The sequence below is a fragment of the Salvelinus namaycush genome, chromosome 4 (assembly GCF_016432855.1).
Source record: "Salvelinus namaycush isolate Seneca chromosome 4, SaNama_1.0, whole genome shotgun sequence".
In the NCBI taxonomy this organism is placed as follows: domain Eukaryota; kingdom Metazoa; phylum Chordata; class Actinopteri; order Salmoniformes; family Salmonidae; genus Salvelinus; species Salvelinus namaycush.
The window spans coordinates 45,182,161-45,326,339 of record NC_052310.1 but is presented as its reverse complement, the minus strand read 5'-3'; the positions used below and the strand labels follow the sequence as shown (position 1 = coordinate 45,326,339).

At 42.7% G+C, this 144,179-nt stretch overlaps 1 protein-coding gene and 1 long non-coding RNA gene across 3 annotated transcripts; one reads left to right on the top strand and one right to left on the bottom strand.

Moving 5' to 3' along the window:
- The first annotated feature begins 1,899 nt into the window (after positions 1–1,899).
- LOC120045633 lies at positions 1,900–12,883 on the top strand. Of its 2 annotated transcripts, none has more exons than XR_005476741.1 (3): positions 1,900–1,949; positions 11,611–11,790; positions 12,254–12,883. It is a non-coding gene; the product is annotated as an uncharacterized LOC120045633 (long non-coding RNA). The 2 variants fall into 2 exon arrangements; XR_005476740.1 differs by having other exon boundaries at positions 1,936–1,976.
- Positions 12,884–29,885: 17,002 nt separating this feature from the next.
- Positions 29,886–143,203, bottom strand: LOC120045632 (SH3 and PX domain-containing protein 2A-like). Its single transcript, XM_038990542.1, has 14 exons — positions 143,132–143,203; positions 140,914–140,994; positions 105,381–105,456; positions 104,471–104,547; positions 102,732–102,823; positions 90,403–90,434; positions 65,195–65,323; positions 47,657–47,770; positions 43,925–44,008; positions 41,791–41,908; positions 41,298–41,659; positions 41,150–41,199; positions 32,519–32,638; positions 29,886–32,366 (listed from the first exon to the last, which is right to left on the bottom strand). Exons 1-14 carry the CDS (start codon positions 143,201–143,203, stop codon positions 30,465–30,467), a joined length of 3,309 nt encoding a protein of 1,102 aa, XP_038846470.1. The 3' UTR covers positions 29,886–30,464.
- Between the last annotated feature and the right edge of the window lie 976 nt (positions 143,204–144,179).

Below are 144,179 nucleotides of genomic sequence, written 5' to 3'. Positions count from 1 at the left end.
TTCACTACATTGAACAAACTCAGACTATAACAAAGGGGCACAATTTTACATCATCCTATATTACAGTACACTCCAGTAGGCCCCATTTAACTTCCATTAGCCCGCTGTGTGTGTTTTGTGTTGCACCTGGAAATGATGCCAGTCAGTGGATATGCCTGGTCTGTGGGTGTTCTTCCACCAGTGCAGTTTGTCCTGCTCATTGATGGCCATGAGTGCTGTGGAACTCATTATACACAGCCTTCACACTGGGAGAGAGGAGAAAAGTGGGAGATAGAAAGGGGTGGGGGAATGAGAGATCAGGGCATGACAGAAATGATCAGTGAGAGATGAGATGAAAAAAAAACATCCACACACACACTCCTGGTAACAGTCTGACAGCAGGTTGTAGCCTATGCTTATCCTCTTCCTCTCCTCCTGTGATTGGTCAAATACCCAATCTCCTCCATGTAGCAAGGGATGTAGCGGGTCACCTCCTTCTCAAAGAGAGGATCACACCTGGGGGTGTCACATTGGTGGGAGATGTACACATTATTACACACACACCCACGTACATAGATACAAGTTTCCAGTAGAACATCATGTTATTACAATATTGAGAAAAGGTTAAATGTACAAAAAAATATGGTTATTCTGTACTTACTTTGATTGAGGTTCTACTGTATTTTCAAATGATGTGTGTGTGTGTGTGTGTGTGTGTGTGTGTGTGTGTGTGTGTGTGTGTGTGTGTGTGTGTGTGTGTGTGTGTGTGTGTGTGTGTGTGTGTATGTATATATATATATATATATATATATATATATATATATATATATATATATATATATATATATATATATATATATTATATATTTTAAATGTCATATTGTATGACTGCCAGAAACAAAATAATGTTTGTAAATTATAGACATTAATCATAGGACTGGATGGTTTCAAATACTAACGTTTATTAGCTATCTAGTTAGTTATTCTACTCATCAAGGCCTGGCAACTCTGCTGTATACAGCTAGTGTTAGATAACTAGCTAGGAATCGTATCTAGGGTAAGACCTTGAATGTCTCTCTGAATGATAACATTAACTTGCTAGCTAGGTCAAAGCAATGTATAGACAGATATGACTATTTCTGGCATAGTCATAAATAGCTCATGTAAACTCACGTAAACTCGTACATCGCCTTGGTCCGTACAATTGCCCTTATTTTAGCGCCCCAAAAACGTAATACTTCCAGATCAACTGTAATGTCAATACCACTGTAAAGCACAATTTCTCCCCTTTCCAACAAAATCGATGACATGACCTTAACACTGCCCGTTTCCGCATAATTCAAGCAGGCAATGAGCCCCGTCGGGTCTTTTTAAAAATGGTGGGTGGGGAAGCGAAACTAATGCGTGATAGTGAGAAGGACAGATGTCGACAGATGTCTCGATCTGTCCAACTTATCACCTTATCGCCTCTAAAATGTATATAAAACACTATAAAGAGTTTATATAATGTGTCATTACATACCTATTTGAAGGTTTGTGTCGAATTTGAATCGGGTTTTTAGGGCGGTGCTAAAGTGATCTTAGAAGTAAACAGCGGCTTTGAGAATGATGATCGCATGCAATGATGATGAAAAAAATGACTAGGTATCCCCCCCTTACCCCCGTCACTGTCCATTTCTTGTTTTTAAACAATGAGAGAAGTGCTACACCTGGTGGAGAGAGATTGTAAGACAGAAATAGTTGCTTTATGCGTGCTGTACGTTACGACATGACACGTCAAGATGTAACCGAGGGTCAGTTTTTTTCAACTTTTCTCCAATACTATAGAGCCATTACCATGTCGATCAACGCTTGAATAGAAACCTAGTTCACACCCCCGATTTTGAAGTCAACACAGTCGCTACAGTCCCATTAGTTTTCTTTGTAGCCTCGTTTGAATGTCACGGTTACGCACATTTGTACGGAATGGGGTGAGTTTACGTTAGCTAATTAACTGGGTAGGTATCTAGCGTCATAACTTTTAGTGCCTAGAAGTGTTCGCTGACAGGATAAACTATTATTGGTAATGTCAGCTAACAGGATATTCCCTTCGGTCTGGGAGCTAGCTAGCTATCAATGTTCAAATGTTAGGTACTAGCTAGCTAGTTAGGTATGTTCAACGTCTAACGTTGTTAGACTCAAACAGAACGTTGTATAGAATGATCTGCAAAAAAAAAACAATGTCCACTTTGGTCTGTTTGACGTTAGCTAGCTAACAGCGTCACTGCCCAGTGACAGTTTCAACAAACAAAGCAACAACTTTTAAATAATTCATACCTTATTAACATAATAGCTTGTTAGCTATTTCAGTTTAGACATTCAACACTTGTACAATAATCCAATCTCTTACGATGATGTCGCTACGCAAAAGTTTTCCCGGTCGTTGTCTTATGGTATTATGGCGGTCCTCAAACAAACGTTAGCGGTGCTTTCCACCACCTACTGTAGTCAATCATAGCGTACAGATGAATCAATAAAGAAACAAACATTATGAAAAACTAAACCCTCCGACCTAATCCTGTTCTACTAAGAAAATAAGAGAGCCCTACTTACGTCTAACAAATCCTCCCCCATCCCCCAAATCCCTTCCACCCTCCCATTCCTGTCCAACCTCAATAACCCTACACAACAATATTTCCTTCTCTTCCACATATCGGTACTTTCAACACATGCTTTACTGTTTCATCAACCATATACTCCGCACACAAACCATTCACATGCTTGCCTACCAAATGTGATGACCAGTTCAATGTACAATGTCCTAGGCGCAACTGAATGCCTAGGACATTGAAATTCTGGCCCTTGGGCTTGCTGTCCCACCTCTTCTGCCACACGTTTATCATAACGTCTCTAATCTTACATTTGCCCTCACCTACTGTACTTCTCCCGGTCATGCTGTAGGAACTAACTTAACTGTGTATCAGGGTTCCCCAACTGGTGGCCTGTGGGTTGAATTTGACCCACGGGTGGTTTATTCCATTTTCTGAGCACACAAATGTGTATTTAAATCTTCATTGTTGGACATAAAAGATTGTAAAGGCATATGTGATCATTTTCCATCATGGATGCTGATTGGACAACCAGTGTTCCAAGCCGTATTGTATTGGCCGTCACAGGTACACTACCAAATAATCTCTTATCTCAACTCGCACATTATTTCCCCTTGCTTCTAGCCAAGCATTTGGTTTGGTACAGCGGGGGTTAATATATGCCTTCCTTGCCCTCTGCAAAACTCGTCAGACTGATGCGAAATCTTCATACTGGCTGTATTTCTGCCTGCTTGAACTGTGAATGTGTCTGTGTGCATGCAGGAACACACAGACACACACACACCACTAATGACCGTACACACTCATTCCCTAGCTGTAAGTCCTCTCAGGTGCAGACACATCATGCCCAGTCTTTACACACCATGACAACGTTAGCTGGATGAGGAGGCCTTAGGGGGGAAAAACCTGTCTTGATTGAATACAGCTCCCACTTTTTGGTATTGAGTTGCCAGTCCCATGTATTAGAGGCAACAGGGTGATTATAGGACCAACCCATGATAAATAAACACTAGAATAACATGTCATAAATCATAGCTGACAGGGAAGGGTGCTGTTGCAAATGGAGAATTAATGACAAGCTGCATGTGGAGATTTGGGATCATATTTGCAGTGATTCTCCTGTTTGTAAGTGGATTCTAGGGCCTGGAATTTAAGCAAACTACAATGTTCTACACAGAGAAATTACTTTGAATGTGTTTTACAAGTTGAAACAAATCAGAACTCTAAGATGTAGGCCTACATATTTTTCTGGTTTGCAAGCATGTTTAGTACCAGATGTTCATGGCTTTGATACTATATATATTTTTTGATATATATTTTTTACAGAGCCTTGCATCTTTAGTAGAGTTCGACCGATTATGATTTTTCAACGCCGATACCGATTATTGGAGGACCAAAAAAGCCGATACCGATATTTTTTTTTTAAAATGTATTTATTTATTTGTACTAATGACAATTACAACAATACTGAATGAACACTTTTATTTTAACTTAATATAATACATCAATCAAATCAATTTAGCCTCAAATAAATAATGAAACATGTTCAATTTGGTTTAAATAATGCAAAAACAAAGTGTTGGAGAAGAAAGTAAAAGTGCAATATGTGCCATGTAAAAAAGCTAACGTTTAAGTTCCTTGCTCAGACATTGAGAACATATGAAAGCTGGTGGTTCCTTTTAACATGAGTCTTCAATATTCCCAGGTAAGAAGTTTTAGGTTGAGGTTATTATAGGAATTATAGGACTATTTCTCTCTGTACCACTTGTATTTCATATACCTTTGACTATTGGATGTTCTTATAGGCACTTTAGTATTGCCAATGTAACAGTATAGCTTCCGTCCCTCTCCTCGCCCCTACCTGGGCTCGAACCAGGAACACATCAACAACAGCCACCCTCGAAGCAGCGTTACCCATGCAGAGCAAGGAGAACAACTACTCCAAGTCTCAGAGCGAGTGACGTTTGAAATGCTATTAGCGCGCACCCCGCTAACTAGCTAGCCATTTCTCATCGGTTACACCAGTCTAATCTCGGGAGTTGATAGGCTTGAAGTTATAAACAGCGCAATGCTTGAAGCATTGCGAAGAGCTGCTGGCATACGCACGAAAATGCTATTTGAATGAATGCTTACGAGCTTGCTGCTGCTCAGTCAGACTGCTCTATCAAATATCAAATCAGACTTAATTATAACATAACACACAGAAATACGAGCCTTAGGTCATTAATATGGTCAAATCCGGAAACTATCATTTCGAAAATAAAACGTTTATTCTTTCAGTGAAATACGGAACCGTTCCGTATTTTATCTAACGGATGACATCCCTAAGTCTAAATATTCCTGTTTCATTGTACAACCTTCAATGTTATGACATAATTATGTACAATTCTGGCAAATGAATTACGGCCTTTGTTAGGAATAAATGGACTTCACACAGTTCGCAATGAGCCAGGCGGCCCAAACTGCTGCATATACCCTGACTGCTTGCACGGAACGCAAGAGAAGTGACAATTTCCCTAGTTATAAGAAAACATGTTAGCAGGCAATATTAACTAAATATGCCGGTTAAAAAATATATACTTGTGTATTGATTTTAAAGAAAGGCATTGATGTTTATGGTTAGGTACATTGGTGCAACGACAGTGCTTTTTTCGCAAATGCGCTTGTTAAATCATCACCCGTTTGTCGAAGTAGGCTGTGATTCAATGAGAAATTAACAGGCACCGCATCGATTATATGCAACGCAGGACACGCTAGATAAACTAGTAATATCATCAACCATGTGTAGTTAACTAGTGATTATGTTAAGATTGATTGTTTTTTATAAGATAAGTTTAATGCTAGCTAGCAACTTACCTTGGCTTCTTACGGCCCTCGCGTAACAGGTAGTCAGCCTGCCACGCAGGCTCCTCGTGGAGTGCAATGTAAGGCCGGTGGTTAGAGCGTTGGACTTGTAACTGGAAGGTTGCAAAAACGAATCCCCGAGCTGACAAGGTAAAAATCTGTCGTTCTGCCCCTGAACAAGGCAGTTAACCCACCGTTCCTAGGCCGTCATTGAAAATAAGAATGTGTTCTTAACTGACTTGCCTAGTTAAATAAAGGTGTGTAAAAAAAAATCTATTAAAAAAATAAATGATAACTTGAAATCGGCCCTAATTAATCGGCCATTCCGATTAATCGGTCAACCTCTAATCTTTAGGCAATTTATTATTTTGATATGAACATTTCTACATTGCAGAAAATAGCTTGTAAGCACATATGTGTGTGTGTGTGTGTGTGTGTGTGTGTGTGTGTGTGTGTGTGCTCTATTGTTTTGTTAACAAGCTCCGTTGAGGCCAGGTTATTTGTCATAATGTCCTGAACAACCTGTTCCCCTGGTAGGCTTTGTTTTCTGACCAACTTGTTGTTGAGAATGATTGTGTTTCAATTTGTTTAACTATGTTAGCATAGTGTTTGAGAACAATATTGCAAGGTCTTCAAAGACAAATTAAACAAAAAATGTGAAGGAACTGATGGAACTGCTTTGATATTGCGAGGTAATTTGTGTCTCCTATCTTTTCCACTCTCCTCTCCTGGGTTGAGTGGGTTATTTCTGTCCTGCATGGGCCCAGGAGCAGCATCAGACAGTGTCATCATCTATCAGGGGGGGGCTCTGCTAGCTGCTTATGATTCCCTACATATGCATAATGAAAATATAATTGCGTCTCGCATTCAGACGTCACGGTTTTCACCCACGCCTTACTCTCCTAACGCTGGCCGCCACTCTCTACCTCCTCTCTCTTTCTCTACCTCTTCTTTCTTTCTCTCTCCCCTCTTATGACTCTGACATCACTTCCCCATTACCCACTCCAGCTGTGGGGAGGGCAGATGTGACGTTTCTCTCCACCTACACACTGCCTCCACATGCTACATGTTGCCGTGGAAACGTACAGCCAACTCTGAAAGTGGTTCTTGTCCATGGTCGTGTGTTGTTGGATCTGTGAAATGAAGCAGATGGGAGTCCATCACATTTGCATGATCATGGTGTGTGAATATCTTAATTTCTTCTTGTTTGTACAGTAGCAAACTTCAAATAATATATAATATAATTCCATTTAGCACACACTCTTATCAAATTGACTCAGTCATGCGCATATAAATGTTTTACATATATATGGGTGGTTCCGGGAATCGAACCTACTATCCTGGCGTTGTAAGAACCTTGCTCTACCAACTGAGATCTGATAAGGTTGTGGTGAAAGGCGCTGTGCATACACTACATCAGTGTTTCCCAACTCCAGTCTTTGCATACCCCCAACAGCACATTTTTGTTGTTGCCCCAGACAAACTTACTTGACTCATCTCATTGAGGGCTTGATGATTAGTTGACAAGTTAAATCAGGTGTTCTTTCCCAGGGCTACAACAAAACTGTACTGTCCGGGGTACTCAAGGACTGGAGTTGGGAAACACTGAACCACAGTGGATTTAGCCGGGGCCACATGCAGACATCCCCAGCTGCATTGCATACTCTTAGGCCCTCAGATGTTGTCCATTCCAGATAGAGGGGCCAGGAATTCATTCATACGATGGCAGGATCTGAACCCTGTCCTGGATGAAAGGGTTTATGAATAGACATGAAGGGTATCTGTCTGTATGATCTCCTATTAGAGGTGACCAGGATGTTACCAGACAGCTGTGCAGCCGGTCTGTCGCACAGGTCACGTTAAGTAGATAATGCTCATATGAGGACACTTGCAAGCAAACTTGTGTAATTATAGTACTCTACCACAATGTCACTGTACTTGTTGCTAGTAATGCTAGTGATGTATGTGGTTCACACTTTTTAAAGAAGATACTGTATATCTGCAAACTTTACATTGATCCACTTGAAACCAAACATGTATGAGTGTAACCTTGGTTGATACATAACAATAAACAAGTGCTTGACTTGGACTGAAATAGGTGCCGGTATTCATGTTGGGTGCCGGTACTGTTTATATTTAGGTGCAGGAGCTCCACAATACTTTTGATGTAATATTCTATGTAGATTGAAACTGAGACCCCGCCAGTAAGGGTGGTCCAACTAGAGAGAGATGGGAACGTATAGGAGCACCCCATTGTCAAGGCTCTATTGTATCAGAGCCGCTCAGTTTTGCACTCGATCATGTACATTATCGTCATAGCAATAGGGTTTACGAGAATGTGTTTCAAACTTTCTATAAAAGAAATGGCGGGTCTCGTTGAGTGAAGTACAGCTGTTGCAGTTATTTTTCACCTTAGGGAGTGAGGTCAGGTATCTTTTCCATTTCAGGGAGACTTAGGGTACGGGATATAAAAATAGGGAACAAATGGGGTAATGTGTGGGTTGTGTATGCTTACTGCTTCCAAATTGACAGTGTTGTTTCATTTGGCACGTAAGAGACACCAGTGTACGAGGAGTTTTATGGCAGACATTTATGTTTAAACAGGTTTCTAAATTAAAACATCTTATTGGTGGTACTGTTGCTCTCAACGTAAAAGTTAGAACCACCATAAAATTATAGATTTTTTAAAAATTGATTGAGATATAGTCTATATTGGGCCTATATGGATTTCTAGCTTATTTTGTGCCCTATAAACTCATATTTTCACCCTGTAAAGCCCTTTGTTTATTATAAAAGGCTAAAATGTTGATACAAAAACCTGTCATTGAGATTACAGTCGTTTGTGGAATATTAAGTTTCTACATTGTGTGAAAGCACTACCTATTTAGATGCATTACATTAGAAAATTGTACACTGTCTCCTTAAGAGAGTTCAGTTCATTGCTATGATATAATCATTGATTTCCTGAAGAAGCTATCCCCACACTGTTCATACTGTACTATCTTTGCTATCCCTTTTCCTTTCTTTCTTTTCCCCTAAACATTTGGTTATACTGGTACTTGAGTAACCAGGTTGTTAGTTAGCGAATAATGTTACATGACTGAACAAGGTGTAAACAAATGCCTATGAGTGGTTTTGGAACAGCCCGTGAAATGGTTTATGATTGTAAGAAAGAAAAAAACATTGCAACAGTTTGTGCTAAAAACCATCTGTTTTCGCTGTATTAATGGTGCAACCATGACAGTAATGAATCTGTACTCGCTTTTATTTTATTTTTATCTCTATAGGTCACTAAAAAACAATGGTACAATGAAGCCGAATCATTACAAAAATGATTACCTGGTTGATTATTTTTGAAGATGCACGGTGTTCCCAAAATAAAATGTCGGGTCGCACAGTATAGTATTTAGGAGCATATGCAACCAAAATGGTTGCACTTTACAGCCCTGTGTGTAAACTAAAATGTTTTTGTGCCATTCAGATATAGCCTACTAGGTCTGTGGATTTGGAAATGTCATAGCTATTCTCCTCTGATGCCAATAGAAGGGCTGATGCCAAATAGGGCTGCCGGTGCTGCTGTTCAGAATGGATGGATATGGCACAGGACAGACACTGCCATAGCCAGTGGGATTGTAAATATGGAGGTGGGGGGGGGGGGCACTTCTTGGTGAGACTACAATACCTCAAGGGCTCCTGATTCACTTATAGACGCACACAAATGCAACCATACATACTGCAGACTGGGATCCGGGGACACAACTGATTGGCTCAAACGCATAAAGAAGGAAATAAATTAAAGAAACTTTTCACAAGGCACATCTGTTAATTGAAATGCATTACATTACACCTCAGGAAGCTGGTTGAGAGAATGCCAAGAGTGCAAGCTGTCATCAAGGCAAAGGGTGGCTACTTTGAAGAATCTCAAATATAAAACATATTTTGATTTGTTTAACACTTTTTTGGATACTACATGATTCCATATGTGTTATTTCATAGTTTTGATGTCTTCACTGTTATTCTAAAATGTAGAAAATAGAAAACAAAGAAAAAACCCTGGAATGAACAGGTGTCCACATTTTTGACAGGTACTGTATATATAAACAAACAACTTTAGAGGGGGCCATACAATGCAATGTGATATAATTAATCTACAATATAGCCAACACACTATCAGAGATTATCATGAAATAGACACAAATTACGTATTCCAATTTGTGTCTACCACATGATTTCTTCATAACACATTTGTGTCCAGTACACGATTTTCTAGTGGCTAACGTTAGCTAGGTGGTTAAATTTAGCTAGGCTAGGGGTTAAAGTTAGGGGTTAAAGTTCGGTATGAGAGTCAGGGGTCATAGTCTGATTTATGGAGATATACAGTTGATCTCGGAAGTTTCCATACACCTTAACCAAATGCATTTAATCTCAGTTTTTCACAATTCCTGAAATTTAATCCTAGTAAAAATTCCCTGTTTTAGGTCAGTTAGGATCACCACTTTAATTTAAGAATGTGAAATGTCAGAATAATAGTAGAGTGATTTATTTCAGCTTTTATTTCTTTCATCACATTCCCAGTGGGTCAGAAGTTTGCATACACTCAATAAGTATTTGGTAGCTTTGCCTTTAAATTGTTTAACTTGGGTCAAATGTTTCGGGTAGCCTTCCACAAGCTTCCCACAATAAGTAGGGTGAATTTTGGCCCATTCCTCCTGACAGAGCTGGTGTAACTGAGTCAGGTTTGTAGGCCTCCTTGCTCGCACATGCTTTTTCAGTTCTGCCCACAAATTTTCTATAGGCTTGAGGTCAGGGCTTTGTGATGACCACTCCAATACCTTGACTTTGTTGTCCTTAAGCCATTTTGCCACAACTTTGGAAGTATGCTTGGGGTCATTGTCCATTGGGAAGACCCATTTGCGACCAAGCTTTAACTTCCTGACTGATGTCTTGAGATGTTGCTTCAATATATCCACGTAATTTTCCATCCTCATGATGTCATCTATTTTGGGAAGTGCACCATCCCCTCCTGCCGCAAAGCACACCCACAACATGATGCTGCCACCCCCGTGCTTCACGGTTGGGATGGTGTTCTTCAGCTTGCAAGCCTCCCCCTTTTTCCTCCAAAACATAAGGATGGTCATTATGGCCAAACAGTTCTATTTTTGTTTTATCAGAGCAGAGGACATTTCTCCAAAATGTACAAGCTTTGTCCCCATGTGCAGTTGCAAACCGTAGTCTGGCTTTATGGCGGTTTTGGAGCAGTGGCTTCTTTGCTTCCTTGCTGAGAGGCCTTTCATGTTATGCCGATATAGGACTCCTTTTACTGTGGATATAGATATTTTTGTACCCGTTTCCTCCAGCATCTTCACAAGGTCCTTTGCTGTTGTTCTGAATGGCCCAAAATTCACCCAACTTATTGTGGGAAGCTTGTGGAAGCCTACCCGAAACGTTTGACCCAAGTTAAACAATTTAAAGGCAATGCTACCAAATACTAATTGAGTGTATGTAAACTTCTGACCCACTGGGGAATGTGAAAGAAATAAAAGCTGAAATAAATAATTCTCTACTATTATTCTGACATTTCACATTCTTAAAATAAAGTGATGATCCTAACTAACCTAAGACAGGGAATTTGACATTTCACAAATGTCAAGAATTGTGAAAAACTGAGTTTAAATGTATTTGGCTAAGGTGTATGTAAACTTCCGACTTCAACTGTAAATAGAACATATAAAAAACATAAATGGATAGCACACAATCATAGATCGTATGCTATCCATGTATCCTCTGACATGCACTGTCAACTGTGGGACCTGATGTAGACAGGTGTGTGCCTTTCCAAATCATGTCCAATCAATTGAATTTACCACCGATGGACTCCAATCAAGTTGTAGAAACATCTCAAGGTTGATCAATGGAAACAGGGATGCACCTGAGCAAAATGTTGAGTCTCATAGGAAAGGGTCTGAATACTTATGTAAAAAAGAAAACGTATCTTTTTAATGTTTTATAAATATGCAAAAAAGTCTAAACCTATTTTTACTTTGTCGTTATGGGGTATTGTGTATAGATTGAGGATTTTTCTTTTTTTTTTGTAACATAACAAAATGTGAAAAAGGAAGGGGTCTGAATAGTTTCTGAATGCACTGTACATGAGTTCAGAGCAGTTTGTATGTGACACAGTGCTTCTCTGTGCCCTCAGGCTCGTCTTTGAATGCAGACCCTGAGGGGCAGTCAATTCCCAGCTCCCCATCCTGCACCCCTAACACCCCAACACTGCGCTGCAGCGACAGCTCCGAGCTCAACCCCAACTCCAACCTGAACATCAACCTCAACACCAGCCTCAATGCCAGCTTCCCACCAGCCTTCAGCAGCTCCACAGGTGAACCCTCTTTCCATTACTACCTTGTCACTCACCAGGTTAGATGTTATCCCGGTGTTTTATTTTTCTCTTCTCCCTCCTCTCTATCTCTTGCTGTCTATCGTTTTCCACCTTTGTTTATGGCAGGAATGTGACCAAGAAGGGCAACATTAGCTGCATTTAACGTATTTGTTGAGAATTTCTTTTGACCGCAATAGGCTGGAAATGTGATATGTATATTGCACAAAAGGTCACACAGCAACCTGATACCTTTTATTATAGTTAAGTCCCTCTCAAAAGGAAGAACACGAGTTATATTGACTCAATATCCTGCAAAGTGTAAACATAGAAGATATCTTTTCAGAGAAGATGCAGTATAATTAGTACGAAATTGAAAAACGCCTACTAGAAGAAGTACCGTTTCCAAGCTATACGGTATGACAATTATCCACCTAACACTAAAACCTATTCCATTGTCTCCCAGGTACGACTCCCAGCTCGCCATTCTCCAGCCACCCAGAATACCCCACTTTCCAAGTGTGCTCGGGCTCTTGGAGTGACGAGTGCACCATCTGTTATGAGAACGTGGTGGACACGGTGCTGTACGCCTGTGGTCATATGTGTCTCTGCTACGCCTGTGGCCTCAAACTGAAGAAGATGGCCAACGCCTGCTGCCCGATCTGCAGGAGGACTATCAAAGACATTATAAAGACCTACCGGAGCACGTAGGATCGGCCTGGCTGTGTAACACCGTGGCTCATTCACCGAGATCATCAAAGAAAACATTGAGGCCTATCAGTGCATGTAGGGCTGACCTGTCTGTGTCACCTATGGCTCAGCTACAGGAGGTTGTTCATCAAAGACCACCAGAGACATAATTCAGTCTTATTGGAGCATGTAGGTTTGGCCTGTCTCAGTATGGCTCAGCAACACTGAGATTCAGCATCATCCAGTTGGACCGTCAAATATGTCAGAAAAACATGTTGGGGCATAAAGGGTTGGCATTTCACCATGACCTGTCTACTCTACAGGGGAGGCTTCTGAGAGGCGGACGGTTTATACTAATGGCTGGAATGGAGTAAATGGAATGGCATCAATTGGGGAGCATGGGCTTGTGGTAATGTTATGGAAACCATTTGTTTGATGTATTTGATACCATTCCACCTATTCTGCTCCAGCCATTACCACCATCCTGTCCTCCCCAATTAAGTTGCCTGTCCTCCCCAATTAAGTTGCCATCAACCTCCTGTTCTCCTGTACCAGGTATGTGATAGACCATTAAAGATATTATAACGATGCACAGGAAGAGGCAATGCTGGCCTCAACTGTGTCACTATATCCCAGATACTAGATTGGACTCCGCCACCATGAAGGTGGACTTAACCAGGAGGGATCTGGCTCACTCACTGCAAAACAATCATCTTCCACCCCACTGGTGATAGCATTGCTGCTAGGTCATTTCACTCTCCCGAGCCTTGAGGCAGCAGGGGGTACTATCTATGTTTTTATCAGCACCCTAGACCTATCATTCAGAATGTTGCAGTTAGAAATGTATTGTACAGCACAGACAATATCATGAGAGCTGGAGAATTGTGTCTGTACAATACATTTCCATCTGTAACGCTCTCAATGTTCTGACTGGTTGAATAATACCCTTTGGACAAGTGACTAATGAATGAAGAGGACAGCTTTTTATAGTTTGGAGAAGAAAGGAGTATTGCCATGAAAAAGGGATGTTGTAATCAGAGGAAGTATTTTACCTGTGAATAGCAAGGGGTATAGTAAATAGCTGTGTGCCTATGTTGCACGAATAACCCCTTACATGCATTCTCTACCCAGTCTCAAAGACATTACACTCAAAGGGTTCTTCGGCTATCCCCATAAGATAATCCTTTTTGGTTCCAGGTATAACCACTTTGGGTTCCATGTAGAACCCTATGTGGAACCAAAAAGGGTTATTGAAAGGGTTATCCTATGGGAACAGCCGAATAACCCTTTCAAGGTACTAGATAGCACATTTTTTCTAAGAGTGTAAGGAAGATCACATTCAGGAGAAATGTGAGAATGCAGTCAGCCAATCACCATAAAAGGTCATGGAAGGTGGATGTGGATAGAGGATTTTCTTTGTAGTCTATCGTGAGGGAGACGTGACCTTAGACTTTGACATAGTGTAGTAGGGGCACCTTGGTCCTGTGTGTGTGTCTGCACAACATTTAGTGAACAGAAACCTTAGCTCAAAAACAACAGATACAGTGAGCTCCAAAGGTATTGGGACAGTGATGCATGTTTTGTTGTTTTGGCTCTGTACTCCAGGATTTTAAATGATACAGTGACTGTGAGGTTTCTGGTGTAGACTTGTCAGCTTTAATTTGAGGGTATTTTCATCCATATCGGGTGAACTGTTAAGAAATTACAGCACTTTTTGCACATAGTCCTCCCATTTTAGGGGACAAATAAGTATTGGGACAAATTCACTTATGTGTATTGAAGTAGCAAAAAGTTAACTATTCGGTCCCATATTCATAGCAAGCAATGACTACATCAAGCTTGTGACTCTACACATTTTGTTGGATGCATTTTCTGTTTGTTTAGGTTCTTTCAGATTATTGTGTGCCCAATATAAATGAATGGTAAATAATGTATTGTGTCATTTTGGAGTCACTTTTATTGTAAAAAAATAATAGAATGTTTCTAAACACTTAAAGGTAACCTTGTAAAGGTAACCTTGTCCCCAGGATAATTGCTAGAGAGACAGCTGTTGAAGGAGATTATGGTAAAGGAAAAAGGATATCTTGGTCACATTTTGTCTCTTTAGTTCGAAAGTTTCTGTATGATATTTTGCCTTCATCCTGTGTTTTTACTGTTTACACAGGAAACTGTATTCACACGTGTAGGGTCAAGGATCTACAGTAGCTGGTTATTGTTGCACAGTATGTGAGCTTTAGACTTGCATTGCAATCATTTAAAACAAACTATTTATCTAATCATTAGGTTTTCATACTAATACAGTGTTTTTAATCTATAATGTTTCAAAGACAACAATGGTCAGGTACAAGCCACTTTTCAGGTTCATAAAACAAGGTTGAATTATATGTACATTTTCTTAAGTGTTTTTTCATGCTGTCAAAATGTGCCATCTCATCCATCTGTTACGGAAACTGATCAAGGGAACTATGTTAGTTTGAATATTATAGAAGAGTATTCATGTGTGCCTTTTGGAGAAGAGAACTTTGATCAGTTACAACACTGAAATGTTCAGGCAAATGAATATTCAGGTGCATATTTATCCCAGTTCACTCTCACATGGGAATGAAGACTTGCGTCCAATCACACATCCCATCTATTGATGTAAAAAATATGGTGTTTTAAAAGTCAACATTTGAGTGTGTGTAATATGTACTGTATGTATGAAGTTATTCAGCGCTATTAATAGAAACTGTTTAACACAAGCCTCTGTCATTGTATTGTATAATACTGGATTAATCTTGCGCTTGAGAAGTGGTTTACCTTGACTTTTCTACTGGTTCAGTTTTTCTGACCAAATTGGGACATACAGAGATCAGCCATGATACATTTTAACAGAGACAATTATAATAATGATAATGATTTTGTGTTGTACTGTATGATTTTTTTTTTTTTTTTTTCAATCATATCATGAATTATCACTGTGTTTGTTCTTTTGACATCCTGTACAACACAATACAAAGTGTACAGGTCTTTTTCTATTGTTTAATTTCCACTGACCTACTAGTGTGGGTTGAAATAGGATTTTCCATAGCCAAACATGACTTTTTATCCAAGTCTCAACCAAAGACACTATTAAATAAAAAAATGTCATCCTCTCCAACTTTAGAAATGTTCAATCGTATATTGCAACATTGTGTTGTTCTACTGAAACATGGACATAACGCACATCGCTTCATCCCATTATTTTATATTCAATATCTATAATCATAAAATGGGACCAAATATTTAAAGGTACAGACACATGAGACAGGGTAGAAGTAAGTTCTCTCCTCCTTCTTTCCACTCCTCTCCTCTTTTGACCTCACCCTCTCACCTTCCCCCCCTACTCACAAGGCAGGCAATACGCTTGACCTCATCTTTACTAGATGCTGTTCTTCCACTAATCTCATTGCAACTCCCCTCCAAGTCTCCGACCACTACCTTGTATCCTTTTCCCTCTCGCTCTCATCCAACACTTCCCACACTGCCCCTACTCGGATGGTATCGCGCCGTCCCAACCTTCGCTCTCTCTCCCCCGCTACTCTCTCCTCTTCCATCCTATCATCTCTTCCCTCTGCTCAAACCTTCTCCAACCTATCTCCTGATTCTGCCTCCTCAACCCTCCTCTCCTCCCTTTCTGCATCCTTTAACTCTCTATGTCCCCTATCCTCCAGGCCGGCTCGGTCCTCCCCTCCTGCTCCGTGGCTCGACGACTCATTGCGAGCTCACAGAACAGGGCTCCGGGCAGCCGAGCGGAAATGGAGGAAAACTCGCCTCCCTGCGGACCTGGCATCCTTTCACTCCCTCCTCTCTACATTCTCCTCTTCTGTCTCTGCTGCTAAAGCCACTTTCTACCACTCTAAATTCCAAGCATCTGCCTCTAACCCTAGGAAGCTCTTTGCCACCTTCTCCTCCCTCCTGAATCCTCCTCCCCCTCCCCCCTCCTCCTCCCTCTCTGCGGATGACTTCGTCAACCATTTTAAAAAGAAGGTCGACGACATCCGATCCTCGTTTGCTAAGTCAAACGACACCGCTGGTTCTGCTCACACTGCCCTACCCTGTGCTTTGACCTCTTTCTCCCCTCTCTCTCCAGATGAAATCTCGCGTCTTGTGACGGCCGGCCGCCCAACAACCTGCCCGCTTGACCCTATCCCCTCCTCTCTTCTCCAGGCCATTTCCGGAGACCTTCTCTCTTACCTCACCTCGCTCATCAACTCATCCTTGACCGCTGGCTACGTCCCTTCCGCCTTCAAGAGAGCGAGAGTTGCACCCCTGCTGAAAAAACCTACACTCGATCCCTCCGATGTCAACAACTACAGACCAGTATCCCTTCTTTCTTTTCTCTCCAAAACTCTTGAACGTGCCGTCCTTGGCCAGCTCTCCTGCTATCTCTCTCAGAATGACCTTCTTGATCCAAATCAGTCAGGTTTCAAGACTAGTCATTCAACTGAGACTGCTCTTCTCTGTGTCACGGAGGCGCTCCGCACTGCTAAAGCTAACTCTCTCTCCTCTGCTCTCATCCTTCTAGACCTATCGGCTGCCTTTGATACTGTGAACCATCAGATCCTCCTCTCCACCCTCTCCGAGTTGGGCATCTCCGGCGCGGCCCACGCTTGGATTGCGTCCTACCTGACAGGTCGCTCCTACCAGGTGGCGTGGCGAGAATCTGTCTCCGCACCACGTGCTCTCACCACTGGTGTCCCCCAGGGCTCTGTTCTAGGCCCTCTCCTATTCTCGCTATACACCAAGTCACTTGGCTCTGTCATATCCTCACATGGTCTCTCCTATCATTGCTATGTAGACGACACACAATTAATCTTCTCCTTTCCCCCTTCTGATAACCAGGTGGCGAATCGCATCTCTGCATGTCTGGCAGACATATCAGTGTGGATGACGGATCACCACCTCAAGCTGAACCTCGGCAAGACGGAGCTGCTCTTCCTCCCGGGGAAGGACTGCCCGTTCCATGATCTCGCCATCACGGTTGACAACTCCATTGTGTCCTCCTCCCAGAGTGCTAAGAACCTTGGCCTCCCGGGTGGTGCAGTGGTCTAGGGCACTGCATCGCAGTGCTAGCTGCAACACCAGAGTCTCTGGGTTCACGCCCAGGCTGGGCTGGGTTCGCGCCCAGGCTCTGTCGCAGCCGGCCGCGACCGGGAGGTCCGTGGGGCGACGCACAATTGGCATAGCGTCGTCCGGGTTAGGGAGGGTTTGGCCGGTAGGGATATCCTTGTCTCAGTATGTAAAATGTAATAAAATGTATGCACTCTACTGTAAGTCGCTCTGGATAAGAGCGTCTGCTAAATGACTAAAATGAAAAATGAAATGAACCTTGGCGTGATCCTGGACAACACGCTGTCGTTCTCAACTAACATCAAGGCGGTGACCCTTTCCTGTAGGTTCATGCTCTACAACATTCGCAGAGTACGACCCTGCCTCACACAGGAAGCGGCGCAGGTCCTAATCCAGGCACTTGTCATCTCCCGTCTGGACTACTGCAACTCGCTGTTGGCTGGGCTCCCTGCCTGTGCCATTAAACCCCTACAACTCATCCAGAACGCCGCAGCCCGTCTGGTGTTCAACCTTCCCAAGTTCTCTCACGTCACCCCGCTCCTCCGCTCTCTCCACTGGCTTCCAGTTGAAGCTCGCATCCGCTACAAGACCATGGTGCTTGCCTACGGAGCTGTGAGGGGAACGGCACCTCCGTACCTTCAGGCTCTGATCAGGCCCTACACCCAAACAAGGGCACTGCGTTCATCCACCTCTGGCCTGCTCGCCTCCCTACCTCTGAGGAAGTACAACTCCCGCTCAGCCCAGTCAAAACTGTTCGCTGCTCTGGCACCCCAATGGTGGAACAAACTCCCCCACGACGCCAGGTCAGCGGAGTCAATCACCACCTTCCGGAAACACCTGAAACACCACCTCTTTAAGGAATACCTAGGATAGGATAAAGTAATCCTTCTAACCCCCCCCCCCCCTTAAAAGAGTTAGATGCACTATTGTAAAGTGGTTGTTCCACTGGATATCATAAGGTGAATGCACCAACTTGTAAGTTGCTCTGGATAAGAGCGTCTGCTAAATGACTTAAATGTAAATGTAAATGTAAGTATTGCTTTTTGAAGCAAAAAATCAGGTCATTGGTCTTACTACTTTTGATTGGTTATAATTTTGTCAAAACATCCCTCTGTGTAAAATAATGAATAATAAAATACTTTTCTGACTTGCAACATTATGTTCACTGTGTGAGTCAGATGGACGTGACTTTAACACCTCAAACTAAGTTAAAGTAGTTCCAGGCAAACTCTAATTTGCCTACACATTACACATACAGTACGCATTAAATAATATGCATCATAAGCCGCTATAGCTATATTAGCAATGTCAGTTTATCAACTTACTTGTCATGGTTATTACACTTGCAGGGATGCTGAGATTTTCTAGTCCATTAGTAGACAAGTTACATATGATTGTACCAAAGCTGAGTTTGCATAACTGCTGGTTACATCTCTAATGTAATGTGTTGAGTGCACTCTACAATATAGAGTTTTGTTAATAGTGATCAATATATACACCTTCCTTGCTTTTAAACATTAAAATAGATCCGCAACATTAGGGCAATGCTCCAAAGATATAAATAACATCCATACACAATCATGCCGCACGGTAGTATTCTGGTCTTCAGTCTGTGCATGTGATAAACAAAGCAGAGGGCTACAGTAAACAGTCATAACTCACACAGAGACTGTTTAGAGCGGAGGCATGTAGACCTGGCCAGAGTGAACATCATCTGTTATTTACTACCATGCCTTAGCTAGGCTGGCTGCACTAGTGTTTTATACTGCAGTCTAATATGCATAAATAGAGCCTGTGATGGCTGGACATGAAACAAGCAGCGGCAACCAATTTTCATGGCCCAAGTTTCTGAAAGTGAGGGGAGACACAGCCACCGTGCGTAAAATTGACATGGACACAGTATATCTCTCTTTTCTACATATGGACTTTCCATTTAGACCTCTGAGTGAACCTGGGCCTCATTCAAACATGCCGGTAAGTTAAGGGTTTTGGCGGCAGACATTTGAGTAATATTCAGAATTTTCTTTCCACCCTTTGGGTGCGGTTGTTGGTGAATGAAAGTAAACTGAATTGATATTGTCTCACTATCAAACACTTATCAAAGCTGTGCGCTGTTGATTCAGTGTAATTGTTGGACATTTGAGCTCCAAAAATCTAGTGGTAGTCTCCAAAGGTGTATTTCATTAGCACGTCCTTGTCCGGTATGTAAAGCTGTTGTCAATTCCAGGTTCATAGCGCTCTTAAAATAATTATGTTGATATCAAAATTCTGTATCGAACAAGTAAGCCATAATCTAATGGTGTTGAAGCAAGGACTGTGTTGAAGCAAGGACTTGAGTTACATTTGACTGAGCTATTCTGGAGTGCTTATGCTGCCCCCTTGAGGATATAGGATTGTAACAATCAATCAAATTTATTTATGAAGCCCTTCTTACATCAGCTGATGTCACAAAGTGCTGTACAGAAACCCAGCCTAAAACCCCAAACAGCAAGCAATGCAGGTGTAGAAGCACGGTGGCTAGGAAAAACTCCCTAGAAAGGCCAGAACCTAGGAAGAAACCTAGAGAGGAACCAGGCTATGAGGGGTGGCTCAGGATTAAATCTCAGATGGCTTTTCATAGCCGATCATTCAGAGTATCTCTACCGTTCTTGCTGTCTCTAGAGAGTTGAAAACAGCAGGTCTGGGACAGGTAGCACGTCCGGTGAACAGGTCAGGGTTCCATAGCCGCAGGCAGAACAGTTGAAACTGGAGCAGCAGCACGGCCAGGTGGCCTGGGGACAGCAAGGAGTCATCAGGCCAGGTAGTCCTGAGGCATGGTCCTAGGGCTCTGGTCCTAAGAGAGAAAGAAAGAGAGAGAAAATTAGAGAGAGCATACTTAAATTCACACAGGACACCGGATAAGACAGGAGAAATACTCCAGATATAACAGACTGACCCTAGCCCCCCGACAAAAACTACTGTAGCATAAATACTGGAGGCTGAGACAAGAGAAGTCGGGAGACACTGTGGCCCTGTCCGACGATACCCCCAGACAGGGCCAAACAGGCAGGATATAACCCCACCCATTTTTCCAAAGCACAGCCCCCACACCACTACAGGGATATCTTCAACCACCAATTTACCATCCTGAGACAAGGCAGAGTATAGCCCACAAAGATCTCCGCCACGGCACAACCCAAGGGGGGGCGCCAACCCGGACAGAAAGATCACGTCAGTGACTCAACCCACTCAAGTGACGCACCCCTCCTAGAGACGGCTTGGAAGTGCACCAATAAGCCAGTGACTCAGCCCCGGTAATAGGGTTAGAGGCAAAGAATCCCAGTGGAGAGAGGGGAACCGGCCAGGCAGAGACAGCAAGGACAGTTTGTTGCTCCAGTGCCTTTCCGTTCACCTTCACACTCCTGGGCCAGACTACACTCAATCATAGGACCTACTGAAGAGATGTGACTTCAATAAAGACTTAAATGTTGAGACCGAGTCTGCGTCTCTCACATGGGTAGGCAGACCATTCCATAAAAATGGAGATCTGTAGGAGAAAGCCCTGCCTCCAACTGTTTGCTTAGAAATTCTAGGGACAGTAAGGAGGCCTGCGTCTTGTGACCGTAGCGTACATGTAGGTATATACGGCAGGACCAAATCGGAAAGATAGGTAGGAGCAAGCCCATGTAATGCTTTGTAGGTTAGCAGTAAAACCTTGAAATCAGTCCTTGCCTCGAGGCTAGCACTGGAGTAATATGATCACACTTTTTGGTTCTAGTCAAGATTCTAGCAGCCGTATTTAGCACTAACTGAAGTTTATTTTCTGCTTTATCCGGGTAGCTGGAAAGTAGAGCATTGCAGTAGTCTAACCTAGAAGTAACAAAAGCATGGATAAATATTTTTGCATCATTTTTGGACAGAAAGTTTCTGATTTTTGAAATGTTACGTAGATGGAAAAAAGCTGTCCTTGAAACAGTCTTCATATGTTCGTCAAAAGAGGGATCAGGGTCCAGAGTAACGCCGAGGTCCTTCACAGTTTTATTTGAGACGACTGTACAGTGAAGATTAATTGTCAGATTCAACAGAAGATCTCTTTGTTTCTTGGGACCTAGAACAATCATCCCTGTTTTGTCTGAGTTTAAAAGTAGAACATTTGCAGCCATCCACTTCCTTATGTCTTAAACAAAGGCTTCCAGGGAGGGCAATTTTGGGGCTTCACCACGTTTCATCGAAATGTACAGCTGTGTGTCATCCGCATAGCAGTGAAAGTTAATATTATGTTTCCGAATGACATCACCAAGAGGTAAAATATATTGTGAAAACAATAGTGGTCCTAAAACGGAGCCTTGAGGAACACCGAAATTTACAGTTGATTTGTCAGAGGACAAACCATCCACAGAGACAAACTGATATCTTTCCGACAGATAAGATCTAAACCAGGCAAGAACTTGTCCGTGTAGACCAAGTTGGGTTTCCAATCTCTCCAAAAGAATGTGGTGATCGATGGTATCAAAAGCAGCACTAAGGTCTAGGAGCACGAGGACAGATGCAGAGCCTCGGTCTGACGTCATTAAAAGGTAATTTACCACCTTCACAAGTGCAGTCTCAGTGCTATGATGGGGTCTAAAACCAGACTGAAGCGTTTCGTATACATTGTTTGTCTTCAGGAAGGCAGTGAGTGGCTGCGCAACAACTTTTTCAAAGTTGCAGCTTGAAGGTTTAGAGGCCATGATTATTTTCATCAATGTGTCAAGAGATATAGTACTAAAAAACTTGTGTCTCCTTTGATCCTAGGTCCTGGCAGAGTTGTGCAGACTCAGGACAACTGAGCTTTGGAGGAATACGCAGATTTAAAGAGTAGTCTGTAATTTGCTTTCTAATAATCATGATCATTTCCTCAAAGAAATACATGAATGTATCACTGCTGAAGTGAAAGCCATCCTCTCTTGGGGAATGCTGCTTTTTAGTTAGCTTTGAGACAGTATCAAAAATAAATGTTGGATTGTTCTTATTTTCCTCAATTAAGTTGGAAAAATAGGATGATCGAGCAGCAGTGAGGGCTCTTCGATACTGCACGGTCCTGTCTTTCCAAGCTAGTCGGAAGACTTCCAGTTTGGTGTAGCGCCATTTCCGTTAAAATTTTCTGGAAGCTTGCTTCAGAGCTCGGGTATTTTCTGTATACCAGGGAGCTAGTTTCTTATGACAAATGTGTTTTGTTTTTAGGGGTGCGACTGCATCTAGGGTATTGCGTAAGGTTAAATTGAGTTCCTCAGTTCGGTGGTTAACTGATTTTTGTACTCTGACGTCCTTGGGTAGTCGGAGGGAGTCTGGAAGGGCATCTAGGAATCTTTGGGTTGTCCGAGAATTGTCCGACTTTTGATGATCCATGGTTGGGGTCTGAGCAGATTATTTGTTGCGATTGCAAACACAATAAAATGGGGGTCCTATAGTCCAGGATTATGAGGAAAAACATTAAGATCCACAACATTTATTCCACGGGACAAAACTAGGTCCAGAGTATGACTGTGGCAGTGAGTAGGTCCGGAGGCATGTTGGACAAAACCCACTGAGTCGATGATGGCTCCAAAAGCCTTTTGGAGTGGGTCTGTGGACTTTTCCATGTGAATATTAAAGTCACCAAAAATTGTAACATTATCTGCCATGACTACAAGGTCCAATAGGAATTCAGGAATACAGTGAGGAACGCTGTATATGGCCCAGGAGGCTAGTAAACAGTAGCTATAAGAAGTGATTGAGTAGGCTGCATAGATTTTATGACTAGAAGCTCAAAAGACGAAAACATTGTTTTTTTTTGTAAATTGAAATTTGCTATCATAAATGTTAGCAACACCTCCACCTTTGCGGGATGCGTGGGGGATATGGTCACTAGTGTAACCAGGAGGTGAGGCCTCATTTAACACAGTAAATGCATCAGGCTTAAGCCATGTTTCAGTCAGGCCAATCACATCAAGATTATGATAAGTGATTAGTTCATTGACTATAACTGCCTTTGAAGTGAGGGATCTAACATTAAGTAACCCTATTTTGAGATGTGAGGTATCACAATCTCTTTCAATAATGGCAGGAATGGAGGAGGTCTTTATTCTAGTGAGATTGCTAAGGCGAACACCGCCATGTTTAGTTTTGCCCAACCTAGGTCGAGGCACAGACACGGTCTCAATGGGGATAGCTGAGCTAACTACACTGACTGTGCTAGTGGCAGACTCCACTAAGCTGGCAGGCTGGCTAACAGCCTGCTGCCTGGCCTGCACCCTATCTCATTGTGGAGCTAGGGGAGTTAGAGCCCTGTCTATGTTCGCAGATAAGATGAGAGCATCCCTCCAGCTAGGATGGAGTCCGTCCCTCCTCAACAGGCCAGGCTTGGTCCTGTTTGTGGGTGAGTCCCAGAAAGAGGGCCAATTATCTACAAATTCTATCTTTTGGGAGGGCCAGAAAACAGTTTTCAACCAGCGATTGAGTTGTGCGACTGCTGTGGAGCTCATCACTCCCCCTAACTGGGAGGGGGCCAGAGACAATTACTCGATGCCGACACATCTTTCTAGCTGATTTACACGCTGAAGCTATGTTGCGTTTGGTGACCTCTGACTGTTTCATCCTAATATCGTTGGAGCCGATGTGGATAACAATATCCCTATACTCTCTACACTTGCCAGTTTTAGCTTTAGCCAGCACCATCTTCAGATTAGCCTTAAAGTCGGTAGCCCTGCTCCCTGGTAAACAGTGTATGATCGCTGGATGATTCGTTTTAAGTCTAATACTGCGGGTAATGGAGTCACCAACGACTAGGGTTTTCAATTTGTCAGAGCTAATGTGGGAGGCTCCACATGGTTTACTAGGTCTGTAGAGGTACTAGGTATCCTATTAGGTACGATTCTGAAAACCTCAGTAAAGATTTACTCAGTTTACAGCTAGTGATCGGGGGGAAACATATTTTGTAGCGCTAGTCGGCTGCACCTGCGCCAAAACTCCTGTGTTTCTTAGCTTGTGCTCATTCTTCTTTTAAATAGTGAGACAACATGTTTCCAGCACTTCTATTTCCATGACTGATCAAAACGTATTTTCTCATGGCTCTCTCTCATCTCTATGCATCAGACATACTGCAGATTGAGCAACAAGTTTTGAACATTGAAATCGGCGTAACTTATCAGTGTCTTCGGAAAGCATTCAGACTCCTTGACTTTTTCCACATTTTGTTATGTTAGACTTATTCTAAATTGTATTAAATCATGTTTTGCCTCATCAATCTATACACAATACCCCATAATGCCAAAGAAAAAAAAAAAAAAACATTTTTTTTAGCAAATGTATTAAAATAAAAAAACTGAAATGACATTTACATAAGTATTCAGACCCTTTACTCAGTACTTTGTTGAAGCACCTTTGGAAGCAATTACAGCCTTGAGTCTATTGGGTATGACGCTGCAAGCTTGGCACATCTGTAATTGGGGAGTTTATCCCATTCTTCTCTGCAGATCCTCTCAAGCTCTGTCAGGTTGGATGGGGAGCATCGCTGCATAACTATTTTCAGGTCTCACCAGAGATGTTTGATCCGGTTCAAGTCCAGGCTCTGGCTGGGCCACTCAAGGACATTCAGAGAGACTTGGTCCCAAAGCCATTCTTGCATTGTCTTGGCTGTGTGCTTAGGGTTGTTGTCCTGTTGGAAGGTGAACCTTTACCCCAGTCTGAGGTCCTGAGCACTCTGGAGCAAGTTTTCATCAAGGATCTCTCTGTACTTTGCACCGTTCATTTTTCTTTCGATCCGGACGAGTCTCCCAGTCCCTTCCACTTAAAAACATCCCCACATCATGATGCTGTCACCACCATGCTTCACCGTAGGGCTTGTCCCAGGTTTCCTCCAGACATGACGCTTGGAATTCAGGCCAAAAGTTCAATCATGGTTTCATCAGACCAGAGAATCTTGTTGCCTTTTACTGAGGAGTGGCTTCTGTCTGGCCACTCTACCATAAAGGCCTGATTGGTGGAGGGCTGGAGAGATGGTTGTCCTTCTGGAAGGTTTTCCCATCTCCACAGAGGAACTTCGGAGCTCTGTCAGAGTGATCATCGGGTTCTTGATTACCTCCCTGACTAAGGCCGTTCTCTCCCGATTGCTCAGTTTGGCCGGGCAGCCAGCTCAAGGATGAGTATTGGTGATTCCAAACTTCTTCCATTTAAGAATGATGGAGGCCACTGTGTTCTTGGGGACCTTCAATACTGCAGAAATGTTTTGGTACCCTTCCTTATATCTCTGCTTCGACACAATCCTGTCTCGGAGCTCTACGACAATTCCTTTGACCTCATGGCTTTGCTCTGATATTATGCACTGTCAACTGTGGGACCTTATATAGACAGGTGTGTGCCTTTCCAAATAATGTCCAATCAATTGAATTTACACCAGGTGGACTCCAATTAAGTTGAAGAAACATCTCAAGGATGATCAATAAAAACAGGATGCACCTGAGCTCAATTTCAAGTCTCATAGCAAAGAGTCTGAATAGTTATTTAAATAAAGGTATTTCTGTTTTTAAAAAAGACATTTGCAAAAAAATTCACACAGCCAGGACAAGTCACTGAACGTCCTTGAGAGGCTCCGCCAGAGACAGGACTTGAACCAGATCGAACATCTCTTGAGAGACTTGAAGATAGCTATAGAGCAACCTTCCCCATCCAACCTGAAAGAGCTTGAGAGGATCTTCAGATAAGAATAGTAGAAACTCCCCAAATATAGGTGTACCAAGCTTGTAGCGTCATACCCAAGGAGACTCGAGGCTGTAATCGCTGCCAAAGGTGCTTCAACAAAGTACTGAGTAAAAATTCGGAATACTTATGTAAATGTGTGATTTTTTATTTTTTATTTAATCCATTTTAGAATAAGGCTGTAAGGTAACAAAATGTGTAAAAGGGAAGGGGTCTGAACTGTTCGATTGCACTGTATATCTTGAAAACTTGATTGCTGCCATTTTGGGACTATATCAACAATCGACTAATGAAACAAATACCAAAATGCTGTCATGTTGGTGCTAGCAGGCAGGTTAGGTTGCGCTAAGTATCAACAGCCAATCCAGTAGGGTCAATAGGAAACTATAGTTAGCTTCGGCTGGTCAACAGCAATGCAATATTATGGAGTACGCAAAAAAAGTTCAGCTCAGAGAGTAATGCACAAGAGGGTGCTATTGATCAGATTCTTGCAGAAAAATCTACTTAACTGCTGGGAATCAAAGCAGCCTCATTACCAAAAATGAAGACACTCAATACTCAATCTGTTGCATCTCTTTGCTTCACTGCTTTGAATAGTATGATGTGTTAAGGTTTAAGGCACTTTAGTTTGCATTACCCCCAAAGTGTCCCATACCTTGAAACATACAAGATGAAGAAATTAAAATAATCATAAATAATTCTGTAAAGGAATGACATCTTTATACAAAATGCACACTGAGGTAATGCAGAAAGTGCATTTATTCACAATTAATTCATTATTATTGTTCACATGTAATCATAAAATGAACGTTCTCTCTGCTGAATAATATAAATAACATGTCTGCAATGTAGCAAGCTCTAAAACTAAAGTTAGATTCCATACTGTCCAGCAGACAATGACAAAGGACACTTGTATGCAAAATCAAGCTGGCAAAAGAGGATCATTCATTGGAACCATATTTCAGCAGTCTTGAACATCAGCCATATGTTGAGAATTGAGAATTTTTTGCTTGGGCAAGAAAGTATGTAATGTGACCTATCCATTGATAAATCAGTTCTATTCCATTTTCTGTACAACAGGGTAAGATTAACTAGACGTAAGATTAACTAGACGTTAGTTCAACAAGGGGAATTCATTACTTGAAATACTTTATTTAAAATGATGTAGCTAGAATATATGTTCAAACATAAAAATGTATACTACACAGCATAATTAAGAGTACACCTTTTTATATACTGTATGTGCCTCCTTTTCAAAGGGGCAAGAGTATCAAGTATTTCCCGATATGATTTATGAGTAGCACCAGGTGGGTCATTGTTTTATGTATTTGCACTGCTGCCTGCAAGCCCCTTGTGTTTTAAATAAAGGATTTTAAATGTAATTGATTTGTTCTCTCTCAGATAAGATCACAATTTAAGTTATTGGAATTGCTATTCAACACATCGCAGGGGTTTGGTTTTGAAAGCAAATGCAAAGCCTCAATTCCAATATTCAAGTCAAATATTCCTTCCTCTGGTAAATTAAATGGAATAATGGAAGTGCATAAGCAGCTCATCATTTATTTGTATTTTTTTTTACAACCTAGCAAACACCTTAAAATGTAGTTAGTTAAAATGTACTTACTAGAAGAAGACGATTCTAAAGTGCTGATTTACCACTCCTTCAAATATACAGTAGGCTGACTTATTTTGTCACAAGACCAGAGCAGAAATACACTTCCAAGGTGGTGAATGATACATACTGTACGTATAAGACATTATGTAGAGTGTCATCATGAAACATTGATAAAGATTTACATTAAAGCTACAGTCTGCAACTTGGGAAGCTGTTTAATGGTTATTTAAATTCTTCATATTTACCCATTGATTCTGGAAGACAATTCTTATAAATGCCTTCAGCACAGCTGTCTGTCTTTGTCATAAACCAAAATTGTCCTAGCCCTATCCCTCAGCTGCACCCAAAACAAGTGGCTGGAACACAGTTTAGTTTATTTTTGTTTTTCCAATCTCAGACTGTAGCTTTAAGAGGTTTCAAATGACTTACACGCTGTAATGAACTGATAGAACACATTTACAAAGCTCTACAACAAAATGCCATACACACATAGCTATATGAAACAATATTACATGAAATATACATTAAGCTTCATAACAAAGTGACTTAAAAACATGCACAAGACATTCTGCAGATGACATTTAACATATGAGAAGGTGTAGCAACAGACCTTTTAAATACAACATACAAAACATTTGAAGATAAATGTTAACTTAAACAAAACATTTTAAACATGCAAAAAGCTTTAAAGGCCCAGCGCAGCCAAAAACTAGATTTTTCTGTGTTATATATACAGTGCATTCGGAAAGTATTCAGACCCCTTGACTTTTTCCACATTTCGTTGCATTATAGCCTTATTCTAAAATGTATTCAATAGTTTTTTCCTCATCAATCTACAAATAATACCCCATAATGACAAAGCAAAAAAAGGTTAAGATATTTTTGCAAATGTATAAAAAAAAAAAAAAAACTGAAATATTACATTTCCATAAGTATTCAGACCCTTTAGTCAGTACTTTGTGGAAAAACTTTTGGCAGGGATTACAGTATGAAGCTACAAGCTTGGCACACTTGTATTTGGGGAGTTTCTTCCATTCTTCTCTGCAGATCCTCTCAAGCTCTGTCAGGTTGGAAGGGGAGCGTTGCTACACAGCTATTTTCAAGTCTCTCCAGAGATGTTTGATTGGGTTCAAGTCCGGGCTCTGGCTGGGCCACTCAAGGACATTCAGAGACTTGTCCCGAAGCCACTCCTGCATTGTCTTGGCTGTGTACTTAGGGTCGTTGTCCTGTTGGAAGGTGAACCTTGATCCCAGTCTGAGTTCCTGAGCGCTCTGGAGCAGGTTTTCATCAAGGATCTCTCTGTACTTTGCTCCGTTCATCTTTCCCTCGATCCTGACTAGTCCCCCAGTCCCTGCCACTGAAAAACAACCTCACAGTATGATGCTTCCACCCCCATGCTTCACCGTAGGGATGCTGCCAGGTTTCCTCCGTCTGGCCACTCTACCATAAAGCCTGATTGGTAGAGTGCTGCAGAGATGGTTGTCCTTCTGGAAGTTTCTCCAATCAAGGGACTCCAATCAAGTTGTAGAAACATCTCAAGGATGATCAATGGAAACAGGATACACGTGAGCTCAATTTCGAGTCTCATAGCAAAGTGTCTGAATACTTATGTAAATAAGGTTCTAAAAACCTGTTTTTGCTTTGTTGTAATGGGGTATTGTGTGTAGATTGCTGAGGATTTCCTCCATTTTAGAATAAGGCTGTAACGTAACAAAATGTGGAAAAAGGGAAGGGGTCTGAATACTTTGCAAATGCACTGTATATATATTTACACACTATGATGTTGGAATAATACTGTGAAATTGAAAAAAATTATGATAATGCCCTTTTAGAGTAAAAGCTATTTGAGTAAATTAGTTAATAAACCAATTGCTATTTGCAATAAGAACTTGCTATTTGCTAAGAAGCTATTTTTGTTTATTTTTGACTATTTTAATTGAAAACAATCACAGTAAGCTACTTAATTTTTACCCAGAAATTATTTGATATTGAGATAAAAATGGCTGCATTGGACCTTTAAAGAAATCATAAAAAAACATTAAAACAATTGTATGATCAAATATCATTTGAAGTGAATAATGTTTAGCCAATTGGAGATCCTTAATTAATGTTATCATATCACAAAAACTCACCTTGATCAGCCAAAGCTGTCCAAAGCTCCTCCACTAGTGTCCAAAACCCATTATTCTTCCATTTTGGATTAAAAAGCACATTTCATCAAATCAACCACTTTTGTTTAATGATTTTGTTAAATATGTGATTGACCTTTTGCTGATTTTAATGCCAAAGGTATTTGTTCCAACCCCCGGCTGTCTGTGAATAGATAAAATCCTGTCAAAAGATTATACTTTGAAGTACTTTCTTTGTCACTTCAGATTACAATAATAAAATGTCAAGTAATTATATGCAGGATTGGTCACCACCCTCAGTTTAGGAAACACAAAGTATACCACTTCAATGATACTGTATATTGTCTCTTCTGATTTCCATCTTTCCATCGTAAAAAATCAGTGTCTTTCCATTTCCATTTCCACTGTCTTCCATGGTCTCTGACCTGATTGCACATCCACTGAATATTAGTGTGTCACTAGCTCTTCCTTTCCAGGTAATTTGAGGGGACCCAGCCTTTTCGAGGTCGACCTCCATCCAGGATCTGGCAGTACCACCACCCATTAGGGTTCCTCTCCAGAACCTCCAGAGTCGTTCCTTCAGGGAACCCCATGGTCTCCTCATCACCATGGTAATCCGCTATGGAGACATACACCTCACGGAGGTTGTTGTGGATGAGGTGGGTTTTGGGTTTCACCGTGGAAATAGGTAGACCTTTCCTCTGAGACCCCCGGCCCAGTGATTCGGAGCTTCCCATGCTGGGTCTGTTCCGGTTTGCCATGTTACCGTTCGGCGCTGGGCACCGCGGGGTAGTACCAAAGGAAGCGTTGCGGCGCACGGTGGGACTAGAGCGTGGGTGGTCAGTGGAGTTGAGTGACTCACCCCTCCTAAGGGAGCCTACTGGGTTTGGCCCGTCGATGATCGGCTTGGAGATGAAGACAGACTGAGGCCTGACCACCTGCTGCTGTTTCATAACATTCTTCTGCGAGCCATTGAACAGGCCAAAGGGCTTGGAGGGGATGGGCGGTATGCTCCTCTTTAGGCTCTGGTTGATGTTGTTCAGGGCCTGGACCCTCTGCTCATTCTTCTCCAGGCTGTTGGACTTGCTCAGGCTGCCCAGTTTGGTAGGGGTGCCATCGGACTCTGACCCAGCTTTGTCGTCCAGCTGCCTGACAGGCTCCAGGTAGTAGGTTGGAGCCCAGCCCTCAGTGTCGCCCAAGCGGACATACCACCAGCCGCTCTCCTGCTTCTCCAGCACCTCCACTTCCACCCCGGGAGGGAAGCTCATCTCTGAGTCCTGGACCTTCTCATAGGCCTCTGTGGTGCGGTAGAGACTGTAGCCCTCGTCTGAGTCTCCCCGGCTGCCTTTAGAATAGATGGAGGAGATGTCGGAGGTGCTGTGGGAGGACACAGAGTCCTCAGAGGAGATGACAGAGGCTGTTTCAAAGTCTTCTCCTCTGGAGCCCTTCTTCAGCTGGCCTGTAGGCCTAAGTTGTCTCCGGAGGCTGCCAATGTCCATTTTCTCTGCACTGGAGGCCTTGGCCAGCTGGGGCTTAGGCCTGACCAATGGCTTAGGTTTGGTGGAGGACTTGGTGGAGCCCATCTTGTGCTCATCGTTGTCCTTCTTGGGCCTGGACTGCTTGGAGAGATCTGGGTTGGACTCTGTAGAGGCAGGTTTGGAGCTGGATGCCCCGGCCTCTGCTTTGGTTTGAGACAGGGACTGGCTGCCGTTCAGCTGGATCGTCTTCCCTTTTCTCCTTGCCCCAAACATCGAGTGAGAGTTTTCAGCCTTGCTAGTCTCCAACGGGGCACTAATCTTCAGGGAGTCTGAGTCGACACTGGATTGTGTATAAGGCATCTCTCTGAAAGGCATGAAGCAGTTATTCTCATAGATACACTCCTCTCCCTCAGGCTCCTCCTCTTCCTGCCCCACGTCCTCAGACGACTCGCCCATCTTGAAGGAGGCACTATGGAGAGATGAGGCTGGAGATGGCTTGGAGGAAAGGTGAGAGCCCTTCTCTGAGGAGCTATCCTCATTCTTCCCATCCACTGAGGACCCTTCTGTCCTGAGGAACTCAAACTCTGACTCCAGATCAAACCCAATGGCAGGAATGTCATATTCTGGCTCCTCGTACACAGGCCTTCCGGGAGATGCAGGGGACTCTGGAGCCTCGGAACCAGGACTGCTGGTAGGGACAGTCTCCACAAAGTCCTGCTTCTTGACGGGCGGGGCTGGGGGCGGGACTTTAGGCCGGCTCAGAGTGCTGGTCCTGCGGTTTAGGTTGGGCTTCTTTCGTTTGTCGATGTAGGAGCAGGGAGCCCAGCCCTCTTTCTCACCAATCTGGATATACCACCAGCCACCAGAGTTCTTCTCGATCACCTACAAGACAGAACAGAGAGAATGCATGGGTAAGAATAGGCCTCATCAACTACATGCAGTATCTGTTCATTTCAAGAATTTACCTGAACAATGTCAAAAACAATAACACATTGGACATGCATGCACTCCAAAATATACATAAAAAAGCTTACATCTGCTTTCTGCCCTCCATTAAAACTGATGCCATCTGAAATGACGGACTGGAACTCTGCAATGGTGTAGTACTCTGCTTCAACAGTAGGGGGCTCTGGTGGCGAGGGTAAATTGAATCCCTGAGTGGAAAAAATGTTACAGCATTATGTGTACTGCACAGCTGATACTGTTAAAAGGAAACAATAATAATTGGCCATAGAGTTTAACTTCCAATTTAAAATAACGATCCTGTTAGATGTCGATTTCCCCCTAAATAGACATACCCAAAATAAATTATTTATCATGAGAAGGCCATAAACAATAACTAGTAATGCTGCAAGAAAGATTACAATCTCACCTTTCTTGTAAATGTTTTTATAAATTGCCTAGTGTACTCACGTTTTAGGACAAAAGCACAAGTACATAGTAAAAATATGATCAAAATATAAAAATATTAAATATCATATGATGTAGTTCCTATTCAACAAAAGTTGAGGAATAGGCCTTGAAATGACTCAAATGCTTTCTAAATATATGTAGTGTTAAAAATCTTCTCCCCCTGAGTATAGAGTTGCTTACATTTACTGAAAGTCTGCTGCAGTGGGAAGGATGCTCTCCCCCTCTGCCTTGGAGGTGTGAAGTGTCTGTTTACAGGTCACACTTCTGACCTCTCATGGGACCCTTGACCCGCCAATCATCCCCCTTGACCTTGCCCACCTTGACCTTGAGCCAATAGGAACTTTAGGCCGGAACTGATGTAAGGGCGGTAGGTTGCCTAGTGGTAAAAAAGCGTTGGAACAGTAACCGAAAGGTCGCTGGTTTGAATCCCTGAGCCGACAAGGTGAAAAATATGTCAATGTGCCTTTGAGCAAGGCACTTAACCCTAATTGCTCCTGTAAATCGCTCTGGATAAGAGCATCTGCTAAACAAACAAAAAAAGTTTAAAAAAATTATAGGAATCAGGCGGCCCATCCCGGGGTCAGAAGTCAGTTTCATTTTTCCAGTGAGTAGGCTACTCTACCACAACTGTACATTTCTATCGGCTCTTTTCTGCAAAGGATTCTAAACTCTGAACCTCCCTGGTGTGATGTGAATGTGTCGATGATGAGTAAGTGATTCTCTTCACCCACCAGGTCATGCACATAATGTTGTTGAGGGTAATTAGCTTTTTACAATGGTTATTAAAAGGCTATTACTTTGTACTTATACTTTACATTTTATTATTGTTATTTAAATGGTAAAGTGTTTACATTGTTTTTCTGTGTGGTTTGTAGGTTATTAGAGAATTTCGGCAATAGCCATGCAACGGGGCCGCCGAGTGCTAAAGCGTGTAGGGCATAAAAATAATCTGTCCTCAGTCGCAACACTCACTACCGAGTTCCAAACTGCCTCTGGAAGCAATGTCAGCACAATAACTGTACGATGGGAGCTTCATGAAATGGGTTTCCATGGCCGAGCAGCCGCACACAAGCCTAAGATTAACATGCGCAATGCCAAGAGATGTGGCTGGAGTGGTGTAAAGCTCGCCCACCATTGGACTCTGGAGCAGTGGAAACACGTTCTCTGGAATGATGAATCAAGCTTCACCATCTGGCGGTCCGACGGACAAATCTGGGTTTGGCGGAGGCCAGGAGAACACTGCCTGCCCGAATGCATAGTGCCAACTGTAAGGTTTAGTGGAGGAGGAATAATGGTCTGGGGCTGTTTTTCATGGTTCGGGCTAGGCACCTTCGTTCCAGTGAAGGGAAATCTTAACGCTACAGCACGGCATGCTAGACAATTCTGTGCTTCCAACTTTGTGGCAACAGTTTGGGGAAGGCCCTTTCCTGTTTCAGCATGACAATTCCCCCGAGCACAAAGAGAGGTTAATACAGAAATGTATTGTCGAGATCGGTGTGGAAGAACTTGATTGGCCTGCACAGAGCCGACATCAACCGCATGAATTGGAAGACTGTAGCTCCATCAATGTCAGCATCACTTCCAATCCCCCATATAATTTTTTGCAAATATATATAAACATATACACATACATAAATACATCCATATACACATACATACAGAACCAGTCAAAAGTTTGGACACCTACTCATTCAAGGGTTTTAATTTATTTTTACAATTTTCTAAATGGTATGGTATCATGTAGTAACCAAAAAAGTGTTAAACAAATCCAAATATATTTTTTATGTCAGCTTTGCACACTCTTGGCATTTGTTTAACACTTTTTTGCTTACTACATGATTTCATATGTGTATTTTCATAGTTTTAGTAAAATAGTAAAAATAAAGAAAAATAGTTGAATGAGTAGGTGTGTCCAAACTTTTGACTGGTACCGTAAATACATACATATACATACATACATACATACTCCGCAAAAAAAGAAAAGTCCCTTTTTCAGAACCCTGTCTTTCAAAGATAATTCGTAAAAATCTAAATTACTTCACAGATCTTCATTGTAAAGGGTTTAAACACTGCTTGCCATGCTTGTTCAATGAACCATAAAAATGTAATGAACATGAACCTGTGGAATGGTCGTTAAGACACTAACAGCTTACAGACGGTAGGCAATTAAGGTCACAGTTATGAAAACTTAGGACACTAAAGAGGCCTTTCTAATGACTCTGAAAAACACCAAAAGAAAGATGCCCAGGGTCCCTGCTCATCTGCGTGAACGTGCCTTAGGCATGCTGCAAGGAGGCATGAGGACTGCAGATGTGGCCACGGCAATAAATTGCAATGTCCATACTGTGAGACGCCTAAGACAGAGCTAGAGTGAGACAGGACGAACAGCTGATCGTCCTCACAGTGGCAGACCATGTGTAACAACACCTGCACAGGATCGGTACATTCGAACATCACACCTGCGGGACAGGTACAGGATGGCAACAACAACTGCCCGAGTTACACCAGGAACGCACAATCCCTCCATCAGTGCTCAGACTGTCCGCAATTGGCTGAGAGAGGCTGGACTGAGGGCTTGTAGGCCTGTTGTAAGACAGGTCCTCACCAGACATCACCGGCAACAACGTCGCCTATGGGCACAAACCCACCACCGCTGGACCAGACAGGACTGGCAAAAAGTGCTCTTCACTGATGAGTTGCAGTTTTGTCTCACCAGGGGTGATGGTCGGATTCGCGTTTATTGCCGAAGGAATGAGCGTTAAACCGAGGCCTGTACTCTGGAGCGGGAAATATTTGGAGGTGGAGGGTCCCTCATGGTCTGTGGCGGTGTGTCACAGCATCCTCGGACTGAGCTTGTTGTCATTGCAGGCAATCTCAACAATGTGCGTTACAGGGAAGACATCCTCCTCCCTCATGTGGTACCCTTCCTGCAGGCTCATCCTGACATGACCCTCCAGCATGACAATGCCACCAGCCATACTGCTCGTTCTGTGCGTGATTTCCTGCAAGACAGGAATGTCAGTGTTCTGCCATGGCCAGCGAAGAGCCCGGATCTCAATTCCATTGAGCACGTCTGGGACCTGTTGGATCGGAGGGTGAGGGCTAGGGCCATTCCCCCCAGAAATGTCTGGGAACTTGCAGGTGACTTGGTGGAAGGGTGGTGTAACATCTCACAGCAAAAACTGGCAAATCCGGTGCAGTCCATGAGTAGGAGATGCACTGCAGTACTTAATGCAGCTGGTGCCACACCAGATACTGACTGTTACTTTTGATTTTGACCCCCCCCTTTGTCAGGGACACATTATTCCATTTCTGTTAGTCACATGTCTGTGGAACTTTTTCAGTTTATGTCTCAGTTGTTGAATCTTATGTTCATACAAATATTTACACATGTTAAGTTTGCTGAAAATAAACACAGTTGACAGTGAGAGGATGTTTCTTTTGTTGCTGAGTTTTTATATATATATATATACACACTACTGTTCAAAAGTTTGGGGTCACTTTGAAATGTCCTTGTTTTTTAAAGAAAAGCATTTTTTTTGTCCATTAAAATAACATCAAATTGATCAGAAATACAGCGTAGACATTGTTAATGTTGTAAATGACTATTGTACCTGGAAACGGCTGATTGTTTATGGAATATCTACATAGGCATACAGAGGCCCATTATCAGCAACCATCACTCCTGTGTTCCAATGGCATGTTGTGTTTGCTCATCCAAGTTTATCATTTTAAAAGGCTAATTGATCTTTAGAAAACCCTTTTGCAATTATGTTAGCACCGCTGAAAACTGTTGTCCTGATTAAAGAAGCAATAAAACTGGCCTTCTTTAGACTAGTTGAGTATCTGGAACATCAGCATTTGTGGGTTCGATTACAGGCTCAAAATGGCCAGAAACAAAGAACTTTCTTCTTAAACTCGTCAGTCTTTTCTTGTTCTGAGAAATGAAGGCTATTCCATGCGAGAAATTGCCAAGAAACTGAAGATCTCGTACAACGCGGTGTACTACTCCCTTCACAGAACAGTGCAAACTGGCTGTAACCAGAATAGAAATAGGAATGGGAGGCCCCAGTGCACAACTGAGCAAGAGGACAAGTGCATTAGAGTGTCTAGTTTGAAAAACAGAAGCCTCACAAGTCCTCAACTGGCAGCTTCATTAAAGAGTCCCCACAAAACACCAGTCTCAATGTTAACAGTGAAGAGGCGACTCCGGGATGCTGGCCAATAAAAATAAAATATTAAGATGGGCAAAAGAACACAGACACTTGACAGAGGAAGATTGGAAAAAGTGTTATGGACAGACGAATCTAAGTTTGAGGTGTTCGGATCTCAAAGAAGAACATTCGTGAGATAAAGAAAAAATGAAAAGATGCTGGAGGAGTGCTTGACGCCATCTGTCAATCATGGTGGAGGCAATGTGATGGTCTGGGGGTGCTTTGGTGGTGGTAAAGTGGGAGATTTGTACAGGGTAAAAGGGATCTTGAAGAAGGAAGGCTATCACTCCATTTTGCAATGCCATGACATACCAAAGCACAGCTCTAAACTATGCAATAACTATTTACGAAAGAAGCAGGCTGCTGGTATTCTGATGGAGCGGCCAGCACAGTCACCGGATCTCAACCTATTGAGCTGTTGTGAGAGCAGCTTGACCGTATGGTACGTAAGAAGTGCCCATCAAACCAATCCAACTTGTGGGAGGTGCTTCAGGAAGCATGGGGTGAAATCTCTTCAGATTACCTCAAAAAATTGACAACTAGAATGCCAAAGGTCTGCAAGGCTGTAATTGCTGCAAATGGAGGATTCTTTGACGAAAGCAAAGCTTGAAGAACACAATTATTACTTCAATCAAAAATGTAATATATTTATTTATGACCTTATCAACGTCTTGACCATATTTCCTATTCATTTTGCAACTAATTTCATGTATGTTTTCATGGAAAACAACGACAAGGACATTTATAAGTGACCACCCAATTTTTTAAATATATTTTCCTTTATTACTTTCTAACCCTCCACCCCTCCCCTAATTAGAATAAACAAGTGTACAACAATGCTTAGGCTTATACTTCCAGCTTACACATTATATATTCTGTTTGTTTATACTCCTGTCCTTCCCCTAACCTCAACCTGTCCCATCTATTTCTTTCACAAAAGTTCTAAACCTATACATGTTTTACGGACACAGTATGTTTTACATTAGTTATCTTGTTGTTATTAGTTGTTATTATTCCCAACCTTCAGCTTCATTCAACCGCTCCAATCTATCTTTTAACACCATCCATATTGGATTCATATTTGCCATTTATTTTTCAACTGTGCAGTGATGTTTCACAAAAGTTCTGAACCTTTCTATTCTCATAATTTTTACAGATTGTAAATAAAAAATATACACTTTTGCTAAAAGTATTATATTATTGATCATATGACTTTTCAGATCACCCAGTAGTGCTATCTGCAGTTTGCTCCAGGTAAATGTTGCAATTCTTCAGCCATTCCTACATCTATGACCAAAAACAAGCTACATATGGACCGTAAAAAATTGTTGATTCTGTCTCTTCGGAGCAAAATCTGCATAGCTGGGAAGATTGTATCCCCCATATATATAACATTCTACTGGTTGCAATAATTTTGTATAATAATTTAAAATGAAGAATTCTAAGATTTCAATCTGATGTCGTTTTGTGTACCAGTTCATAAACACGTACCATGGAATCCGTACGTAGAAAATCTCTTCCCAACTATTTTGCAATCTATATGGCACAGCTGCCAATTTTTTGGCCCTTAAATGAACCTTGTATACTTTTTATTTATCACAATTTTCTTTAACCAATTATGGTCTTTAATGCAGGGCTGACAGACAAGTTCCCTACTTTTTCCCTCTTCCACTTTCCTAATTTTGGGTAGAGGAGACATTTCCATACATTTAAGTTAGCTGCATGTGTGACACAACTCCACCAGTCCTATTTATGATATAATTTACAAAGATTATACAATTTTTTACATTTTTTATAATTTATTTTATCTATTACTATATTTGAGTTTAACCACAATATTTGTTGTATTATTTGTTCAGTTTTTTTCTGGTGGATTAAATTGAAATTGCAACCAACTTTCTATGGCTTGTTTTAAAAATAGTCGATATTTGGGAGATTATTTCCTTTTCAAATAATTGAAAGTGCGAGGTTGTAATCTCAATAAAGGGAAAAAGGCCATTCTTGAACATGGGGTGAGACATTTTTATTAATTTGCCCTCCGAATTCATATTCATTATATAAATAGGCCCATTTAATTTTAACTGTTCGCTAGGTGTAGGCAAGACCATAAGCAAATAGGTAAACTGGGATATGACTAAAGAGTTAATCAGGGTGATTTTTCCACAAATAGACAGGTATTTTCCTTTCCATGGTAGCAAGATATTATCTATTTTTGCTAACTTTCTATTAACATGTATTGGAGTGAGAATTATTATTTTTATTTATTTTGGGATATGTATACCGAGCATGTCTACTTCACCATCAGACCATTTAATTGGTAAACTACACGATAATGTAAAAGTTGTATTTTTAGTTATCCAAAACATAATTTAGTACACTTATCATAATTTGGTTGTAATCCAGAGAGGTTAGAAAAAGTATCTAAATCCTCTATGAGTCTGTGGAGGGATCCAAATTTTGGATTTAAAAGAAACCATGAATCATCAGCATACAATGACACTTTTGTTTTTAAACCCTCGATTTCTAACCCCTTGATATTATTGTTGGATCTGATTTTAATAGCTAACATTTCGAGGGCCATAATAAATACTTATGCCGATAGTGGAAAACCTTGTTTTACTCCTCAACAGTTTAAAACTTTCAGAAGTAGCCATTATTTACTGTTTTACACCGTGGGTTATTATACATGATTTTAACCCATTATATAAGAGATTCTCCAAAATTGAAATGTTCCAGGCATTTATATATAAACTCCAGTCGTACTTTCTCTAAAGCCTTTTCAAAGTCAGCTATGAATAGCAGGCCTGGTTTCCCAGATTTTTCATAGTGTTCTATTGTTTCCAGTACTTGTCTTATATTATCTACAATTTATCGTCCATGTAAAAAACCTGTCTGATTAGAATTAATATCCGACAATACCTTTTTAATTCTATGCGCTATACATTTTGCTAGAATTTTGGCATCACAACACTGAAGTGTAAGAGGCCTCCCATTTTTTAAGTGGACTGGATCTTTATATTTACCACTTGTATCGTGTTTCAGTAATAATGACATCAGACATTCTTGTTGAGTGTCAAATAATCTACCATTTACATAGTAGTGGTTAAAACACGCTAATAACTCCTGCACTTGTTTGTTTAGTTGAGGTCATAAAATGGCGCTTGTCTAACAGCCTGGCTGTTATTTTACTGTTACTGCTGCTATTGTTGCTGGGGTTTATAGCCATTATCATTGCACTCTATGAACAATTTATATCATGTTTACGGCTATTTATAAGTTATTATTGCTGGTTTATAGTTATTACCTTTGCACTTCATAAGACATTTATACACTGTTTACCACTGTTAGCTAATTGCTAATGCTAATGATGCGCTATCATTACTTAATGTAATTGCTTGATTAGTACTGCTAGTATTTTGCTAGTCATTACTCTGTTACTATTACCTGCTCCCTCATGCTAATTAATTTATGCTATGCTATTTCACGTTAGGCTATGCTGCTACATCCTAGTTTGTACTAGTGCTAAACCCTTGCTGCTAGTTGTTATTGTAATTATGCTACTGTATAATATGCCATATTGCTGCTTATGTCATTATTACTCATCATCTGCTATTACATAGTATTTACGCCTAGCCATAAACCTTTTAACACATATTTCCCGTTTCTTTGCATTTCTCAGTATACCATTCATTCAACTACACCATAAAGCTGTGTGTGTCTGAGGCAATACAAGGGTTGAACTTGAGTCCGTGTCCTGATCGTCATTGTGCCTCTAACCGGGTACCCAGAGTGATTCTAAACCGGCACCTTCATTTTCGGAGTCCATCACCAGTTGGTGGCGCTGTTTTTCATATAGTAACAATCAAATGATAAATTACTAACTACAATATTTCACCTTCCTCATAACTGTAAAATAGATATGATCATATTTAGTGACAGTACAAAATTAGCATCATTTTCTGTACAGGAAAATTACGATTGCCACCTAATTAGGGGACTTTACATCTAAAGAGGATTTATGATTTGTTTCATACTGACCAGAGTTGCATCTCTGCGAGGAGGTGGCTTTTGTCTGAGGATTGGGGAGCCTAGAGAGAACAAAATTTGATAGATATAAAATAATGTGAGTGTATTAGTTTAACAAACCGTTATAACTTCCAATTTAGTCTCTGAATGACAAACTCACCGATCTCTATTCTGTGAGGAGCGATGCGGGCTATGACTGGAGAGGCTGGTTCTACTTTGCCCTTAACATCCACCAGTGCGGCACCAGGGCTGAAGTCTGAGCTAGAGCAGGGTATGGGCAGGCTGATCTGCCTCTTGACCAGGGAGGGGGTGGTTAGGGGGTTGTCCTCTGGCTGGCCGTCTGTCTGCACGTCCTTCTCACTCAGGGCCTTCTTGTTCAGCAGGTTGCTGATCTCCATGATGTTGCTGATTATCTCCACCGGGCCAGTCAAGGGGGTCTTCTTATTACTACTACGGGGAGAGAAGTCCTCCATCACCTTCTTCAGGTAGGAGGCCGGGGCCCAGCCCTCCTTATCCTGGTACCTGGGGAGAGAAAGAGAGAATGGAAGGAAAGGGGAGAGAGGGGTGATCATGAGTGAGAATAACCATAATTGAGAGACAGTATAAACAGGCAACAGTTTATATTGTGGTTGGAGCACAAAGCATGGCCTTACCTGATGAACCACCAGCCCTCCAGGTTCTTTTGGATGACCTCCACGATGACTCCTTTCTCAAAGGCGATCTCATCCTTTCCCTCGCTGGTGTATGGCTGCACCGTCATATACTTCTCCTCTGTCGGGCCACAGAGAGGACGTGGGAACACAGAGACTCACGTCAGTTTCAAATGTCCTATACTGCTTCAAAAACAAAACATTACTCAAACAAATGAAAAATATGTCAACGTTTTATAGGAGGAACTGTAACGATTGTAGACACACCTCTGCGTGAGTGAAAGTAAATAAAGACATACTGTATATAGGCTTGAAGTATAGAATTCTGTGGACTTGATGACATTTCTCTGTGTGTAGTTCTGATGTGATTGATTCTGTCAGATCCACAAAGATATCCAGCATTTTACTATCAAAGGCTTTCAATAATCAGGGAAACTCTAATTAACAATATGATGTCCCTCACTTCATACTGTAAATGTCTTCCTGCAGCAACTGACAATTACATTGCCTTTATGTCATGATTGCTAATTACTAAGTGTAAATATGGGACAAAATAAACTCAAACACTGATCTCTTGAAATGGTGAAAACAGTTCTAATGACAGAGTGGACTAATGGTGTGGTAGCGGTCAGCCTCTAAACTTAGCAGATGATAAAGAACAGAGATGCCATCTTGATTTGTAATTTCCCAAAAGGCCAGAGTACTAGCTGTCATTAAAAACCAGAGGTCTCATCTCATCACACCGTAAAACCCAGACAGGCGGAGGGAACACAGCCCAATAGTGTAAAGAGAGGAGAAGAGATGTCCTATCTGCATGCTAAGACTGTTTGAATATCTCTGGAATGACTGGATTCCTATCTGATATCTAATAACTCTCTCCTTTCCTCTACTCCTGTTGAGTCTCAATCAGGGATTTAGAAGGACTGAATACGGATACAGTAAAAATGTATTTTACTTGCAAAGAAATAAGAAATTGTAAATAAAACCGAAAAGGCCACTTCCCGTATGCTTTGTTTTCCCCTGCACTGACTTATGGGACTTCCAGTCTCTCTGTTTAAGGCTTGGTAGGGCCCTCCCTACAGGGGCAACCCTATTCAACCTTCCTGAGCACACATTCACCAGTGGGGGGAACCTCTGAATAAGATATTATGTTAAAGACAACATGCATCGCCTGCATAACTTTTATAAACTATTTTCCTGCAGTCAGCGCTATTTCTGCTTTTTTCCCCACAGGCAAGATGTAGTTCCTGCATTTGAAAAAGTTATTTTTACTCCAGAGGATGGTCGTTTTTTTGCACGCTGTGGACACTGTTGCCAAGCACAAACCTTGGGCTGGACTCAAATAGCCTATCCTCACTCCGCTGTCAGCAATCCAACCCGCATCCCTTGTCAAAAAAAACAGTTTCGAGGCAAGTGTAATGTGTGCAAGCACAAACACTTTTCACTGCAAGCACAAACACTTTTCACTCTTACTCCAACAGATGAATACAATTCTTTATTAGCCTGATCCATCGTTAGACCTGCTTGCTCTAAACACCTCTGGTTGATAAACGTCTGGCTTTTTAACTCTTTTGAAAAGTACATACAGTATGTGTACATGTTTAATTTGGCTCGTAACAAAGCCAACTAAAGTGGCAAAATATTGCATGCGGCCTACCAACTTTTAGATGGTTGTGTAGCTATAGCTGTAATTCAGAAAAGATTGGAGTTGCACATAGCGGTTAATTAAAATAAACCGCTTACATGACACAATCTCTTCCAACACTCCCGCATTCAAGTGCAGAAACTGAGTAACAACAAGATGGTCCATTTTTTTCTATGTTTATCTTCTAGCATAAGGTCAAACCTGTAACTGCTGAAAGCCACCATTGTGGATGTAAAAACCAATTTAGCATTGTAATGACATGTCTGGACTGTTTATTAGCTGGTTTATAACGATGTTAGTGGTTATTGGGTGTGGATCATGATGGTGTAGAAGACGGCATATGACACAAACCAAGACATTAGGCATCAGGTATGAAAGATAAGACAGGACAAGGTACAATGGGTTCAGGAAAATGGGACAGGTGAGGGGTCAGAGAATAGAAGGATGAGCAGTGAAGGAGGAGGAGGAGTTCGGCGCCCTGTCTCTGATCACCTCGGCTCTGCTGCCTGCTGACCATTCCCCCCAGGGTCCATCTCCGGTCCAGCCTCTTCAGATGGGCCTTACGGTGCTTAGTGACTGACCCACGCACATGGTGACGAGACACAAACACACACACAAATTGGCAGATAAACATAAAAGACGGGCACACACTGTACAAACAACATGGAATCAACTAAAGGACCGACTTTAGTTACTTACATGGCGAACATGGAAACAACAACACCACATTACATTACAAGGACTGGTGGATGAAGGGGGTGAATGCACGTTATACAGGAAATGTAAACTACGGACATATTCTCTGTGGCTTGTAATTAGTGTGGTTATTAGCATGGTTTTCCCATCCTGTCCTGCACGAGCATCTGGGGCACACATTGCTGCTTGGGAATGCCATCCAATTAATAGACCAGCTGAATTCCTTTGGCAGCAGCTCTATGCCAGGTCTATAATTGTTGATTGTTTTTGTTAGTTAAATGCAGGAGATGGGAATGATTAGGAGGGAGGAGGGATCTTTTGTCACATGCCAACACTATAAACGGCAGGGCTTATAAAAATATCTAATTCAAAAAAAGCTTCCCATCACTAAACCAGAGCACTAATCTCGAAGTTTAACAGGCAGTTCAGATTTCAGGGCAAATGTACATTTACTGAAAAACGGAAATAAAAGAAGTCCCTGTTCAAAAATATACAAGAACTGACCACAACCTCCTCCAGAACACTAATGTCAAAAAATCATAACCATTATGATAACCATTATATTGAAAATGATGACCCTTATATTGGATGAGTCAATCTAAGGCCTATTATGGGTATTACAGAACTCAAGAAAATAAAAACAAATGATGGAATATGACCACCCTAAGTAGGGACATGTCCAAGTGTTTTTCATTAATTTGACAGTCTTTCCAATGAGGGACAGATTCACCATTAGACTGTCATAGCCTCCAAACATCAACATCTTCAGCTAAAGCCATATTCAACACAGCAAAAAAAGAAACGTCCCTTTTTCAGGACACTGTCTTTCAAAGATAATTCGTAAAAATCCAAATAACTTCACAGATCTTCATTGTAAAGGGTTTAAACACTGTTTCCCATGCTTGTTCAATGAACCATAAACAATTAATGAACATGCACCTATGGAACAGTCGTTAAGACACTAACAGCTTACAGACGGTAGGCAATTAAGGTCACAGTTATGAAAACTTAGGATACCAAAGAGGCCTTTCTACTGACTCTGAAAAACACCAAAAGAAAGATGTCCAGGGTCCCCGCTCATCTGCCTGAACGTGCCTTAGGCATGCTGCAAGGAGGCATGAGGACAGCAGATATGGCCAGGGCAATGAATTGCAATGTCTGTACTGTGAGAAGCTTAAGACAGAGCTACAGGGAGACAGGACAGACAGCTGATCGTCCTCGCAGTGGCAGACCACGTGTAACAACATCTGCGCAGGATCAACAATCTGTGTTACAAGGAAGACATTCTCCTCCCTCATGTGGTACTCTTCCTGCAGGCTCATCCTGACATGACCCTCCAGCATGACAATGCCACCAGCCATACTGCTCGTTCTGTGCGTGATTTCCTGCAAGACAGGAATGTCAGTGTTCTGCCATGGCCAGCAAAGAGCTCGGCTCTCAATCCCATTGAGCACGTCTGGGACCTGTTAGATCTGAGGGTGAAGGCTAGGGTCATTCCCCCCAGAAATGTCCGGGAACTTGCAGGTGCCTTGGTGGAATAGTGGGGTACCATCTCACAGCAAGAACTGACAAATCTGGTGCAGTCCATGAGGAGGAGATGCACTGCAGTACTTAATGCAGCTGGTGGCCACACCAGATACTGACTGTTACTTTTTATTTTGATCCCCCCCTTTGTCCAGGGACACATTATTCCATTTCTGTTAGTCACATGTCTGTGGAACTTTTTCAGTTCATGTCTCCGTTGTTGAATCTTATGTTCATACAAATATGTACACATGTTAAGTTTGCTGAAAATAAACACAATAAACACAGTTGACAGTGAGAGGACGTTTTTTTGTTGTTGCTTAATTTATGTGTTCTAGTTCCTGTTTGCCACAAGAGCCCCATCTCAATGACAGTGTCTTACAGAGTGCTGTGGAGCCACAGGGCTGACAGAGACATTCATTATGGATCCTGAGACATTCCCATGACTGACTAGACACATACATGCTAATTACACTGACAGATTGTCCTCTGACCACTCTGGCAGCGTCTGCTATCTGCATTGAGTAGATAGCTAGAGTACTATAGTGTGTGTCTCTCTCGCTCTGTGTCTCTCTCTCGCTCTCTCTTTGTGTGTGTGTGTGTGTGTGTGTGTGTGTGTGTGTGTGTGTGTGTGTGGGGGGGGGGGTCACTTGTGGGGTTTGTGTAAATGTGAAAATCCAGAAAGCTGTCACACTAACAGAAATATTAATTCCTCTCCAAAAATGTTTTATACGGAATGGATATGCATTCTGTATGAAGGCCTAGGGAGGAAGAAGCCTGTTGGGATTACTGTGTAACTATTGGACAATAGAGGTTAATTCAATGCAGCATGTGCTCTCTCCTCTCCTTCAGTCAGAAGATCTACAGTGCCAGGGGTAATGTGGGTCACAGTGTTTTGGAGTCGACACTCAGTACAGTAAATGCTGTTTTAACCAGAGTGCTAGAAAATGTTAATGTTTGTTTGGAAGTAAATTATTTCAATCCTTAAAGTGTATTCTTTCCAAACTACATGAAATGCATTAGGGAGGTACTGCAGGTATGTAATTATGCCTACTGTAAAATAATGACCAATACAGTCGTGGCCTTTTCCACAATATTAGCACCCTGAGTGTGAGCGACAGGAGAGTGAAAATGTTAAGGCATTAACGGTAAAGCAACTCTCGATATTGGGAATGGCTAGATTATGACATAGCTTGGACTGCCACACCCATGCTGTGTGTTTTGGGAAAGGGAGTTCTAATGACTGTATGAGTGGATCCCAATTTTATAATCAGCCTGATCATTTGGCAAACAAACCTCTTGCTTAGGTGTGTTTCTTGTCAGATTTGTAGGTTTTAATGCAGAATATAGCAGCATTCGACCATTGCAACATTCATCAATATCTTCTAGGTTTGTGTCATAATCAGTCTGTATAAATTGACATGATTTATCTCAGGGCCCGGAATAATTAACTTCAGACATGACTTGACTAGTGACTAACTCACATAAACAAACTCCTCACAGCTCAATCCCTACAGTGAACCAAACATGCACCTCTTTCATTCGTTTACCATCCTAAACTCCAAGGAGGTAACCTCGTTTTAGTATTGCATTGAATTTCTACACTGCTACTGTAGAGTACAGTACGTCACTCAGTGCACCTCAACCCGGAGTTGTGGCTTAGGCCCTGACACTCCTTCTCCAGGATATTTATTCAGGGCTGACTCTGGAGCTTGTTCAGGGGTGTTTATAGTGGAAGCAGCACAAAGAAGGTTGTTCACACCGGGGGAAAGTCGGACGTTAACGTCAGTCGGGGGTGGGAGTCAGACTACTGTACCCTTTTAGAGATGGGGGTAGTGGAGGTACAGCGGTGTTGTAGATTGTGGGATATTGCACATCCACAAATTTCACCCAGTTGCTGGAAGTGACGGAGGCTAACGTGGTCTGTACTGTGGTGCAGCTTGTATACTGTATTCTGGATGTTGAGGTTTTCTTCCTGTATTCATAGCGGTGTGGAGCTCTTACCTTCCCTGGACTTGGAGGCTCCCAGCTCCAGGTCATCTTGTGTGTTGCTGTGGGTATTCAGGTATGTGGCAGGGACCCAGCCCTGCTCCTCCGCTGTACTGACAAACCACCAGCCTGTGGGCACAGAGAGAGGGATGTCAATTGAGATGTTGTGGGGTGTTTGTCGACTAGCACCGCATCTTTCAGTATGGTTTATAATCTTATAAATGACTTTAGAGAAGTGTTCCTCCTCCATTTCAAGAATAATGTTTGCTCTAGTTAATAGACCCTGATTCAAAACTGTTTCTTGGATGACTGGGGTGGTTGAAAGACACATGGATATTGAGAAAACATGAACTATTCTCTATCACCGACAGGTTCTCTAATCAAAACCAAATAAAATATAATGTTATTAGTCACATGCTTTGTAAACAAAAAGTGTAGACTAACAGTGAAATGCTTACTTATAGGCCCTTCCCAACAATACAGAGAGAAAATATAAATAATAGAACAATTATAACATGTGGATATTATAATAATAACGCAAGGGTTATAAATATGTCATGTGTTGAGCATTTCATAAAGAAAACTGGGTAGGCCTAATATAGAGTAGTTAACTTAATAAAAATGTATACAAAATAAAAATTTCCCCCCCCCGCCCTTCCGTGGGCTCACTCTCACTCCTCTCTCCAGTTACTACTTAAATCAGATGCACGCGTACATAATTACACATGTCTATATCCATGAATTCATCAGACTCTAGGTAAGTAAGTAGGCTGCCAAAATCTCGTAAGGTGGTTGTTATCAGCTTTGTACAAGCAACTGTCTCGTGAGCGCTGAGCACGAGCAGGTTAGGATAATTAACGTAGCAGGTTAGGATAATTAGGTAAAGGTTAGGAAAGGGTTAGGGGTTAGCTAAAATAGTCCCTGATGCGACTCGAACATCTAGCTACAACCTAGCTTGCCCTGAGAACAGTCTTGGTTTCCACTAATGCGATGGTGCCACAGAGCGGGGACAGACAGACGAGCAGCTAACAGAGGAAGTTATTTCTGATTTCTGCGCTTAAAAATTAGAACGGGATGGGAGTGATTTTTATCGGGATGGGACAGGAAAGTTACAGGGTTATATAAATGTTGCGGGATCGGGACAATACAGAAAACAAATTGACAGGACAAGAGAGGACAGGAATGAATTTTCACTCCTGTGTCAATCTCTAGTATACACTACCCTCTATTGCACCTTAAATTCGTCTGCCAAGCAGTTGCCACACCAAGGGGTGATGCAGCCAGTCAACATGCTCTCAATGGTGCAGCTGTAGGACTTTTTGAGGATCTGAGGACCCATGCCAAACCTTTTCAGCCTCGAGAGAGGGAAGACGCGTTGTGATGCATTCTTCACAACTGTGTTAGTGTGTGTGGACCATGAACATTTCTTGGTGATGTGGACACAGAGGAACTTGAAGCTCTCAAACCGCTCCACTACAGCCCGTTAATGTGGATGGGGGAACATTCGGCCCTCCGTCTCTTGAAGTCCACGATCAGCTCCTTTGTCTTGCTGATGTTCAGGGAGACGTTGTTGTCCTGGCACCACACTGCCAGGTCACTGACCTCCTCCCTATTGACTGTCTCATCGTCTGTGATCAGGCTAACCACTGTCGTGTCATCAGCAAACTTAATGATGGTGTTTGAGTCAAGCGAGGCCACACAGACGTAGGTGAACAGGGAGTGCAGGAGGAGACTAAGCATGCCCCTGAGGGGCCCCCGGGTTGAGGGTCAGAGTGGTGGATGTGTTGTTGCCTACCCTCACCACCTGGGGGCGGTCAGTCAGAAAGTCCAGGATCCAGTTGCAGAGGGAGGTTTTCAGTCCCAGGGTCCTGAGCTTAGTGAGCTTGGAGGCCAATGGTGTTGAATGCTGAGCTGTCTGTCTCTGCTGGTGTTGAACAGCATTCTCATGTAGGTGTTCCTCTTGTACAGGTGGAAGAGGGCAGTGTGAAATGTAATAGAGTTTGTGTCACCTGTGGATCTGTTGGGGCAGAATGTGAATTGGATTGGGTCCAGGATGTCTGGAATGATTTTGTTGATGTGAGCCATGACCAGCTTTTCAAAGCATTTCATGGCTCTAGATGTGAGTGCTATGGGGCGATAGTCATTTAGACAGGTTAACTTGGCATTCTTGGGCACAGGGACTATAGTGGTCTGCTTCAAACATGTAGGTATTACAGATTTGGTCAGGGACAGGTTGAAAATGTCAGTGAAGACACTTGCCAACTTGAGTACGTATCCTGGTAAACCATCTGGCCCTGCGGCCTTGTGAATGTTAACCTGTTTAAAGGTCTTGGTTCAGTGTTGCTTGCCTAGAAGCAAGCATAGAAGGAATTTAGCTCATCTGGTAGGCTCGCGTCACTGGGCAGCTTGCGGATGGGTTTCCCTTTGTAACCTGTGATAGTTTACAAGCCCTGCCACATCCGACAAGCATCAGAGCCGGTGTAGTAGGATTCAATCCTGTATTGAGGTTTTGACTGTTTGATGGCTCGTCAGAGATCGTAGTGGGATTTCTTGTAAGCGTCCGGATTAGTGTCACGCTCCTTGAAAGCTGCAGCTCTAGCCTTTAGCTCAGTGCGAATGTTGCTTATAATCCATGGCTTCTGGTTGGGATATGTACGTATGGTCACTGTGGGGACGACATCATCGATGCACTTATTAATGAAGAAGGTTACTGATGTTCTAAACTTCTCAATGTCATCGGATAAATCCCAGAACATATTCCAATCTGTGCTAGCATAACAGTCCTGTAGCTTCATCAGACCCCTTCCGTATTGAACGTGTCACTGGTACTTTCTGTTTGAGTTTTTTCTTGTAAGCAGGAATCAGGAGGATAGAGTTATGGTCAGATTTGCCAAATGGAGGGCGAGGGATAGCTTTGTATGCGTTTCTGTGTGTGGAGTTAAGGTGACCTAGAGTTTTTCACCTCTATTTCCACAGGTGACATACTGATAAAAAGTTAGGTAAGACGGATTTCAGTTTCCCTGCATTGAAAACACTGGCCACTAGAAGCACTACCTCTGGATGTGCATTTTCTTGTTTGTTTTTGGCCCTATACAGCTTGTTGAGTGCAGCCTTAGTGCCAACATCGGTTTGTTGTGGTAAATATACAGCTACAAAATATAGATAAAAACTCTCTTGGTAAATAGTATGGTCTGCAGCTTATCATGAGGTATTCGAACTCAGATGAGCAAAACCTTGAGACTTTCTTAACATTAAAGATTGCACACTAGATGTTGTTAACAAAGAGACACACACCTCCCCCTTAACCGAAACTGCAGTTTGGTCTTGACAAAACATAAAAAAACTGCTACATGTATATTAACCATGTTCAGCCACGACTCCGAGAAACATAGAATATTAAAATTCTTCAGGTCCCGTTGATAGGATAGTCTCGAACGGTGCTCATCCAGCTTGTTCTCTAGTGATTGTATGTTCGCCAAAAGAATGGAGGGTGGGAGGGCGTGTTTACTTACTCGCCGTCTTAGTCTCGTCAGGGAGCTCGCTCGTTTGCCTCTCTTGCGTCGCCTCTTCCTCTTTCGAATCCCGGGGATTAGGGCCTGGTCCGGAATGAGCAGTACATCCACAGCTGTTGACTCGAAGTAGAAATCTTTATCCAAATCGAGGTTAGTGATCACTGTTCTGATGTCCAGAAGCTGTTGTCGGTCATAGGAAATCACACAAAACAGCAGAATTGGGCAGGAACTCGTTAGACGGCAGCTATACATCTCTGTAGCGCCATCCTAGCCTTAAAGCCAACAGCATCAAAGGGAGGACAGTGTGGTTTTGGATGTCCTTGTTATGATTTAAATCTCGATTTAGCCTCGTTACCCCTGAAATCGGTGGGACGTAACTGATACAGTAGCTCAAATCTCCATTATCATCGTCTTGCTTGATGATTGAATTCCTTGGGATATGACTGCATTATTCAGTCAATTGGATTCTAGACAAAGGTCTGGGTGAAAGATACAGTATTGCGCATACACAGGGCAGTTTCATCTGAACAATAAAGTAAGAAAATATTGAAGTTTGAAGTGCATGGGAATAAATTATTATTAGATTAACAGTGAGATGTACGTTCCAAGGCCTTGTGAGTCATTTCATGCTTCACTTGGCACGTTTGAGTCAATTTCATGAGTCATGCGGTGGATGTGAAATAATACACAGACCAGTGTTTTCAGTGCCTGAATGGCTAACCTAACACCTTGATCGCTATTAAACATTTTGCACCATTTTGGGCCGGTTTATCAAAACTTTTTGTGGGAGGATCAGAATGATCCTGATTCTGTAATCCTATTTCATGCTATCTGGCTGTTTTTGAGCCATTTGTTTTTCTTCAGAAAATAATCAGATAGGATCATCGCAATATCAAGATCACAGAATTCAGATGTTGTGCTTTGGATAGGTCTCTGTATTGCCATCTACTGGCCGACTTATATTACAACATTTTGTTTAGCCAATAAGACAGCCAGGTTTTTCTAAACTTTTTGGGGATCAGAATTAGTAGGATTTTGTAATCCTCTTTTTTTGCTACCAGGATCAGATAAATCTGGCTGTTTATAAGCCATTTTTTCCCAGAAAATATTCGGATAGGATCATTCTGATCCAGATACCACAATATCCAGTTTTTCAGTGCTTTAAACAGGCCTACACCATGCCATCTACTGGACAGGTTGTAGTACTACTTCAACCTGGGGAAACAGAAATTAGTAACTACACTGAACAAAAATATAAATGCAACATTGAAAAGTGCTGGTCACATGTTTCATGAGCTAAAGAAAAAATCCCAGCAATTTTCCATACACACAAAAATCGTATTTCTCTCAGATTTTGTGCACAACTTTGTTTACATCCTTGTTAGTGAGATTTTCTCCTTGACCAGATAATCCATCCACCTGACAGGTGTGGCATATAAAGAAGCTGATTAAACAGCATGATCATTACACAGGTGCACCTTGTGCTGTGGACAATAAAAGGTCACTTTAAAATGTGCAGTTTTGTCACACAATGCCACAGATGTCATAAGTTTTGAGGGAGTGTGCAATTGGCATGCTGACTGCAGGAATGTCCACCAGAGCTGTTGCCTGAGAACCATAAGCTGCCTCCAACGTAGTTTTAGCGAATTTGGCAGTACGTCCATCGGCCTCATAACTGCAGACCACGTGTAACCACGCCAGCCCAGGACCACCACATCCGGATTTTTAACTTGCGAGATCGTCTGAAGAGGGTTGGTGGGGGGAGGGGGGGTTGCTGAGGAATATTTATGTCTGTAATAAAGCCCCTTTTCTGGGGCTAAAATCATTCTGATTGGCTGGGCCTTGCTCCCCGAGTGGGTGGGCTTGGCTGCGTGTTTGGGTGGGCCTATGCCCATCCATGGCTGCACCCCTGCCCAGTCATGTGAAATCCATAGATTAAGGCCTAATGAATTTATTTCATTTGACTGATTTTCTTATATGAACTGTAACCCAGTGAAATCTTTGAAATTGTTGCATATTGCATTTATATTTTTGTTCACTATACATGAATAAAGGTACCTTGAAAAAAAATTGAGCCTGCATATCACTTATAATTATGTAGATTCCCTAAGACTTCCGGCGCCGACAGAGATGGCCGCCTCGCTTCGCGTTCCTAGGAAACTATGCAGTATTTTGTTTTTTAATGTGTTATTTCTTACATTGTTACCCCAGGAAATCTTAGGTTTTATTACATACAGTCGGGAGGAACTATTGGATATAAGAGCAACGTCAACTCACCAACATTACGACCAGGAATATGACTTTCCCGAAGCGGATCCTCTGTTTGGCCCACCACCCAGGACAATGGATCGGATCCCAGCCGGCGACCTAAAACAACGGCGCCGCAGAAGGGGCAGACGGAGCGGTCTTCTGGTCAGGCTCCGGGCACATCGCGCACCGCTCCCGAGCATACTACTCGCCAATGTTCAGTCTCTTGACAACAAGGTAGACAAAATTCGAGCAAGAGTTGCCTTCCAGAGAGACATCAGAGACTGTAACGTTCTTTGTTTCACGGAAACATGGCTCACTCGAGACACGCTATCGGAGTCGGTACAGCCACCTGGTTTCTTCACGCATCGCGACGACAGAAACAAGCATCCCCTCTGGTAAGAAGAAGGGCGGGGGAGTATGCCTTATGATTAACGAGACGTGGTGTGATCATAACAACATACAGGAACTCAAGTCCTTTTGTTCCCCTGACTTAGAATTCCTCACAATCAAATGCGGACCTCATTATCTACCAAGAGAATTCTCTTTGATCATAATCACAGTTGTGTATATTCCCTCCCATGCAGACACATTGACGGCCCTGAAAGAACTTAATTAGACTCTATGTAAACTGGAGACCACATATCCTGAGGCTGCATTTATTGTAGCTGGGGATTTGAACAAGGCTAATCTGAAAACAAGGCTCCCTAAATTATATCAGCATATCGATTGCGCGACCTGGGCTGGCAAAACCCTAGATCATTGTTATTCTAACTTCCGCAAAGCATATAAGGCCCTCCCCCGCCCTCCTTTCAAAAAAGCTGACCAGGACTCTCTTTTGTTGCTCCCAGCCTATAGACAGAAACTAAAACAGGAAGCACCCGTGCTCAGGTCTATTCAACACTGGTCCGACCAATCGAATTCCACTCTTCAAGATTGCTTCGATCACATGGACTGGGATATGTTCCGCATAGCGTCGAACAACAACATTGATGAATACGTTGATTCGGTGAGCGAGATTATTAGCAAGTGCATCGGTGATGTTGTACCCACAGCGACTATTAAAACATTCCTCAACCAGAAACCGTGGATTGATGGCAGCATTCGCGCAAAACTGAAAGCGCGAACCACTGCTTTTAATCAGGGCAAGGTGACCGGAAACATGGCCGAATACAAACAGTGTAGTTATTCCCTCCACAAGGCAATCAAACAAGCTAAGCGTCAGTATAGAGACAAAGTAGTCACAATTCAATGGCTCAGACACGAGAGGTATGTGGCAGGGTCTAGTCAATCACGGACTACAAAAGAAAAACCAGCCCCGTCGCGGACCACGATGTCTTGCTCCCAGACAGACTAAAACAACTTATTTGCTCGCTTTGAGGACAATACAGTGCCACTGACACAGCCCGCTACCAAAACCTGCAGGCTCTCCTTCACTGCAGTCAACGTGAGTAAAACATTTAAACGTGTTAACCCTCGCAAGGCTGCAGGCCCAGACGTTATCCCCAGCCGCGTCCTCAGAGCATGCGCAGACCAGCTGGCTGGTGTGTTTACGAACATATTCAATCAATCTTATCCCAGTTTTGCTGTTCCCACATGCTTCAAGAGGGCCACCAGTGTTCCTGTTCCCAAGAAAGCTAAGGTAACGGAGCTAAATGACTACCGCCCCGTAGCACTCACTTCGGTCATCATGAAGTGCTTTGAGAGACTAGTCAAGGATCATGGTCCCACCCAATCATCAAGTTTGCAGATGACACTACAGTGGTAGGCTTGATTACCAACAACGCCGAGACGGCCTACAGGGAGGAGGTGAGGGCCCTTGGAGTGTGGTGTCAGGAAAATAACCTCACACTCAATGTCAACAAAGCAAAGGAGATGATCGTGGACTTCAGGAAACAGCGGAGGGAGCAGCCCCCTATCCACATCGACGGGACAGTAGTGGAGAGGGTGGAAAGTTAAGTTCCTTGGCGTACACATCACGGACAAACTGAAATGGTCCACTCACACAGACAGCGTGGTGAAGAAGGCGCAGCAGCGCCTCTTCAACCACATGAGGCTAAAGAAATTTGGCTTGTGACCAAAAACACTCACAAACTTTTACAGATGCACAATCGAGAGCATCCTGTCGGGCTGTATCACCGCCTGGTACGGCAACTGCTCCGCCCACAACCGCAAGGCTCTCCAGAGGGTAGTGAGGTCTGCACAACGCATCACTGGGGGCAACTACCTGCCCTCCAAGACACCTACACCACCCGATGTCACAGAAAGGCCAAAAAGATCATCAAGAACAACAACCACCCGAGCCACTGCCTGTTCACCCCGCTATCATCCAGAAGGCGAGGTCAGTACAGGTGAATCAAAGCGGGGACCGAGAGACTGAAAAACAGCTTCTATCTCAAGGCCATCAGACTGTTAAACAGCCATCACTAACATTGAGTGGCCAACATACTGACTCAACTCTAGCCACTTTAATAATGGAAAAATGTATGTAATAACTTTAAACAATTGCACTTCATATAATGTTTACATACCCTACATTACTCATCTCATATGTATATACTGTACTCTATACCATCTACTGCATCTTGCCTATGCCGTTAGGCCATCACTCATTCACATATTTTTATGTACATATTCTTATTCATTCCTTTACACTTGTGTGTATAAGGTAGTTGTTGTGAAATTGTTAGGTTAGATTACTTGTTAGACATTACTGCATGGTCGGAACTAGAAGCACAAGCATTTCGCTACACTCGCATTAACATCTGCTAACTATGTGTATGTGACAAATAAAATTTGATTTGATTTGAGATGCATTTATTTGACACTTAACATAACAACTTACCACATACCTATACTGCAGTCAATTTAACATAATTAACCTTTGGGTTTTAGATGTAATAACGTTTTTTAAGCCTCCTCACCTTAGTTAAATTGACATTTCTTGGTTGTAGTGCCTGTCACCTTTCCAAATCCACCTTGAATCCACCTTTCTAGTGGGATCAAAATATTCATGATTTTTGGGATCAAAACAATCCTAATCACCTACAACTCCTGATTAAAGATCAGATTGGATTACCAAATCCTTATCCCTGTCTGGAGGATCAGAATCTGGATAGCGTAAGGTCCATATCCGGAGGAATAGAATCCCATTTTTCAGTTTTGAAAAACTCAATTTTAACATTAAATCCTATCCGATAGGGGTAATCCAATCAGATAACTTTTTGAAAAACCAGCCCCTTGGCTGCTGCCACATAGGCTTTTCTACACCATTTCTCTGTCGCCTAGCTCTGGAGAGGTCATGGCTGTTCTCTGCAGGAGAGTGAAATGACAAAACCCCTCGAAAACGGGCCTTCTGAGTGGAGCAGCAGTCTCAGGCACTGCATCACAGCCTGGGTCGCAGACCCATGAGGTGGCGCACAATTGGCCCAGCGATGTCCGAGTTAGGGGAGGGTTTGGCCGGCCGGGATGTCCTTGTCCCATAGCGCTCTAGCGACTCCTGTGGCTGGCCGGGCGCATGCATACTGACACGGTCACCAGTTGTACGGCGTTTCCTCTAACACATTGGTGCGGCTGGCTTCTGGGTTAAGCAAGCGGTTTGTCAAGAAGCAGTGCGGCTTGGCAGTGTTGTCTTTCGGAGGATGCATGGCTCTCGACCTTCGCCTCTCCCGAGTCCGTACTGGAGTTGCAGGGATGGGACAAGACTGTAACTAACAATTAGATATCACAAAAAATGTATTACAAATAAACCCTTGCAAACCTTCTCTGTGATGTGGCGCTCCACGAATGCTCTATTTGTTGTGGAAAGCAGAATCCAAGATGGCCAACAACTCTTCACATCCCCCATTAAGGAGACTGGAGGGTTCATTGGAAATGCAATCACACATGCTTCAGCAGCAGTTTTAAATGTTACTTTAGATTGACTTTGTGTGGGTCTACATACTAGAAGGCCTTGCTGTTTGGATCTGGCCCTGCGCCCCCGCATTGGCAAAGGCTCAAGGCCCTAACAAGCCATGTAATGTGTTAAATTTTTACACCAAGGCTGTGGCTTCATACAAACCCGGTGCCAAGAAATTAAATGGAGAACGGAGAGCTAAAATAAATGTCTACAGTACTTTGGACTGGAGCCTGTCAACTGCTGAGGTGTGCAGTATTTCCCTGGCAATGCAGAGTCTGGAGTGTGTTAATGCGCTTATAAAATGGATTGCAACATTTTTTTGGTGAGAATTCCCTCTCAAATGTACTATTTTTTTCTAAAAAAGCTAGCTAGCATTCTTTGGTCACGAGAGTGCGGTTAACTTTTGACATTAACGTAACCCCCACCACTCCTCTGACTGTTGCCGTGTCACTATGCCACATAGAACAAGTATTCCCATAATGCCGATGATGACAGAACTATAATATTAGCCTCAGTCTGCTACCCACCTGGCTAGCCAGCTATATTAGTAGGGAAGATTCCATGGCTTCGCATCTTCCTCTCTGTTGGCTGGCTAAAGTTATTGTCACTTCACTTCACAAATCAAATTTTATTAGTCACATGCTTCGTAAACAACAGGTGTGGACTAACAGTGAAATGCTTACTTACGGGCCCTTCCCAACAATGCAGAGAGAGAGAAAATAGATAAATAATAGAAAAGTAATAACATGTAATAATACAAGTAATAAATACACAATAAATAACAATAACTTGACTATATACATGGGGTATCAGTACCAAGTTGATGTAGAGGGGTACGAGATAATTGAGGTCTTGCTAGCTAATATGGGAAATATGGGAATAAGGTATAGGAATGTGGTACCTTAATTTGAAAGCACATTTGAAAGTTAGACATATGAATATACATTATGGCCACTTTAATAAGGCAGCTACACACCCCACCGAATGTCGATCTGCTGTTCATCTACCGTTCGTTCGCTGAGGTGTGTTTTAGGGACCACTCACCGGTGGGTGTCTGACATTTTCATGCAATTCTACACGTAGAATTGGTTTGCAAATTATAGCTGGCAATCTGTTCAGAGTTGCTAAGTACTCTTGGCCGGCAAACAGGCATGTAGTCTAGTGGTTAAGAGCGGTTAAGAGCGTTGGGCCAGGAACCAAAAGGTTGCTGGTTTGAATCCCCGAGCCGACTAGTCGAACAATCTGTCAATATGCCCTTGAGCAAGGCACTTAACCCTAATTGCTCCTGTAAGTCGCTTTGGATAAGAGCAGTTGCTAAATGACTAAAATGTACATGCCTGCGTGTCTGTTCCTTAAGACGTTTGAGTAAATACACTCTGTTATTGATGGCTATGACTGCCTCTACTTTATTTTTCAACCTTGTTCTCATAGGGTAGGGGCTTAGGCTGAGTTCACTGCAGCTCAAAAGAGGCAATACAAGTATGTTTCCTTGCCAATGCAGGTTTATAACACACAGGCGTGAATTACAGAGAACCTGAAAAAAAAAAATATCAGAGAATTTGTCTCTGGTCTTTCAGTAATGAATAAATGTTAATATACCAGTGCTACAACTGTTTTTGTTGCATTTTCTAGACCAAATTAAAGGTGTTTTGGCAAAATAGCATCACACAGAAACATATATTTAAAGATGAACCCCCTGATAATGATTTGGTGACATGTATGAAAATGTGGAACTGAGTAGACATACAGCTGTTGAAAGGTGAGATATGCACGTTTTCCGTATCCCAGGATGTGTGTGTATGTGCATGTGCATTTTTGTGTGTATTATGTACAATTTGATACATTGACCAGCAGGGCTGGGACTGGACCCAACTCGGAGGAAGTGGAGAGATATTATACGACTACACCTACATATGTGTCTCTATCTGTGTCTGTCTACCTACCATATGTCTGTCATCTCCATCAACATCCTCATCTGTGTCTGTGTCTCCTGCAGCTGTACGACTCTTTATCATCTGTGTCTCAAGTCTGCGTCACTAGTTGTGTTGAGGAAGTAATGGATAAAGTAAATATTATTTCCGTTCTATACTGTAGTTCTCAAGAACGAGCTTTTAGGGGAAATTGCAAGGATCCATTGCAAATGGTTCAGTGACAGTTAAACATAACAAACAACATTCACTTGAATTAGGAGTCATTTCATAATGTTTATGTTCAGGTCCATGCAGTGCTTTTCTCCTCATCTCCTCACTGAGTTGTGCTACAGTAAGTTCTGTGCCCTCTCCTTTAGGTCAGTGGTTCAGTGAGACAATAGTGAGACAATAGTGAAACAATAGTGAGCCAACAGTGTCAAACCCACAGCTATCTGGTGGTGGTCTTGCATTACCACAAAACCTATACTTAAATGTCCCAAATTCACTGCAAACAATACAAAACAACATCTACGATTGTACTGCAAAGAAACCATGATACAACTCAGGACAAGACAAATAAATGTTGTAAGTTCATTTTTGACATAGCCAACAGAGTTGACACCGGATGTACTAAATTAAAGGATGTGGTTGCCAACTATCTAATTAGGCTTTCAATGCCTGGATGAAATGTTGACGTCAGTCTCATTTACACAGCCAAAAACACTAACAAACACTTCTGGGGGAAAAAAAGTTTCTTTGTTTTGTTTACAGAGAAAATGAATAATAAAAAACAATGATAGTTATGTAAAAGCCACGTGTGTCGTAATGTGGCTCTAGGGTGAAAGTAAAGTGGTACTGCTACAGTAAGGATGGATATTCCTTGAAAGGAAAAAGTGGAGCAAGTGAACAGATGCTTGGCTCAGACTTCAAAGTGATAAAGCTTTACTCATATCCCCTCTGCCCCTGTCTCTTTCTAAGAGGGAGGGCAAAATAGAGGAACCTATCTGTTGAGGAGGGCCTGAGCCCTATTTGTCTCCCCTACAGTACCTGATGTCTGGAAACACTATATCAGGTTCAGCACTCCAGCCTCCATTTTACTGTAATCAACAACACATTTATTGCTCAAGACAAAAATGCGAACAGGCCAGCAACTTTAGATTTTCTTACTATGAATGTATACCATATGTACTCATCTAAACTACAATATGCAATGTTTTAACACAGGATTGAGGTGCCTCAGGCTCTACTGTGCTGCATGTATTTTATTTCTAGATATCCAAAGTCTCACATTGAATCAAATAGCCTGTCTTTAACTGCTACTAAAACACAAGTGTTACTTACTAAAACAAGTTTTTAAGTTTTGGGGTCAGTCTTTGAAATATTGGCTCGTGCTACAGATGTGAGATGTGAGATTACAACCTTTAGCGTTACAGGCATTTCTCTGTGCTTGAGATGATGTGGAATGCTGAGCCTCAGCACTACTGGAGATATCTGATCCCACTGGAAAGCACTGCAGGAGAAAACCCCATTCATTTCAAGTTTCTTTATTTATAAACACTGTATAGAGTATAAAAGAGGGGAAATATATAAAGTTCAATACATTCACTTCCAGTTATCATAAAATACTGGGTCCAATTTCCAGCGATGGTTCTGTTTAGATTGGGAGGCGAAAAAGTACTAATGTTGACCTAAGGAACAGCCAATGCAGCCCCCTAGAATGTGAAAGGATCCCCGATAGAATGTATGCTGACCTTTCTAAAGCTACGTTCTTCTGCAGCCCTATGCTCTAGGCAGCACAGATGGCGTGTGTGGGGCACCCAACCCAACCCTCTAAAACGCTATTTAACTTTAATTGTTATTCCTAAATGAGAGGCACCTCACGAATCCGTTGGTTCATGTCCATCGTCTGGCCATAGCATAAGCTTGTTTCCCAATGGTGTTAAACAGCTCCTTATTCACATCTCCTCTTCCTCATGAACACTGATCTACAGTGTCTGAGAGGATTTAAGCGCAGAGAGAAATACATGTTGGAAACCCATCGAGTACCTCCTCAACGTATCCATGGTCCATCAAGAATAAAGGGAGACGAGAAGAGAGACAAGGAAAATAATTGGGACACAACCTTAACATTTAAGCCTAAAATACTGTACAAAGTGTTCCCAGAAGTCACACTGACTGACGCAGGCTATTGGTTTATAGACGGACACACATGCAGGGTGGTACAGGGGAGCTATGGGGAGCCTGAGGGGCAGACAGACCCAAGCTGCTTCCCTCTCCGACACAGACATTCCTGGAGTTTATTTGTCAAATTACAATTTAAAAAGCCGATCTAGGATTTGAGCAGTGTAAACGTACACTGGTCAGAAGAGATTTAGAGGGATATTATCTGGGTTGGACTGGGCAAGGCTAGCCTAACATTGCCCTTGAGGTGTAGAGTAGGTAGCATACCTCTAGAGGGAAATGTGATGGCAAATGTTTTACTTTTCCTATGCATTTCGATAACAAGAAGAGTTCAACTGTAGACAAATAAAAAGATTGTTCTTAATTGACCCACCTGGTTAAGTAAAGGTTAAAAAGTGGTGTGCTATCTTAGCTTAGCCCTGGTTAGCATCTCTTTAACACACTGTAAGTTGAGGAGGCATCCTGGAGGATCCATTAATCCATTATAATGAACCAACCTCTCTGAACCGCTAACTTTGGCAGGAAAGGGCTTTTTCCATATTCCCCCTGACTCTCTCCTTGGCCCACACTCCTCTCCTCTCCAAAGTCAGTGTCTCTCTCTGGCAAGCTCTGACCTAACTCAGTAGTGAAAATATACAGAGGGATTGCAATCAAACAAATACAAGAAACTGCAAGGGCATCAGGGATAAAACCTTTATGGAACACTGCTTTTGAATATCCTAAAAAGTGGCAGCTGATTTTTATGGAACTCTGTGAAAATGACACAACCAAAAATATAGATCTTGCCCAATTTCTCTGTCTTTGATGAGTCCTGGCAGTGCAGCATTCCTGGCCTTTTACAATAATTGTATAATATAAACATCAAAATAAAAATACATTTGAGCGGAGCGAATCCACAACACACGTTGCCATTCTGAGTTATGTTTATTTACAAGGTACAGTACCTGATCTAATAACCAGGAACACCCTCTCACCAAAACATGAATTATCATCAACTATGACACTGACTGAAGGCCTATATGCAAAAGCAGTATCAACAAACCAGTGAAAATGAAAATAATGGCTTGGCCTGGAATGGGACATGGAAAGCTGAGAAAGATGAACGTGACTACATGAAATGACTTAGATCCAAAGCCCCTGTCAGAAGTATATTATCTAATCCAAGGTAAGGAAATGTGCCTTTCCTTTAGTGCAATGGGCAATCTTTTGCATTAAAATTGCATTATCCTTGGGTATGGTAACAGTGAAATCAGTTATATATTTACATTGTACAAGAAAAGTACATAGAGTTACTTACCAAAATGCTTTCTGTGTTCAAATTTGAGAACCATCGTGGTAAGTAGAGCACAATATAATAGCTCTTACACCATGCAGACACTACACAGACATAAGGACAAATTCCATTCTAAGCCATCTTCTTCATTGGACAAATGAGAGCTCTCTGTAAGAGAAGCATAGTACCATATCAACACCATATTCACACCATTTAAAGAATTCCCCAAGACTCTATAAAGACCTGAGCACCTTTTGTCATTCAACAGCAAAGTACTGGAGACATTTAAGCAGCTCTGGGTTCATAAAAAGTACATATCTAACTTCTTCAGCACTGAAAGTCTGGGATTCAGAAATCAACCTCAAATGCCATAAAATACATGAACTTATTCTGGGAGAGATGGATGCTAAACTAAACGGACTGAAGTATTTTACGCGCATCTGTAATTCTTAGAATTGGTATGAGGCTTAGGACTGATGTCACCCACATTGCAGCTTAGCCTTCTTCCATGCTGTCCAGGAGGTGTCATGGCTTCAGCTAATGCTAACCATACTGTTGAACACAACAGGCTTCAGCTAATGCTAACCGTTCTGTTGAACACAACAGGCTTCAGCTAATGCTAACCATTCTGATGAACACTGCAGGATTCAGCTAGTGCTAGCCATTCTGATGAGCACTGCAGGCTTCAGCTAATGCTAACCATTCTGATGAGCACTGCAGGCTTCAGCTAATGCTAACCATTCTGATGAACACCACAGGCTTTAGCTAATGTTACACCATTCTGATGAACAATACATGCTTCAGCTAATGCTAACCATACTGTTGAACACAACAGGCTTCAGCTAATGCTAACCATTCTGTTGAACACAACAGGCTTCAGATAATGCTAACCATTCTGATGAACACTGCAGGATTCAGCTAGTGCTAGCCATTCTGATGAGCACTGCAGGCTTCACATAATGCTAACCATTCTGATAAACACTACATGCTTCAGCTAATGCTAACTGTTATGTTGAACACTACAGGCTTCAGACAGTGCTCTGATGGGTTTTGATTTAGCTACCTCTGCAATACTTGGGAGTCCCCTGCCTACAGTGCTTGAGTTGTTGATGCCAAATGCCATCTATACACTACTGGTTGTATACCTATGAATCAGACAGTGATTCAGTTAGACTTGCAGGTGGGTGAACTCTCTGACCAGTGACATATTTACTCTGTAGTCATCTAAATGTACTGCAGCCTTCAAAAGCCCAGTCACCAGCATCATCCATCAAGCTCCATGCTTATTATGGAGGAAATTACTCAAGTCAAGGCCTCGGGCAGAAGGACTTCAAGGTGTTTGGAAATCTGCCTCAAAGTGACTCCCTAGTGGGATCAAATCCAACTGGACCAAGAAGGAAAAATAAACGGATGAACTCAAAGGGTGGGTACAGACACTTCAAAGCAGTCTGAGTCAATTGACTCTCTTCCTTTAGGCCTCTATGGCATGGGGTTTACTCACACCCAATGTGAAACCTAAGTTAAATTGCTTTTCTGATCACTGTTTCCCCTCCTCTTTGAAGAACACGAGTCCCATTACTGCTTTACTGTCTGGGAACACCATTTAAGCCAGGACGTCAACCTCTGTTACTGAGCCTGTCTCTCGCTCTAGAGGCTTTGGAGATGGATATGACAAAACTTCTTATTTCATTCTACTGAAGGGAAAGGAAAACTAGACAGGTTTCCTTATGCTGCGTCAGCTAAAACTGTGGTTCAGTTAATGGTAAGGTGTGTTTGTATGTTACTGCGCAAGAGTTAGTGAGTCTTAACTGGGTCAAAGTATATAGGCAAAAGTAAACACTGACATATCAAGTAAGACCATCAACATATGTATACAGGACTTTATAAAGAGTAGACCATGTCATTGATTCTACTGGAGGGCATGATATGCATAACAGTCAATAGAACTAAGCTCTGCGTAACATTTATCACCTTTCACTGTGAAAAAGCCAAATTTAATGAATCTCAACAAGGGCCAGACGAAGATTATTTTCAGTTCCTTTTGAGGATCAGCTCCTAGCACTCCATTTTCAGAGGTTAAACAGCTGACTCAGGACCCCGTGCAGCTGGCATATGTAAATCCAGCATGTCTCTCCGTCTTTCCGATAAAGTGAGCTGGATAATTAATATAGGCGTCTGGGAGACATTCCTCCTACAGAAGGCAACATTCTGGCCCCGGCCTAAACCAACAAGGGGAAAAAACAGACCTCTCTGCAGGCCAAAGTGAGCCTCCAGGGTTAAGGCACAGTTTGAATGCTGTGGACATAAAGGGAGGGGAGAGAGGTGGGGAAATGGAGCAGGGAAAGAAGGGAGGAAGAAGGGGAACTATTGGGGATGAAGAAAAGACCGTGACCCCAGACTGAGAGGTGAAAATTGGAATTCTCATGTGGATGCTGGCCGGAAAGTGTGCATGAATAGGTGTGCATCACTGTGTGTGTGTGCGCGCGTGTGCCTGCATGCATGCATGCGTGTGTGTGTAGGTTGGTCACTCACCACTCTCGCTCTTATCGATGACGTCTACCACTTTGCCGGCCTGCAGGCTGATTTCCGCCGGCTCCTGCTTCTCATAGTTGGCCACCACCATGTACTGCTCCAGTAGCATAGGATCGGCACCATCCAAACCTGGGGTTGATGGGAAAAAACACGCTGTCAGCCAGCTCCCGGTCATGGGTCCGCGAGAGCGACCGCCGGGCACCCTCTGCGCCATAGGCCAATTTGTCAGTAGACCTCAGCCAATGGGAACACACGCTGAGCTCTGTGCATTTTCCCAAGAGTCTGGCCATATAGCTGGAGAGTCAAAAAGGAACGCCTATTAAACTGAAAGTCTTCCAAAATACATCAAGCAGTTTGCTGAAGAGAATCCATTCTAAGCTGTTGGGGGGCCTCATCCATAGTCTAAATTTGAGATAGAAAAATAGGAATGGATGGAGAGAAAAAGAGGAAAGCAATAGAGAGAAAGAGAAAGAAAGAGCAGGAGCAGCAGCCGGTTGTCGATAGAACAGTGGAGCGGGAGAAAGGAACGGTTTCCCCTGGAAAATAAACAGTCTGTTAAAAAGCCTCCTTCTCCTTGTTGGGGCTGGAGCTGGAGGAAGAGTAGGGGGGGTTGTGTACGCCAATCATAAGAGTCGACACTGAAGGCCTTAAATAGAACCAGATGAGTAGGCTGGAGTTGAGCTCAGGAGGCCGGGCCTCGGCTGCTGTGAAACACTAGAGCACAGGACTTTCATTTAGTATTGCCAATGGAAAGCTTCTTTCCTGGCCTCGCTGGGTTAAACATATTAGCACCAGCAATGACTTAGTTTTGACAATGTTATTCAGCAGGACCATTCCACTGGGCACAGACGTCAGTTCAACATCGAGTCTTGAATTACATTTTGTTTAGTTGTCAACTAACCTGAATTCAACGTGAAATAAAAAATAATAATAATGTAATTGGATTAGGTTAAAGGTTAGGGTCACGAAGTTCACTTACGTTGATGGCTTATTTTAATGTGGAAACAACGTTGATTTAAACAGTTTTTGTCCAGTGGGGTACATTGATCAAAAATCCAAGAATGTGTCAGTATTATAGATGAGGTGGCTCTTATTAAGCTGTGATCACAAACATTGCTTTATTTTTCTTCATATATCTACTGTATCTGTCTTTTATACAAACTATGCAGTCCATGTTGCATTACATGGTAGTGATGTTTATGATATGAATTTCAGAACATAAACAGTTTGCAAAGAGTAAAGCACACTTTAAATATACATGGACTGGTATTGTACAAAAAGCCAAGCCATAACCTCAACATCAAAAGGAAAAAACACAAAGATCATTGGGGATGTTTCTCATTTTCAAAAACAAAGCACCTGTTGCATGAATTTAAAATAGTAAATAAACTACATCTTCAAAACAAATTCAACCACCTACCACTGCACACTAAACCTTAAAAAGTCACTCCAAAACATCTCCAGCTGCAGCCTAGAATGAACTGAGACAACCCAGTTTAGCAGCAGAACTAACACATGTCAGCTGTTCCCTAGAATCAGACACTGCTGAGATGGATTTCACACATTACTGATGGCTCAGACTGGCCACAGAGTTTCGTAAAACGGAGAGGAGAGAAATGATTCACAGATCACATAAGAACACAGTATACAGCACATACTATGTATCCGGATTCAAAACCAGGATATCCTTTGGTCTAAATTCCAAGCTGCTCAAGGCTTGCCTGAGTAATAATTTATAGTTTAACTGCCAACAGACAGTTCAAGTATATGGATACTGAGATGGAGGATACAGCACAAATGCTCTGTAGTACTCATTGTCAATGTACTGTTTCTCTCTTAGCTGAGATAAATTACAGAATTTAGTGAAAAATAAATGAGTTAGCGGAGTTCCTGTATCACATAATCAAGAGAAATGTCTACAAAACAAATGATAAACTAGATGAAGACAACCACGTCCAAATGAAAACATTATTCAACCTGTGGTAAACTCAGTGTCTGGAACATTGTACAGAGAACTCTATCTCACACGATGGAAAATAGCATGATTCCAGTCCAATAAATACTATTAGATAAGAAGTGATTAAGTAAAAAGAGAGGACCTGATGACAGCTGTCAGACGAAAGATGAACATTTACGTGAATTAGGATTATGTTCCCATTCTATGCTGAGGGGCAGGTGTCACAAATGTCAAAGCACTAATAACTCATCCGGATGAGCTCAGCTTCAATAGCATCCAAAATACTAAACCTGCCAACTAGTAAAGTTGAACCAGTGTGGTTCCTTCTGTGGTTTATGCTGCTTTCTCATTATTTGCACAGGATTCTTTGCTCACCGCGAGGTTGGATGCAGAAGCCTTGGAAAGTTAATATTAGTTGAACTTTGAGTGCAGGAGTGGAACCCCTTGCAGTGTGATCCACTTACTGGTGGAAAACAATGACTTGTGCTACACATAAAGTAATGTGAAGCCTGCTTTAGAAATGCAAGGCTTTGGTTTTCCTTTCAGCATAGCTGCCATAGATGAATGCTCAAGATTATACATTCAATGATGCTGAGACCAAAACTCATCCAATGCATTTTTATAACCTGTTGGGAATGGTCAGAACGATGGCTGACCACAGAAGCAGATGAATCCCATCGCTTAACACAAGAAATGACAAGGAGATCATTTTGACCCAATATAAATGTAAAATTGCCCCCCTCCGTCCTTGACTTTTCTTAAATAAGTCTATTTAACACACGTACAGATTGTTGTTAGAATTTTGATATGACAAACATAATATGTTATAAGCAGTTTTAAGAGGACATTAAAAAAAAATCCCCCCGAGCCGCTAAAAAAGTGACTTTTTCCAAATCCTCCTAAAGAATCACATCAGAAAGAGATGATCCTGAGGTTTCCAAAACACTTACCATTGCCAAATAACTATCAAAAGTGATACTTAAAAATATAACTTTTCCACTGTTAATTGTGCTCCATGCTTGAGCACACGGCAACAGCTAGCCTACAGTAACAAACAAATAAAAATTATATTGTGTTATTTTAAATAAAAAATAATATTTGTATTCTAATGTTACCCAAGACCTTCATAAACACAATCAAAGTATTATTTTTCCGATAGCAAACATAAAATGTATTTATTAGACTGTTAGAATGTTGAGTGAAAATGAATCTGCTATATTGTGGTTAAAGAGTTACCTGTCTAACAGAACGCAGAAGATGTTCTTTAATGGAAGCCTCTCCAACATAATCCAGGTAGAATCAGGAATTCCCCAGGGCAGCTGTCTAGGCCCATTACTTTTTTCAATCTTTACAAATGAGATGCCACTGGCTTTGAGTAAAGCCAGAGCATCTTTGTATACGGATGACTCAACAATATATACGTCAGCTACTACAGCGACTGAAATGACTGCCACACTTAACAAAGAGCTGCAGTTAGTTTCAGAGTGGGTGGCAAGGAATAAGTTAGCCCTACATATTTCTAAAACTAAAAGCATTGTATTTGGGAATAAAACATTCACTAAACCCTAAACCTCAACTAAATATTGTAATAACTAATGTGGAAATTAAGCAAGTTGAGGTGACTAAACTGCTTGGAGTAACCCTGGATTGTAAACTGTCATGGTCAAAACATACTGATACAACAGTTGCTAAGATGGGGAGAAGTATGTCCTAATAAAGTGCTGCTCTATCTTCTTAACAGCACTATCAACAAGGCAGGTCCTACAGGCCCTAGTTTTGTCGCACCTAGACTACTGTTCAGCTTGCAAGCCGAAGGCAATAATAGGTAAAAATTCCATGTCTTAGGTCAGTTAGGATCACCACTTTATTTTAAGAATGTGAAATGTCAGAATAATAGTAGAGAGAATGATTGATTTCAGCTTTTATTTCTTTCATCACATTCCCAGTGGGTAAGAAGTTTACATACACTCAATTAGTATTTGGTAGCATTGCCTTTAAATTGTTTAACTTGGGTGAAACCTTTCGGGTAGCCTTCCACAAGCTTCCCACAATAAGTTGGGTGAATTTTGGGCATTCCTCCTGACAGAGATGGTGTAACCGAGTCAGGTTTGGAGGCCTCCTTGCTTGCACACGCTTTTTCAGTTCTGCCCACAAATTTTCTATAGGATTGAGGTCAGGGCTTTGTGATGGCCACTCCAAAACCTTGACATTGTTGTACTTACGCAATTTTTCCACAACTTTGGAAGTATGCTTGGGGTCATTGTCCATTTGGAAGAACCATTTGCGACCAAGCTTTAACTTCCTGACTGATGTCTTGAGATGTTGCTTCAATATATTGACATAATTTTCATTCCTCATGATGCCATCTATTTTGTGAAGTGCACCAGTCCCTCCTGCTGCAAAGCACCCCCACAACGTGATGCTGCCACCCTCGTGCTTCACGGTTGGGATGGTGTTCTTCGGCTTGCAAGCCTCCCCCTTTTTCCTCCAAACATAACGATGGTCATATTTGCCAAACAGTTCTATTTTTGTTTCATCAGACCAGAGGACATTTCTCCAAAAAGTACGATATTTGTCCCCATGTGCAGTTGCAAACCATATTCTGGCTTTTTTATGGCGGTTTTGGAGCAGTGGCTTCTTCCTTGCTGAGCGGCCTTTCAGGTTATGTCGATATAGGACTCATTTTACTGTGGATATAGATACTTTTCTACCTTTTCCCTCCAGCATCTTCACAAGGTCCTTTGCTGTTATTCTGAGATTGATTTGCACTTTTCGCACCAAAGTACGTTCACCTCTAGGAGACAGAACGCGCGTTCTTCCTGAGCGGTATGACGGCTGCATGGTCCCATGGTGTTTATACTTGCGTACTATTGTTTGTACAGATGAACGTGGTACCTTCAGGTGTTTGGAAATTGCTCCCAAGGATGAACCAGACTTGTGGAGGTTTACAAAAAAAATTCTGAGGTCTTGGCTATTTCTCAGTAAAGCCTCAAGCATAAATTGCTCAGTAAAGCCTCAAGCATAAAGCCTCAAGCATAAATTGTCCGAAACGCTGAAATGGGCTACTTCTAAGAGAAAAATTGAGGAGGCAGAACACACCTCATTGCAAACTGTTGTTAGAAAATACATCTTGTTAGAAATTAATGTGAAATTTACAAGTTGAAACATAGCCTACACTGTAGATTATTAGCAGGCAGCACGTGTTAATTAACTCTCCAGTTGCGTAATAATCACATTTTAGAACAGTGAGTGCATTCTGACATCACGTGCATAAAATGACGCTGGAGCGACCATTAAAGATATTTGGAACTCACATATGAAAAGGGTCATTAATTGGTGTTGCCTTAGATTGTAAAATGTCATGGAGAAAACATATTGATTCAATGGTTGTAAAGATGGGGAGAGGTCTGTCCGTGATAAATCAAATCCAATTGTATTAGTCACATGCGCCGAATACAACAGGTGTAGACCTTACAGTGAAATGCTTACTTATGAGCCCCTAACCAACAGCGCAGTTTAAAAAAATACGGGTAACAGATAAACGTAACAAGTAATTAAAGAGCAGCAGTAAAAAATAACATATACAGCGGGGTGTCGGTACAGGGGCAATGTGCGAGGGCACCGGTTAATTGAGGTAGTATGTACATGTAGGAGAATAATTAAAGTGACTATAAATAGATGATAACAGAGAGTGGCAGTGGTGTGGAGGGGGAGGGGCGGGGCGGGGGTAATGCGAATAGTCTGGGTAGCCATTTGACTAGATGTTCAGGAGTCTTATGTCTTGGGGGTAGAAGCTGTTAAGAAGTCTCTTGGACCTGAACTTGGCACTTCGGTGCAGCTTGCCGTGTTGTAGCAGGGAGAACAGTCTATGACTAGGGTGGTTGGAGTCTTTGACAATTTTTAGGGCCTTCCTCTGACCCCGGGTGGTATAGAGGTCGTGGATGGCAGGAAGCTTGGACCCAGTGATGTACTGGGCCGTTCGCACTACTCTCTGTAGTGCCTTGCGGTCGGAGGCCGAGCAGTTGCCATACCAGGCAGTGATGCAACCAGTGAGGATGCTCTCGATGGTGCAGCTGTAGAACCTTTTGAGGATCTGAGGACCCATGCCAAATCTTTTCAGTCTCCTGAGGGGCAATACGTTTTGTTGTGCCCGCTTATCGACTGTCATGGTGTGCTTGGACCATGTTAGTTTGTTGGTGATGTGGACACCAAGGAACTTTAAGCTCTCAACCTGCTCCACTGTAGCCCTGTCGATGAGAATGGGGGCGTGCTCGGTCATCTTTTTCCTGTAGTCCACAATCATCTCCTTTGTCTTAACCACGTTGAGGGAGAGGTTGTTGTCCTGGCACCACACGGCCAGGTATCTGACCTCCTCCCTATAGGCTGTCTCGTTGTTGTCGGTGATCAGGCCTACCACTGTTGTGTCATCGGCAAATTTAATGATGAAATTGGAGTTGTGCCTGGCCGTGCAGTCATGAGTGAACAGGGAGTACAGGATGGGGCTGAGCACGCACCCCTGAGGGGCCCCTGTGTTGAGGATCAGCGTGGCGGGTGTGTTGTTACCTACCCTTACCACCCGGGGGCGGCCCATCAGGAAGTCCAGGCTCCAGTTGCAGAGGGAGGTGTTTAGTCCCAGGGTTCTTAGCTTATTGATGAGCTTTGAGGGCACTATGGTGTTGAACGCTGAGCTGTAGTCAATGAATAGCATTCTCACATAGGTGTTCATTTTGTCCAGGTGGGAAAGGGCAGTGTGGAATAAAATAAAGACTGCATCATCTGTGGATCTGTTGGGGCGGTATGCAAATTGGAGTGGGTCTAGGGTTTCTGGGATGATGGTTTTGATTTGAGCCATGACCAGCCTTTCAAAGCACTTCATGGCTACAGACGTGAGTGCTACGGGTTGGTAGTCATTTATGCAGGTTACCTTAGTGTTCTTAGGCACAGGCACTATGGTGGTCTGCTTAAAACATGTTGGTATTACAGACTCGGACAGGGAGAGGTTGAAAATGTCAGTGAAGACACTTGCTAGTTGGTCAGCGCATGCTCGCAGTACACGTCCTGGTAATCCGTCTGGCCCTGCGGCCTTGTGAATGTAGACCTGTCTAAAGGTCTTACTCACATCGGCTGCGGAGAGCGTGATCACACAGTCTTCCGGTACAGCTGGTGCTCTCATGTCTGTTTCAGTGTTATTTGTCTCGAAAGCGAGCATAGAAGCAGTTTAGCTCGTCCGGTAGACTCGTGTCACTGGGCAGCTCTCGGCTGTGCTTCCATTTGTAGTCTGTAATGGTTTGCAGGCCCTGCCACATCCAACGAGCGTCAGAGCCGGTGTAGTACGACTCGATCTTAGTCCTGTATTGACGCTTTGCCTGTTTGATGGTTCGTCAGAGGGCATAGCGGGATTTCTTATAAGCTTCTGGGTTAGAGTCCCGCTCCTTGAAAGCGGCAGCTCTAGCCTTTAGCTCAGTGCGGATGCTGCCTGTAATCCATGGCTTCTGGTTGGGGTATGTACATACGGTCACTGCGGGGACGACGTCATCGATGCAGTTATTGATGAACCCAATGACAGATGTGGTGTACTCCTCAATGCCACTGGAGGAAACCTGGAACATATTCCTGTCTGTGCATGCAAGACAGTCCTGTAGCTTAGCATCTGCTTCATCTGACCACTTTTTTATTGACCATATATATGGTCACACCAGATATTGACTGGTTTTCTGATCCACAACCCTACCTTTTTTTAAGGTACCTGTGACCAACAGATGCAGTTGAAGTCGGAGGTTTACATACACCTTAGCCAATATACATTTAAACTCAGTTTTTCACAATTACTGACATTTAATCCTAGTAAAAATTCCCTGTCTTATGTCAGTTAGGATCACCACTTTATTTTAAGTGTATGTAAACTTCCGACATCAACTGTACATATCTGTATTCCCAGTTATGTGAAAGCCATAGATTAGGGCCTAATGAATTTTTTTCAATTGACTGATTTCCTTATATGAACTTTAACTCAGTAAAATCGTTGAAATTGTTGAATGTTGCTTTTATATTTTTGTTCATTGTAGTATAAAATTTTCCATTTTCACATACTGAAAATGTGTTATTCTTACTGCATTCTTTCCGCTATTGGTTGATTTTGGTAGCACATTCCCATATCTAATTGACAGCTGTTGTCAATGCCGAAATGAGTATGACATCCAGGCATTTTAAGTATACTCAATTTTTGAAATGTCACATACTATAAAAAAAAAATGCATACTCAAACGGCCTACTATTTAGGGCGCAAATATGGGTATTCGGACACGGCCAGTGTAACTCTTCACAAAGACAAAAATAGGTTCATATGATAAGGTAGAGTACATTGGGTGAACTCTGCTTAATATCATAAATGTACATTTGAAGTTTACATACACTTAGGTTGGAGTCATTAAAACTCGTTTTTCAACCACTCCACAAATAACAAACTATAGTTTTGGTCGGTTAGGACATCTACTTTGTGCATGACACAAGTAATTTTTCCAACAATTATTTACAGACAGATCATTTCACTTATAATTCACTGTGTCACAATTCCAGTGGGTCAGAAGTTTACATACACTAAGTTGACTGTGCCTTTAAACAGCTTGGAAAATTCCAAGAAATTATGTAATGGCTTTAGAAGCTTCTGATAGGCTAATTGACATAATTTGAGTCAAATTGAGGTGTACCTGTGGATGTATTTCAAGGCCTACCTTCAAACTCAGTGCCTCTTTGCTTGACATCATGGGGAAATCAAAAGAAGACCTCCACAAGTCTGGTTCATCCTTGGGAGCAATTTCCAAACACCTGAAGGTACCACGCTCATCTGCACAAACAATACTACGCAAGTATAAACACCATGGGACCATGCAGCCGTGGCTTGGTCGCAAATGGATCTTCCAAATGGACAACAACCCCAAGCATACTTCTAAAGTTGTGGCAAAATGGCTTAAGGACAACAAAGTCAAGGTATTGGAGTGGCCATCACAAAGCCCTGACCTCAATCCTATAGAACATTTGTGGGCAGAACTGAAAAAGAGTGTGCAAACAAGGAGGCCTACAAACCTGACTCAGTTACACCACCTCTGTCAAGAGAAATGGGCCAAAATTCACCCAACTTTTTGTGGGAAGCTTGTGGAAGACTACCCAAAACGTTTGACCCAAGTTAAACAATTTAAAGGCAATGCTACCAAATACTAATTGAGTGTATGTAAACTTCTGACCCACTAGGAATGTGATGAAAAAAAATAAAAGCTGAAATAAATCATTCTCTCTACTATTATTCTGACATTTCACATTCTTAAAATAAAGTGGTGATCCTAACTGACCTAAGACAGGGAATTTTACTTGGATTAAATGTCAGGAATTGTGAAAAACTGAGTTTAAATGTATTTGGCTAAGGTGTATGTAAACTTCCCACTTCAACTATAAGTCCTTATATTGTCTCTCCTAGCTCTGTAGCTTTAGAACACACATGTGACTTACAGTGGGTGTGTATTCTCCAACTCCATCTGAAGGAATTAAAATTAGATGCAGTAGCTAAAATGTATTTGATAGATTGAAGGAGTGTGTTCTGGAAGTGCTGGAAGTAGTAGCCACACTAGGGTAAACAAACTGAGATAAATGTAGCTTTTACTACATACACTATATATACAAAAGTATGTGGGCACTCCTTCAAATTAGTGGATTCGACTATTTCAACCAAACTGACAGGTGCATAAAATTGAGCACACCGTCATGCAATCTCCATAGACAAACATTGGCAGTGGAATGGCCTTAATGGAGAGCTCAGTGACTTTCAATGTGGCACCATCATAGGATGCCACCTTTCCAACACGTCAGTTCATCAAATTTCTGCCCTGCTAGAGCTGCTCCAATCAAATTTAAGTGATGTTATTGTGAAGTGGAAACGTTTAAGAGCAACAACAGTTCAGCCGCGAAGTGGTAGGCCACACAAGCTCACAGAACGGGACCGCCGAGTGCTGAAGCGTGTAGCGCGTAAAAATCAGCTTTCCTTGGTTGCAACACTCACGGCCAAGTTCCAAACTGCCTCTGGAAGCAACGTAAGCACAAGAACTGTTCATCGGAAGGTTAAAAAAATGCCCGAGCAGCTGCACACAAGCCAAAATTCACCATACGCAATGCCAAGTGGCATATTTTCTGGAGTGATGAATCAAGCTTCACCATTTGGCAGTCTGAAGGACTGATCTGGGTTAGGTCAGTGCCAGGAGAACGCTACCTGCCCGAATGCATAGTGCAACTGTAAATGCAACAGCATACAATGGCATTCTAGACAATTCGGTGCCTCCAACTTTGTGGCAACAGTTTGGGGAAGATCCTTTCCTGTTTCAGCATGACAATGTGCACAAAGCAAGGTCCATACAAAAATGGTTTGTCAAGGTCGGTGTGGAAGAACTTTACTGGCCTGCACAGATACCTGACCTCAACCCCATCGATCACATTTTGGTTGAATTGGAACGCAGACTGCGAGCCAGGCCTAATCGCCCAAATTAGTGCCCAACCTCACTAATGGTCTTGTGGCTAAATAGAAGCAAGTCCCCGCAGCAATGCTCCAACATCTAGTGGAAAGCCTTCCCAGAAGAGTGGAGGCTGTTTTAGCTGCAAAGGGGGGACCAACTTCATATTAATGCCCATGATTTTGGAATGAGATGTTTGATGAGCAGGTGTCCACATGCTTCTGGTCATGTAGTGTATGATTGATATTAGTTCCCCCACCCTTCCTTGAATCTCAACAACTTTAGTGTCTAGACTCTAGACTACTGTGTTTATATGTGGTACAGGATGTGTGTGTGTGTGTGCCTGCCTGCTAAGGTGCCTGCATGCCTTCCTGCGTGCATACCTCAATTAAATAGCCCTATTAGCCACTCTTTCTGTTTACATCTCTCCTCACACAGATTTACACTGAGTGCACAAAACATTAGGAACACTTTCCTAATATTGAGTTGCACCCCCTTTTGCCCTCAGAACAGCCTCAATTTGGGCTCCTGAGTGGCGCAGCGGTCTAAGGCACTGCATCTCAGTGCTAGAGGCGTCACTACAGACACCCTGGTTTGAATTCAGGCTGTATCACAACGGTCCCGGATTGAGAGTCCCATAGAGCGGCGCACAATTGGCCCAGCGTCGTCTGGTTTTGGCCAGTGTAGGCCGTCATTCTAAAGTAAATAAGAATTTGTTCTTAACTGACTTGCCTAGTAAAATAACAGTAAAAAAAAAAAGTTTTAATTGTCGGAGCATGGACTCTACAAGGTTTCAAAAGCGTTCCACAGGGATGCTGGCCCATGTTGACTCCAATGTTTCCCACAGTTGTGTCAAGTTGGCTAGATGTTCTTTGGGCAGTGGACCATTCTTGATACACACAGGAAACTGTTAAGTGTGAAAAACCCAGCAGCATTGCAGTTCTTGATACACTCAAACCGGTGTACTTGGCACCTACTAACATACCTCGTTCAAAAACATTTAAATATTTTGTCTTGCCCATCTGAATGGCACATATACACAATCCATGTCTCAATTGTCTCAAGGCTAAAAAATCCTTCTTTAACCTGTCGTCTCCAAACCTGTTCCTGGAGAGCTCTAACTAACCGGTTCTAACTAACCTGATTCAGATTATAAACCAGCTAATTATTAGAATTAGGAGTGCTAGATTAGGGTAGGAGAGAAAAACCTACAGGACAGTATTTCTCCAGGGACAGGTTTGGAGATCCCTGATCTACACTGACTGAAGTGAATTTAACAGGTGACATAAATAAGGTATCATAGCTTTACCTGGTCAGTCTATGTCATGGAAAGAGCAGATGTTCATAATTTTTGTACACTCTGTTTACATGATTACATTGTGCATGTTCAGTAATTATTATGCAACATTTCCTTACCTGGGATTTGAACTCACGACGACCTCTTGGTTCATGCAACGCCAATCCTTCTGCTATGCCACCATGTCCGTGACAGGTATCAATTAATCATGATTTTATTTACTTATTTCATTAATTGAAGGGCTTTCTGTGTAGTTGTCTAATGTTGGTGGGGCATATTAACCTATTTTAATGATAGTCCTGAATCACTATGATCAATAAAAATTATTGTATCAATAAAATATTTTCTTGAGTGCAATTTTAACAGAGCTGAGATTTACTTCAAAGTGCATTCACCCTATTGCTTAAACCTATCAAGTTGTTTCAGATCAACACAAGTGCCTAGGGAGGAGGTTTTAAGGTTTCTTCTGGACAGGGTCTAATTATAATAATGGCCCAATAAGCACAAGCACAAGCCCGACCGTGGTCGATCGTCATGGCATTCCTAGTCAATCACCAAACATGTAGAAAAGCCAACGATAAAGGATGAGATAAAAGGCTTGCACTCCTTTTTTAAGTCCTGTTGTGGTAGATGCACTTGATTCAGAAGCCCAGGGCACCGGGTAAGCAAAGTATTCCCATGTTGAACCATTGTCTGAAAAGACAAACTCTGCTTACCCGGCGGACCAGTAGATCTGTGGCTAAATCGAGTGCGCCTACTGCGCTGGCCAATCGGAAAGCTCAAATCACCATGCCTACCTACAGCTTCCATGACACCTGCCACAGCCAAGTTTGATACTAGCCTACGTAAGATTGAATAACTTTTAAAACCATGACCACAGAGAGACAGTCAAAGAATACAGCAAAGAGCTGCTGTTTTTATGAGTAAGTGCATGTTTAATTGTTTATTCAGCACTATCAACCCTGTTCTTACTCAACACTATTACAAAACATAAAACACACTTCTCCCTACTTCCATTCGCGCTGCAGCTGCAACAAATGAGTAGCCAAGTGTATAGATAGCCCAGCATTTTTATTATTATTAGCAGCTTGTCTTGTCTCTTTTAATATCAAGGAATATTTAACTATCTCTGGTCATAGGAACAACCTGAACGGTCATCCAACTCAGAATTCCAAATCAGAAACTCTGGCATCTTTCTAGACCTCTGACTTTCCGAACTGAAGATCACTGATATCATGATTTGACATTGTTTTTTTCAGCGTTCCCAGTTGTCTTGAAAACACCATGATCATCTGATGCAGTTACCATCAGTCCAGTAAAATAAAAAAGCAAATTATTTGAAAATTAATGCTCACCTGTGCCTTGCAAGTGCTACACCAACTGATCTAATTTGTAATCAAAGCTCAAGTTTTGAAATATAATATGGTCTGAGAAGAACATAATTGGCAGGCCAGACATTATAGCCAATATGATGTGATAATGTACTAGGCCTACTTCACAAACCTCATTCTTACAACAAAAAAAATGATTAGGTTAATTTACATTTTGTAAGTCATGATAGAAAAAAAAAGGGTTTTAGATCTTGGCTTGCGTTTTGACTGTGAAATGGATCTTGACTCAGAAAAAGTTGATGACCACTGCCCTAGAGATGTACCTTATTGGGACAGTAGTTGCTGTTGCTGGTGCTGTTGGACTGGTTCCTGTTTGATGTAGTGTTTCTGGACAAAGAGATCAATGCCGCCTTTGCAGAGTTTTCATTTTACTAAAATGTTATCTTTCTCCTCGATTAACAAAACATAAATGGGAGCATTTCCACAAGGAAAAGGTTAAGTGGGGTAACAACCATAGAGAACAATAGAGGCCTCTAGTGGCCAAAAGGTTGTTTTAGCATGGGCAGCACCATTGAGGGATTCCACCAACCTGCCTTGAACGCTGTCTTTAAGGAGCCTTACATATGAACCAGCTTACTCATTGCAGACAGCCTTCAAGGCAGCATCCTGATTTATCAGCCTCTGAGGCTGCTATTGAATCTCATCAGCCTGCCAGGAACAGAGGACACCCACTCTGGATTATATGCTTCAGCATATAAAGCATTTTGACTGCTAATCTGCCAGCAAATTAAATTAAATTTCAAATCAAATCAAAGTTTATTTGTCACGTGCGCCGAATAGAACAGGTGTAGACCGTACAGTGAAATGCTTACTTACAGGCTCTAACCAATAGTGCAAAAAAGGTATTAGGTGAACAATAGGTAAGTAAAGAAATAAAACAACAGTAAAAAGACAGTGAAAAATAACAGTAGCGAGGCTATATACAGTAGCGAGGCTATAGAAGTAGTGAGGCTACATACAGACACCGGTTAGTCAGGCTGATTGAGGTAGTATGTACATGTAGATATGGTTAAAGTGACTTTGCATATATGATGAACAGAGAGTAGCAGTAGTGTAAAAGAGGGGTTGGCAGGTGGTGGGTGGCGGAACACAATGCAGATAGCCCGGTTAGCCAATGTGCGGGAGCACTGGTTAGTAAGGCCCAATTGAGGTAGTATGTACATGAATGTATAGTTAAAGTGACTATGCATATATGATAAACAGAGAGTAGCAGCAGCGTAAAAGAGGAGGTGGCGGGTGGCGGGTGGCGGGTGGCGGGTGGCGGGACACAATGCAAATAGTCTGGGTAGCCATTTGATAACCTGTTCAGGAGTCTTATGGCTTGGGGGTAAAAACTGTTGAGAAGCATTTTTGTTCTAGATTTGGCACTCCGGTACCGCTTGCCATGCGGTAGTAGAGAGAACAGTCTATGACTGGGGTGGTTGGGGTCTTTGACAATTTTTAGGGCCTTCCTCTGACACCGCCTGGTGTAGAGGTCCTGGATGGCAGGCAGCTTAGCCCCAGTGATGTACTGGGCCGTACGCACTACCCTCTGTAGTGCCTTGCGGTCAGAGGCCGAGCAATTGCCGTACCAGGCAGTGATGCAACCAGTCAGGATGCTCTCGATGTTGCAGCTGTAGAACCTTTTGAGGATCTCGGGACCAATGCCAAAACTTTTTCGTTTCCTGAGGGGGAATAGGCTTTGTCGTGCCCTCTTCACGACTGTCTTGGTGTGTTTGGACCATTCTAGTTTGTTGTTGATGCGGACACCAAGGAACTTTAAGCTCTCAACCTGCTCCACTACAGCCCCGTCGATGAGAATGGGGGCGTGGTCGGTCCTCCTTTTCCTGTAGTCCACAATCATCTCCTTAGCCTTGGTTACGTTGAAGGATATATTGTTATTCTGGCTCCACCCGACCAGGTCTCTGACCTCCTCCCTCTAGGCGGTCTCGTCGTTGTCGGTGATCAGGCCTAACACTGTTGTGTCGTCTGCAAACTTAATAATGGTGTTGGAGTTGTGCCTGGCCATGCAGTCGTGGGTGAACAGGGAGTACAGGAGGGGACTGAGCACGCACCCCTTGGGAGCTCCAGTGTTGAGGATCAGGTGCTTCCTGCTTTAATTTTTGCTTGTAAGCAGGAATCAGGAGGATAGAGTTGGGGTCGGATTTACCAAATGGAGGGCGAGAGAGAGCTTTGTACGCGTCTCTGTGTGTGGAGTACAGGTGATCTAGAATATTTTTCCCTCTGGTTGCACATTTAACATGTTGATAGAATTTTTTTTGGTCACATGGGCCAAATATAACAGTGAAATGCTTACTTACAAGCCCTTAACCAACAATGCAGTTTTAAAAAATTTAATAAAAGTAACAAATAATTAAAGAGCAGGAGTAAAATAACAATAGCGAGGCTATATACAGGGGGTACCGGTACAGAGTCAATGTGCGGGGGCACCGGTTAGTCGAGGTAATATGTACATGTAGGTAGTTATTAAGGTGACTATGCATAGATAATAACAGAGAGTAGCAGCAGCGTAAAAGAGGTGGGGGGGCGGGGGCAATGCAAATAGTCTGGGTAGCCATTTGATTAAATGTTCAGGAGTCTTATGGCTTGGGGGTAGAAGCTGTTTAGAAGCCTCTTGTAACCTTTTGAGGATCTGAGGACCCATGCCAAATCTTTTCAGTCTCCTGAGGGGGAATAGGTTTTGTCGTGCCCGCTTCATGACTGTCTTGGTGTGCTTGGACCATGTTAGTTTGTTGGTGATGTGGACGCCCAAGGAACTTGAAGCTCTCAACCTATTCCACTACAGCCCCGTCGATGAGAATGGGGGCATGCTCAGTCCTCCTTTTCCTGTATCATCTCCTTTGTCTTGATCACGTTGAGGGAGAGGTTGTCTCGTAGTTGTCGGTGATCTGGCCTACCACTGTTGTGTCATTGGCAAACGTAATGATGGTGTTAGAGTCGTGCCTAGCCGTGCAGTCATGTTTGAACAGGGAGTACATGAGGGGACTGAGCACGCACCCCTGAGGGGCCCCCATGTTGAGGATCAGCGTGGCAGATGTGTGTTACCTACCCTTGCAACCTGGGGCGGCCCGTCAGGAAGTCCAGGATCTAGTTGCAAGTTGATGTGTTTAGTCCCAGTGTCCTTAGCTTAGTGATGAGCTTTGAAGGCACTATGGTTTTGAACTCTGAGCTGTAGTCAATGAATAGCATTCTCACATACGTAGGTGTTCCTTTTGTCCAGTGGGAAAGGGCAGTTCTGTATCGATCTTAGTCCTGTATTGATGCTTTGCCTGTTTGATGGTTCGTCGGAGGGCTCCCGGTCACAACCGTCCGTGACCGGGAGCCAGGCTGTAGTGGCGTCTTGACCGCTGCGGCACCCAGGACCACTTAATAATATTGTAACCACATTCTAGATAGGTTCTAGATACACTGCTCGTCGAACATCTCATTCCAAAATCATAGGCATTATTGTTTCTGTATGGACCTCACTTTGTGCCTGGGCGCATTGTCATGCTGAGACAGGAAAGGGCCTTCGCTGTCTCTCTTGTCGTGTTTGTTTTAATCCCATCCCCCGTCTCCACAGGAGACCTTTTGCCTTTTGGTAGGCCGTCATTGTAAATAAGAATTTGTTCTTAACTGACTTGCCTAGTTAAATAAAGGTTAAATAAAACTTCTTTTTTTATCCCCAAACTGTTGACACAAAGTTGGAATAACAGAATCGTATAGAATGTATGCTGTAGCGTTAAGATTTCCCTTCGCTGGAACAAAGTGGCCTATCCCGAATCCTGAAAAACAGCCCCAGACCATTCATCTTCCTCCACCAAACTTTACAGTTGGCACTATGCATTGGGGCAGGTAGTGTTCTCCTGGCATCCGCCAAACCCAGATTTTCCCATCGCGTTTCCGCTGCTCCAGAGTCCAATAGCGGTGAGTTTAACCTCACTCCAGCCGACACTTGGTGAACTTAGGCTGCTCGGCCATGGAAACCCATATCATGAAGCTCCCGACGAACAGTTCTTGTGCTGAGGTTGCTTCCAGAGGCAGTTTGGAACTCTATAGTGAGTTTTGCAACCGAGGACAGACGATTTCTATCCACTACGCGCTTTAGCACTCGGCGGTCCCGTTCTGTGAGCTTGTGTGGCATACCACTTCGTGGCTGAGCCGTTGTTGCTCCTAGACGTTTCCACTTCACAATAACAGCACTACAGTTGACCGGGGCAGCTGTAGCAGGGCAGATATTTTATGAAATGACTTGTTGGAAAGGTGGCATCCTATGATGGTGCCATGTTGAAAGTCACTCAGCTCTTCCGTAAGGCCATTCTACTGCCAATGTTTGTCTATGAAGATTGCATGGGTGTGAGCTTGATTTTATACACCTGTCAGCAACGGTGTGGCCGAATCCACTAATTTGAAGAGGTGTCCACATACTTTTGTATATATAGTGAATGTTCTGCTTGACATTAACTTTAAACACCAAAACATGCTAAAAAGGTTCTCAGAAGGTTTTTGCTAACTTAGATAGTTAAGGGAACATTCTAACGAAAAACTGGACACTCAAACATCAGGGGAGCATGACATGTAACAGTGCAAAAATGTTCTCTCCCTAGAATTGTTAGCTGAGTTGGCACTCAACAACTGTTTAGCATTGAAACTCATCAGCCAGTCCATTTTCCTTATTTAGTGTCTGTTGGTTTCCTATCATATTTTCTGGCACCCACTGGTTATTATGAGACGAAGACTCCATTGCTTTTGTGTTCCAGCTAGCTGCCTGCTGCGGGGTTAGGAGGGGTCGGTTCTATGTCGGAGGCCAAGGTGACAAATTGTCACTGTCAGAAACTGGGAGGCTTGGCTTTACGCTGACCGATGAGTAGAACTCCTGATGGAGTCATCTACTTCTGCAAAAAGTAACTGAAGCTGTCAGTGCATACCCTGACTTTGTGGTTTAAGAGACTAGTCAGTTTATAATGCAGTTCTGCTACTGCTGTATGTATTTTAGAGTTAGTTTAGCCAAATCTCCATACAATATCTTTATAAAAAAATGTAAGAATGGTGCAAATGTATGTCTCGCATTGTCTAACCCTAGAAAATGCGATTATAAAATGGTAGTTACACTCAAGTGAGACTGAGTTAATGAAATCTTTCAGGTGCTATTGCCTTTGCAGCATGTGAATAAAAGCCCAGTATCTGGGAAGCAGGATCAGTCAAAGAGCTCAGTATTCAATGGCTGTTTATCAAGCAAGGGTAGTGTGACTGCTGAAACAGTCCGCAGTTGTTTAAGTGGTAGAGAAGCACACATTCATCTACATTCAGACTAAAATCTCACGACTAGCTAGCTCCTTACCCCTGTGCGCCCCTTGACCCTCCACACACAGACCCGACCCCCCCCCCCCCCCCCCCCCCCCCCCCCCCCACACACACACACACACACACACACACAATTCCACTCTCTATATGCCCCTGAGCCCCACAGCTTCAATAAAGCCAGCACGGCTGTGCACACACTCCCCCGGTCCATGCGAAACACTGAAATGGTTTCCACTTGCCACGTAAACCTCCTCTCCATCTGCTTTTCACATGCACAGTGCCTCCAAGCGCTCCGACACTCTTTCCCCCTCTCTCTCTTTCTGTGTCTCGCTCCCCCACTCTCCTTCTCTCTCCCGTCTCTCTCTCTCCCTTACTCACTCTCTCTGACTCTCGCTCTGCCTCTCATACTCTCTCTATCTCTCTCTCCACTCAGTCCTGTTATCCTAAGTAACACAGTAAAGCTGCTCACAGACAAACAGCTAACTTTATTAACTTGTGCTGAGTTGGACAAGTGTAAGTTGTATTTTAGTAAATAGTGTTTCAGCCCAACTGTTCTATATCATAGTTATTTGAAAACAGTTTCCAAACAGTGTGTTCACTTTCAAAAAAATTCCTGTTGGGAAACAATAGAGCTAACGAAAACATTCAGGTATGACTTCTGAGTAACATTGTATTCTAACAATAGAACTACAATACCTGCTAGTCTCAAGTCTAGTTGTGCTGTGACCATGAGGTGTTGACCAAACCTCATGTGCTTAGTCAGCCACTGTACTGTATGCTGCTCTATATCAAGTTAGTGTAGAGAACAATAATAAACAGAGCTAGACACTGTAAACAGTTCAGATATACATGAACAACCTGTAAGGTATATCCTGTTTTGACCCATATAGAGACACAGATCTAAAGAATGAAGTGGACTCAAAATAGGACTCTTGACTTACCTGTACCCTTGCACATTGACTCGGCACCGGTACTCCTTGTATATAGTCTCATTATTGTTATTTTATTGTGTTACTATTTTTTCTTTAGTTGAGCAAATTTTTCAAACTTAAAAAAAAACAACTCTGCATTGTTGGTTAAGGGTTTGTAAGTAACCATTTCGCGGTAAGGTCTACTACACCTGTTGTATTTTGCGCATGTGACAAATACATTTGCATTTTATTTGATTGTAGGGGAGGTCACAGCTGGAGACCAATTACTGAGGTACAAGCCAAAACCTTACTGAAACCACATGAAGGAGCAAATCACTGGGCAAGTAATATATTAGTAACTGAACAGTGGTTTTCAGGGACATCTATTCTTTATCTTAACATCATAATCAATGGAGTAAATTATTTTTTGGTCCTAATCAGGGACCCAGTGGTTTACCTCTGAGAAAATTCACCAGTTCATAATAAATAACAGAACTTGAAACTTTCAAACCCTGGATAAACTGACATTGAAGAAAGATATTCAAGATAGCTGGCGGGTGAGTGAGGGGATGACAAGCCACTGAGAGAGAAAAACAGAGAGAGAAAGAGAGAGAGAGGGAGAGAGAGAGCGAGAGAATAATGACGATGCTATGAATGACTGATTGTCTACGCCAGAGTATAAGATAGCCTGTGATTTCTGCAGCATGTCCATGCCAGGTAAACAGTGGTAACCAGTCTGGCTAAACCATGCACTAACCGCCAGCAGTTTGGAGGCCTGGGGCAACATTTTCCTGTTAGGGTACAGTTTCAGTAAACTCTTAGGGGAGACCAACATCATGTAATTATGTGGACCATAAACTGCAGCTACAGCACAAATTCACCACAGACTCGCACACTCGCTCCGCTGTCCTGGTTTAATAAAGTAATACCAATATCTCAGCACAGTTAACCCTGTGTCTCAGTGTGCCGGAGGAAGATTTCAAAAGGAGATATGGTTACTGAGCTGTCTATTAAGACTAAGATGTAGAAGCTTTGACTAGACTTGGTTGGCAAAATATTAGCATCTTGAGAGATGAGACTTTTCCTCCAAGGCTATCAATCTTAATCTAAAAGATGGAAAATGTTGTTTACAAGGGACAATAAAATGGGACCCATTCATTAATTCATCATTGTTCGTCTACTGTAACCATTTAAAATGTATCGGAACAGCAACGTTTACAACTGTGAATAACCTATTATTCCAGCCTCCGATTCCTGGAAGAAATGCAATATGTAGTACGGTCTGAATTTAGGCGACTACAGAGACACACACCTGAAATAAGGCAAGCTTTCCATTTCATCATGTCAATGGAATTCACTGATACGTAAAGGCACAATACCATAGAGTATAGAATGAAATTAGGTTGGAGTCTCGTTTCATTTCGTGGCAACTTCAAGTGTGTTTTCCTATCAGAGAGAAGCAAAGAGAATATTAGGTTACCAGGAATGAGAAATTCAGCTGTACTATTTTCTGCGTAATACTCTAGGTCTACTGTATGTGTAAAGTACTTTTTCACAGAATGTTTGTGTCAAATCCATGGCAGCTTCATGAATCACTGAATCATTTAACCTCCCATTTTGTCACCTGGTAACAAGAGTCTAGAATTCTGAAGACTCGAGTACACACGTACACACACACACGTACACACACACACACACACACACACACACACACACACACACACACACACACACACACACACACACACACACACACACACACACACACACACACACACACACAACACAACACAACACAACACAACACAACACACACACGGTCATACTGCAGATGCACAGCTGCTAACAGACACACGGTCATACCGCAGATGCACAGCTGCTTCCCCAGCCCCTCTGAATCCTCTGTATAACCCCACCCACGCCCATATCCCCATGCACTGAGCCCACTCACTGCCTCAACAGCCAGCACCCAACCCAGGCACAGCCAATACACAGCATAGCTGTACAAACAGGTGCTCCATCCCACCCAATGCTGTTTGCTTAACCCTTTCATCACAATGAGCCATGTATGATTTGGCTGTGTGTCTTAAGCAGAGACTTGATATGTTATCGTGAGCTGAGTTGGTCTTGTTATACACTTATGACATTATAGAGCTTTGTTCAGCTGTCGGTGGAAAGGCTATGGACTCCCAAGAAATGCTTTACTACTGTCTGCCTATTTGGTACAAAGACATACAGTATATGCCTACACACATGCACGCCAACAGGGATACAAGACACAGACACACGCACCTACCAGACTAATTTCAATAATGGACTTACATACATCATCACATAGGCTACATGACCTGTTGCAGCTAACTCGATAACCAACCAAAGTAATACAATACTGTAATAACTTAATCGAAATAGAACATACTACCACTGAAAACAAATATTACAAACAGAACACCTTGCAATGCAACAGACCGGAGCAGAATATATGCACCTCTATATTTAATGCTGTTCAATATAGAGAGAAATTAGCCCAGCTAGCACATTTGGTTCCTTGGAAATTGTGGGAACGTACATTTTTGGTGTCCCATTGGTTCTGGTAAACGAAGCCACAAGTTTCCTGATTTGGTCAGGGGGCCCTCAGATAGCAGATGACAGCAAAATGTGTAGAATTCCAGGAAATTATCTTTAAAACTGCAACAACAACAACAAACTTTCTTCATGACAAAATTTGCAGAATAGCATTATAAAACTGCAACTTTTTCTCTCTGCACCATGGCAAAATGTGTTAAAATACAGTAAGTCATCTGAATTCTCCCCCCCACAATTAAGTCGGTGCCACGGGGCCCCAAATGCGCTAGTTTGGCCATGCCTGGGAGGTTTTATGTTCTGAAAATGGAAATGCTAGGTTATTTGAAGGTTATTAAATAACGTACTGAGAACATGTTTCAATAACAATTTTAATAACACTGCTAATTTAGGTTAACTGTTTTTAACTCCAAGCACAGATTGGCATTAGTCATGCAAACACATTTCTTTTTAATTGTGGCACAGCATCAGTGACATTCAAACATATGATCTTCTGTTCTCAATCCATGGAAGTAGTCCACTGCGCCACAGGGTGGAGCTAGCATGTCATGTTTTTTTTAAACTCATATAGTGGCTTGTGAAAGTATTCACCCCCTTGGCATTTTTCCTATTTTGTTGCCTTACAACCTGGAATTGAAATAGATTTTTGGGGGGATTTGTATCATTTGATTTACACAACATGCCTACCACTTTAAAGATGCAAAATAGGTTTTATTGTGAAACAAACAAGAATTAAGACAAAAAATGAACTTGAGGGTGCATAACTATTCACTCCCCCCCAACGTCAATACTTTGTAGAGCCACCTTTTGCAGCAATTACAGCTGCAAGTTTCTTAGGGTATGTCTCTATAAGCTTGGCACATCTAGCCACTGGGTTTTTTGCGCATTCTTCAAGGCAAAACTGCTCCAGCTCCACGTTGGATGGGTTCTGCTGGTGAACAGCAATCTTTAAGTCATACCAAGATTCTCAATTGCATTGAGGTCTGGGCTTTGACTAGGCCATTTCAATACATTTAAATGTTTCCCCTTAAACCATTCGAGTGTTGCTTTAGCAGTATGCTTAGGGTCATTGTCCTGCTGGAAGGTGAATCTCCGTCCCAGTCTCAAATTTCTTGAAGACTGAAACAGGTTTCCCCTCAATAATTTCCCTGTATTTAGTGCCATCCATCATAATCCTGACCAGTTTTCCAGTCCCTGCCAATGAAGAACATCCCCACAGCATGATCCTGCCACCACCATGCTTCACTGTGGGGATGAGGTTCTCGGGGTGATGTGAGGTGTTGGGTTTGTGCCAGAAATAGAATTTTCCTTGATGGCCAAAAAGCTACATTTTAGTCTCATCTGACCAGAGTACCTTCTTCCATATGTTTGGGGAGTCTTCCACATGCCTTTTGGCGAACACAAAACGTGTGTGCTTATTTTTTTATTTAAGCAATGGCTCTTTTCTGGCCACTCTTCCGTAAAGCCCAACTGTGGAGTGTACGGTTTAAAGTGGTCCTATAGTCCAATCTTCACTGTGGAGCTTTGCAGCTCCTTCAGGGTTATCTTTGGTCTCTTTGTTGCCTCTCTAATTAATGCCCTCCTTGCCTGGTCCGTGAGTTTTGGTGGGTGGCCCTCTCTTGGCAGGTTTGTTGTGGTGCCATATTCTTTCCATTTTTTAATAATGGATTTAATGGTGCTCCGTGGGATGTTCAAAGTTTCTGATATTTTTTTTTATAACCCAACCCTGATCTGTACTTCTCCACAACTTTGTCCCTGACCTGTTTAGAGAGCTCCTTGGTCTTCATGGTGCCGCTTGCTTGGTGGTGCCCCTTGTTTAGGGGTGCAGAAGACTCTGGGGCCTTTCAGAACAGCTGTATATATATACTGAGATCATGTGACACTTAGATTGCACACAAGTGGACTTTAGTTAACTAATTATGTGACTTCTGAATGTAATTGGTTGCACCAGATCTTGTTTAGGGGCTTCATAGCAAAGGGGGTGAATACATATTCACGCACCACTTTTCCATTTTTTATTTTTAATAATTTTTTGAAACAACTTATTTTTTCCATTTCACTTCACCAATTTAAACTATTTTGTGTATGTCCAAGGGAGATGAACACGTTTGCAAGGCTCTGTACAAAGCTTTTAATTGTAGTCTATTCAAACAGACCCCCTTTCAAAGGAACAAGCACTCATTAAGATCAGGTGAGGCCAATTAGTGGGTGTGGCCAACATACCAGAACACACTTAACAAGAGCAGGGTTTCCCAAACTAATGATTTGAAAATGGTGTTAGAGAATCTCTGAAAAAAATGTGCTTGGTTCATAGAACCGGGGTTACGTCAATAACCTTCGGTAGCTGCTAGATTTGGTTACAAGAAACACTGGTTTCTGTTTTCTTACTACAAATGTGGCTCTATCCTTGGAACCATTTGAGCTACAAAATATTACGACTCCATCAATGATAGATAAGACTCTCAGGAACACGTACAATATGTTTTCCTCTAAAATGCCCACAAGCCATGCAGGACTCATTAGAACAGAGTGGACAAGAAATAGTTATTTTCTACACAGAAGATCATACAAAATTATTGCCTGATGATTTTCTGAATTTACCAATAAGTTTCTGATGCATTTCACTTCAAACCATACTTCCTTCAGATTGAAATACTTTCAAAGTCCTGTCAGAATGATTTGTAATAGACGTTCATAGCCCCAATTAAAAAAAAGTTAACATCGGCCGTTGATTACATAATTGTTTTTACATGTCGGTGTCTTAATTTGTCTGGTTGTGGGCCAAAAAAAGTTTAGGAACCCCTGAGATAGAGGATAGAGAGAGTTTTGTTGATGCTGTTTTTAAATAACATTCTTAGAACGTTCCTAGAACGTTACTAATGGTTTCTTGTGGTTTTATGGAAAGTTTTCTTTATGTTCTGAGAACATGACTTTAAATCCATGAGGAAACCTGCAGAAAATGTTATACTGAAGTACTGAAATTCCCACATAAAAATGGTGTTTCTTAAATTTCTCAGAAAATTTTGAGAAAATGACTTTAAATAGAACCATGAGGAAATGTTATGCTGAAGTACTGAAATTCCCACCTAAGAAACATACGGTTCTCAGAACGTTATGTGCTGGCTGTCCTGAACCATTCACAGAACTTTGTGGGAAGGTTGCATGCAAAATAACCATAGCACAAACATGCTCTCATCAAGCTCTAAGAAACATATGGTTCTCAGAACAGTATGTACTAGATGGGATGGTTCTCAGAACATTATGTGCTAGCTGGGAGGTGACTTGTCTTACCTGATTTGCGTTTGGTGGATCCCCCATAGTCCCTGAAAAAGAAGCAACACCAGAGAGTCATGATAAGTGTGTGACAAGGAGCCAGGGCAAAGCAGGAGCATGTTGTCCCACACAGGACTCTGTACCCTACCAGCTACCAGCCTAACCCTCATTAAGAATGCACACACACAGATAGGCACCCCACACAGAGCATGCCAGAGAGAGAGGGAGAATGAGGGAAATAGATAAAGGGAGACTGCTGTGTGTACAGTATGTGTAAGAAAGAGTGAGAGAAAGTGAGTGGTTTTTGATTTGCGTATGTTTATTGGTGAATGTTGGGTATGTGTTTGTGTGTGCAATGTGCATGTGTCATTGACAGAGAACACTGCAATGAAATGGACACGCCTGATCTTAATGAGTGCTCATTTCCTTTGAAATAGGGTGTTTGAATAGACTAAAATGGACAGTTAAAAAAAACATGGTATGCTAGCTCCATCCTGGTGGCGCAGTGGACTAATTTCATAGATAAAGAACAGAAAATCATAGGTTCAAATTTCTTGACGCTGTGCCACAAGAAAAAAGAAATGTGTTTGCATGATTAATGCCTAAGTAAATGAATTTCCATGTGTCATATCTGTGCTTGGATTTCAAAACAGTTAAACTAAGCTATGAGTTATTGAAACATGTTCTCAAATAACCTATGTCCGTTCTCAAATAACCTATGATGTCCGATCTCAGAATGTTAATTTAGCCTCCCATGAAAACTTTCAGGGTCCATAGTAAAACATTCTCAGAACCTGCCTGCAATCTAAAAATGTACGTTCCCAGAACAGGCAAAATGTTCACTACCGTTCTCAGAACGTTTAAAAAACCTTCAGTTTTACCAGTCAGGGAACTTATGGCCTTGTTCTCAGAACCAATGGGAAACCAAAAACATACATTCCCACAACTTCCAAGGAACCAAATGTACCTGCTGGGGTACCTCTCAATATTTTGTATTTATCATTTAACTAGGCAAGTCAGTTAAGAGTAAATTCTTATTTACAATGACGGTCTACCCCATCCAAACCCTAACAACGCTGGACCAATTGTGCACCACCCTGAGACTCCCAAACACGGCTGGTTGTGATACAGCCTGGAATCGAACCAGGGTCTGTAGTGACACCTCTAGCATTAGACCGCTGCGCCACTCGGGAGTCCTGAATATTCAGAGGAATTTTCTGAAACACACAACTAGGCAGAGTCATATTTTATATGGTGCCTTAAGAGACATGTAAATAGTTACCTTGCCACTCATTAAATCTTACCTAATTTTGAAATAACAACACAATCAGTTGAAAAGACACTTCCATTTCAAGTTACACTATGCAGAAATGGCTCCGCCATTTCCTGGTTGCTAAAACTCGAATAGTTTGCCTAATTTCAGTCTGTTACAAAATAAGCTATTATAGTGTAGATAATCATTGTACCATTTAAACCTCTGTGAAATATAGTGTATTTTCCAGAACACAAAATATTGTTATTTCAGCTGTTTTGAAGCTGGTGTACAAAACTGAAAGTAAAAGACACAAAAACAAAACATATGAACGGGAATCATAGAAATAGCACACATAGAACAACAGATCTACCTAAATCTTTAACTCACATTTCTATGTGAATTTGGTCAGGTTGCCCAAAAAGTTACAAATTGCCACTAACTGTTACATGGAATCTACATACATGCACGCATATTCTAAACATTAGATCCAGATGAGATGCCTGTACACTACTGAATAACAACAATAACACTCCTACTGTAAACATTTTATAACTTTAGATTATCAAGGGTGAGAGATGAAAAAATCGTATATCCTGCTCGTTTTGATTCCCAGCCGACATAGTATGTTTGTGTTGCAAAAAAACAACAACCCACAAACATTCTAAGCAAGACGACTTGTACTGTATCACAAATGAACAACAGCTTTTTGGAACACTTTATTAAAGTTTATCCTGACTTAGTGACCGAAAGAGGACACATTTTACTGATATGGAACTAGCCAAGTACTAATAAGTATCTAATTTATAGTTGATTCCTAATTTGTATGTTGAGGTAGTTGATGTAGTTAAGGTTACAATATGCAGCTACAGTATAAGTTCCAGTTGTACACCTATCTTAAAACGCAACCCCTCTCCCTAACATACTGTACACATCAAGAATCACTACACCACTTCAGCCAATTCTTTCCTGAGGGCCACTCAGGAGAATAGAGCTGCTCTGTTGGACGGTTGGGCTGCTGGCCTCTGCAGCTAGCTGTTTATGTTTCTGGGCCGTAGTGGCATATGAAACGCATTACCATGGAGGTCTGAGGGTGGGGTAGAGGGGCTGGGGAGCTTTGGGGGTAGAAAGATGGGGTGGGGGGACTGGGGAATGTTGGATCGGCCAGGCTTGCGAGTAACCCGTACCTCAGAGCTGGAATAATACACTTCCCAGGAGAGGAATGTGCGCACACTCTCTGGCTCAACACACTCCCACCAACAGTAAAATCGAATCGATGTGGGGAAGGTGAGGGGAGAAATATGTCCAAACACTATTAACATGTTAAGACAGTGTGCTAGTGCTTTCTGCAGTAAAGTGAACCTTTTGCTGACTGGAAAGGGCATGGACATACAGTACACACACACACTTGCACACACTTGCACACACTTGCACACACGCACACACATATACAAGCTCAAAACAATTGTTCTCACACCACTCTCTCCCTCATGCACACCCTCACACACACAAACATTCAATGTATGGGTGGGGGTTTTAAATATATAATTAAATCTGAATCTGTATGGGCCCATCCTGAGCTGAGAATAACCAGCTGTTTGTATCTGACTGCAGCTCAGTCTTTGTTGGTGGGCCCATTAGACATGGAATGTGTGAGATATTAGTCTTTTGCACACAGTTTTCAGCCAGTTGGGTTTCAGCCAAGAGACTGAGTCCACTCGAGGTATATGCTAAACAAATACTGCTGTCCGTAACCGTAGTCTGCCCCCTGCATGCGTAACCCCTGGTTCGAGGTCAAAAGTAATTGGACAGGAAGTCATTATAATCAATGGAGAGTTGACGTACCCACAGAATCATGCAGTGTGTGCGGTTGAGGGAGGAGGGGGATGATAAGTGAAGACACGCATGCATTACAGAGTCAATGAGGTATAGAGTCAATGACACCTTCATTTCCAATTAAGCAAAAGCCCCTAGACAAGGGGTCCCCAGTTACATTCAGCCGTGGGCCTATTTTTCCTTGAGCGAATGGTCGGAAGGTAGTTATAAATAATTTGTACTCCTCAAATTGACCGCAAGAATCGCAAAAAGATATAGTATTTGACACAAACAGAATCATTTTAAACTTTGATTACATTGGGGTACGATCAGAAAAGCATCTTTAATTATCCATGGTAATATTTGGGAATGGTTTTCCTACATTGAAATCAATTTGAGCTGATTTCCTGGTGATTTTACAATATTTTATGTCCAACAATTAATTGTATTTATTTATTTTTGCTCAGAAAACTTGCGGGGGGCAAATAAATCACCCGCGGGCCACCTATTGGGGAACCCTGCCCTAGACAATGGCGTTACTGAATCCATGTCAGTGAAGGTAAATACAATGAACAAAAATAAACACTCAACAAGCAAGAATTTCAACTATTTTACTGAAATCAGTCAATTGGAATAAATTCATTAGGCCCTAGTCTATCGATTTCCCATGACTGGGCAGGGGCGCAGCCATGGTGGGCCTGGGAGGGCATAGAACCATCCACTTGGGAGCCAGGCCTACTCACTGGGAAGCAAGGCCCAGCCAATCAGAATGTGTTTGTCCCCACAAAAGGGCTTTATTACAGACAGAAATACTCCTCAGTTTCATCAGCTGTCTGGGTGGCTGGTCTCAGATGATCCCGCAGGTGAAGAAGCCAGATGTGAAGGTCCTGGGCTGGCGTGGTTACAAGTGGTCTGCGATTGTCAGGCTGGTTGGATGTACTGCCAAATTCTCTAAAACAACGTTGGAGGCGGCTTATGGTAGAGAAATTAAGACTCAATTCTCTGGCAATAGCTCTGGTGGATATTCCTATATTCAGCATGCCAATTGCACACTCCGTGGCATTGTTGTGTGACAAAACTGCATATTTTAGTGGCTTTTTATTGTCCCCAGCACAAGGTGCACCTGTGTAATGATTATGCAGTTTAATCGGCTTCTTGATATGCCACACCTGTCAGGTGGATGGATTATCTTGGCAAAGGATGTAAACAAATTTGTGCGCAAAATTTTAGAGAAATAAGCTTTTTGTGTGTATGGAAGATCTTTTATTTTAGCTCATGAAACATGGGACGAACACTTTACATGTTGGATTTATATTTTTCTTCAGTATAGTACTATGGGTAGATGAGTTTGTTAGCTCAATGTCAGAAGTCAGCATATCTGCTTTTTGGCCTACATTTACTCAAACTCTAACTTATTGTATGTTCTGTGCATCATTCGATGTATTGTGTTACTGTAAAACCCTTGTTCAGAAACATATTGGATGGCTCCCTCTTGTGGTAGTAAAGCTCCTGTATTTCTGGTTTCTGTATTTTGCTTGAGTGGTGCATTAAGGTTACTAAACCAATAGAGGGCAGTGGAGGGAAGGCAATGATCGGCTATGAAAAGCCAACTGACATTTACTCCTGAGGTGCTGATTTGTCGCACCTTCGACAACTACTGTGATTATTATTATTTGACCATTCTGATCATTTATGAACATTTGAACATCTTGGCCATGTTCTGTTATGATCTCCACCCGGCACAGCCAGAAGAGGACTGGCCACCCCTCATAGCCTGTTTCCTCTCTAGGTTTCTTCCTAGGTTTTGGCCTTTCTTGTGAGTTTTTCCTAGCCACCGTGCTTCTACACCTGCATTGCTTGCTGTTTGAGGTTTTAGGCTGGGTTTCTGTACAGCACTTTGATATATCATCTGATGTAAGAAGGGCTATATAAATACATTTAATTTGAATTGCAACTGTCCAGATGCTTTCAGTCTTAGAAATTAGCATATGACTACAACAAATACAGTGGGCACCCTTTGGATTTGTTCAAATTTTTTTGTGTTACAAAGTATGATTGAAATACATTCTATGTCTCTGGGTGGCAGAAAGGAATGATGTTGCTGTTTGACTAACATAGCAGTAACTTCATTCTGTCTTTTTGTTTTAATTATTATATATTTTTTATTTAACCTTTATTTAACCAGGTAGGCCAGTTGAGAACAAGTTCTCATTTACAACTGTGACCTGGCCAAGATAAAGCAAAGCAGTGCGACACAAACAACAACACAGAGTTACACATGGAATAAACAAACGTATAGTCAATAACACAATAGGAAAAAAATCTATATACAGTGTGTGCAAATGAGGTAAGATTAGGGAGGTATGGCAATAAATAGGCCGTAGTGGCGAAGTAATTACAATTTAGCAATTAAACACTGGAGTGATAGATGTGCAGAAAATGAATGTGCAAGTAGAGATACTGGGGTGCAAAGGAGCAACATGTTTTTTAAATAAATAACAATATGGGGATGAAGTAGTTAGATGGGCTATTTACAGATGGGCTATGTACAGGTGCAGTGATATGTGAGCTGCTCTGACAGCTGATGCTTAAAGTTAGTGAGGGAGATATGAGTCTCCAGCTTTAGTGATTTTTGCAATTCGTTCCAGTAAATGGCAGCAGAGAACTGGAAGAAAATGTCATTGGCAGCCAAAGGAGGAATAGGCTTTCATCAGATTTCTCTGGTGCTGGGGCTGCACCTGAGATCCATTGGGACACATTAACAAGAAATGACTTAATATGCTGCCATTTGGGTTACTACCAATTCAACATATCATTTTTTATTTCATCCTCAGGTATCATGTGATGACAGGAATCAATAAATTATTTGAATCCATTCAACATTTCTTTTTTACAACTTAAATATTCTTATTGTCAGTCATCAGATCAGTAACCATATATCCATTTTGTGAGTCAGCTTTCCCAGTTTACCCCTTCTGGATTTGCGCATTTGGGAAACTTTCTCCTTCCAAGTCCTTTTCTGATAAAGGCGCCTCTACTAGCACCATCTGGTAGAATTCTCTTCCACCATCTTCCCTCAATAGGCTATCAGAATAATACCTATATTTCAATATGCAACCATGAACATGGATCAATAAGCGCTACGGTGCACTGCGCTCCTTTTAACAGTGCCACTGTAACGGATGTGAAATGGCTAGCTAGTTAGCGGGTACGCGCTACTAGCGTTTCAATCAGTTACGTCACTTGCTCTGAAACCTAGAAGTAGTGTTGCACCTTGCTCTGCAAGGGCCGTGGCCTTTGTGGAGCGATGGGTAACGATGCTTCGTGGGCGACTGTTGTTGATGTGTGCAGAGGGTCCCTGGTTCGTGCCCGTGTCGGGGCGAGGGGACGGTTTAAAGTTATACTGTTACATTGATGCTGTTGACCCGGATCACTGGTTGCTGCGGAAAAGGAGGAGGTTGAAAGGGGGGTGAGTGTAACGGATGTGAAATGGCTAGCTAGTTAGCGGGTACGCGCTACTAGCGTTTCAATCAGTTACGTCACTTGCTCTGAAACCTAGAAGTAGTGTTGCACCTTGCTCTGCAAGGGCCGCGGCTTTTGTGGAGCGATGGGTAACGACGCTTCGTGGGTGACTGTTGTTGATGTGTGCAGAGGGTCCCTGGTTCGTGCCCGTGTCGGGGCGAGGGGACGGTTTAAAGTTATACTGCTACACCACTATATAATTCATATTCACAATTTAAAGAATTAGGCAGTGGAGATTGGAAATCGGATTCTATGCATTCAATCCATTGTCCAAATAAGTCACTCCAATAGAAAACTTTCCATTACTTTGTATGCATGATGAATGTAGCCATACACATAAATGTAACCGTTAATCCATCAAAAAGTGTGTGCACTTGTTAGGCTACTTTACATACCAAAGTGTGTCTTTTCTACGCTGTAGTCTTGAGGCCGCGTGAGTCCTTTGTTCCTTGGTTATGCATCTTTCCAAACAATCCAGTTTTTCAATTCCAATGAAGTCTTTTGACCATACCAGACCATGTTAACCATGCTGTTTGTTTCTTTAGTTTAATGATCAGAATTCATTTTTGTATCCAGAAGAACGACAAATACATGTATTACTATTTTTCTAATTGAATCAAACTCTGGACATTGGGTTTGTATGCATCAAGACTAACATTTCACCACTCTCCATTGTGGCTAAAGGATTAAAATGGACATTGTATTGGGACAATTATATTGGACAATTTAGCCACTACATTTAGTCAAGAATCCTGGTACCTCTCGCAAATCAGACATTTAATATATATATATATATATATATATATATATATATTTTTTTTTTTTTTTTTTTAATTTTTTTTTATCCCATTTTCTCCCCAATTTTCGTGGTATCCAATCGCTAGTAATTACTATCTTGTCTCATCGCTACAACTCCCGTACGGGCTCGGGAGAGACGAAGGTCGAAAGCCATGCGTCCTCCGAAGCACAACCCAACCAAGCCGCACTGCTTCTTAACACAGCGCGCCTCCAACCCGGAAGCCAGCCGCACCAATGTGTCGGAGGAAACACCGTGTACCTGGCCCCCTTGGTTAGCGCGCACTGCGCCCGGCCCGCCACAGGAGTCGCTGGAGCGCGATGAGACAAGGATGTCCCTACCGGCCAAACCCTCCCTAACCCGGACAACGCTATGCCAATTGTGCATCGCCCCACGGACCTCCCGGTCGCGGCCGGCTGCGACAGAGCCTGGGCGCGAACCCAGAGACTCTGGTGGCGCAGCTAGCACTGCGATGCAGTGCCCTAGACCACTGCGCCACCCGGGAGGCCTATTTAATATTTTTTTAAGCATGGTCAAGTTAATAATCATGCTATGGATGTTATAGTAAAACACCCAGACACAACAAAGATACAGTCGTCCTTCTGAACTGAGCTGCAGGACAGGAAGGAAGGTGATTTTAAAACAGCTACAGAATTGAATGGCTGTAAAGGGATAAAACTGAGGATGGATCAACATTGAAGTGACTCCACAATGATGACCTACCTAAATGACATAGTGAAAAGAAGAATACAAATATACAAAATCAAATATTCCAAAACATGAATCCTGTATGCAACAAGGCACTAATGTAATACTGCTTAAAAACACACCAAAGGAATACACTTTCGGGGAAAATCCAACACAACACATCAATGTTTAACTGCACACTAGGCACACACTGGTTGAATCAATGAAATTATGTTGAACCAATGTGGAATAGACGTTGAATTGACATCTGTGCCCAGTGGGTGTCTCCTTATTTTCAAACATGGTGGTGGCTGCATCATGGTATGCTTGACATAGGCAAAGAGTAGGACATTTTAACAGTGGTGGGCCGTCAGGGCCAGCAAGGCCTTCTCTGCTGGCCTAAACATCATCAGAATATATATATTTTTTAAATATATTTTCCCACAAATATGTATTAAATTATTCCCCAGAGTAAGAATTATACTCTTCATTTCATAGCTTTCCTCTTGGTTGCACTGCTTCCAGCCCCAGGTTGAGATTTGGACGGCTGGTCTTAATGTTAGATCTTTTATCCAATCATATTCAGCCATCATGTGTTGCCAGGGGTCTAAAATCTGCCCTCAGGCCTTCAGAATCAACAGTGCGGGCGCTTGTAGCTTAAATGAATGGAAATGAAAATTTAGTGTCAACCAATCAGCTTTAGAGTTGGCTATTGTACGCCTGCTGGCTGGCTCCAGTGTTACACAGGAGCCAGCTAGCAGGCGTAGTGCGTGCACGTCTTTTGATTGGATTACCAATATTGAGAAGCAGGTCCTATGGGCAGGTCTATGCAGATCCTCAGAACTAGGAAACTGAATTTGATAAACGAATTAATTTGCGTACGACTAAGCTGTTTTTTCAACCCACAATGGCGGAAGGAGGAGAAGATATCGATTTGGTCGAGGATATAATTATAACGCCATTCTCAAGACGAACTTTTCAAGAAAAGTTAGACATTGTAAGGAGAGGTCGCCCGACGCCGATGCTACAAAGCCTGTCACAGGCGGGAAAGGGGTTCGTTCGCCACTTTCAAAGTTCCAACTACGAGCGCTACCAATGGCTCACAGGCTCCGAGAAGCACTGCAAACTGTACTGCTGGGAATGCCTATTATTTGCAAGAGATCGATTTGGTGTTTGGAGCCACACTGGCTTTGCAAACTTGAGTTGTCTAACCAAGGCAGCAACGAGACACCAAAGTACGGCTGGGCACTTACAAGCAATGGTGCTTTTGAAAACTTTTGGGGACACCCGAGTGGATCTACAGCTCAATGAACAATCGCGCAGGGCAACGGAGCTGCACAATGAAAAGGTGAAGAAAAATAGGGAAATATTGAAAAGACTCATTGATTGTGTCATGTTTTTGGGTAAACAGGAACTTTCTTTTAGGGGACACGATGAAAGTGCTGACTCCACAAACAAAGGGAACTACATGGAGCTTCTTTCTTTTCTTTCTGAAAGCAACACAGATTTACAATACCACCTGTCCACTAACAAAGTGTTCATTGGGACGTCCGGCAAAATACAAAATGACCTAATTTATGCTATTTCTGAAGTGATGGGAGAAGAGATCAAAATGGAGATTAAAAAAGCTCCCTTTGTTGCTGTTATGGTGGACGAGACAACAGATGTGGGAAATGCAGCACAGCTCTCACTCGTCCTGCGTTATGTGACGGACACAGGAGTCAAGGAGCGATTTATCCGATTTGAAGATGTGACAAGCGGCAAGCGAGCTGATGACATTGCCGCTCTTATTTTCCGTTTCTTGGAGGAAAATGAATGTAGTCTGGATAAAGTTGTGGCACAGTGTTTTGATGGCGCAGCAGTCATGGCATCTGGACTCAATGGGGTGCAGGCTAAAGTTAAGGAGAGGGCACCGATGGCCTTATTCATTCACTGCTATGCACATCGACTAAATTTAGTACTGACTCAAGGAGCCTCAAAGCTTAAAGAATGCAAGGTCTTCTTTGCCAACCTCAATGGCCTTGCAGCATTTTTCTCACGATCCCCTAAGCGCACGCAACTGCTGGATGACATCTGCAAGCGTCGTCTTCCTAAGGTTGCACCAACGAGGTGGCAATATACATCTAGATTGGTCAATGCAGTCTTTGAAAAGAGAGTTGCCCTAAAGGAGCTGTTTAACCACTTACTGGAACATCATGATGACCATGACGGGGATACTGTGCTTATGGCTGATGGATTTAATGCACGTTTGGATGATTTTGAGTTTTGTTTTTTGCTTGAAACATTCAATGGGATTTTTAATTATTCGGATGTGCTTTTTGGAATTCTACAGAAACAAACTTTGGATGTACAATTCTGCCTGACAAGGGTGAACGAGTTTTGTGACACAATTGAGCGAGAGAGGTGCAGGTTCAGTCAAATCTACGATGACACAGCGCGCATCTCAAGTTCACCCAACGCACGCAGAGGCCCAGCACAAGGAGACCCTCGCACATACTATCAACAACTCCACAGCAATATTCTGGACAACATTCTTTGCCAGATACGAAACAGGTTTCAAGACCACGAAAAATTAATGTTTCTCTCCCTCCTGGACCCCCGGCACTTTCAGACCTACCGGAAAAAATTCCCACAAACAGCCTTCTCCAGCTTAACAGAGAGTCACGGAACACTGTTCGACCTATCCAAGCTAAAAACAGAACTGACTGTAATGTATGCTATGACTGATTTTGAAGGGAAAAGTCCCTCTGATCTCCTTGATTTCCTTAAGCAGAAAAATCTGAATGAGGACATGGGGCAACTTTACACATTGGCATGTGTGACAGTGACTATCCCTGTGTCCACGGCTTCTGTCGAGCGGTCATTCTCGGCCTTAAAGCGAATCAAAACGTATTCCAGAAATGCTACTGGACAGACTCGGCTTTCAGCATTAGCCTCCATGTCGATAGAAAAGGACTTATTGGTGGAACTAAAACGCACAGATAGACTGTACAACAGAGTCATTGAAGTCTTCTTGAGGAAAGAAAGGAGGAAGGATTTTGTGTTCAAATAATCAGTCTTTGGTGAGTAGGCATACAATGCATGTTATTTTTTATTAAATGTGTATGTATGTTTCGCATTTTATTTCGTTAATATTAAATACCCTATATATTAACAAAATAAAATGGCAAATAGCCTATGTTGCAAATTATTTGTTTTCTTTCTTTTATTTTCAGTGAATAGTTATGTGTCTTTATCATCACGGTGAAACTGCTTTGGGTGCGACAATGCGCTGTTTAGTGAACACACTGTATTTATTTTTTGGTGGACTTAAAGCTCAAAGTTTGTGGACCAGAAATGGATAGAAGAAGAATATTAATATAACTCTGTTGCACTCGACTATGTTCTTGCCTATTAGTTGAACTGTACTGTATTGTACTCTTCCCCTGCAATTCTCTGAATAAAAATGTCAATTTCAAGGTGACGCAACGCCTGGTTATACTGCGTTTCTGTAATAAGAGGTGGATTAATTCGGGTGGGACTGTGTAGGACCTCACTGAAGGCCCAGGCCCCAGGCCCACGGCACGCTACTGCATTTTAAGCACAGGCAAAATCCTAGACAAAAACCTGCTTCAGTATGCTTTACACTTGACACTGGGAGGGGAATTCACTTTTCAGCAGGACAATAACCTACAACACATGGCCAAATTTACAGAGAAAAAAATTACTAAATGCAGATGTAAGTTTCCACTTATCAACTGTCCATTGACATCAAATACCAAACCCTACTGGTATAAATCTGAGGATGATAAATAAATTCTAGTAATGCCTTGTCTGACCTGAACTTAACCACCATAATACCATTGAACAATAAGCACTGCGCTGGGATCAGGTGTCACCTCCCATGTATCATCATTAATAAAAGCCCAGAGCCTGGTTGACCATCCATCATCTATGTGACATGAGGTCACTTGGAAATCAATACATGTCAGTGTGGGTGAGAGACGTCTGCACCAGCTGCCAGTGCTCTGACACATTCACACACACACACACACGAGCAAATAAAACATATGCTTTGTATTATCATATTAACCTAAATTAAACATGTTTATTGTTGTACTTGGGGGCAGTGTTTGATACCTTAAAGTACAACTGAAAAGTACAACATGAAGAACCTGGTAAAAAGCAAGAAATTGAGAAATAGACACCCTTTAAAACCTGACAATATGTGAGATAGCCATGTGTTATTATTCAGTGACTACTGTAGGGAGAGATTGCCAGGTAAATGAAACTCACTCTTTAGGAGGGTTGATGTCCTCAGCCTTGGTTTCAAAGAACCTCAGCACCTCCTCACTCTGGGAGATCTGGTTAGGGAGCCTCATCACAGCCTAGAAGGAGAGAGGGAAGGAGGGCGAGAAGGAGAGTGATGGAAAATATTATAATTGTGAAATAGTATAATGATTATTCACAAGGACAAGACTTCATAACACATCATCAAGATAACTATCAGCTAATGTGGTCACATGTACCCTGAATTTCATCAACTGACTGACTCCATATGTGGAAGCCTTCCACTACATCACAAAAGGACTGTGTGTGTGTGTCCCTGTATAGTACAGATGACGATAGCACAGTTTACACCAGATCATCAACTAGGATCATCAACCGATGGACGATTATTTCTTGAGAGGATGGTCAGGGGGCCGAAACATAATTACAAATTATTTGTAGACTGCAAATTGACCGCAAGGTGCCCAAACAGATATAATATTTGACTAAAATATAATAATTTCAAACCTTGCTTACATTTGAATATGATCACATACGTGTATATCTCTCTATTACGCATGGGAATACTTTGGAACAGATTTACAAAATTAAAATAACTTTTTCTGGTGTTTTTAGTCTTTTATGTCCAACAAATACATTTCTTAAAAAACATATATATTTATTTATTTATTTATTTTGCTCAGAAAACCTGGAGGAAAATAAAAATCACCCACAGGCCAAATTCAGCCCGCGAACCACCAGTTGGGGAACCCTGGTTTACAGTAAGGCCATGTTACTCAGTGGCTCAGAGGATGAAGGGGAGGTATGGAAGACGAGAAGGGGAAGGAAGAGGGATCACAGCCCGGAGCAGGGATAAGACAGAGGAAAACAGATGGAAGACGATAGCTACCAGAACCCTATCTGACAGGACTACAACTGTGTCTGCTTTGAAAAGTACTTTAGAAATAAACTATTTGCATACACAATGAATAGATGCATATGATACTGAATTAGGGACATACAGTCTTTATATTTGGTGTAAATCTGATAATTACATATTAGAACTTTACTCTTTCAGACTCAGCATTTTCTGTCACAAGGCTCTGCATTCACAGCTCACATGGCAGGTTTCGGATTTTCCACAATAAAAAGAGCGTGATTACTGCCACACTTGGCAAGCCACCAAGTGTCCCAGATCCCAGAAAGCCTGAAACAAATGAGGTCAGGTGGCCAGCTGTGTTAATTTCTCCATCTCACATGCTGAATCATTCCGTTCTACGCATCCTGTGTTTGAACTGTGTGCCCCTATAGATGATCTCTTACGTCTATTTCTCCGGTTTTCTATATAAACCTGCTATATAAGGAAATGACATACTGTAAGAGCAGATAGAGCTAGACTTTCCTGTGGATGCTGCTGGTGGAGAAAACATGGTCTAAAGACATTCAAACTAAATAATTTATTAAAGAAATGACTGGACCGTGTGAGATGTGGCTACTTAGTAGGCTATAAGTAATAAAAATACTTCTTGCCATTCATTGAAGGGTGACTGCACTTCCTGATTTGGCCTCAAATCAAGATTTGGTTAATTGAGAAATGCTAGCGGCCATGACTGAATTCAAACGTGGGTTTGTTTCAGGGTGTGGTTTGACGTGGGTGTCTCATGTGTGTGTTCACAGGTGGGAAGAGTTAAAGAGCAGTTGGTCTTTAAAGCAGCAAACAGTACATCATTTACAGCAAAGACAAAAACAAGATACTTGGTTCTTACTCTGCAGTAGTCATTAAGATGCTTCAACCTTTTCACAGCCACGTCTCTGACTTGACTTCGCCGAAATAAGAGTTTACCTGTAAAAGAGATATAGAACTTTGAGTTGTCATTGAATGTGCTGTTTCTAAAAGTACCACCAGGTGGCATAACACTAGCCCAAACCCAGGCATTCGGTAGTGGACTTTTTAAGAAACGGTCTGACATATTATGTAGTAGGCCTATTCTAATTAGTATGTAGTACTCGAGACAAGATTTCATGAAAAAGACAAATGTAAAATATGTGTGAGTGTGTCTGTCTTTCTGTCTCTCTGTCTGTCATGATAACAGTAAGACGACTGTTTATTTTAGAGTGAGTAAGTGCATAGAGCCCACTCCCTGGCTAGGTTTTACAGGGTGGTGTAAACAATACTATCCAGACGTTTGAGTATTGTGCAGCTCTCTGACAATGGCACTCTTCACTCCTCTGGGGCATGCTGAGGTTATCAGATTAGCCTCCTACTGCCATACTATAAGCAAACCACAGCATTATTCAGCCAGCTGGAACAGTGGAAAAACTAGAAATGTGCTATGTTAGAACAGACCAATATCTATTCCAAATGATAGAGAAACAGGTCCTTTCTGTATGTTCTTGCATTTCATTGCATTTTGTTTCAATGTGGTGTCAAACCCCCACCTCTAAAATGCTGCTGTTCAACATCTAGTTTTGATTTACATTTGTTTGAGTTTTCTACAAAAACACCACGTCATTGGATTTAGGCTAAAAGTTGAAAGAAAAAAAGAACACTACGCTGATGACTTTTTGCAAATCGAATCAGTTTTTCACATTGATTAAACGTCATCACATACATTTTTTTGGTTCAAATGACGTGGAAACAATGTTGATTAAACCAGTTTTTGTCAGCATGCTCACCTGGTAAGAAGGGAATTATTCTCTTTTTGGGGTCCTTCTGCCCTCCCTCCACTGGGAACTTGTCCAGGATCTGCATCTGAAAACAAAGTGAACGTAATGGATATCTTAACTTTTGTCTTCTAAAACTAAAGGATGGACACTTGTGGCAAACATCAAGATAACAGTTTGAATGAATACCGTCCTACGTGCTATGTTATTTTTTGTTGTTGTATGGTCAATGTTATTTCAAACTTAAATCGATTACTGGTGGTAATAAAGTATATTTGATAGTTATGTGACAGACAAAGCCAAGGGAGCTCAAAGTGGTGGAATGTAGATGAGATCATTGGAAAGAAAAGCACTCGGTGGTCATGACCTCTTACAGACAACCTCCCAATTCAATTACTACAAATGTGGGCTGTATATACATAGACTCTGAAGAGCTACTACGTACCAGTCACCAGACACAGGCCCACTTTGATCTCTTATGTCACTCACAACAATCATCTAAATCTGTGTCTATTAGTGTAGGTAGCCTAATCGCATGAAGAGTTCTAGACATGTTGAACCTAGTCTAAGAGACAGTCCTCGAACCATGATCATTGAGTCGTTTCACTGAGTAAAATGGAGTAACCCAATATTATAATTGAGTTAGGGCAACAGGTGTGCATTTAGGAGAGGCCACCCAATGGGTACACACTGGTTGAATCAACGTTGTTACATTTACATTTACATTTTAGTCATTTAGCAGACGCTCTTATCCAGAGCGACTTACAGTAGAGTGCATACATTTTATTACATTTTACATACTGAGACAAGGATATCCCTACCGGCCAAACCCTCCCTAACCCGGACGACGCTATGCCAATTGTGCGTCGCCCCACGGACCTCCCGGTTGCGGCCGGCTGCGACAGAGCCTGGGCGCGAACCCAGAGACTCTGGTGGCGCAGCTAGCACCGCGATGCAGTGCCCTAGACCACTGCGCCACCCGGGAGGTGGCGTTTCCACGTCATTTAAATGGGCATTCTGTATCAAGTGATATTTATGACAAGATCACAAAAACAATCATTCTGCTGTACATGCGTGGATGCCTGCAAGTTTGCTTACGTGTATTTGGGTGTGTGTGTACGTACAGTACGAGTCAAAAGTTTGGACATACCTACTCATTCAAGGGTTTTTCTTAATTTTACTATTTTCTACACAGTAGAACCTCAGAAATTGCAGCCCAAATAAATGCTTCACAGAGTGAACAGACACATCTCAACATCAACTGTTCAGAGGAGACTGCGTGAATCAGGCCTTCATAGTCGGATTGCTGCAAAGAAACCACTACTAAAGGACACCAATAAGAAGAAGAGACTTGGCTTGGGCCAAGAAACACGAGCAATGGACATTAGAACGGTGGAAATCTGTTCAAATTTGAGATTTTTGGTTCCAACCGCCGTGTCGTTCTGAGACGCAGAGTAGGTGAACGGATGATCTCTGCATGTGTGGTTCCCACCGTGAAGCATGGAGGAGGAGGTGTGATTGTGCTTTGCTGGTGACACTGTCTGTGATTTATTTAGAATTCAAGGCACACTTAACCAGCATGGCTACAACAGAATTCTGCAGCGATACGCCATCCCATCTGGTCTGTGCTTAGTGGGACTATCATTTATTTTTCAACAGGACAATGACCCAACGAACCTCCAGGTTGTGTAAGGGCTATTTTACCAAGAAGGAGAGGGATGGAGTGCTCCATCAGATGACCTGGCCTCCACAATCACCCAACCTCAACCCAATTGAGATGGTTTGGGATGAGTTGGATCACAGAGTGAAGGAAAAGCAGCCAACAAATGCTAAGCATATGTGGGAACTCCTTCAAGATGGTTGGAAAAGCATTCCAGGTGAAGCTGGTTGAGAGAATGCCAAGAGTGTGCAAAGCTGTCATCAAGGCAAAGGGTGGCTACTTTGAATAATCTCAAATATAAAATATATTTTAATTTGTTTAACACTTTTTTGGTTACTACATGATTCCATATGTATTATTTCATCGTTTTGATGTCTTCACTATTATTCTACAATGTAGTAAAAATAAAGCAAAACCCTTGAATGAGCTGGTGTGTCCAAACTTTTGACTGGTACTGTTTGTGTCTGTGTTCATAACCGCATCTGGCGTGTCGTGTGCATGAATACATGAGCGTATTAATTGGTAAGTGTGCGAACATGGGCATGCCTAAGTGTCAAGTGTGTATCTGCTTGCGTCCCGCTCACCGACTTTCGAGTTTCCTGGTCTAATAAATCATTGCAGTGTGCTAAAGTAAACCAATGCACATTGGAGCCCTACAGTAACAAGCCTGCTCAGCTCCAGATGTGGTCCTGCCCTGCCCTGCCTTGTTCCAGATATGCTCTGGAGAGGGACTGATGCTGTGAACAGTAAGCCCAAAATCACATGCGTATCTAGGCCAGGAGACTGGGCCAAGGCCAAAGTGGACCAAAGGAACCAGGTGCATAAACAGTCCCAGGCTAATATGGGCAGAGCCATTATATCTGGTTTGGTTGTTTGAGAGGGTTAAAGAAGAAGAAAAATGAGGCAGTAATCACTGAGATCCTGGTTGCAGAGAGCAGAGGTGTATTTAGACGGCAGGTTGGTCAGGATGATATCTATGAAGGTGGCCGCATTTACGGATTTCGAGTTGTACCTGGTAGGTTCCTTGATAATTTGTGTGAGATTGAGGGCATCTATCTTAGATTGTAGGACGGCCGGGGTGTTAAGCATATCCCAGTTTAGGTCACCTAACAGTATGAACTTTGAAGATAAATGGGTAGCAATCAATTCACATATGGTGTCCAGGGCACAGCTGGGGGATTAGGGGGGTCTATAACAAGCGGCAACGGTGAGACATGTTTCTGGAAAGGTGGATTTTTAAAAGTAGGAGCTCGAACTGTTTGGGCACAGACTTGGATAGCATGACAGAACTCTGCAGACTATCTCTGCATTAGATTGCAACACTACCCCTTTGGCAGGTCTATCTTGGCGGAAAATGTTGCAGTTGGGGATGGAAATTTCAGATTTTTTGGTTGCCTTCCTAAGCCAGGATTCAGACACGGCTAGGATATCAGGGTTGGCGGAGTGTGCTAAAGCAATGAATGAAACAAACTTAGGGAGGAGGTTTCTGATGTTAACATGCATGAAACTAAGGCTTTTACAGTTACAGAAGTCAACAAATGATAGCGCCTGGGGAATTGGAGTGGAACTGGGGGCTACAGGGCCTGGGTTAACCTCTACATCACCAGAGGAACAGAGGAGGAGTAGGATAAGGGTACGGCTAAAGGCTATGAGAACTGGTCGTCTTTGAGAACAGAGAACAAAAGGAGCCAATTTCTGGGCGTGGTAGAATAGGTTAAGGGCATAATGTACAGGCAATGGTATGGTAGGATGTGAGTACAGTGGAGGTAAACCTAGGCCTTGAGTGACGATGAGAGAGGTTTCGTCTCCGGAGGCGCCAGGTAAGCCAGGTGAGGTCTCTGCATGTGTGTGTGGTGGACAAAAGAGCTATCTAAGGCATGTTGAGCGGGACTGAGGGCTCTACAGTGAAATAAAACAATAAGAACTAGCCAAAACAGCAGTAGACAAGGCATATTGATATTAGAGAGAGGCATAAAGCAAGGAGAGCTAAGAAAACAACGGGTAAATGGTGATGAATGGGCAGAGCGGGTCAGTTAGGTACATACAGGACCTGAGTTTGAGGCTGGAGCCGACAGGTAAACAAAATGAGGTACCGTGTTATTGAAACAGTCCAGGGGGCATCAGCTGTGTAGCCGAGTGATCATAGGGTCAAAAGAGCAGCAATAGGTGAGTCAGGGTGCCGTTCGGTAGTCATACTACGCTAGGCAAGCAGGGGACACAGCGTTCAGAAAAGCTAGTGGGCCGGGGATAGTAGATGGTTCTTCGACGACATCGTAACAGAATAGCCTGTTGAGACCACATCGGGCAATCATGTCGGCAATGTTAGCTAGCTAACATTTGAAGCTAGTTTGTTAGCTTTAGCTACCTGCAGATTCAGACTACAGCTATGAAAATGTTTGTATTGTTAGTAGTATGAGTTGGAGTTATGCCGGTTCATCGTTTAGCAAGCTATCTACATAGCTAGCTACATGTCTAAACAAAAGACTCCACTTCGGCCTCATTATTATATGACCCATCAAATTAGCAGATGTGTCTACGGGTGATTACGGCCATCGGTTGTATTTCATGAACATGTGTACATGTCTAGTAACTAGTGACCCATCTACTTAAATAGATGTGGGTGAGGGGTGGTTATAGTTTTTCCTTCACATGACCCATCAATTTCGGCAAGTTTGTTGGGTAAGCGTCATCTAATAACAATAAAACGTTTATAAAATATTTTTATCTGGACACTTTCTGTTTTGCAAGTACTATCACTACCATTTACACCTACTTTATCCTGTGCATGTGACAAATAAACATAGATTTTATGTGATATAGCATGCGTTTACCACATGCCCTCGTGAATCCTTAAAGAGATGGGTGAAAGACCTGGAATTTCTCCTTACTGTAGGCTACTACCACTTAAGACCACTAGTCTTAATCCTTACTACACTACTCACTGTTTAGCAAATGACCTCATGTGAATCCTTAAAGAGATGGGTGGGGCTGGCTTAAGAGGGTGTGAACAATGCTACATTTGGGTGTAGACAAAGAGCTCTCAAGTAGGTGTACCAAAACATTCAAGGGCCATTTTCTCAAAAGAGGGGTTACAAGTTTATCAACTTTGAAAGCAGAATTACTTTCCCATTGTTCCTGAACTGCAGTGTATGATACACCATTTCCTAGTGCTGAGTCTCTACTTTTATCCAATGTAAAAAATAAAATAAAATAAAAAATTGTACACAAGACCGAATCTATCCGGTCGGTCACATATAGCTGTGAGCTAAAGTAGTTCATTTAGCAGACAAAATGTGAAACGATTCAAGAAACTAGGCGTATGTCGCAAGTCACGAATTCACAGAAGAGCCGTTTGAACCTAAAAAAAGGTTTTCATCAAAAGGAATTTCTGCCAAAAAACGCATTCTCGAACTTGTGAACTTTCATGTGCTTTAATAACTAACTTTTATGCCATCTGTAAATATGAATAAAGTTCTTAAATTAAGAGCCTAGTTGGTTTAGCCAAAGAAAACGTCAGGAAACTTCCCTCTATCCGTGATTAGAGTTGAACATTTTGGGGAATATTCAGAGGTGGAAACTTTCCATGGGAATTAACGGGAATATATGGGAATTAACAGAAATATATGCAAATTAATATTAATAGCATTTAAATGTAGATGTTTTTTGAATTGGATATATTTACCATATCATATGGAAACAGAAACATAAACTTTTTGCCTGATCATAAACATTGCAAATTATTAAATTCTTCCAAAACAAATTTTAAAAACAATGTAAATCAAATCAAATTTTATTAGTCACATGCGCCAAATACAACAGGTTTTACCTTACAGTAAAATGCTTACTTACGAGCCCCTAACCAACAGCGCAGTTTTAAAAAATACGGATAAGAACAAGAGATAAAAGTAACAAGTAATTAAAGAGCAGCAGTAAAAAATAACAATCTATACAGGGGGGTGCCGTAGCAGAGTCAATGTGCGGGGGCACCAGTTAGTTGAGGTAGTATGTACATGTAGGTAGAGTTAATTAAAGTGACTATGCATAGATGATAACAAAGCGTGGCAGTGGTGGTGGGGGGGGGGGGCAATGCAAATAGTCTGGGTAGCCATTTGACTAGATGTTCAGGAGTCTTATGGCTTGAGGATAGAATCTGTTAAGAAGCCTCTTGGACCTATACTTGGCGCTCCGGTACCGCTTGCCATGTGGTAGCAGAGAGAACAGTCTATGACTAGGGTGGCTGGAGTTTTTGACAATTTTTAGGGCCTTCCTCTGACACCGCCTGGTAGAGAGGTCTTGGATAGTGGGAAGCTTGGCACCAGTAATGTACTGGGCCATTCGCACTACCCTCTGTAGTGCCTTGCGGTCAGAGGCCGAGCAGTTGCCATACCAGGCAGTGATGCAACCAGTGAGGATGCTCTCGATGGTGCAGCTGTAGAACCTTTTGAGGATCTGAGGACCCATGCCAAATCTTTTCAGTGTCCTGAGGGGGAATAGGTTTTGCCGTGCCCTATTCACGACTGTCATGGTGTGCTTGGACCATGTTAGTTTGTTGGTGATGTGGACACCAAGGAACTTGAAGCTCTCAACCTGCTCCACTGAAGCCCTGTCGATGAGAATGGGGGCGTGCTCGGTCATCTTTTTCCTGTAGTCCACAACCATCTCCTTTGTCTTGATCACGTTGAGGGAGAGGTTGTTTTCCTGGCACCACACGGCCAGGTCTCTGACCTCCTCCCTATAGGCTGTCTCGTTGTTGTCGGTGATCAGGCCTACCACTATTGTGTCATCTGCAAATGTAATGATGGTGTTGGAGTCGTGCCTGGCCGTGCAGTCATGAGTGAACAGGGAGTACAGGAGGGGGCTGAGCACGCACCCCTGAGGGGCCCCTGTGTTGAGGATCAGCGTGGCGGATGTGTTGTTACCTACCCTTACCACCCGGGGGCGGCCCATTAGGAAGTCCAGGATCCAGTTGCAGAGGGAGGTGTTTAGTCCCAGGGTCCTTAGCTTATTGATGAGCTTTGAGGGCACTATGGTGTTGAACGCTGCGTTTTAGTCAATGAATAGCAGGTGTTCATTTTGTCTAGGTGGGAAAGGGCAATGTGGAGTAAAATAGAGACTGCATCATCTGTGGATCTGTTGGGGCGGTATGCAAATTGGAGTGGGTCTAGGGTTTCTGGGATGATGGTGTTGATGTGAGCCATGACCAGCCTTTCAAAGCACTTCATGGCTACAGACGTGAGTGCTACGAGTCAGTAGTCATTTAGGCAGGTTACCTTAGTGGTTTTGGGCACAGGCACTATGGTGGTCTGCTTAAAACATGTTGGTATTACAGACTCGGACAGGGAGAGGTTGAAAATGTCAGTGAAGACAATTGCTAGTTGGTCAGCGCATGCTCGCAGTACACGTCCTGGTAATCCGTCTGGCCCTGCGGCCTTGTGAATGTTGACCGGTCTAAAGGTCTTACTCACATCGGCTGCGGAGAGCGTGATCACACAGTCTTCAGGTACAGCTGGTGCTCTCATGCACGTTTTAGTGTTATTTGCCTCGAAGTGAGCATAGAAGCAGTTTAGCTCGTCCGGTAAGCTCGTGTCACTGGGAAGCTCTCGGCTTTGTAGTCTGTAATGGTTTGCAGGCCCTGCCACATCTGACGAGCATCAGAGCCGGTGTAGTAAGACTCGATCTTAGTCCTGTATTGACGTTTTGCATGTTTGATGGTTAGTCGGAAGGCACAGCGGGATTTCTTATAAGCTTCCGGGTTAGAGTCCCGCTCCTTGAAAGCAGCAGCTCTAGCCTTTAGCTCAGTGCGGAAGCTGCCTATAATCCATGGCTTCTGGTTGGGGTATGTACGTACGGTCACTGTGGGGACAACGTCATCGATGCACATTGATGAAGCAACTGACAGATGTGGTGTACTCCTCAATGCCATTAGAGGAATCCTGGATCATATTCCAAATCTGTGCTAGCAAGACAGTCCTGTAGCTTAGCATCTGCTTCATCTGACCACTTTTTTATTGATCTAGTCACTGGTGCTTCCTGCTTTAATTTTTGCTTGTAAGCAGGCATCAGGAGGATTGAATAATGGTCAGATTTGCCAAATGGAGGGCAAGGGAGAGCTTTGTATGCATCTCTGTGTTTGGAGTATAGATGGTCCAGAGTTCTTTTCCCTCTGGTTGCACATTTAACATGCTGATAGAAATTGGTAAAACTGATTTAACTTTCCCTGCATTAACCCTTTCACACGTACCATCACACGGGTGTGATCGTTCTACAGTGGTCCCTGAAGCGTACGATCACACCCGTGTGATTAGAACACTCATTTAGAACGCTCATTTAGAACGGCCAGTTTCGAATGACGCAACAATCAGCGTTTGAGTTGGCCACACTTTTTTCAGAAACTATTTACACAAACACAGTCCTTACAAAGTTATGTCCAGAATGTGAGCAGTTTATTTTTGGATTCAATGTTCAGATATTCACAGAAGAATATATAGCATAACACAATCATCCTAACCGGAAAAATGTAGGCTACATTTCTCCTAGCGCTGAGGAAAGATTGACCCAACACACGCAGTCATATTTTCTAACTCTCGGCTGACAAACTACAATATGAATTAGCTAATAGAAATTACTATGTATAATTAATCACATCACGGGTGAGCTCACCATTGATCGAAATAATTAGGTAAAGCACTTTTTAGAAATCGAAAGTAATCTGACGATTAGTTTCAGCGCGTACCCATGCATTTTTTCCTCACAGAAACCGAAGACAATAAGAGAAGACGAGATGAGTTTGGTCTGTTTATAGTATGCATGTTGAAGGGGTGTGTCATCTACCGTCGTTCACATCCCACCATTCATTTCCGGAAGTCCTCAAAAAATGAGTGAACTCTTACTCACCTCATTTTGTTATAACATCTTTGGTCAAACAGACGATTACGTGAACCCAGAATGCATTGAATGTCAACAAACATGGCTACACAGCTGGAATTAGCTTAGCTCATCATAATCAGTACAACCTTCAAAAAAGTATTTTACACACATAATATGTGCCCATTACAATCTGTGCAAGAATCGGAATGCATGATTTGTCACCTAGATTTGAAAACATGTGAATAAAACCGTAAATACACAAATAATTGCCACACAAAACATTTTCTGATAGTGATTTATTGATACAAGTGGCGCGTGCCGGCAGTCAACCACGTACCCTCTCACTGTAAACCATTCAGTGTTGTTGTTTATGTATGTAGCTAGTGAGCTAAGCTGAAGCATTAGCAATGTCTTTCAAAAGGAGACAACAAACAAATGTGGAAATTCTGGAGATTTTTTTTTAAATTCTGACAATGAGTCAGAGTATGAAAGTCAGGAATCAGATTCTGACAGTGAGTGAGGAGCTGCCCCCCAACCTTGTAGCCATTGAGAACCCTGAATCTGAATTTCCCTTGTCCACTGACGAAGTCCCAGGTCCCTTTGAAGATGCTGGTGGTGATGGAGGCATACCAACAGTGGATGAAGTACAGGAGTTCTGTGGTAGCTGGAAGGCCACCAGTCATTTCACCCCTCCTGGCCCTGCTGTTTGCTTTGGCGAGTCCCAGTCTGGAGTGCAACGCCCCTTGCCATTTCCAACTGAGGCAGAGTGCTTCAAGTTGTTTCTGACAGAGGAGCTGGTGGGAGACATAGTAGAGACCAATCGCTATGCCTTGGAGCTACAGGATAAGAGAGAGCCAGGAGTGGGGGACAACCACAATTAGTGAAATGTATACATTCCTGGTGACAGTAAAGACTGCTTTCTAGTTCTGCTGCTATGACTGCATTTCATCAACGCTACTACCATCCTAAATGACCCGTTATACAAAATAAGAAATGTTAACAGCTGGCAGTAAAGTGGCATGACAAACGAGACGTCCATGTCCTCTCCACTGTCCATACAGCAACCATGTCGGCCACAGGGAAGGTGGACCACCTGACTGGAGAGAGAAACAAACGTCCATGTCCTCTCCACTGTCCATACAGCAACCATGTCGGCCACAGGGAAGGTGGACCACCTGACGGGAGAGAGAAACAAACCAGACAGAGAACCATCAAACCAGACTGCGTGCTTGACTATTACCTCAAAATGGGGGCAGTGGATAAGGCTGACATGATAAACAGCTTTGTGGAATGCACTCAGAAAATGACCAAGTGGTATAAGATATTTTTCCAGGGTAGCGTCAAAATACAACATGCCAATACTTCTGACGCATTTAGCATTGTTTTACAGAACTAATAGAATAATGTAACTAGCTACATAAGCACGATTGAATATAACACCATAAAAGGTGAGTAACATGAGTAACGTTACCTAGCGTGTCCGCGGTTATAAGGAATATACACAAATATATTATGCTCCATTCACACAGTGAGCTACAGTAGAAACGGTATAACACGACACAATAACGTAATTAGGCACTTACTTTGATAGAAACGCAGTCTTGATTTGAAGATGGGTCTCTGTAGTGACGCTTCTAGCACTGAGACGCGGTGCCACTTGGGAGTCATAAGGCCAGGGTAGCTTCGAAATACAACACATGCTAATACTTCCCTGACGCAATTAGCATTGTTTTCCAGAGCTAATAGGAGAATGTAGCTAGATACCTAAGCATTGAGTATAACACCATAAATGTTATGAAATGAGTAACGTTACATCGCGTGTCCGCGGTTATAAGGAATATACACAAAAACATGACGTTACAGTAGAAACGACATAACACGACATGCAGAAACTATTATAACGTATTAAGGCACTTTGATAGAAACGCACACATTTCCAAAGGTATTATTGGTAACGAAAACAACTTTGATTTCGATGCAGGCGACAGGTGGAAAATATGAACACGTGTATGCAGGACGGCAGATGAGTAAATGTCCTGCACAAACAATTGAGAAGTGTTTGGGGAATTTTGTCCGGGTCATTAATGTCAAAAAAATTAATTGGTCCACAAAAGTAAAAATGACTACTTTTATGTGAATGAATGAGGCGGAACACACCTCATTTCAAACTGTTATTAGAAAATAAAAAACTTGTTAGAAAATAATTTAAAATTGACAAATAAAACAGGCTGCGTGCTTTGGTTTGAGGGCAGCGCAGATTAAATGTACTGTTACATAACAATCACATTCTTGAATGGAGAGAACGTTCTAACATCACGTGCATAAAAAAACTCACGCTGGGGCGACCGTTAGAAATATTTGGAACTCACGCATGAAAGGGTTAAAGTCCCCGGCTACTAGGAGCGTGTTTTCTTGGGTGAGCGTTTTCTTGTTTGCTTATAGTGGAATACAGCTCATTCAACGCTATCTTGGTGCCAGCCTCTGACTTTGGTGGTATGTAAACAGCTACAAAGAATACAGATTAAAACTATCTCGCTAGGTAGTGTGGTCTACAGCTTATCATGAGAAACTCTACCTCAGGTGAGTTCGAGACTTCCTGAGATATCGTGCACCAGCTGTTGTTTACAAAAATACATAGATCGCCGCCCCTGTCTTACCAGACGCTGCTGTTCTATCCTGCCGGTACATCGAACCAGCCAGCTGTATGTTGATATTGCCATCGTTCAGCCACGACTCAGTGAAGCATAAGATGTTACAGTTTTTAATGTCCCATTGGTAGTTTAACTTCTTGCGAATATAGGGGGTGCTGTTTCGCATTAGCATAATTTGCACTACAGATTAAACGGCTTCCTACTCAATTCTTGCTCGTACAATATGCATATTATTATTATTATTGGATAGAAAACACTCTCTAGTTTCTATAGCCGTTGGAATTTTGTCTCTGAGTGAAACAGAACTCAATCTACAGCACTTTTCATGATAGGGAGTCAGATTTCAAACATTTTGGCCACTGATCTGGAGTCAGTTTAAAGGTCCGTGTAAATGCTATGAAGAAACAGACACTTCTTACGTCTTCCCCTGGATGTCAGTGCGTGATGACGCTTTGAATGGAGTCGATTGCGCAATCAGGGGCTGTATAAAACAGCAAATACCGGAAGTAGCTTCCCTTTGCTGCCTGCGCCTTGCGCGCGAAGGACATCGGACTCGCCTCCTTCCAAGCGTTAGTTTAGCCAGTAATATTTCTCCGGTCATGTTTTTACCCGTTATAGGTGTTAACAGCATCATAAGGTAGTTAATTTGAACCGTTGTATAGCAATTTATATCCTTTTAGTGCGATTTTGAGGCATTGCTTTGTTGTGCACTTTGAAGCGCTGGGCACGTTTCGGGGTCCCGGTCGTACGTTAGTGGGCATTTCGACGGACAAGTGGACATCTTTCGACCAAAAGAAGATTAGACCCAAGAAAGGATTCTTTGCCCAAGATTCTGATGGAAGAACAGCTCACAGTAAGAACAATTTATGATGATAAATCGTGTTTCTGTCGAAAAATGTTAAACGCTTACGCCGCCATTTTGTTTTGTATAGCTTCGCTTGGCGCAACCTGTATTGAAAAGTAAGGATAATTTAAAAAATGTAAATCAGCGATTGCATTAAGAACTAATTTGTCTTTCGATTCCTGTCAACCCTGTATTTTTTAGTCAAGTATATGATTAGCTATTGATTAAACTAGATCACTCAAAGATGGCGACCGACATTTCCAGGCTTGTTTTGCTACTATTTTCATTGTATAACCACGGTTTTTTATGGCTAAATATGCACATTTTCGAACAAACTCTATATGTATGTTGTAATATGATGTTACAGGAGTGTCATCTGAAGAATTCTGAGAAGGTTAGTGAAAAAATTAATATATTTTGGCGATGATACGATATCGCTCTCTTTGGCTAGAATCAGTGCTCGGGTAACGTTTGCATATGTGGTATGCTAATATAACGATTTATTGTGTTTTCGCCGTAAAACACTTAGAAAATCTGAAATGTTGTCTGAATTCACAAGATCTGTGTCTTTCCATTGCTATGTGCTGTGTATTTTTAAGAAATGTTTTATGATGAGTAAATTGGTAATACAAGTTGCTCTCTGTAGTAATTCTAGTCGCTTTGGTGAGATTTGTGATGGTGGCTGCAATGGCAAACTATGATTTATACCTGAAATATGCACATTTTTCTAACAAAACCTATCCTATACCATAAATATGTTATCAGACTGTCATCTGATGAGGTTTTTTCTTGGTTAGTGGCTATCAATATCTTAGTTTAGCCGAATTGGTGATAGCTACTGGTGGAGAGAAAAAATGGTGGACAAAGAAAAATGGTGTCTTTTGCTAACGTGTTTAGCTAATAGATTTACATATTGTGTCTTCCCTGTAAAACATTTTAAAAATCTGAAATGGTGGCTTTATTCACAAGATCTGTATCTTTCATTAGGTGTCTTGGACTTGTGATTTAATGATATTTAGATGCTACTATTTAATTGTGACGCTATGCTAGCGATGCTAATCAGTGTGGGGGGGGGTGGGGGGTGATCCCGGATCCGGGGTTGAGGCTCGTTAGAGGTTAATCTTCCCAGTAACTTGTCCATTTTACTGTCCAAAGATTGCATGTTTGCTAGCAGAATTGAGGGAAGTGGGGGTTTATCCGATCGCCTCCAACTTCTCAGAAGACCGCCCGCTCTTTGGCCTCTCTTTCTATGCTTCTTCTTCACACATATCACTGGGGTCGGGACCTGTTCCCGAGGGAGCCGTATATCCTCTACGTCGGCCTCGTCAGAGTCGTGAAAGAAGAAAAAGGATTCTGCTAGTCCGTGGTGAGTAATCGCAGTCCTGATGTCTAGAAGTTATTTTCGGTCATAAGAGACGATAGAGGCAACATCATGTACAAAATTAGAAATTAGCCCTCACCCTCTGATCCAACAGGTCCCAGACATGCTCAACAAGATTGAGATCTGGGCTCTTCGCTGGCCATGGCAGAACACTGACATTCCTGTCTTGCAGGAAATCACGCACAGAACGAGCAGTATGTCTGGTGGCATTGTCATGCTGGAGGGTCATGTCAGGATGAGCCTGCAGGAAGGGTACCACACGAGGGAGGAGGATGTCTTCCCTGTAACGCACAGCGTTGAGATTGCCTGCAATGACAACAATCTCAGTCCAACGATGCTTTGACACACCGCCCCAGACCATGACGGGCCCTCCACCTCCAAATCTATCCCGATCCAGAGTACATGCATCGGTGTAACGCTCACTCCTTCAACGATAAACACGAATCCGACCATCACCCCTGGTGAGACAAAACCGCGACTCGTCAGTGAAGAGCACTTTGTGCCAGACCTGTCTGGTCCATCGACGATGGGTTTTGGCCTATAGGCGACATTGTTGCCGGTGATGTCTGGTGAGGACCTGCCTTACAACAGGCCTACAAGCCCTGAGTCCAGCCTATTGCGGACAGTCTGAGCACTGATGGAGGGATTGTGCGTTCCTGGTGTAACTCAGGCAGTTGTTGCCATCCTGTACCTGTCCCGCAGGTGTGATGTTCGGATGTACCAATCCTGTGCAGGTATTACATGTGGTCTGCCACTGCTAGGTCAATCAGCTGTCCATCCTGTCTCCCTGTAGCACTGTCTTAGGTGTCTCACAGTACGGACATTGCAATTTATTGCCCTGGCCACATCTGCAGTCCTCCTCCCTCCTGGGAGCATGCCTAAGGCACGTTCACCCAGATGAGCAGGGACCCTGGTCATCGTTCTTTTGGGGTTTTTCAGAGTCAGTAGAAAGTCCTCTTTAGTGTCCTACCGTCTGTAAGCTGTTAGTGTCTTAACGACCATTCCATAGGTGCAAGTTCATTAATTGTTTATGGTTCAATGTTTAAACCCTTTACAATGAAGATATGTGAAGTTATTTTGATTTTTGCGAATTATCTTTGAAAGACAGGATCCTGAAAAAGGGATGTTTCTTTTTTTGCTGAGTTTAGTTAAGCAGTTAGATTAAACAACTCCTTTGTAAGATAAACGTTTTAAAATGAAACATGTATGGAAACAGGTGAATTAACACTCCTCAGTTAGCAGGCTCAAGCAAGCTAAAAACCACAACTAGCAGAAATTGTTAACAAGTTAGAAATGATTTAAACACAATTTGCTGTAGGCTACTATTTACTAGTTAACAAAAAAGCATGTATGTCATATAAAATATATTCACCCCACCCAGTATTGTAATCAAGATTTAGACAGTGTAGTAGTGTTGGCTCAATAGCATCTCATTAGTGTGCAAGATCTTGAGAATCAGCTGTACATGTGATGGAAGAATGCACTATGCATGCAGAGGGTTGCAATTCCACTGAATTGGGGATAGTTTAACCAAAACATGCCACAAGACCTAGAATTGCCTTATGTGTATCCCACAAAAAAGTTCACTGTTATAAGCTAACTTTTTTAATGAATTTAAGCAAAATTCCCCAAATTCCAGGGTTTAACTTCCCATGGAAAATTTCCATAAAAATTCAGAAAATTTACCGGAAACTTTGACCCTTTGCAACCCTAGCATGATTGGCTGAGATAATGAATAGGCTGGACATGCCGAGAGATGAGTTTCAGATTGTTCTGCGGTGTAGCATCTTGTGTCTATAAAATGAGCTGCTCGTTATGCGTAGATTATCCTTTCTACTGCAGTTGTTTCTAAAGATATAACGTTAGCTATGGAGAACTGCAAATATGTTGCTACTGCGCACAATAACATTGCTGTCCTGAATATATCAGGCGATATCTACAAAGGTCAGTGGGAAAAAGTTGTGATGGACAACTTTCTGGAAGACGATCGTGCCATGCTAACTCTCTTTGACTCTGAAAATGAATCAGACGATGAGGAAATCCCTGATTTAGGTAAAAAACATTTTAATTGAAGAAGACATTGTAGAGTCTTCTGATGACGGTGATGGGGAAGAAACGGCGATCAACAGTGTTGTTGTCACGGAAGAAATTGGCTGTGTTTTGAAATCAGTAGAACACAACGGGCCAAACAAGCTGTGCAAACTAAACGGAAACGATGAAGAACGTCTTATTTAATGAAAGGGGTTGCAGACTGCCGTGAAGCTTTCATCCAAATATACGGGTAAGAATCTAGCTACAGTTTCAGATATTATACATTTCTAATTTTGTCAGAAAATTGTTTTCATTGCAAATTAAGGCTTGCTGTTAGCTAGCCAGTGGGAGTTTGATGGCTGGCTTGCTAGCTAACGTTAACATTGACAACTTTAGCTATGACAATCAGTTAGTATTGCTAGTAACGCTATTCTATGGATTGGGATTATATTTCCTTTTTTAGCTAGATAACGTTAACGTGACATGTCTAAACAAAATACCAAGTTAAAGATTGCTCCCGGGTGGCGCAGTGGTCTAGGGCACTGCATCGCAGTGCTAGCTGCGCCACCAGAGTCTCTGGGTTCACGCCCAGGCTCTGTCGCAGCCGGCCGCAACCGGGAGGTCCGTGGGGCGACGCACAATTGGCATAGCGTCGTCCGGGTTAGGGAGGGTTTGGCCGGTAGGGATATCCTTGTCTCAGTATGTAAATGTAATAAAATGTATGCGCTCTACTGTAAGTCGCTCTGGATAAGAGCGTCTGCTAAATGACTAAAATGTAAATGTTACATTCATTTAAGTTTATGAATTGTGTAACGTTAGTGATGTTTTCTCAGAATGCCCTTTCGCATTGCTAGTTATAGCCTAATGTTAGCTGAACCTATTTGGTTAACTCTAGGTAGCTATGACAATCGGTTTGTATTGCTAGTTAAAGCTTGCTGTTAGCTAGCCAGCTGACGTTAGATGGGTGGCTAGCTAGCTAACATTACGTGTGTGAAGTGTGTGTAGTGTTGTTATCTCAGAATGCCATTTTGCATCTATTGTATAATAATGCTAAAATATTTGTATCTGGAATTTGTCTTTCAGCACCAGTAGAACACGCCTGACTCTCCTCTGCCAGTCATACAAGGAGAATGGTCTAGTACCTCCCATCAAAAAGAGAGCTGGCCTAAGCAAGCAAAGGCAGCAGCGCAGTCATCAACTACATGCACCATTTCTTCACCAACTACGGACCTGAATTGTGATAACTGCAGTGGCCAAAACATGGACAAGTTTGTGCTCTGGTATTTGCCTGGGGGACAATCCACAAGCTCCACCACAATCTGGACCATCACTCCCTGATCACAGGCCACACCAAGTTTGCCCCCGACTGGTGCTTCGGCCTCATCACGCAGCGCTTCAGAAAGACCAGAGTGAACACCTTGTCTGAGATTGCTGGTGTTGTGAAGGAAAGCACTGTGACAGAGGTCAACATCCCACAGCTGGTTGGACTGGAGGATGCTACGGTGCTAGTGGAAAGCTATGGCTGGCAACAACACCTGACTCCGTACTTCAGGCCGCTGCCACAGATCAAGCAGTACCAGCACTTCAGGTGAAAAATAATTTTCATTGCATTACATGAGGTTATTCTTCTTATCAAAACTCGGGAGGTGAATTGATGTTGTGCAGGGTTGTAATGTCTTCTGATTTTTTGTTGTTATTCCCTGTTTTACAGTTTCGATGCTCTGGAGCCTGGTGGTGTTGCCAAGGAGTGTTAGGACTGTCAAGACCAGGTTTCAGCTGCTGCACAAACCTGACATCCTTCCTCCCATAGATGGTCTGCCTGTACAAGCACCACCTGGACTGGACACAGCTAGACAAACGTATATTTTTAAGAAGATCAGGGAGTTTTGCGACGAAGAGGCTATGGACATCACATGCCTTGCACCAAAGTCAAGGGCAGGACAGAAACAGGCTCTCCGAATATAGGTTCCTTTGTTCATGCGTGGTTCGGACGGACCAGTCATCAGCACTATCTGCAGTGCTTCTACTCAAATGACTCTCTCCTAATACATTGCTGCTACAAAGAAAATGTATCCTGCTGCTCAGCCACTTTACCCTAGATTGTATGCATATAACTACCTTGTCTATCACTGATATCTTTATTGATATTGTTCTTGTACATACTGTATTTTATTTTATTTTGACACTATCTATTTCTGATATTGCTACTATGCAAATAACCATTTGGCTGTACCGTTCACACCTTCTGTAGAGACCCATCCAATTAGCAAGACTTAGCAAAATATTTCTATATAAAATGAATATTGGTATGTGTGGTCATAACATGATTTTGTGACATACCACAACAATATCATGTGACCGTATCAAGTGTCCACCACATAAATATATGGCGGATCTACATAAACAGATGCATGCGCCATATATTTATGTGCTGTACATGTGCACCTCACTCAGTTTGCATGGCCTTAACTTACGTATGGAATACTATGTGATAAGTGCGTGTGTAACAGTATATAAAATATGCTAATGTTCTGGTGGGAAGGTATTTGGGCAGTGGTCAAAAGTAATTAAGTAAAAATACTTTAAAGTACAGTCGTGTCCAAAAGTTTTGAGAATGACACAAATATTAATTTTCACAAAGTCTACTGCCTCAGTTTGTATAATGGCAATTTGCATATACTCCAGAATGTTATGAAGAGTGATCAAATGAATTGCAATTAATTGCAAAGTCCCTCGTTGCCATGCAAATGAACTGAATCCCTGTAACGGCATTCCTCCTCCTCTTCATACGAAGAGGAGGAGTAGTGATTCGACCAAAATGCAGCGGGTTGTGAATACATAATGATTTATTAAAGCAAACGACGAAACACGAAAACAAACACTTGGAAGGATTACAAAATAACAAAAACGAATGTAGACTGACCTAAACCATGAGAACTTACATATAACACGAAGCACGTAGGAACAGGTACAGACTATAACAAACGAACGAACAAACGCTACAGTCCCGTGTGGTGCGCAGACACAGACACGGACGACAATCACCCACAAACAAACAGTGAGAACAACCTACCTTAATATGACTCTCAATCAGAGGAAACGTCAAACACCTGCCTCTAATTGAGAGCCATACCAGGCAACCCAAAACCAACATAGAAACAGAAAACATAGACTGCCCACCCAAAACTCACGCCCTGACCAATAAACACATACCAAACAACAGAAAACAGGTCAGGAACGTGACAGAACCCCCCCCTCAAGGTGCGAACTCCGGGCGCACCCCTACAACTCAAGGGGAGGGTCTGGGTGGGCATCTGTCCGCGGTGGCGGCTCCGGCGGTGGACGAGGACACCACTCCACCACTGTCTTTGTCCCCCTCCTTAGCGTCCTTTGAGTGGCGACCCTCGCCCCCGACCATGGTCCAGGAACCTTCACTAAGGCCCCTCCTACATAGAGGAGACAGCTCAGGACAGAGAGGTAGCTCAGGACAGAGAGGTAGCTCAGGACAGAGAGGTAGCTCAGGACAGAGAGGTAGCTCCGGACAGAGAGGTAGCTCCGGACAGAGAGGTAGCTTAGGACAGAGGGACAACTCTGTACTAATGGCAGCTCCGGACTGAGTGGCAGCTCCGGACTGAGTGGCAGCTCCGGACTGAGTGGCAGCTCCGGACTGAGTGGCAGCTCCGGACTGGGTGGCAGCTCCGGACTGAGTGGCAGCTCCGGACTGAGTGGCAGCTCCGGACTGAGTGGCAGCTCATGACTGAGTGGCAGCTCATGACTGGAGGGCAGCTCATGACTGGAGGGCAGCTCATGACTGGAGGGCAGCTCATGACTGGAGGGCAGCTCATGACTGTAGGGCAGCTCATGACTGTAGGGCAGCTCATGACTGGAGGGCAGCTCATGACTGGAGGGCAGCTCATGACTGGAGGGCAGCTCATGACTGAAGGGCAGCTCATGACTGAAGGGCAGCTCATGACTGTAGGGCAGCTCATGACTGTAGGGCAGCTCATGACTGTCTGGCGGTTCTGGCAGCTCCTGACTGGCTGGCGGCTCTGGCAGCTCCTGACTGGCTGGCGGCTCTGGCAGCTCCTGATTGGCTGGCGGCTCTGGCAGCTCCTGACTGGCTGGCGGCTCTGGCAGCTCCTGACTGGCTGGCGGCTCTGGCAGCTCCTGACTGACGGACGGCTCTAGCGGCTCCTGACTGACGGACGGCTCTAATGGCTCGGGCCAGACGGGCGGCTCTAATGGCTCGGGGCAGACGGATGGCTCAGAAGGCGCTGGGCAGACGGATGGCTCAGAAGGCGTTGGGCAGACGGATGGCTCAGACGGCGCTGGGCAGACGGATGGCTCAGACGGCGCTGGGCAGACAGATGGCTCAGACGGCGCTGGACAGACAGATGGCTCAGACGGTGCTGGGCAGACAGATGGCTCAGACGCTGCTGGGCAGACAGATGGCTCAGACGGTGCTGGGCAGACTAACAGTGCAGGCGGCGTTGGGCAGACAGCCGACTCTGACCTGCTGAGGCGCACAGTAGGCCTGGTGCGTGGTGCCGAAACTGGAGGCACTGAGCTTGAGACACGCACCACAGGGAGAGTGCGTGGAGGAGGACCAGGGCTCTGGAGACGCACTGGAAGCCTGGTGCGTGGTGTAGGCACTGGTGGTACTGAGCTGGGGCGGGAAGGTGGCGCCGGATATACCGGACCGTGCAGGCGTACTGGCTCCCTTGAGCACTGAGCCTGCCCAACCTTACCTGGTTGCATGCTCCCCGTAGCCCGTCCAGTGCGGGGAGGTGGAATAACCCGCACTGGGCTGTGTTGGCGAACCGGGGACACCATGCGTAAGGCTGGTGCCATGTACACCGGCCCGAGGAGACGTACTGGAGGCCAGATATGTTGAGCCGGCTTCATGGCACTTGGCTCAATGCTCACTCTAGCCCTACCAGTGCGGGGAGGTGGAATAACCCGCACCGGGCTATGAACACGTACAGGAGACACCATGCGCTCTACTGCGTAACACGGTGTCTGCCCGTACTCTCGCTCTCCACGGTAAGCCCGGGAAGTTGGCGCAGGTCTCCTACCTGACTTCGCCACACTACCCTTTAGCCCCCCCCCAATACATTTTTGGGTTGTACTTGCGGGCTTCCAGCCTTTCTTCCGTGCTGCCTCCTCATATCGTCGCCTCTCCGCTTTAGATGCCTCCAGCTCCGCCTTGGGACGGCGACACTCCTCTGGCTCTGCCCAGGGTCCTTCTCCATCCAGAATCTCTTCCCATGTCCAATCCTCCTTGACCCACTGCTGCTGTCGTTGCTGTCCGTTAACCCGCTGCTTGATCTGGGTTTGGTGGGTGATTCTGTAACGGCATTCCTCCTCCTCTTCATACGAAGAGGAGGAGTAGTGATTCGACCAAAATGCAGCGGGTTGTGAATACATAATGATTTATTAAAGCAAACGAAGAAACACGAAAACAAACACTTGGAAGGATTACAAAATAACAAAAACGAATGTAGACTGACCTAAACCATGAGAACTTACATATAACACGAAGCACGTAGGAACAGGTACAGACTATAACAAACGAACGAACAAACGCTACAGTCCCGTGTGGTGCGCAGACACAGACACGGACGACAATCACCCACAAACAAACAGTGAGAACAACCTACCTTAATATGACTCTCAATCAGAGGAAACGTCAAACACCTGCCTCTAATTGAGAGCCATACCAGGCAACCCAAAACCAACATAGAAACAGAAAACATAGACTGCCCACCCAAAACTCACGCCCTGACCAATAAACACATACCAAACAACAGAAAACAGGTCAGGAACGTGACAATCCCCAAAAAACATTTCCACTGCATTTCAGCCCTGCCACAAAAGGACCAGCTGACATCATATCAGTGATTCTCTTGTTAACACAGGTGTGAGAGTTGACGAGCACAAGATCACTCTGTCATGCTGATTGAGTTCGAATAACAGACTGGAAGCTTCAAAAGGAGGGTGGTGCTTGGAATCATTGTTCTTCCTCTGTCAATCAGGGTTACCGGCAAGGAAACACGTGCCGTCATCATTGCTTTGCACAAAAAGGGCTTCACAGGCAAGGATATTGCTGCCAGTAAATTGCACCTAAATCAACCATTTATCAGATCATCAAGAACTTCAAGGAGAGCGGTTCAATTGTTGTGAAGAAGGCTTCAGGCCGCCCAATAAAGTCCAGCAAGCGACAGGACCGTCTCCTAAAGTTGATTCAGCTGCGAGATCGGGGCACCACCAGTACAGAGCTTGCTCAAGAATGGCAGCAGGCAGGTGTGAGCGCATCTGCACGCACAGTGAGGTGAAGACTTTTGGAGGATGGCCTGGTGTCAAGAAGGGCAGCAAAGAAGCCACTTCTCTCCAGTAAAAACATCAGGGACAGACTGATATTCTGAAAAAGGTACAGGGATTGGACTGCTGAGGACTGGGGTAAAGTCATTTTCCGCCCCTTTCCGATTGTTTGGGGTATTCGGAAAAAAGCTTGTCCGGAGAAGACAAGGTGAGCGCTACCATCAGTCCTGTGTCTTGCCAACAGTAAAGCATCCGGAGACCATTCATGTGTGGGGTTGCTTCTCAGCCAAGGGAGTGGGCTCACTCACAAATTTGCCTAAGAACACAGCCATGAATAAAGAATGGTACCTACAAATCCTCCGAGAGCAACTTCTCCCAACCATCCAGGAACAGTTTGGTGACAAACAATGCCTTTTCCAGCATGATGGAGCACCTTGCCATAAGGCAAAATTGATAACTAAGTGGCTCGGGGAACAAAACATCGATATTTTGGGTCCATGGCCAGGAAACTCCCCAGACCTTAATCCCATTGAGAACTTGTGGTCAATCCTCAAGAGGCGGGTGAACAAACAAAAACCCACAAATTCTGACAAACTCCAAGCATTGATTATGCAAGAATGGGCTGCCATCAGTCAGGATGTGGCCCAGAAGTTAATTGAAAGCATGCCAGGGCGGATTGCAGAGGTCTTGAAAAAGAAGGGTCAACACTGCAAATATTGACTCTTTGCATCAACTTCATGTAATTGCCACTCAAATCCTTTGACACTTATGAAATACTTGTAATTATACTTCAGTATTCCATAGTAACATCTGATAAAATTTCTGAAGACACTGAAGCAGCAAACTTTGTGCAAATTCATATTTGTGTCATTCTCAAAACTTTTGGCCATGACTGTATTTGGCTAAAGTGTATGTAAATATTTGACTTCAACTGTATATACCACTATTTCATAAATAAAAAATTTAATTTTTTTTTGTTTAACTTGGGTCAAACGTTTTGGGTAGTCTTCCACAAGCTTCCCACAATAAGTTGAGTGAATTTTGTCCCATTCCACCTGACAGAGCTGGTGTAACTGAGTCAGGTTTGTAGGCCTCCTTGCTCGCACACGCTTTTTCAGTTCTGCCAACAAATCTTCTATGGGATTGAGGTCAAGGCTTTGATGGCCACTCCAATACCTTGACTTTGTTGTCCTTAAGCCATTTTGCCACAACTTTGGAAGTATGCTTGGGGTCGTTGTCCATTTGGAAGACCCATTTGCGATCAAGCTTTGACTTCCTGACTGATGTCTTGAGATTTTGCTTCAATATATCCACATAATTTTCCATCCTCATGATGCCATCTATTTTGTGAAGTGCACCAGTCCCTCCTGCAGCAATGCACCCCCACAAAATGTTGGTGCCACCCCTGTGCTTCACGGTTGGGATGGTGTTTGTCGGCTTGCAAGCATCCCCCTTTTTCCTCCAAACATAGTGATGGTCATTATGACCAAACAGTTATATTTTTGTTTCATCAGACCAGAGGACATTTCTCCAAAAAGTATGATCTTTGTCCCCATGTGCAGTTGAAAACAGTAGTCAGACTTTTTTATGCCAGTTTTGGAGCAGTGGCTTCTTCCCTGCTGAGCGGCCTTTCAGGTTATGTCGATATAGGACTCGTTTTACTGTGGATATAGATACTTTTGTACCTGTTTCCTCCAGCATCTTCACAAGGTCCTTTGCTGTTGTTCTGGGATTGAGTTGCACTTTTCGCACCAAAGTACGTTAATCTCTAGGAGACAGAACGCCCTCCTTCCTGAATGGTATGACGGCTGCGTGGTCACGTGGTGTTTATACTTGTGTACTATTGTTTGTACAGATGAACGTGGTACCTTCAGGCATTTGGAAATTGCTCCCAAGGATGAACCAGACTTGCGTAGCACTACAATTTTCTTCTGAGGTCTGGCTGATTTCTTTTGATTTTCCCATAATGTCAAGCAAAGAGGCACTGAGTTTGCAGGTAGGCCTTGAAATACATCCACAGGTACACCTCCAATTGACTCAAATGATGTCAATTAGCCTATCAGAAGCTTCTAAAGCCATGACATCATTTCCTGGAATTTTCCAAGCTGTTTAAAGGCACAGTCAATTTAGTGTATGTAAACTTCTGACCCACTGGAATTATGATACTGTGAATTATAAGTGAAATAATCTGTCTGTAAACATATTGTTGGAAAAATGACTTGTGTCATGCACAAAGTAGATGCCCTAACCGACTTGCCAACACTATAGTTTGTTAGCAAGAAATTTGTGAAGTGGTTGAAAAACAAGTTTAAATGACTCCAACCTAAGTGTATGTAAACGTTTGACTTTAACTGTATATACACTACCGTTCAAAAGTTTGTATCTGGGCTAGCTAAAGCCAACTTCATAAAATTGCTAGGTGGCTAGTACAGAAAAACAACCAAAAAGTATATATATATTTTTTTACATATATACTTTTTTAACAGGACAAATCTGAGTGGGCACGTGCCCCTGTGCCCCCCATGGGCATGACGCCTCTGATGACATCTACAGAGTATTAAACTGTACCTTCACTAAAGCTTCAATAATCTCAACATGTTTTGCTATTAGCCTATTGTCTATCTGACTCACTGTGCCACAAACTCATCATAACATGTTATCTGCATCTCTATTGGACGATAGCAGTAGTCTGCTTCCGCAGGCTGAGAGAGTTCTCTCCACACCTCCAACAGATCCCTGGCAAACAGAGAACATTCCCAATCCCAGAGTGATGCTGGAATCCCCCGTAGGCACGACTGGATCTGCTCCAAACTTCACAGGACAGGTGTGAGACCCCTCCTCATGGAAACAAAATAACAGCTTGGAGTCACAACTCCCTGTGCGGCCATTTCTCTTGTTACATTTGTGTTACATGGACATGTGTGATACGGCAGCTTTAGTCATTTGCCCAGGAGATTTCACATTTGTGTATACACTGTTTCTTTCCCAAAGTGTGCAGTTAGGTTTCATGTGTTAATAAACTTGCTGTGTCAGCCAAGTCTACCCTAGGGAGAAATTGAAATGCCTTGTAGCAAGAGGTGCTGTGATGTAATCATGTCTTTAGCTCTCTCACTCACTCTCTCTCTCTCATATTTCTCCTAACAATTTCTCTATCCTTTTCTCTCTCCCCATCCCTTTTGAGGAAACCTGGTGTCACGTTCTGACCTTTATTTCCTTTGTTTTGTCTTTATTTAGTATGGTCAGGGCGTGAGTTGGGGTGGGAAGTCTATGTTTGTATTTCTATGTTTTGCTATTTCTGTGTTTGGCCTGATATGGTTCTCAATCAGAGGCAGCTGTCAATCGTTGTCCCTGATTGGGAACCATATTTAGGTAGCCTGTTTTGTGTTGGGTTTTGTGGGTGGTTGTTTTCAGTCTTTGTGTGTCTGCACCAGATAGAACTGTTTCGGTTGTCACTTTTGTTGTTTTGTATTTTGAGTCTTCGCCTTTATTAAAGTAAGATGAACAATTACCACGCTGCGCATTGGTCCTCCGATCCTTCTAACTTATCCTCCTCAGACGAGGAAGACGAGAGCCGTTACATCTGGAGCTCTGGAGTTATTGATAGACAGGTCATGGCAGGGATGTGAAAGAGATGAAAAGGCATAGAATGCACTGGTCTGCACTGTAAATGTAATGCTCAGTCACACTTTAAAGTGCATTCCACTTTCAAAAATGTGTGTTTTGACATTAAATTCAAACAGCTATGTATTATATTTGACATTACTCCCTAACTGAAATGATTGCCAAAAGTCAATGACTAGGCTACTCAAGTCTATTTTTGCTTTACCATAAAAAGCATATCTGTAGCGCAGGCATACAAAAACATAAACCCAAAGAGAGGAGGGAGAGAGGGAGACAGAAAGAGACAGCGAGTACTGTTCAGCTTTTAGACAGAAAAAGGGTGGGAAAAAACTGAATTCCATGTTTGTTTGTTTTTTACCTTTATTTAACTAGGCAAGTCAGTTAAGAACAAATTCTTATTTACAATGACTGCTTACCGGGGAACAGTGAGTTAACTGCCTTGTTCAGGGGCAGAACGACAGATTTTAACCTTGTCAGCTCAGGGATTCGATCCAGCAACCTTTCAGTTACTGGATCAACGCTCTAACCACTAGGTTACCTGTAATCCCCAAAACCATGTAGTGGTTGTTTTCTAGCATCTGTTTACTGCATGGCGTTTACTGCATGGAGTTCACAACACTGGAATAAAAAAAAGTCCTACACACAGTCCTCCAGAGATTCAGCTGCTCACCCATATTACAGAGGATGACTAGCACACATAGGACTGGTCAATATCTCAACAGTTTATTGATCCTGCCTAGGGCTGTGGCGGTCACAAAATTTCATCAGCCAGTGATTATCAAGCAAATAACTGTCAGTCTCACGGTAATTGACCGTTGTAATTAACATAAACACATTTAGCATCTCCTGGCTTCCACACCTAAACGCCACTGATGCTGAAATTTGGAACATCACTTCAAAAAGTCTAACAAATCTGTAATACTGTATAGCCTACACCTTCACAATAAATCCATTATTTATTTCAGACAGGTCTAAAGAAGCATGATATGAAGAAAATGTAGTCTATTTCAGAACAGAATAGCATACTCTGAGTTATCCGTATGTTAGGTCCTGATCTGGCTATGCCATACGGCTGTGGGCTACACTAGCTCATTTAGCAGACAAGATTTGCTTAGAATTCCGTGGCATTATTTTATAGTTGTTGTTCCAAGATGGCGTAGCAGTCAGACGTCTTTGTCTTTGTCCTGTCGTGTCCCTTGTATATATCTTGTTACATCTTTTTCTTCGCATATCTTTTTAAAATATTTTCCTAAACCTCAACTTCTAAATACTCTCCTGCAACCCGTCTCACCCAATGTGGCGTGGATCTGCTTTTTTCTAAAGTATTTCTATTTACTTCGGTTCTGGAATCCCTCAACTGAAGCTAGCCAGCTAAATACCTACCAGCTATCAGTTAGCAAACCTCTCTCCATATCCCCGGATTCCTACCGCAAACTCTGAACATTTTCATCTGGATCTTCGCAACTAGCTAACCGCAATCCCGGGTGACCACTCCTGGCTAGCGTTTCCATCCCGGAGCAAGCACCAATTAGCCTGAAGCTAGCCCGGCCAGGGCTCCTGTGCTACCCCCGAAGCCCACTCCTGGGCTACAATATCCGGACCCCTTCTACTGCCGGTACGGGGCACGGAACCCCGCCGATCCTCTACGACTGGAATACCGACATAATCTGCCCGAGGACTCCAACAGGCCCCTCAGGCGCAACGCCCGCTGAAGGCCCATTCTGCTAGGCCTGCTAGCTACCTAGAGCTACCTGGAACCCTACTAATTCCACGACTGGTCTATCGACGTCACTGCCCGAAGAGGCAAAAACAGACTTACCCCCATCGCTACGTCCCCCAAAGGCTAACTTGCTAGCCCCGGTCTGATAACTGCTAGCTTGCCTGCCCCGGTCTGCTAACTGCTAGCTTGCCTGCCCCGGTCTGCTAACTGCTAGCTTGCCTGCCCCGGTTTGCTAACTGCTAGCTTACCTGCTACGGTCTGCTAACTGCTAGCCCCTACTAACTGCTTGCTTGCTAACCCGGTCTGCTAACTGCTAGCTTGCCAGCCCAATTCTGCTAACTGCTAGCTTGTTTAGCCCCGGCCTACTAACTGTTAGCTTGTTAGCATCGGCCTGCTAACTGTCTGAATCGCCATGTCCCCAGTCACTCCAACCACTCACTGGACCCATATGTTCACTTGGCTATGCATGCCTCTCTCTAATATCAATATGCCTCGTCCATTACTGTCCTGGTTAGTAATTAGTCTTATTTCACTGTAGAGCCTCTAGCCCTGCTCAATATGCCTTAACCAACCATGTTGTTCCACCTCCTACATATGTGATGACATCACCTGGTTTAAATGTCTCTAGAGACTATATCTCTCTCATCATTACTCAATGCCTAGGTTTACCTCCAATGTACTCACATCCTACCTTAGCTTTGTCTGTACACTATGCCTTGAATCTATGCTATCGTGCCCAGAAACCTGCTCCTTTTACTCTCTGTTCCGAACGTGCTAGATGGACAGTTCGTATAGCATCTGTTCCTCTGGTGATGTAGAGGTTAATCCAGGTCCTGCAGTGCCTAGCTCCACTCCCACTCCCCAGGTGCTCTCATTTGTTGACTTCTGTAACCGTAAAAGCCTTGGTTTCATGCATGTTAACATTAGAAGCCTACTCCATAAGTTTGTTTTACTCACTGCTTTTGCACACTCTGCCAACCCGGATGTCTTAGCCGTGTCTGAATCCTGGCTTAGGAAAACCACCAAAAACCCTGAAATCTCCATCACTAACTATAACATTTTCCGCCAAGATAGAACTGCCAAAGGGGGCGGTGTTGCAATCTACTGCAAAGATAGCCTGCAGAGTTCTGTATTACTATCCAAGTCTGTACCCAAACAATTCGAGCTTCTACTGCTACAACTTTCCAGAAACAAGTCTCTCACTGTTGCCGCTTGCTATAGACCTCCCTCTGCACCCAGCTGTGCCCTTGATACCATTTGTGAATTGATTGCCCCCCAACTATCTTCTGAGCTCGTGCTACTAGGTGACCTAAACTGGGACATGCTTAACACCCCGGCCATCCTACAATCTAAACTTGATGCCCTCAATCTCACTCAAATTGTCAATGAACCTACCAGGTACAACTCCAAATCCGTAAACACGGGCACCCTCATAGATGTCATCCTAACTAACTCACCCTCCAAATACACCTCTGCTGTTTTCAGTGATCTCAGTGATCACTGCCTCATTGCCTGCATCCGTAATGGGTCTGAGACCAAACGAACACCCCTCATCACTGTCAAACGCTCCCTAAAACACTTCTGCGAGCAGGCCTTTCTAATCGACTGGAATGACATTGACCTCATCCCGTCAGTAGATGATGCCTGGCTATTCTTTAAAAGTGCCTTCCTCGCCATCTTAAATAAGCATGCCCCATTCAATTTTTTTAAAACTAGGAATAGATATAGTCCTTGGTTCACTCCAGACCTGTCTGCCCTTGACCAGCACAAAAACATCCTGTGGCGTTCTGCATTAGCATCGAATAGCCCCCGTGATAGGCAACTTTTCAGGGAAGTTAGGAACAAATATACACAGGCAGTTAGGAAAGCTAAGGCTAGCTTTTTCAAACAGAAATGTGCATCCTGTAGTACTAACTCAAAAAAGTTCTGGGACACTGTAAAGTCCATGGAGAATAAGAGCACCTCCTCCCAGCTGCCCACTGCTCTGAGGCTAGGAAACACTGTCACCACCGATAAATCCACTATAATTGAGAATTTCAATAAGCATTTCTCTACGGCTGGCCATGCTTTCCACCTGGCTACTCCTACCCCGGTCAACTGCCCGGCACCCTTCACAGCAACCCGCCAAAGCCCCCACCATTTCTCCTTCACCCAAATCCAGATAGCTGATGTTCTGAAAGAGCTGCAAAATCTGGACCCCTACAAATCAACCGGGCTAGACAATCTGGAACCTCTCTTTCTAAAATGATCTGCTGAAATTGTTGCAACCCCTATTACTAGCCTGTTCAACCTCTTTTCGTATCGTCTGAGAGTCCCAAAGATTGGAAAGCTGCCGCGGTCATCCCCTTCTTCAAAGGGGGTGACACTCTAGACCCAAACTGCTACAGACCTATATCTATCCTACCCTGTCTTTCTAAGGTCTTCGAAAGCCAAGTTAACAAACAGATTACCGATCATTTCGAAACCCACCGTACCTTCTCCGCTATGCAATCAGGTTTCAGAGCTTGTCGTGGATGCACCTCAGCCACGCTCAAGGTCCTAAACGACATCATAACCGCCACCGATAAGAGACATTACTGTGCAGCCGTCTTCATCGACCTGGCCAAGGCTTTCGACTCTGTCAATCACCACATTCTTATTGGCAGACTCGACAGCCTTGGTTTCTCAAATTATTGCCTCGCCTGGTTTACCAACTACTTCTCTGATAGAGTTCAGTGTGTCAAATCGGAGGGCCTGTTGTCCGGACCTCTGGCAGTCTCTATGGGGGTGCCACAGGGTTCAATTCTCGGGCCGACTCTCTTCTCTGTATACATCAATGATATCGCTCTTGCTGCTGGTGATTCTCTGATCCACCTCTATGCAGACGACACTATTCTGTATACATCTGGCCCTTCTTTGGACACTGTGTTAACTAACCTCCAGACGAGCTTCAATGCCATACAACTCTCCTTCCGTGGCCTCCAAATGCTCTTAAACGCAAGAAAAACTAAATGCATGCTTTTCAACCGATCACTGCCTGCACCTGCTCGCCCGTCCAGCATCACTACTCTGGACGGCTCTGACTTAGAATACATGGACAACTACAAATACCTAGGTGTCTGGTTAGACTGTAAACTCTGAGAGACTCACATTAAGCATCTCCAATTCAAAATTAAATCTAGAATCGGCTTCCTATATCGCAACAAAGCATCCTTCACTCATGCTGCCAAACATACCCTCGTAAAACTGACCATCCTACCGATCATCGACTTTGGTGATGTCATCTATAAAAATGCCTCCAACACTCTACTCAACAAACTGGATGCAGTCTATCATAGTGCCATCTGTTTTGTCACCAAAGCCCCATACACTACCCACCATTGCGACCTGTACGCTCTTGTTGGTTGGCCCTCGCTTCATACTCGTCACCAAACCCACTGGCTACAGGTTATCTACAAGTCTCTGCTAGGTAAAGCCCTGCCTTATCTCAGCTCACTGTTCACCATAGCAGCACCCACTCGTAGCACGCGCTCCAGTAGGTATATCTCACTGGTCACCCCCAAAGCCAATTCCTCCTTTGGTCATCTTTCCTTCCAGTTCTCTGCTGCCAATGACTGGAACGAACTGCAAACAAAATCTGAAGCTGGAGACTCATATCTCCCTCACTAGCTTTAAGCACCAGCTGTCAGAGCAGCTCACAGATCACTGCACCTGTACATAACCCATCTGTAAACAGCCCATCTATCGACCTACCTCATCCCCATACTGTATTTATTTATTTATCTTGCTCCTTTGCACCCCAGTATCTCTACTTGCACATTCATCTTCTGAAAATCTACCATTCCAGTGTTTAATTGCTATTTTGTAATTACTTCACCACAATGGCCTATTTATTGCCTTAACTCCCTTATCTTACCTCATTTGCACTCACTGTATATATACTTTTTATTTTATTTTGTTCTACTCTATTATTGACTGTATGTTTTGTTTATTCCATGTGTAACTCTGTGTTGTTGTATGTGTCAAATTGCTATGCTTTATCTTGGCCAGGTCGCAGTTGCAAATGAGAACTTGTTCTCAACTAGCCTACCTGGTTAAATAAAGGTGAAATATATATATATATATTTTAAAATAGTATGAAGAATACAATTGAACAAAGCTAAATATAAATTATATTTTCTCCAAACGATTTGAGGGAGTGATTTGAGTGGTCAACAAAGAAATGCTTAATATGCTTAATTTTATAGTTATTAATGTAACTTTAGTTGTTCTACAAACGTCGGGCTATATGTTTTGATTTTTAATACATTGTTAGGCTGCATGATGTGACTCTAATGATGAACACACTACATCAGTCACTCATTCACAATTTGACAAGCACTTGATAATGCCTAGAATTTCACGGCGGCATCCCCTTTGTGTGGCAGTAATGCGCCCTAAAAGAATTAATGCCTTTTGCGGTCAGTGGCTGTTGTGCCTTTCTCCCTGAGTGCTGCGCACTCCATTACGTGATCGGGTCTTTCTCACAGGTTACAAGTGAAGACAGACACATTGGGGACGCCACTGCATCCTAATTAAATTCCGAGGTGCATATTGAAGATATTGAAAGAACTGTCCACATTTACTTTGTCAGCCAACAAGATGAGTACACCTAATGAACAGCAAAAACACTATGTCAATCTCTTATCCCACATAGTACAAAGGTCGACCTATTCCTTTCTGTGCGGGATATAAATATTCCAAACATAGTCTGGGACAGTTGTGGGATGCGATATATCCCAAATGAATACAACCAGTAGCATTAAAAAAACGTTTTTACGCAATGTGGCTGACGTAACAGATCATAACATTTAGCTTAAAATTTTGATAAACTATTAGGCTATTTCTTCACATTATAAGCGCAGCAATGCGCTCATGGTAGTAGGCTATAAGCATGAATGTTCCATTAACGGAAAACACCATTATCAAAAGTGACCGCAAATGCAATTATGCATGCAATGCTTTTATTATAAAGGTGGATTTTTATGGTGAAAATTATCTTCCCAAACCTTGAAACTCACATGCTGCATATGTATGCCAGTTAGGCTCTACACCCCTTGTAAAGCAGATAAATGTACTTACATTTTAAGAAGTTATTTGCCACTTTAGTTGTGATACAAACCTACAACAGCCCTAATCCTGCCTTCCGTTGCTTAACTCTGATGTGAGCCTGTACTGAACCTTTATCAAGGTTTCATGATTAGTAGGCTACTTTCACACTCGAAATGACCTCAAAGCTCTTGGGATTCTGGATAGAAGTTTTAAAAAGTGAAGAAACTTGTTATGGAGCCAGCTTACAGTATGTTAGGAGGAAACTAGGGCAGCAGACAAATTACAGTGCAGACAGAGGAGATGATCTGATTCTGCTCCAATGCCTCAACCCAAAAATAAGGCGACTATGGGACCTGTAGAGGAGTTTCCGTCCAAGTGGAGAGCGAAGGGAAAGCGGGCCAACTTGCATATGCCACAATCCCCCAGTGGAATGTCATGATCTCTGTGTTATGTCTTCTGTGATCCAAGGGTGTGGAGCGGGGAAGATTATTTCGGGTAGAATCTCTGTTTGACTCAGGATAATTTCTGTGTAGCTCAAAATGTGTGGGTCAAACCATTTCCCTCAGCCACACACCTGAAAAGATGTTGTAGGAATGCTCAGCATCATTTTACACCCAACAATATTAAAGCCTTTATTGAGCTAAATTTCAGGAACTGGTGAGAAATGTGATGACTTATTATGTGTTTTACACTCAGCAAAAGATGAGGGAAGAGTCAACCTGATTTGAAAAATGGTTTCTAGTGATTTATGATTGCATCCCCAAGGAGCAGTAAAGAGCTCTGGTGAGTGTGCTAGAGAGTTTGGCAACATTAGGAGTAAGTGTACGTAAACCATCACCATACTTCATCTTAAAGACAAATTTATAGCTAAGCTAGTAAACACTGGCTAACAATACTACACAGCTAGCTGTCAGGAGCTACTGCATCTTGAAAACAGACAACATACCATGTCAGGTAATTTCATAAACACATGAAAAAGTGTGGCTTCACGTCACAACTGTCTACACACCATCCACAAAGTATTGAGCTGAGATGTAATTATTTCTTAATAAAGTATATTATGATCCCTTGGCGAGCCAGAGACTGCAAAGCATGTTCCTGTTCCCTGCAAGCGTCTAACTGAACAGTGTGATTGAGCTTAAAGGACAGAGAACAGAGCTGAGCTTCAAATGAACTGGAGGTGTCTGTTGGCACCATGGCACAAACACTAACTCAAACAGACAGGGTTTGTTTCTACTTAGCAGAAAACAAGAATTGAAGAGTGATCAGATGGGCCACTAGAAGATTTCATAGAATAGAGAGGAATTAAGGAGTGGATCATGTATACTAACTATTGCTAGATTTCTACAACATTAGCAGCCCTTATCTCTCTCTTTCATCATCTTTGGTGGTCATTTCACTCCCCAGTGGCCTTCCCTCATTCATGATCATGACGTCCCCTTCATTCCACCCAGTGCATGTTGGGATTGGGCATGCCGTCTCCTCAGCTGGATACTATACTCCCATGGAGGTTGCAAATATCACTGGCCTGGAAGAATGACTTCCAGGAGACTCAATCACTCCATCAGTGTTCAGTGTTTTCATCTACAGATCTATAAAGCACACCAGCAAGAGTAGCAGCTGCTATTGCGTCAGCTAATGGGGATCCTAATAAAATACGAAATACCAAGCCTGTGTGAACGTATCATTCTCAAATTGGGCTACAATAGAATCAAGCTTTAAACATAACTGGTTACAGAAAAACACAAAACATTGTTCAGAATCAGGATTTGGAGATGTTGGTGAAGATAACTAACCCTGTTAACTGTAATGTTATAATCGTGGTTGTGAGAGACAAGTGGAGAATCCATTTTGTGGATCATCCAATGAGTCTGCCCTTCTTGCTGTACCTGGTCCCACAATGATAAAATATACATCTGCATCATATACTTTCAGTCAGTGCATTCAATATGAGGGCTAAACAACACCATAACTGATTAATGGACCATACAGTATGACTATGTTTAAAGACCTATAAGGGACTTGTAAAAGGCAGTATCTCCACCCATTCCTTGTGTGGACAGCTGTTGACCGTTGCTCCTCACTGATTAGCACAGACAGTGAGCCAGAGCCAGCAGCAGTGATCTCTGGACAAGACTAATATTTACAGAGACAGAGACAGGGGAGACGCTATGTTTCCATCAAACAGAGCAGGATAGCAGGATTTTCCTGGCTATTACCAAGGGCCCCTGGAACAAAGGGTTTCCTCTGCGGCCTTCATCACAGTCATGACCTGTAATACAGTCTGGCTGGACATAACAAACAAGGTTTTACTGGCCATAATGTGGTTGTCTGACCTATCTACCTCGCTTTTAAGGCAGCAGGTAGCCTAGTGGTGGCAGGTAGCCTAGTGGTTAGCACGTTGGACTAGTAACTGAAAGGTTGCAAGATCAAATCCCTGAGCTGACAAGGTAAAAAATCTGTCGTTCTGCCCCTGAACAAGGCAGTTAACCCACTGTTCCTAGGCCGTCATTGAAAATAAGAATTTGTTCTTAACTGACTTGCCTAGTAAAATATCAAAATAAAAAGGATAAGAGCCTCTTCCAACTGTGAAATGCAATGTAATAAAAGTGTAATAAGAGAGTATCAGACAGGGTTTCACAGAGACTTGATGCCGATTTATGCACATACAGCACATTTACTTCCTACCATTAAAGAGACAGGAGAGTCCACCCTGTTCAGAGCTGTGGTGGGCTCTCCTTATGTGTCTTTATGGGTTTCAATTGGAATGTTTGGGATCAGCAGCCCAAGAAGTTTCCCTCGAGGGCATTGATGTCCCTCCAACCGATTAAGAGGCAACTTCACCCCACAGCCAATCTCTCAGCCTGAGGTCATTTTTTCCTCTCTCACCAATAGTCTGCAGGACGTATGACAGATGTGCAATGGGATTTTCCCTACTTCCGTCAAGAACCAGTGGTCTTCAATGGGACCATTCAGTTGGGGCTTCCCCTGATTGAAACATAATTACACTGAGAGCATTGAGGTTTGACTCCCCATTGAGCAACAGATGGCCATCACAAAAACATTTATGTTGGTCTCATCTCATAGAGAACCTCATAGCAATGTTTTTTGCAACATATTGCAATATATCATAAGTATTATCATCCATTTAGAGGGCAGCAGGTCAGTTTGTTAGGAAATCCATTGAACCTCCATGGACAGGGTTGGGAAAAGGTGAGTGATATGCATGGTAAGAAAGATAGCTGTGTGAGATGTTATAGCATACAGATTCACTGTTTTTAATACAAGTTCACCTTACTATAAGTTTAAGATGATTGACTGCATGATCAAACAGATACTGGGGAATGGTTCTACGTCATTGTTCTATGGTGAAACTTACCTGGAGATCAAAGAATTTGCTGTATCTCCTGTAGATGACATGAGAGGAGGAGTCAGAGTATGTGACATTGATGAGGTACACCTACGGAAGAAAACACACAAGGAAGACTTATTAACAACAAAGTCCCATTCATCAAAGACACATAATATCACTTAGTTTTGACTGTCCCCAAACTTACATAGAGCATTCCCTTCAGACTAAACTTCAAGAGGTCAGTAGAGGTCAAGTTAACTCATTAGGCATGTCTGTCAGCACACACCTCATTTGAATCCTGTGTGGGGTCATAGAGGGGGTCAACAGGTTTTAACCATTTGCCACTTTATTCTGGGTTTGAAATTCAAACAACTCAAGGAAATAATCCAATATTTACACTTCATTGGCTCTTACATTGATAGTAACTCTAGCTAGTTAGGTTACATTTCCGAGTATTTTACAATCTTGTTTTGTCAGACTCTAGTCTACAGCCATGGCATAAATTCCACAGGGGGCTGTTGGCTATAACTATATGGCTAGAGTGGGAGCTCTCCCTGGCATTCACTATGTGCCACAAACACTTGGGCACACCCTTTCTTCTACTGCAGAAACATATGCTATTGTTGTGAGTTTTGAGTGTTGTTACACATGGCTACAATCTGTAAAAATGTAAGTGTCCTACGTGAAATCAAGTCTTGATTTTACATCATTGTTCACTACAGAAATAATGTGTTGCAGGGTGGAACAAGTTCGTGTGCAGTTAATTGAGTGCTGACGGCATGACCAAACGCCTTGGATAATGTGTTTAGAAAACAGTGCCTTAAAGTGTGGTAAATACAGTACCCTTTGAGAATGTCTATGAGAATGCATAGAGAGTACATTTTGAGCTGTGCAGTAAATGGTAATGTCAGTTCTGACACGTAATTTGTTCGTATGACATACATTTAGTATATTTATTATGGCAGTGTTTTGGGCCCAACATAGTACTGCTGAATGTACAATACAGATTTAGGATTTTAATTTGAGCCAGTTTGATACAGTAGGAAAATAATACTGCAGCAACAGAAAATGTGAATAATAGATACATTTTTCATAAGGGAAAATCAAGTCCGAAATTTCAAAGTGGAAATTCTAAACTTCAGATGCCTTTTTAAACCTGAAATACACTACATGTTTTACATTCCCTGCATTTCAGGAAAGTTCTCCTGGAACAGGGTGATCAAATTAAGATCCTACATTTGTAAAAATAATAATAATAATAATAAATAAATAAATCACATTCCTTTAAAATAATAATGGGTTGCAAACTTGCAATAAAATCCAACATGGTATCTGTCCATATCCACATCACTCTGCATGCAAGTCAGCATAATATCTGCATGACTAGCAAATTCTCAAGACTTTGTCAGAGGTCAAATTCTACTAAATATCTCCATGATGGCAGGATATTAAGCAAACATGCCTGCCATTAAAGCTAGGGTATGTGGATACTGTTATTACGTATTCTTAGTAGATAAAAGCCAAAGGACATAGGACTTTGTCCAAGGCAAGTGAAACAAAGGGTTGTCAATACTTGTCAATTTCCCATTTGATTCATATATAGTATAGATCATTTTGTCATTTTAACAACATTTCTTTTTGGACCTATCGCCAAGTTCAGCGGTAATACTGTAGTTTCCAAGGGCTCTCCCAGTTGTGTCCAGTGTCCCTCTCTTGCCCATGCAAGGAAGTCACACTGGAACCTTGGACACAAAAGACAAAGGTTTGCTTCTTTCCTCTCTATAAAACAGGATAAGCATTTTTCAGTTGCTTAGCTCATAGACAATGAGATGTGTTGTATGTTTTCCTCACTGGACTTCCCAGGCTAGCAGCATCTCCTCATGTGACGCCCCAGGGGGAAGGATTTGCACTGGGCTTAGGAACCTCAGGGAGGACTGGTTACATTGATCCTCTCTCTGCTTAATTAATTAACTCTGCTTAATTAATCCTATTGGACCTGGGGGACTAATTTATTTTCCTCCATAGAGACTAGCATTGTTTCCACTTGTCCGAGTGCATTAATTCTACAATATGGATAACTGAGGTTCTTACTTATTGACAGAAGAATGACCACAAAAGTATAAAACAAGAATAAACCTGTTCACGTATTGACAGTAATAGCTCAGACAAAACTTCAATGCATTGTTTATGATCATGAAGCACAAGCCAAGTGTCTGGCACTGGCAGAGACAAACAGAGTACTCACGTAATGTTTAGAGGGATTCCGCCTCTTCTGCACATCCAAAACTTTCACTTCAAGGACCGTTCGGACCTGCATCTTGAATTTCAAAAATTATCATACAATCCTGTAATCCAGCTGGCAGAAAATGAGTAATGTGGGGGCTCCTCTTATTGTCAAAAAGAAAGTTTCAGCAGGTCAATCTATCAAAGCGCAAATCTCCCTATAAAGACAATGTAGGCCAAAATAAACATCCATGTTTGTCAAGTAAAGATGGACGTAGCAATGCGCGTATTGGAGCGCTCAGATCCACTACATCCATACAATCAATGCAAGTTGCCAGCTTCCAGTCGCCGGTTATTTTTGCAGAGCAAGAAAAACTGTAAACAACACACTGAACAGAGAGAGGATAGCGGATTCGCGGGCGCATAATGCAGAGCACTGCTCAGCTTCAGCCCTCCTTCGAAGAAAAGTAGGTTGGACCTTCTGTTCTTCTTCTTCTTCGGGGTATCATGGTGTTAGCACATTTTGTTTGTGCAAGCCGCGGTAATATGTGTTCAGTCTCCTTACATTTTGTGATACAAAAAATAAAAATGATGATGCAAAATTGTAATAATAATAATAAGTGCACCACCAACTAATCCTACACCTACAGTCGGAAGTTTAGTACATACCTACACGTACGCTATGGTCACAAGACGCAGGCCTCCTAACTGTCCCTAGAATTTCTAAGCAAACAGCTGGAGGCAGGTCTTTCTCCTATAGAGCTCCATTTTTATGGAATGGTCTGCCTACCCATGTGAGAGACGTAGACTCGGTCTCAACCTTTAAGTCATTATTGAAGACTCATCTCTTCAGTAGGTCCTATGATTGAGTGTAGTCTGGCCCTGGAGTGTGAAGGTGAACGGAAAGGCACTGGAGCAACGAACCGCCTTTGCTGTCTCTGCCTGGCCAGTTCCCCTCTCTCTACTGGGATTCTCTGCCTCTAACCCTATTACAGGGGCTGAGTCACTGGCTTACTGGTGCTCTTCCATGCCGTCCCTGGGAGGGGTGCGTCACTTGAGTGGGTTGAGTC

Bases quoted from the DNA above. Each gene is read 5' to 3' on its own strand.
- LOC120045632 (XM_038990542.1), bottom strand. From the start codon at position 143,203: ATGCAGGTCCGAACGGTCCTTGAAGTGAAAGTTTTGGATGTGCAGAAG. The intron at 140,995-143,131 runs GTGAGTACTCTG...TTTCTTCCGTAG, and splicing joins GGAATCCCTCTAAACATTAC to GTGTACCTCATCAATGTCAC. The intron at 32,639-41,149 runs GTCAGTATGAAA...TTTTCCACTCAG, and splicing joins CTCGCAGAGATGCAACTCTG to GGATTCAATTTACCCTCGCC.